At 26.8% G+C, this 128759-nt stretch overlaps 7 protein-coding genes across 18 annotated transcripts; 4 read left to right on the top strand and 3 right to left on the bottom strand.

The window, feature by feature from the left end:
* The first annotated feature begins 10292 nt into the window (after nucleotides 1-10292).
* On the top strand, nucleotides 10293-61756 carry LOC122510994. 4 transcript variants are annotated; one of them, XM_043625969.1, is made up of 18 exons: nucleotides 10293-10691; nucleotides 35330-35690; nucleotides 38031-38101; nucleotides 42198-42295; nucleotides 42588-42711; nucleotides 43016-43247; nucleotides 43517-44107; nucleotides 44663-44704; nucleotides 45932-46621; nucleotides 49276-49722; nucleotides 49917-50059; nucleotides 50143-50220; nucleotides 50291-50633; nucleotides 50707-50911; nucleotides 56036-56223; nucleotides 56358-56536; nucleotides 59141-59333; nucleotides 59900-60036. In XM_043625969.1, the coding sequence occupies exons 2-17, from the start codon at nucleotides 35522-35524 to the stop codon at nucleotides 59300-59302; spliced, it is 3762 nt and encodes a 1253-aa protein (XP_043481904.1). In that variant the 5' UTR covers nucleotides 10293-10691; nucleotides 35330-35521; the 3' UTR covers nucleotides 59303-59333; nucleotides 59900-60036. The 4 variants fall into 4 exon arrangements, with proteins under 4 accessions (XP_043481904.1, XP_043481905.1, XP_043481903.1 ...); XM_043625970.1 differs by lacking the exon at nucleotides 59141-59333 and having other exon boundaries at nucleotides 10296-10691; nucleotides 46490-46621; nucleotides 59900-61756; XM_043625968.1 differs by lacking the exon at nucleotides 59141-59333 and having other exon boundaries at nucleotides 10296-10691; nucleotides 59900-61756.
* Nucleotides 61757-62413: 657 nt separating this feature from the next.
* On the bottom strand, nucleotides 62414-89085 carry LOC122511034 (zwei Ig domain protein zig-8-like). Of its 6 annotated transcripts, none has more exons than XM_043626030.1 (7): nucleotides 68667-69056; nucleotides 68254-68478; nucleotides 64446-64603; nucleotides 63957-64167; nucleotides 63747-63874; nucleotides 63082-63250; nucleotides 62414-62740 (listed from the first exon to the last, which is right to left on the bottom strand). In XM_043626030.1, the coding sequence occupies exons 2-7, from the start codon at nucleotides 68291-68293 to the stop codon at nucleotides 62634-62636; spliced, it is 813 nt and encodes a 270-aa protein (XP_043481965.1). In that variant the 5' UTR covers nucleotides 68294-68478; nucleotides 68667-69056; the 3' UTR covers nucleotides 62414-62633. The 6 variants fall into 6 exon arrangements, with proteins under 6 accessions (XP_043481965.1, XP_043481966.1, XP_043481968.1 ...); XM_043626031.1 differs by having other exon boundaries at nucleotides 68716-69056; XM_043626033.1 differs by lacking the exons at nucleotides 68254-68478; nucleotides 68667-69056 and adding an exon at nucleotides 88904-89085.
* LOC122511011 (E3 ubiquitin-protein ligase RNF216-like) lies at nucleotides 70627-80334 on the top strand. Of its 2 annotated transcripts, none has more exons than XM_043626002.1 (7): nucleotides 70627-70780; nucleotides 73513-74511; nucleotides 76681-76917; nucleotides 76992-77368; nucleotides 77458-77718; nucleotides 79721-79907; nucleotides 80141-80334. In XM_043626002.1, the coding sequence occupies exons 2-7, from the start codon at nucleotides 73600-73602 to the stop codon at nucleotides 80171-80173; spliced, it is 2007 nt and encodes a 668-aa protein (XP_043481937.1). In that variant the 5' UTR covers nucleotides 70627-70780; nucleotides 73513-73599; the 3' UTR covers nucleotides 80174-80334. The 2 variants fall into 2 exon arrangements, with proteins under 2 accessions (XP_043481937.1, XP_043481936.1); XM_043626001.1 differs by lacking the exon at nucleotides 70627-70780 and adding an exon at nucleotides 71649-71937.
* LOC122511022 lies at nucleotides 82047-83863 on the bottom strand. The gene is made up of 2 exons (XM_043626018.1): nucleotides 83499-83863; nucleotides 82047-83333 (listed from the first exon to the last, which is right to left on the bottom strand). Exons 1-2 carry the CDS (start codon nucleotides 83729-83731, stop codon nucleotides 82148-82150), a joined length of 1419 nt encoding a protein of 472 aa, XP_043481953.1. The 5' UTR covers nucleotides 83732-83863; the 3' UTR covers nucleotides 82047-82147.
* Nucleotides 84352-87018, top strand: LOC122511031 (putative methyltransferase C9orf114 homolog). The gene is made up of 2 exons (XM_043626025.1): nucleotides 84352-84570; nucleotides 85769-87018. The coding sequence occupies exon 2, from the start codon at nucleotides 85775-85777 to the stop codon at nucleotides 86903-86905; it is 1131 nt and encodes a 376-aa protein (XP_043481960.1). The 5' UTR covers nucleotides 84352-84570; nucleotides 85769-85774; the 3' UTR covers nucleotides 86906-87018.
* Nucleotides 89086-90067: 982 nt separating the features above from the next.
* LOC122511003 (protein MTSS 2) lies at nucleotides 90068-101238 on the top strand. 3 transcript variants are annotated; one of them, XM_043625986.1, is made up of 13 exons: nucleotides 90068-90258; nucleotides 90599-90784; nucleotides 94887-94948; nucleotides 95216-95289; nucleotides 95449-95533; nucleotides 95614-95705; nucleotides 95893-96170; nucleotides 96279-96578; nucleotides 96753-96900; nucleotides 96986-97288; nucleotides 97379-97524; nucleotides 97641-97981; nucleotides 99794-101238. In XM_043625986.1, exons 2-13 carry the CDS (start codon nucleotides 90713-90715, stop codon nucleotides 100392-100394), a joined length of 2502 nt encoding a protein of 833 aa, XP_043481921.1. In that variant the 5' UTR covers nucleotides 90068-90258; nucleotides 90599-90712; the 3' UTR covers nucleotides 100395-101238. The 3 variants fall into 3 exon arrangements, with proteins under 3 accessions (XP_043481921.1, XP_043481920.1, XP_043481919.1); XM_043625985.1 differs by having other exon boundaries at nucleotides 90068-90464; XM_043625984.1 differs by having other exon boundaries at nucleotides 90068-90784.
* A 2652-nt stretch (nucleotides 101239-103890) lies between these two features.
* LOC122511023 lies at nucleotides 103891-128203 on the bottom strand. The gene is made up of 4 exons (XM_043626019.1): nucleotides 126973-128203; nucleotides 109000-109197; nucleotides 105710-105987; nucleotides 103891-104297 (listed from the first exon to the last, which is right to left on the bottom strand). Exons 1-4 carry the CDS (start codon nucleotides 127664-127666, stop codon nucleotides 104058-104060), a joined length of 1410 nt encoding a protein of 469 aa, XP_043481954.1. The 5' UTR covers nucleotides 127667-128203; the 3' UTR covers nucleotides 103891-104057.
* Nucleotides 128204-128759: the final 556 nt, after the last annotated feature.

Here is a 128759-nt window from a genome sequence, read left to right as displayed (position 1 = left end):
TTCTAAGCACACAATAATGTAACTAATCCATAAATCGAAGCAAAATTTTGATTTTACAGAAATCGGATTTTTGAATTTTTTCGAATTTTTGATAATTTTAGATTTTTTACCAAAGAGGTCGAGACTATTAACCAGTAACGTATTGTCAAAAGCACAAAATAATAAAGCGAACTCCCTAAAACAGAGAAAAAATGTTTGAATTTTAAGAAATCTAAATTTTTGCATTTTTTTCGAATTTTTGATGTTTTTACCAAGAGTCGAGACAATTTAAGTAAAGTATTTTCTAAAAGCACAAAATATGAAGCTAAATCCCATAACAGAGAAGAAAAACAAGTTTAATTTTAAGAAATTCGGATTTTTGATTTTGATAATTTCGATAATTTTATATTTTTTACCAAAAGTCAAAACAATTTTATACATAAAGTATTTTCCAAGCCCAAAACGCATAAGCTTAATCCCATACAAGAGAAGAAAAAATGTTGAATTTAGAAAATCCTGATATTTTGAATGTTTGATATTTTTGATAGTTTAAAGATTTTTTCCCAAAGAGTCGAGACAATGTCAGACAGTAAGTTTTTTCAAAGCACAAAAAATAATGAGCTTTAATATCCCATAGAAGAGAAGAAAAAAAGTTGAATTTTAAGAAATTCGGATTTTTGAATTTTTGATAATTTTCGATAATTTTAGATTTTTTACCAAAGTCGAGACAATTTAATAAGTAAAGTATTTTCCAAAAGCACAAAATAATTAAGCTTAATCCCATAAAAGAGAAGAAAAAATGTTGAATTTTAAGAAATTCGGATTTTTGAATTTTGATAATTTTGATAATTTTAGATTTTTTACCAAAGAGTCGAGACAATTAAATAAGTAAAGTATTTTCCAAAAGCACAAAAATAATGAAGCTTAATCCCATAAAAGAGAAGAAAAAAGTTGAATTTTAAGAAATTCGGATTTTTGAATTTTTGATAATTTTCGATAATTTTAGATTTTTTACCAAAAGTCGAGACAATTTAATAAGTAAAGTATTTTCCAAAAGCACAAAAATAATTAAGCTTAATCCCATAAAGAGAAGAAAAAAATGTTGAATTTTAAGAAATTCGGATTTTTGAATTTTTGATAATTTTTGATAATTTTAGATTTTTTACCAAAGAGTCGAGACAATTTAATTAGTAAAGTATTTTTCAAAAGCACAAAAATAATGAAGCTAAATCCCATAAAGAGAAGAAAAAATGTTGAATTTTAAGAAAATCGAATTTTTGAATTTTTTCGAATTTTTGATTTTTTACCAAAGAGTCGAGACAATTTAATAAGTAAAGTATTTTCTTAAAGCACAAAAATAATGAAGCTAAATCCCATAAAAGAGAAGAAAAAATGTTGAATTTTAAGAAAATCGAATTTTTGAATTTTTTCGAATTTTTGATAATTTTAGATTTTTTACCAAAGTGTCGAGACAATTTAATAAGTAAAGTATTTTCTTAAAGCACAAAAATAATGAAGCTAAATCCCATAAAAGAGAAGAAAAAATGTTGAATTTTAAGAAAATCGAATTTTTGAATTTTTTCGAATTTTTGATAATTTTAGATTTTTTACCAAAGAGTCGAGACAATTAAATAAGTAAAGTATTTTCCAAAAGCACAAAAATAATGAAGCTTAATCCCATAAAAGAGAAGAAAAAAAGTTGAATTTTAAGAAATTCGGATTTTTGAATTTTTGATAATTTACGATAATTTTAGATTTTTTACCAAAAGTCAAACAATTTAATAAGTAAAGTATTTTCCAAAAGCACAAAAATAATTAAGCTTAATCCCATAAAAGAGAAGAAAAAATGTTGAATTTTAAGAAAATCGAATTTTTGAATTTTTGATAATTTTTGATAATTTTAGATTTTTTACCAAAGAGTCGAGACAATTTAATTAGTAAAGTATTTTTCAAAAGCACAAAAATAATGAAGCTAAATCCCATAAAAGAGAAGAAAAAATGTTGAATTTTAAGAAATTAGTATTTTTGAATTTTTTCGAATTTTTGCTAATTTTAGATTTTTTACCAAAGAGTCGAGACAATTTAATAAGTAAAGTATTTTCTAAAAGCACAAAAATAATGAAGCTTAATCCCATAAAAGAGAAGAAAAAATGTTGAATTTTAAGAAAATCGGATTTTTGAATTTTTTCGAATTTTTGATAATTTTAGATTTTTTACCAAAGAGTCGAGACAATTTAATAAGTAAAGTATTTTCTAAAAGCACAAAAATAATGAAGCTAAATCCCATAAAAGAAAAGAAAAAATGTTGAATTTTAAGAAATTCGTATTTTTGAATTTTTTCGAATTTTTGCTAATTTTAGATTTTTTACCAAAGAGTCGAGACAATTTAATAAGTAAAGTATTTTCTAAAAGCACAAAAATAATGAAGCTAAAACCCATAAAAGAGAAGAAAAAATGTTGAATTTTAAGAAAATCGAATTTTTGAATTTTTTCGAATTTTTGATAATTTTAGATTTTTTACCAAAGAGTCGAGACAATTTAATAAGTAAAGTATTTTCTAAAAGCACAAAAATAATGAAGCTAAAACCCATAAAAGAGAAGAAAAAATGTTGAATTTTAAGAAAATCGAATTTTTGAATTTTTTCGAATTTTTGATTTTTTACCAAAGAGTCGAGACAATTTAATAAGTAAAGTATTTTCTAAAAGCACAAAAATAATAAAGCTAAATCCCATAAAAGAGAAGAAAAAATGTTGAATTTTAAGAAATTCGGATTTTTGAATTTTTTCGAATTTTTGATAATTTTAGATTTTTTACCAAAGAGTCGAGACAATTTAATAAGTAAAGTATTTTCTAAAAGCACAAAAATAATTAAGCTTAATCCCATAAAAGTGAAGAAAAAATGTTGAATTTTAAGAAATTCGGATTTTTGAATTTTTGATAATTTTCGATAATTTTAGATTTTTTACCAAAGAGTCGAGACAATTTAATAAGTAAAGTATTTTTCAAAAGCACAAAAATAATGAAGCTAAATCCCATAAAAAAGAAGAAAAAATGTTAAATTTTAAGAAAATCGAATTTTTGAATTTTTTCGAATTTTTGATAATTTTAGATTTTTTACCAAAGAGTCGAGACAATTTAATAAGTAAAGTATTTTCTAAAAGCACAAAAATAATAAAGCTAAATCCCATAAAAGAGAAGAAAAAATGTTGAATTTTAAGAAATTCGGATTTTTGAATTTTTTCGAATTTTTGATAATTTTAGATTTTATACCAAAGAGTCGAGACAATTTAATAAGTAAAGTATTTTCTAAAAGCACAAAAATAATGAAGCTAAAACCCATAAAAGAGAAGAAAAAATGTTGAATTTTAAGAAAATCGAATTTTTGAATTTTTTCGAATTTTTGCTAATTTTAGATTTTTTACCAAAGAGTCGAGACAATTAAATAAGTAAAGTATTTTCCAAAAGCACAAAAATAATGAAGCTTAATCCCATAAAAGAGAAGAAAAAAAGTTGAATTTTAAGAAATTCGGATTTTTGAATTTTTGATAATTTTCGATAATTTTAGATTTTTTACCAAAAAGTCGAGACAATTTAATAAGTAAAGTATTTTCCAAAAGCACAAAAATAATTAAGCTTAATCCCATAAAAGAGAAGAAAAAATGTTGAATTTTAAGAAATTCGGATTTTTGAATTTTTGATAATTTTTGATAATTTTAGATTTTTTACCAAAGAGTCGAGACAATTTAATTAGTAAAGTATTTTTCAAAAGCACAAAAATAATGAAGCTAAATCCCATAAAAGAGAAGAAAAAATGTTGAATTTTAAGAAAATCGAATTTTTGAATTTTTTCGAATTTTTGATTTTTTACCAAAGAGTCGAGACAATTTAATAAGTAAAGTATTTTCTAAAAGCACAAAAATAATAAAGCTAAATCCCATAAAAGAGAAGAAAAAATGTTGAATTTTAAGAAATTCGTATTTTTGAATTTTTTCGAATTTTTGCTAATTTTAGATTTTTTACCAAAGAGTCGAGACAATTTAATAAGTAAAGTATTTTTCAAAAGCACAAAAATAATGAAGATAAATCCCATAAAAGAGAAGAAAAAATGTTAAATTTTAAGAAATTCGGATTTTTGAATTTTTTAGAATTTTTGATAATTTTAGATTTTTTACCAAAGAGTCGAGACAATTTAATAAGTAAAGTATTTTCTAAAAGCACAAAAATAATGAAGCTTAATCCCATAAAAGAGAAGAAAAAATGTTGAATTTTAAGAAAATCGGATTTTTGAATTTTTTCGAATTTTTGATAATTTTAGATTTTTTACCAAAGTGTCGAGACAATTTAATAAGTAAAGTATTTTCTAAAAGCACAAAAATAATGAAGCTAAATCCCATAAAAGAGAAGAAAAAATGTTGAATTTTAAGAAAATCGAATTTTTGAATTTTTTCGAATTTTTGATAATTTTAGATTTTTTACCAAAGAGTCGAGACAATTTAATAAGTAAAGTATTTTCTAAAAGCACAAAAATAATTAAGCTTAATCCCATAAAAGTGAAGAAAAAATGTTGAATTTTAAGAAATTCGGATTTTTGAATTTTTGATAATTTTCGATAATTTTAGATTTTTTACCAAAGAGTCGAGACAATTTAATAAGTAAAGTATTTTTCAAAAGCACAAAAATAATGAAGCTAAATCCCATAAAAGAGAAGAAAAAATGTTGAATTTTAAGAAATTCGGATTTTTGAACTTTTGATAATTTTCGATAATTTTAGATTTTTTACCAAAGAGTCGAGACAATTTAATAAGTAAAGTATTTTTCAAAAGCACAAAAATAATGAAGCTGAATCCCATAAAAGAGAAGAGAAAATGTTGAATTTTAAGAAATTCGGATTTTTGAATTTTTGATAATTTTTGATAATTTTAGATTTTTTACCAAAGAGTCGAGACAATTTAATAAGTAAAGTATTTTCTAAAAGCACAAAAATAATAAAGCTAAATCCCATAAAGGAGAAGAAAAAATGTTGAATTTTAAGAAATTCGTATTTTTGAATTTTTTCGAATTTTTGCTAATTTTAGATTTTTTACCAAAGAGTCGAGACTATTACACAAGTAAAGTATTTTCTAAAAGCACAAAAATAATAAAGCTAAATCCCATAAAAGAGAAGAAAAAATGTTGAATTTTAAGAAATTCGGATTTTTGAATTTTTTCGAATTTTTGATAATTTTAGATTTTTTACCAAAGAGTCGAGACAATTTAATAAGTAAAGTATTTTCTAAAAGCACAAAAATAATTAAGCTTAATCCCATAAAAGTGAAGAAAAAATGTTGAATTTTAAGAAATTCGGATTTTTGAATTTTTGATAATTTTCGATAATTTTAGATTTTTTACCAAAGAGTCGAGACAATTTAATAAGTAAAGTATTTTTCAAAAGCACAAAAATAATGAAGCTAAATCCCATAAAAGAGAAGAAAAAATGTTAAATTTTAAGAAAATCGAATTTTTGAATTTTTTCGAATTTTTGATAATTTTAGATTTTTTACCAAAGAGTCGAGACAATTTAATAAGTAAAGTATTTTCTAAAAGCACAAAAATAATGAAGCTAAATCCCATAAAAGAGAAGAAAAAATGTTGAATTTTAAGAAATTCGGATTTTTGAACTTTTGATAATTTTCGATAATTTTAGATTTTTTACCAAAGAGTCGAGACAATTGAATAAGTAAAGTATTTTCTAAATTCACAAAAATAATGAAGCTAAATCCCATAAAAGAGAAGAAAAAATGTTGAATTTTAAGAAATTCGGATTTTTGAATTTTTTAGAATTTTTGATAATTTTAGATTTTTTACCAAAGACTCGAGACAATTTAATAAGTAAAGTATTTTCGACATTAAAAAGTTTGACATTAAAAAATAAAAATTGCTAATACTTAACCCACAAAATTTAATTTTCAAAACAAACAAATGAATGCAGATAATTTGCTAACGGAAAGGAACTTACGATTATTATAATGTATTAATTGAAGGGTGGCATGTCAATAAAATGGGTCAAAAGCAACAGTTTCATGATTATTTACAAGTTAGCAAAAAAACACATTTAAAAATTCTGGACATTTAAGAAAAAACAAAAGAATCGTTTCGAGAATAATTATTATATGAATTATTTTGTGATCCTAATTTTTATTAATAACTTGTTTAAAAACACAATTTAGGAGAAAATCCTTTTACAAAAATGTATAAATGAATAAAGGGGTAACATCACCCAGAGCCTATACAAAATATGGTCTATTTCAATTAATTATTTTAAGAAAACTGTCCAGTACAATGTTGCTGGGTTTTCTCCAACGTTAAACACATGGGTTAAACTTAATTTAAACATAAAACAAAAAAAAAATTTTTTCAAAATGGCGCCTTTACACATCCAACAGTGAAAAAATTGTAAAAAAAACTGTCCGGAAGGATTTCTCCAACATTTTTTGACGGATTCAATTAAAATTTAGACTGTAGCTTTAGAACAACATTTTTTATCGATGTACATAGGATTTTTTAGATCGGTTAATGCGTTTCCGTTTTATAACTATTTTTACCTTGATTTTTTAACAAAAAATAACATTTTTGTCATCGAAGTCATACCATTTTGCGAAAAATTGATATTTTTTAAATATCCTATGTTCTTTTCTAGTAAATGTCATCCTCTTTCATAATTCGTTTGAATTTTTTGCCTAGGTGCTTATGGAACGTAGAAAAGCTTCCGGCCGCAGAGGTTGTTTTAAAAAACGTGATCTACGTTGAACTGTTGTGAAGGCGCCATTTTGAAAACAAAAAATTTTTTTTTATTTTTAAATTAAGTTTAATTCATGTGTTTAACGTTGCAGAAAACCTAGCAACATTGTACTGAACCGTTTTCTTAAAATAATTAATTGAAATAGACCGTATTTTGTATAGGCTCTGGGTGATGTTACCCCTTAAAAATTTCAAAATTTTTCTATGAGAAAAGGTCAAAAGCATTAAATAATTCTTCTTAAAATTTATATTTGTTTGTGCGGTCACTCAAAAATTTTTAGTAGCTGGAATATTATTTAAATTTACCATAAATTAATTTCTTTATTATATTTCTATTTAATTATTTCTATTCAAAATTTATTCTTCATTCTTTCAATATTACATAATAATTTTATTATTTTTTCTTGCTTATTATTGTAAGACCAACTTTGAGAAAAATGAGATTCTAAAACTTTGAAAATAATTAATTGATTAAAAGTTTTGACTTTGAGACAAAAATTAATATTATTTTAATTTTTTGCTGTATTTCTAATGGTAAAATTGTTTGTTCAAATTACAAATAAATATTTTGTTAATGCATTATAAATTAACGTTATAAAAATTTAATTTTTGATGATACCACAAAAACTGTTCATTCATGAAACCCATTTATCGAAATAAAGATATATGTGGTCTTGTAACTTTTATAAAGTTTTTAATAATTTAATTTATTGATTTTTTTAATCTACTTTGGTTAGGCAAATCGTCTAGTTTTGGTAAAAATCTACGATGGTTTTATGCAGGTATTCAACGTGTAACACTCACAGTTCCGCATTCAGATACAGTTCCCATTCCCATGTTTGTTGATTTATCTAACAACGAAACAACTTTCGATTTCTCAGATGATTTTGACAACACCAATAAAACTTCTTTTGATGTAAGTGCAAAAAAACTCGCCGCCTCCCGTTGATATAATTCGCTTTTTGAAAAACAAATGCAAGATCATTCTTATTCAACTTTTAGTGCAAGACAATAATTCTTTTTAGAGTTTCGCTGCAATAAAATGTTTATTCAAAATTCTATGCGAAAGAATACATAAAACAAAAATTACGCGCTTCCAAGAAAGGTACCTTAGAAGCAAACGAATTACATAGGTTATCGGTTGTTTTGCATTTTTTAAAATGAAGTTCAGATTCGTAATCAGCGATCCCAAAAAACCTCCAAGTGACACGATTTAATCTAATTGAAATTTTTAATTTTTTTTTGTCATCCATATTGGATCCGCCATTTTGCATTTTTGAATACTATAACATCGAATCCACAATCAGCAATCCCAAAAATTCCCGAATAAGTATGTTAAAAATTCACATGTAAACAAATCATAAATAATTAACATTTTGCTCTTCAGCATTTAATGTGATATTTATCTATTTTTCAAATTAAAAAAAACTACATTATATATACACAAGGAAGAATTGTTATAATTTTAAAAAAACAATGGTTTATAATATGAACAGTATGTTTAATTTGTTAATATATGGCACAACATTATATGTTACAACTATAATTTTAGCTCATTTTTGGAATTGGAAGTATGACTTTAATTCGAAGAATGGATGTAATTCAGTTTTAAAGTCGAAAATAGGCCACTTTTTAATAATTTGCAGTTTAAGACATATGTAAACGGTTTCAGACTTTGTTTTTCGTGTTATATAATAAATTCAATTTAAATTAAAACTTAATCGCAGTACTACATTGCTGAAGAAAAAATTTTACAAGTGACATTCGGTTTAAGGTCATCGCTTTTCCCGTAATTATGCAAATAAAAAACAACCTAAATACAAATGAAAGTTACTAGTTTGTACGGCAGAGTAGAGAATACTTAATAATTGGACACAAATGGAATTCAAAAAGATAATTAGATATATAGTATACAACACATTTTTTTTAAAGTACCAAATTGGATGCCAAAAATTTGAATCAATTTTTTTTTATCCACATGTTTGGTATCAATTCGTTGCGATTCGATACTTTTAAATTTATAGTGTTATGTAACTGTTTTTTTAGAGGGCTTGTTAAATCTAGGAACTTATTCTAAATAAATAATTTGAAAGATAGAATTAAGTTAGACGGCTCGGAATCAATTGAAAAACTTTTTGAAAGTTAGTGTATCAGTGTATTGTATTTTATGCATCGGAAGTATGGAGTCTAAGATATTTGGATGAAATAGAGAAAATTTAAGTTAATTTAAAAAAAAAGTATTGCAACTTCCAGAAAATACACCTTCATACGCTTGTCAATTCAAAATGGGCTCTTGTAAGCTGGCCTCAATTGTTTTTAAAAGAATATTGGAATTTATTGAAAAGATTTTAAATATGGAAGACAACAGATACCTGAAACAATGTTTTATAAGATTAAAAATTTTATCGGGAAATAAATTTTTGACAAATAAATACAATTGGTGTACTGAAGTTAAAAAAATGTTTGAATTAATCGAGGAGTCAGTAAGTCGGATGGAATTCAACCGCTGATTATAGTGAAAATAAAAAACGATGGCTAAATGCTTACGAGAGTGCTTTGTATTTAGAGGACCTGAAAAGGTTAAATGAATCTTTATCTTTGCAAAATTTACCACAATTTCCATTGTTTGAGGGTACCCAAAAATATCTTAGATTAAAAATACTGATCAACCATAAAAAAATTATAGTGCGGTTGAGACTGTCTAATAAATATCAAAACAGAATGCTTATGGATGGTAAAACTATTGAATTTGACAGTCATAAGTGTGGATTAGTAATTTCTGAAAATGTATAGGTATTTCATCTGTTGGTTGAATGTTTTTTCACAGTGAGGAAAGAAAAACTTATATAACAAAAGATGAAGATGTGGAGGTAATAAGAGATGAATGGATATGAATATACTTGATATAACGGATGTAAACGGTACTAGAAGAGTTTATTTGTTTATAAAAAGAATCGATAGATCGTAAAGGGCAATAAAAAAAGGAATGTTCTTACATTCCTTTACACATTAAGTTCACATTAAGTGAACAAAAATGAATTCAGGTTTTTTGTGTATATGTCAATTTCTTCTTTTTAAGGACCTATTATTTTCATTTTCTTCTTTTAAATCATTCCTTGATGAATTCGTATCCAAAAATCATTAATGCTACAAGAACCTATACGGATTCCCATGTAGATTCCTACGTGGGTACCTACGTGGGAATTTTCAGTAGGGAAAAGGAGTGGTCTAATTGAAAATAGCGGATAAAGACGCAATCGAACTTGATTATACACTTGTTGAGAAATCCTTTAAAACTGCAAGTTTACATTTATTTGTATTTCTAAAAAAGTACATAACACCTAAATTTTAAAAAATAATTATCACACAAGTGATTGAGAATAAAAAAAAAAAAATTCATTCTATTCTCGAGGTATGCCTTGGCGATACGATGATCGGAGCATGAGTAGCCTAGAAAGAGCCTTATAAACCTGAGAGAGAAGGGATAGAGCTTAAAGAGTGGGGCCCATAAAAATCTGTTGTACATATAGGTAAGAATAAGGTGGGAAGAGAGTAAGTCTTCGCTCTCAAAGCAAGTTTGTAATGCCAGCGCACCGAAGGTAACCGAAGTCTACCGATTCGTTTCGAAACTTACACCAAGCCAAGAATTCCAAAGTATTCAATTTAGTATTGGATTGTTGCCCGTCACGTTCATTTATAAATTCAAGTTTCTTTCAAGTTATGAAAATTCTGTGAAACGCGTGCAGGACGTTTCGCTACTTGCTACCAAAATGGCCGCGTCGTGAGTTCTCTTGGTGCTTATTACTTTACAAAATTTAAACGTGGCTTTTTGTTAATTTTTTCTTGACAAAAAACTCGTGTTGGTGATAGTGGTACCAAGAGTGAAGATCTAAATAAGGATTATAAAGGCAGGTGAACAGTCTTCCTTCTCTCGGTAAATAATTTGCCTTTCTCTTTTTTCTTCATTTTTTTATAGCTCAAATGACACAACATTTTGCCTTAACTTTGCCGCTATTCATAAGTTAGCCGTGCAAAATTTACAAGTTTACAGGAAATGCGTAAATTCCTAGCTGAATCTCAAGTTTAAAACTTTCAATCTCTCCATAAGTTTCAACTAAACTTAAAAATCATAATCAGCAAATAGGTTCACTCAAAATAAAAGGATACAGACCAATTTATTTAAAATTCATAAAATTATATAATTTTTAATTTTAGAAACTGATTTATTAACAGTTGCAAAAGAAGAAGGCACTAAAGTTCCGTAGTTGGTTCAAATTTTCATTTTTTTTTTTTTTGCAATATCAGTAAAAAAATGTTCGAGATATTGAAAATATTTAAGAGTACCAAGTGTCATAATTTTATCTGCAATTTCAAACACTTTTGTACATTTTTTATTATATTCTGCACAATTACATGATTCCTGTTTTAATACATTAGAAAGTGCATTTCTTTTCAAATTATACTCTGAAAGCTATAATTTTTTACACATTTTTATCGTTTTGATCATTCCATCGTCTGTTGCGTTGAAAGTAAAAAAATAATAAACACAATTTAACGGAGTAATTATGATTATATTTAGTATAGTTTTAATATTTAATCCCAACATATTACGTAAAAAATTGTTTTCTCGTTTTCATTCACAGAATAAGAAAAGGTCGGCGTACACATAGAGCGCAAGAAATTTTCTATAAAGTTTAATCTGGAATCTTCGGAATATTTATACTTGGTGAAACTCGGTAGTTGATTTCCGCATGCCAGAAAATATTTAATTCCAAAGTTTTAGCGAATATTGCATAGTTTGGTTTTAATATTTATTAAAGATGGTTCATTGAGACAATAGAATTTTTTAAAAATTGGAATGAATTCAATTTTTTTTAAAGTATTAAATTTGATACTAAAGTGGAACAAATTGATGCCAAAAATATGGATCAACTTTTGATATGATTCATACATTTTTGGTATCAATTCGTTGCAATTTGATACTTTTATGTTGATGACAGTGAAGCTAAAATCGAGGCTAAAAGTAAAGCTAAAAGTTAGCAATGTTGTTTTTAGATAACTTTTTTTATCAAGAAATATTTGTAGAAAAAATACTGTTCAATATTTTCTGAAACTTTGAATTAGACAATTTTTTTGACAAGTTAATATTATCATGAAGGGAAGTTACTTTTTATATTGAACAGGTTCGCGAATTATTCCGGAAATTAAGTTTAGCAAATGTTTAGGATGAAACTTCTTCTGCTGCGTGGGGGCATGGTTGCATTGTAAAGAAATTACTTCTTATGACACTCTTGGGTTGCAGATGTCATTAACATATACGTATTTATACATAAAGCTGACGTACCTCTTGTACAGATATTGCCAACACGGTTTCTTCAAGGATAAGAAAAACAGTGAAGATAGTAATTTTGGTTCTATAATATAGTCAGATGAGTGTTAAAACCACAGTTGTCACATGTTAATTGTGAAATAAAAAAAAAACTCCTCCATCATCCGGATTTTCAGAATATTCTTTAGAGGTACTAGGGTATTCTAACTAATAAATTTTATGTGATACTTATTCGCCCATATTTTTTGTATGTTTTGTATATCTACAATATTCTAATTGTAAGGAAGAAAGTCCAATACTGACATTTGCTTTGAGGTTGTTTTTCCTGTAATGTAGTATAAGCTAGCATCAGGTTTAAAAATCAAATGAATCTCACAGACCTTTTTACTTTGTACCGAAGAGATATTTTTAAATATCAAAGATTATTAGATATTTCTTAAAAGTCTAAACATCAAGGTGAAACATACAGAGTAACTTTTACTATTTATAAAATAAAGCCTAAACTGTTAATATTTAGATCTTGAAATCAAAATGATTTAATAGCCTATTTTTAAAACTGAAACTTAATTAATTCAATTTTTGGACTTAAAATAATAATTTCATTTATGGCTATAAAATTCATTTGAAAATGATTCTAATATTAAATGTCTTTAAACATAATACTACATTAGAAAAAGTGTTCAGGAAAATTTAACTATATGCCCAAAAGTCCTATACCTGTAATTTCAAAACTGATTTTTAATAGACACCTTTGGATGGAAATCATAAGAAAGGTTAAACATCGAAAAGTACATAAAAAAATTTCTCTCGTCCTAAAGCATATATTTATCAATTATCTAAGCACTCATTAAGATTCATTATATTTTTAAGGATATTTTAAAATGAAGCGTAAGTTCTTAATTTGGTCAGGTAATTTTAAAAACGCAGTATAAATATAGTTAATAGTCGTTAATTATAATATTCAATTTTAGATATTTTACGCATAGTATAGAATTAGTAAAAGTACTTTTTAAACATACATTATTCATACAAGCAAGTTAACTATTTCGTTAATTTAAAAAACTGTTTTTGAAATTTTTTAACACGATTTCTTCACAAATAACAGAGAAGAACTTGTTAATTTGTGCGTACGTTCAGGGGTATACTCTCGACAATTATTTACTTGCCACAGAAAGTCAAAGTAAAAAGATTAAAAGAATCAGTGAATTCAAATAAAATTTACTTTCTCCCTTACTCTCTTATACCACACTTGTTACCTTGTTACTTATTATTGCAAAACAGAAACTGCCTTTATGAAACAGATGCCTGTTGAGGACTTAAAATTCAAATTATATTTCAAAATATAGAAAATTTTAAATTTAAACGATCTGATTAATTTATGATGGTAATTATGAAAGTTGATATTGGAGGAGCATTTTGGGTTCAAAACTGAGCTAAAAATTCAAAATGGCGGATTGAAAATGATTACATATGTTAACGCATTTTTTGTGTCCCTGTCTTCACTTTTTACACCGAGTGGGGAAGCGTACCATTTTGAATTTTTAATTTTGAGGTCAGATTTGAATTCATGCAGCGACCCTGAAACCCCTTTATTTCAAGTATTTGAAAGAATCCCCATTAATTAAGACATTTTTGATGTAGCAATTATAAAAATTTTACAAATTAGAATTTAGTAACTCTGTAAATAACTTTGTATTACAAATATATGTTTATTAAATTTAAAAAATTTCATGATCGTTACTTAATTTTTAAATGATTATAATAATTTTCCTATTAATGCAAAGATATATTCAGAATATCTAAACGGTTAAAAGAGAAAAGATCGTTGAAAGAAGGATTTGAATATTTTCTAATTTCTACCCCTTTGATATCCTATTTAGACTGATTTTTTTAAATAAACTCATGTAATTTTAAAGTACAATATGTAAAAAAACGTAAAAATTTTTTTTTTAATTTTAAGATACTATGATAGTCACTTCTAAGTTGTTTTGAAAAAGTTATCAAAAGCATCTTAAAATCCATTGATCCTTATGATGGAAAATCAACAAAATTAGATGTTTTAAATATCTTATAAAAAAGAGACGACAAGGTATTTTAAGATACTTCTTTTTGCAGTATATTCTATAATTTTATAGTATTTTTTTATATAAGATTCCTTCAGTTATTACTAAAAATTAAAATTACTAGTTTTCATGTATTATTATATCCGCAAGATCGATCTAAAATATTAGAACGATCTAAAGTAAAAATAAAATAAAAATTACTTCCTTCTGAAGAATATTAATTAAACATATATGCATTGAGTGAATCATTCCATTGATTTTTTAAAATAGGATATAAATTTTGTTAAAAATAATGCATGTCAACAATAAGTACCTACCATGTTCAATATAAGAAATATTTAATTTAATTCTAGAAGCTGTATAAAAAAGCAATGATTACATTAAAGATTAAAGAGTGGAATTGTTAATACAAAGCCAACAAATCTTGTTTGTCGTAAACAAACTTTTATTCATATAACAATCTTTTTTATTTGTGATAGTTCAAGATATGACAAATAAATTAAATAAAACCGATTAATTCTGTACAAAAATACAACTGAATAATTTCATTAATAAACATAATTTTTAAGTTCAAGGAAAACGACTAATGGGTCAAAACTTACCTATTGATTATATAATTAAAATGTAATATTAAATTCAATTTATCCCCTTGTTTTTTTTTCTTTTTTCATCACCTTACATTATTAAAACCCCCCTAAAACACCTAAAATCAATAAAAACTGTTCGAATTAATAGATATACATATAATTTATTTATTCTCAAAATCCTAATAGTTTTGGTAAAATTAGGGTTTAAAAATACTCCTTTTTCAGAAAATTAGTGAATCATAGACATCCAATTGATATCTTATAGGGTTATCCTAATTTTCGGATACACATTGAACATCCGTAGGATATCCTGAAACATCAGTTACTGTTAGGATTGTGCCCAATTATTACCCTCATTAAACTGAATGATCATATTTACTTCGTTCATAATGTCAAAGAGCTATACACGAATTGTCATTTTATACCATATGCGAGAGAAATGTCAAACGCGAGAACTGAAATGTCAAACTTAAATTTAAGACAATTAGATTTAAAAGTAAAATTTTGTGCTCCAATACATACGTGCCTATATGCAGTACGTAATATTTCTTTCATTATCAAATAGTTATTGAAAAAATTCTCTGGGAATTAATATCGATAGTAAATAAATTTTATTTAAATAAAATGTTATTAAATTCTATTTAAATAAAATGTTATTAAATTTTATTTAAATAAAATGTTATTAAATCTTATTTAATTTTTATTATGAAAACAAAAATCGACAATGATGCTGTAGGGCATTTTTACGAGAAAAATCCAATTTTTGTCCGTACATCATAACATTAAAAATAAGCATATCTTTGATATATTATGCTATAAAATTAAGATCTAAATTGAACATTTTTTTTATATTTCTTATTATTTAAAAAAAATTACTTTTATAATAATTAAAAAAAAAAGATAGAGGCTATTTAATCACAGTGATGCATGGATACAAAATGTCCGTTAGTTTTACATAAAATAACAAAACATACAATTGATGTAATACATTCGGGACACATTTGGTTCGGGATCTTCAGGATAATGACCGAGAATCGTTCAAAAATGTTAATAAAAAAAATACGAAAACGTAGACAGTGGAATACGTGATTCATTTAATTTACTAATATCTACAGATGATGTTCGCAAGATACCTCAAGGAGATCCAAAATAAAAATATATTTTGGATCTCCTTGAGATATCCATGATTTTATAATTAATGCTATATACACAGAATATCTAGAAAATATTCATGGGACGTAATTTTTAAAAAATTATTTTCTAGTCCTATAAGGTTATCCAAAGGACATATACAGATTCTTTGATATTCAAAGGACGTCCAGAGGAAATCCTGTAATTTCTCCTCTTTTAGACATCCTAAAAATATACATTAGACGTCCGGCTCATAAAGTGTGTGTGTTTTTTTTAAAGTTAATGCACGTAATTTTTTCAATTTAAATTTAGTTCCGTTAAATATTGATAAAAATAGCAAAAAACGAAAATAACAATTTTTTTTTGCAAAATATAACATTTTTAAATTAGTAAGCGACAAAATTATTTTTGTCGCTTACTAATTTAAAAATGTTATATTGGATATAAAATATATATAATCGATGATCCTATATGCTAATGAATGCAATATTTCAGGAATATAATTATAACTGTAAAAATCTTTTAATTTTAGAAGAAAAGAGAATTCTTTTATTAACATTCTATAGAGATAAAAACAATAAATTGTTGCGGTAGGTAGATGCGGTTAATTTCGAATAGTTAACTTTGGGGTCGTGGGTTCAAATAATTCTGGCGTTTGGAATTTTTCATTGATAGATTTATGTACCCATATGCATCACTTGTATTCTAAACTTCAAATAATATTCCTTTTAGTTTTGTACCTACATATTGTTTTATAAATTTTTATGTTTTATCTAATTATTTCTTTTGAATTTTGTAAAGAAAATTGCTTTTTAACTTTATGTGTTCTGAGTACAAGAAAAATTTTTGCGTCATGAATTTCTTAATTTGTAAATATAAAGAATGCATTTTTTTTAATTAGTATTTATTTTAACTAATTCTAAATTTTATAGCAGAATTGTTATCATCAATTAACAACTGTTTAACTACACAGAAAACATTTAATTTGAAAATTTAATAAACGGATTATTAAACAGGGGCTATTTGATGTCTGCTATAAAATATTAATAATGTCACTAGAAGAGTGTCACAGCGAAAAGAAGAGAATACACGTTTATTATTATTCCATTTTATTATTATTACATTCAATATTAATTACATCCTATTACATTCTTTTTTTTCTCGCTGTAACATTTTACTAGTCAGGGGAAAGAGATTTTTATTAAAAATACTCGCAAAAAATAAATTTTTAGAATTCATTGGAAAATTCAGAATTTTGTTGTCTTTTTTGTTTGTTTTGAAAAATTTGAAAAATCTTAATAATTCAAATTCTTCTGAAATTAGTTACATTTTTTAATATTATATTTTTAATAAATTATTAATAATAATGGGTTTATATATAGTGGAATTTTAGTTAAAAACACTAAAAGAAATTGAATCTTGATGAAGCATCAGTTACAAATGATTGCAGAAATTCAATTATATTTTCAAAAGGAATCAAATTTTTCGAAGAAATTTAAAATTATGTTAAACAATTTTTTAAATTCTTGTCAAAATTTCAATTACCTTTATAAATAATAAAATTCTTCTAAATTCAATTATTTTCAAAATTTTTAATAAAATTCTTGTTAAAATTTTATTTATTTCCAAAATTTTTCCCCAATTCAATGACTTTCAATATCTCCTATTTTAATAAAAATTTCCGAAAGAATTCAATTATTTAAAATAAATTTTGATAAAATTCTACTCATATATTTAATCATTTTCATAAATAACAAAAATTTCACAGGAATTCAGTTATTTACAAATTTTTTAATTTCTTCGCAATAATTCAATTATTTTCATAAATAAAATTTATACAGGGATTCAATTATTTTCATAAATAATAAAACTCATTGCAGAATTTTAATTATTTTTAATACAATATTCTAATCAAATTGCTCGAAAAATGTAATTATTCTTCAATTTTTTGTTAAAATTCGTTGAAAAAATTTAATTATTCAAAAATTTGTTGATAAAAATTCTTTATGAAAATTCAATTTTAAGATACATTTAATTATTCAATAAATTATTTATTTTTATTATTAAATAATTGAATTCTTGTAGAATTCTCTAATAGAAATTGATTTAAAAATTAATTTTAGTTAAAACTTTAGATAATTAAATGTTAAAAGCAAAATTCTTCGCCGAAATTCAATTATATTCAGTAATTTTTATAAAATTCACTGCAAAATTCAATTATTCTCATAAATAATAATATTTATCACAAAAATTCAATTATTTTCAAAATTGATAAAATTCTTCGGATAAATTCAATTTTTTCAAAAAGTCTAAAAATAAATTGTCGTCAACATTTGAATTATCTTTATAAATGAATAGCAAAATTCTTTGACAAAATTTAATTTAATTATTGTCAGGAATTTTAATAAAAATCATGAAGAAATTTCATTTATTTTCAAAAAATATTCTTAATTCGCAATGATTTTTAAAATTCTAGGGGAACATAGTCTAGGTCGGCCACCTTTTTGACTTTTGTTTATAACTTTTTTTTAAAAATGAATTTGGACAATTGAAGTATATGGTTGGAAAGTCCTGTTTAATAGGAACATTTTTTCTGTACAAAGTAAATTGACAGGTTTAAAAATGAAAAAGTTATAAAGATTTAAAAAAAAAAAAATTTGTAGTCCAGGTTAGCCATTACAGTCAAGGTCGGCCATGTTTAAAATTCAAAGGGCATTAATCGTTAAAAAATAAAATAACATGTTTGGAGTTACGGAAAATTGATTCTTTATTGTTTACAGTTTGTAACTTAATGAAATAACAAAATAATAACAATAAACAATATAAAAAAATAAATATAAATAAAAAAAAGTTTTGCACTAAAATATTAATAAAATTAAATAAAAATATTAATAAGATGATCAATTATATTATGAGTTATACAGAATTGCAGTTTTTGCAAATGAAGTAGCTCGTCCTCAACTTTGCGCATTTTAAACACATAGTGGCCGACCTTGACAGTAAGTAGCATTACCGAATTGTTGTAACCATAAAGAAATACGTTTCGGGATTCGATTTTTTACTTTGTTTTTCTTTCAACCATGAGTCCCACAAATTTTCTGCATACTTGCCTTGACGATTCAATTTGTTTTTTATCTTTTATTAATGGTTTTTCACATTATGCACAAAACTTTTTTTGAGCTTTTTTTGTACCGACGTCACAGAAAACACAATTTTCGATTTTCCGAAAATGTAATTGAACAAAAAGTTAGGTTTCACTAAGACAAGCTTCGACAAAAATGCGCGTAGGTGGCGCTAGTGAACTTGAAAAAAAAACGCGAGTGGCCTACCTAGACAGTAGGCCAACCTTGACTACATTCCCCTACATTTAATTATTCAATAAATTATTTATTTTTATTTTTAAATAATTGAATTCTCGTAGAATTCTCTAATAAAAATTGATTTAAAAATAAATTTTAGTTAAAAATTTAGATAATTAAATGTTAAAAGCAAAATTCTTCGCCGAAATTCTATTATATTAGGAATTTTTATAAAATTCACTGTAAAATTCAATTATTTTCAAAATTAATAAAATTCTTCGGAGAAATTCAATTTTTTCGAAAAATCTAAAAATAAATTGTCGTCAACATTTGAATTATCTTTATAAATGAATAGCAAAATTTTTTAAGAAAATTCAATTATTTTCAGGAATTTTAATAAAAATTATGAAGATATTTCATTTATTTTCAAAAAATATTCTTAATTCGCAATGATTTTCAATATTCTACTATTATAATAAAATTTACCAAAAGATTTCAATTATTAAACAAAAATTTTTATAAAATTCTACACGAATATTCAATTATTTTTCCAAAAAAAATAAAAATTTCACATGAACTCAATTATTAAAAATTGAATTTGCATAAATTTTTTTTTAAAAAAGTCAATTATTTGAAACTTTTTTTTTATAAAATTCTTCGCAATAATTCAATTATTTTTTATAAATAATAGTATTTATCCCAAGAATTCAATTATTTTTAAAAATTCCCATCAACATTTCAATTATCTTTATAAATAGCAAAATTCTTCGCTGAAATTCAATTGTATTTAGGAATTTTTATAAAATTCACTGCAAAATTCAATTATTTTCATAAATTATAATATTTATCACAAAAATTCAATTATTTTTAAAATTAATAAAATTCTTTGCAGAAATTCAATTTTTTTCAAAAAGTCTAAAAATAAATTGTCGTCAACATTTCAATTATCTCTGTAAATGAATAGCAAAATTCTTTGACAAAATTCAATTATTTTGAGGATTTTTTATAAAGCATTGCAAAATTCAATTATTTTTAAAATTAATAGAATTCTTCACAGAAATTCAATTAATTAAAAAAAATTTTTTTTAAATTATCGTCAACATTTCAATTATCTTTATAAATGAATAGCAAAATTCTTTGACAAAATGTAATTTAATTATTTTCAGGAATGTTAATAAAAATCATGAAAAAATTACATTGATTTTCAAAAATTTTTCTTAATTATTCAATGATTTTCAATATTCTACTATTTTAATAAAAATTTACCAAAAGATTTCAATTATTAAACAAAAATTTTTATAAAATTGTACACGAATTGACACGAATATTCAATTATTTTTCAAACAAAAAAAAAATAAAAATTTCATATGAACTCAATTATTAAAAATAGAATTTGCCTAAATTTGTTTGAAAAAAATCAATTATTTGAAACTTTTTTTTTACAAAATCCTTCGCAATAATTCAATTATTTTGATAAATAATAAAACTCATGGCAGAATTTTAATTATTTTTAATACAATTTTAATCGAATTCGTTGAAAAATGTAATTATTCTTAAAAATTTTATTAAAATTCGTCGACAGAATTAAATTATTTACAAATTTGTAGATAAAATTATGTATAAAAATTCAATTTCATAAACATTAAATTATTCATTAAATTATTTATATTTGCTTTTGGATAATTGAATTCTCGTAGAATTTTTTAATAAAAATTGATTTAAAAATTAATTTCAATTAATATTTTAGATATAATTATTGAATATTAAAAGCAATGTAGCGTGAATTTTTAGAAATAATTTAATTTTGTAAAGGTTTCAAATTCAAATCTTGGAAAATCTGAATTTTTCATACTTTTTAATTAAAAATTCTATGAAACTAATTTTCTTCAAAAAGTTAAATCGAATTTTTTTAAAATTATTTCAAGTTTTTATTTTCTAATATATATTTAACTGAAGAATTTCCGAATAATCGAAAGTTCACGTAAAGTATTGAATTATAAACAAATGGATTTGAAAATTCTCAAGAAGAACTTTTTCAAAAAATTATTAAAAATAATTAATTTAGAGAAGAATTTTATTTTAAAATTCTAGAAAATAACAATTGAATGGAAATGATTGTCTAAGTATATAAACTATTGTTCAGCTGAAATAAACTTCTTTTGAAGTTTCACTTGCTAATAAATGAAAGAAAAAAAAAAAAAAAAAAAAAAATTAAAGAAGTTACAGTAACAATATTCTTATATTATAATATAAAATAATTATTTTATCACTCGATCATCTTTAATTATTATAAAACTTGAAGAAATCGATCACTCCGAGTCGAAGTCTCGGAGTGATCTATTTCTTCATGTTTTATAATAATAATATTTTTTATAAATTGTTGATTTTCAAAAAGGTTTGAATTTGAAATTTTTTTCACTTCTATGACTAAATAACGGTATAAAAACAAGAAATCTAAAATTTACTAATAAGAAATCAATTTTTAAAAGATAGAAAATTAGAAAAATGTAAATGGGTCCCCGCCCAGCTTGGCGCAAAAGGATTAAGCTACAAGCTTGCTGCAAGTTATCCGCAAGCTTACAGGTTAATTAAGATCCAAGTTCGCTTTATTCGAGATTATTTTTCCTTAATCCTAATATAGCAGAGATTATTTCTCCAATGTTAAAAGACACTATTAGTATTTTGTTTGTGTATTAAATTAACATTCCACAAAACTTGCGTGGAAAATATGATGATTTTCTGAAAAAAATCACCTACATACATTATGTGCAATGAGAGGTTTTTTTTCGTAAATCACTAGTTATGATCTTGTCGGAATTCGCGTCCTTGGGCTTGGCATCCTCGGCATCCGCTCAGCCTATGGCACTCGTCATTCCAAGCTAAACTCCATTCTATTCCACTCCACTATAGCTCTTTACTATACACGAGCGGAGAAATGTGTGGATGAAGGAAAAGTTGCTGTCCAGGTACGGATGATCGCATAAGAAATATACATTTATGAGATAGGAAAAGTCATTGAACCCTAAAGTAAAATCTCAAGAAAATTGTGGTTTATTTTTTACTACAGTTTCTTCAATACTTTTTTTTTACTAAAAAAAATATTCTAATACAGTTGTAAAATTTGTTTATTCTTTTTAATACATATATAGAGAGAGAAATATACTTATTGAGAACTTGGATTATTCAATACCATAATCTAATGTCCCAATTATGAGATTTCAAATTCTGTAATGTTGAATTTATTAATAAGCATTTCTTCATTTATTTTTATTATATCTAGCTGTCTGCTATTTGCTATTTTACTGTTATTATTTATTACATTATTTTTAAGTTGAAAACAAATTGAAAAAAGGAAATAATAAATAAAAAAAAGAAAATTAAATAAAAAAAGGAAAATAAATAAAAAAAAGAAAATAAATAAAAAAAGGAAATAATAAATAAAAAAAAAGAAAATAAATAAAGAAAAAGAAAACAACAAATAGTAATAAATCAAACAGCAAATAAAGAATATGAAAAATAAGAAAGTTAAACAAAAACATTGAAATGTTTTTACTCGGTGTCATGAAGTATCTTTATTAATTAAGTTTTTAAAACGTAAAAGTAAAATTTTTTTTATTAATTAAGATGATCGAGTGATAAAGTCATCATTTTTATATTAAATATATGAAAGCAATTTAATATTACAAAAAAAAGACATTTTCCTTTCTTTAGTGATTTCCCAGGTAGCCCAGACGGAGAGAAATCTTTTGTAATTATCGCACAAAAGTTACTTGTGCGCTTTTTTCATGCAGGCGTGAAAAGACTTTGAAGACAAGTTTGACAAAATTAAGTATTAAAAAACTCCGTAGAAAATACATTATTTTTGGGTCACAGTCGATACTTTTTTTTTTTTTTTTTTTTTTTTTTTTGAGAATTTCAACTACTTTAAATTTGCGAATACTAGAAATCAAAAAACTATTCTCAAAAATAATAATCAAATTCTTTAAAACAATTCCATTGTTTTCAAAAAATATTCGAAATTCTATTTTCAATATCTATAGTATTTTCGTAAAATTTCGCAAAAGAAATCAATTATTAAAAAAAAATTGATAAAATTCATCCAAAATTCAATTATTTTCATAAATAATAAAATTCCCACATGAATTCAATTAATTTAGAATAGCATTTTCAAAAAAATTTCGAAAAAATCAATTATTTAACAAAATTTTTATACAATTCTTCACATGAATTCAATTACTTTCATTAATAAATAACAGTTTTCCTGGAAATTTAATTTAAAAAAAAAATTATTGATAAAATTCCAAGCAAGAATTTAAATATTTTCACAAATAATAAAACTAATCGAAGAATTTCAATTATTTTTAATACTATTTTAAATCAATTAATCGAAAAATTCAATTATTTTCACAAATAAAGTTTCGAAAAATTATTTAAAATAATGTTTATAAAATTCTTAAAAAGAATTCAATTATTTTCAAAAATAAAAAAATTTTTCACAGATATCCAATTCCTTTTAAGTAGGGGAATGTAGTCAAGGTTGGCCTACTGTCTAGGTAGGCCACTCGCGTTTTTTTGTCAAGTTCACTAGCGCCACCTACGCGCATTTTTGTCGAAGCTTGTCTTAGTGAAACCTAACTTTTTGTTCAATTACATTTTCGGAAAATCGAAAATTGTGTTTTCTGTGACGTCGGTACAAAAAAAGCTCAAAAAAAGTTTTGTGCATAATGTGAAAAACCATTAATAAAAGATAAAAAACAAATTGAATCGTCAAGGCAAGTATGCAGAAAATTTGTGGGACTCATGGTTGAAAGGAAAACAAAGTAAAAAATCGAATCCCGAAACGTATTTCTTTATGGTTACAACAATTCGGTAATGTTACTTACTGTCAAGGTCGGCCACTATGTGTTTAAAATGCGCAAAGTTGAGGACGAGCTACTTCATTTGCAAAAACTGCAATTCTGTATAACTCATAATATAATTGATCATCTTATTAATATTTTTATTTAATTTTATTAATATTTTAGTGCAAAACTTTTTTTTATTTATATTTATTTTTTTATATTGTTTATTGTTATTATTTTGTTATTTCATTAAGTTACAAACTGTAAACAATAAAGAATCAATTTTCCGTAACTCCAAACATGTTATTTTATTTTTTAACGATTAATGCCCTTTGAATTTTAAACATGGCCGACCTTGACTGTAATGGCCAACCTGGACTACAAATTTTTTTTTTTTTAAATCTTTATAACTTTTTCATTTTTAAACCTGTCAATTTACTTTGTACAGAAAAAATGTTCCTATTAAACAGGACTTTCCAACCATATACTTCAATTGTCCAAATTCATTTTTAAAAAAAAGTTATAAACAAAAGTCAAAAAGGTGGCCGACCTAGACTATGTTCCCCTATTTTAATAAAATTTTTCGTAATAATTCAATTATTTTGAAAAATTTTAATAAAATTCATATTCAATTATTTTCATAAATAATAAAATTCATCGCAGGATTTCAATTATTTTTATAATACAATTTTACAGGAATTGATCAAAGAATATAATTATTCTTAAAAATTTAATTGCAATTCCTCAAAAAAATCAATTATTTGAAAAAATATTTTTAAAAATTCTTTCGAGGAATTCAATTATTTAATGAAATTTTATAATTTTTCCCAGGGATTCAAAATTATGTTAAAAAATTTATAAAATTCTTGTCTAAATTTCAATTATCTTTATAAATAATAAAAATCTTTTATAAAATTCAATTATTTTAAAAATTAAATTTTAATTTTAATAAAATTCTTGTCAAAATTTCAATTATTTTTATAAATTAAAAAAAATCTATTCTGAAATTCAATTATTTTCAAAAATAAATTCCAATTTTAATAAAATTTTTGTCAAAATTTCAATTATTTTCAGTATTTATTTTATCTAAAAGAATTTGAATTCTTTTAGATAAAATAATTATTGAAAATAATTCTATTTAAAAGAAAATTTGATTATTAATTCTATTCAAACATTTAATCATTTTCATAAATAATAAAAATTTCACAGAAATTCAATTATTTACCATTTTTTTTTAAATTTCTTCGCAATAATTCAATTATTTTAATAAATAAAATTTTTACAGGGAATCAATTATTTTTATAAATAATAAAATTCATCGCAGGTTTTCAATTATTTTTATAATACAATTTTACAGGAATTTCTCAAAAAATGTAATTATTCTTAAAAATTTAATTTCAATTCCTCAAATAATTTTCCAGGAATTCAATTATTTTCAAATATTTTAATAAAATTGTTCGAAATAAATCAATTATTTTAAATACAATTTTAATTGAATTTTTTTGAAAAAATTCAATTATTCTTTTATGGATTTTATAATAAAATTCTTCTCAGGAATTCAATTATTTTGGAAAATTTTAATAAAATTCTTAGCAACTATTCAATTATTTTGATAAATAATAAAATTCATCGCTGGTTTTCAATTTTTTTTAATACAATTTTACAGGAATTGCTCAAAAAATGTAATTATTCCTAATTTGATTTCTATTCCTCAAAAAAAATCATTTAGGGGTCCCTTATTTAAAAAAATGTTTTTTTTTTTAAATTTTTTGGAAGAATTTAATTATTTACAAAAACACTAGAATTTTTCACAAGAATTCAATTATTTTCTAATATTTTAATAAAACTCTTCCCGAGAATTCAATTATTTGCATAAATAATTCTTCGAAAGAATTCAATTATTTTCGAAAATAACAAAATTTTTTCAGAAAATTCAATTATTTTCAGGAATTTTAATAAAATTCACTGTAAAATTCAATTATTTTCATAAATAACAATATTCATTACAAGAATTCAATTATTTTTAAAAGTAACAAATTTCTTCTTGAAAATTCAAGTACCTATTTTAAAAACTTCTAATAAAATCATTTACAAGAATTGAATTATTTTCATAAATAATAAAATGCTTTTTAGGAATTCAATTATTTTCAATTAATTTAATAAAATACCACACAGACATTTAATTATTGACAAAAATTTTAATAGAGTTCTTTGTAAAATTTACAAAATCTCAAATTCAAAATGTTTTGAAAATTCGTAAATTTTAACAATTGCTTATAATGTTTTCTTAAACATATTATTGAAGCCCTCTATATGCTAAATGAAACGCATTAAAATTCAATAAAAAATATTAATTTTGTTTATAGATATTGAGCTTTTTGAAAGTGGGACATTAGTGTCCCAGAAGCGTTAAAGGGTTAATGTGCAAAATGTACAATGTGCTTTTTAGTAAAAATTTTTAATTACAATTATTAAATCATTATTAAGATAGTATTACACTTTTAGAGTATAGTAAAAAACAATTTCAAACAAAATTATATTTTTTGCGCTAAATATACTTTTTTGTGCTTTACTAAATCCGTTATTTTCAATTTTGACTTCCGAAAGATTTTTAATGCTCTTTTCATTGGTGAATTTAATTTTTCAATGTTTTAAGACCTCTATTTTTTAAAATTAATATTTAATTTGCCATTGTCACCAAAGTCGGTTCGTTATAATTTGAAAATAAATTATTACAAACGCAACCTAATGTTTCTTTTTCTCTCGATGTAGAAATTTTCAGAATTTTCGAAATCCTGTGTTTCTCTCATTTTTCTGAAATAACATGAAAAAACAAAAGGAACCTAAAAAGAGACTTTAATGCTTCCTGAACCGATTTAACATGCAGTTGATACTTCGGATGATAGTAATTTTCGTTTGCGATGAGAAATATTTTTGTACGATAATATATAAGGAGAAGCAATATGAACAACAATGATGTCTTTATTCTTTAAAAATCTTATTCTCTGGTGGGAAATTCTTTTACAGCTTCTTTTGTACTGAAATGTTGAATGAGCTCTGGATGCTCTTCTTTCTAGGATAACTTAAGACACTAATTTTTTATTTCAAAGAAAACAATGGTTTTCATCACTACTGCGAGTATTACGAATTTTTTGATTTAAATATAACACAAAATTTTCAGTTCGCATACAGATTGGGATAGTAGAGGATTTTTCCCTCAGTTGTGTCATTTTCACATTACATAAAAGTTTATCACTTACTAAAAATTTACTCTGACTCTGACACTTCAACTTTCACTTAAAAATTAAAAGTAATAAAAAAGAAATAAAAAATTATAGCATTTTTCATTTTTTACAATTGTAAATTGAATTGGGGCGCGTTAGTTCACGTCCCAACCGGAATTTAGGAATTTATCGAATATCTGAACTTATTGGAGCAGTAAAATTATAATTCAGAAACTCAAATATCTTTATTTATTGTCAGTTGAAATAAATTTCTAATAAAAAATTTAGAAAACGAATCATTAATCCAACTAACACGATAAACATCAAAAACGCCTTTAAGGAATATCTGAATATTCTGCTGCAATGTTTTAGAAATAATTTATATTGATTCGGTATTGAAACGCATGAATATCCCATAAAACTTATTGGAATATTTATTAGACAGAATTTTATTAGATACAATTTTCATATATATAAGCTGAGTTGAAAATTTCGATTTTCAATTAAAACGAATTTTCATCCTGGTAAAAATTTTACTTAGCAGAATTTGAGGTCATGAAATTTTTATTTACCGGAATTTAAAAAAAAAGGTTCATTAAAAATTCTATCAATTTTTAATTATTTTTTTGAAAGTTGAAGCAACATTCGGAATCTTTGGTTGCGAAGCTCATGAGACTTGAAGTAATTCTTTAAATGTTCAATGTTCAGTCAATCATTGAGGAACATTTAAACATTTAAAGAATTACTTTAAGTTTCATGAGCATCACAACTCAAGATTCCGAAGATTGCAGTCAAGTTAATTTCAACTTTCAGGAAACTTTCGCAGTGCTGAGTGGGTAAATATATCATTTAACAGAATTTCAGTTAGTCGAACTTTTAAATTATAGAAATTCTATTCTATTGAATCTATATTTGATCGAATATTTTTTTTTAAAGAAAAAATTTGATAGAACTTTTAAAATGCCGAAATATTTATTAACAGAATTTTTATTTCTCCGAACAAACAAGCGGTAGAAAGATTGGGGCGAGAATTTAAAAATTGATCCATCACTATATTTTCTTGCTAATATTTCGATATTTTATTTTATTTTATTTTATTATGTTTATAATTTGTTTATTTTATTTATTTTTATTTAATATTTTTTTATTTTATTTTATTTTAAGAGTTCTATCATTAATGAAAATTCATGGAAATAAAAATTTTTTCACAGGAGATAAAATTCTTTAAAAATTTCAAATTCAAACCTTTTTGAAATTCAATCAATTTATAAAAAATATTATTATAAAACTTGAAGAAATATTGTTACTGTAACATCTTTAAAATTATTTTCATCATTTCAATTCAACTATTATTTTCTAGAATTTTTAAATAAAATTTTTCTCGAAATCAATTATTTTTAATAATTTTTTGAAAAAGTTCTTCTTAAGAATTTTTAATTAAAAAGTATGAAAAATTCAGGATTTCCAAGATTTAAATTTGAAACGTTTACGAAATTAAATTATTACTAAAAATTCACGCTACATTGCTTTTAACATTCAATAATTATCTAAAATTTTAACTGAAATTAATTTTTAAATAAATTTTTATTTTTACATTTTTCAACGAATTCGATTAAAATTTTGTATTAAAAATTATTAAAATCCTGCGATGAGTTTTATTATTTATCAAAATAATTGAATTATTGAGAAGAATTTTATAAAAAAAAAGTTTCAAATAATTGATTTTTTGAAAAAAAATTTATGCAAATTCCATTTTTAATAATTGAGTTCATGTGAAATTTTAATTTTTTTTTGGAAAAATTATTGAATATTCGTGTAGAATTTTATAAAAATTGTTGTTTAATAATTGAAATCTTTTGGTAAATTTTATTATAATAGTAGAATATTGAAAATCATTGGGAATTAAGAATATTTTTTGAAAATAAATGAAATTTCTTCATGACTTTTATTAAAATTCCTGAAAATAATTAAATTTTGTCAAAAAATGTTGCTATTCATTTATAAAGATAATTCAAATGTTGACGACAATTTATTTTTAGACTTTTTAAAAAAATTGAATTTCTCCGAAGAATTTTATTAATTTTGAAAATAATTGAATTTTTGTGATAAATATTATTATTTATGAAAATAATTGAATTTTACAGTGAATTTTATAAAAATTCCTAATATAATTGAATTTCGGCGAAGAATTTTGCTTTTAACATTTAATTATCTAAATTTTTAACTAAAATTAATTTTTAAATCAATTTTTATTAGAGAATTCTACGAGAATTCAATTATTTAAAAATAAAAATAAATAATTTATTGAATAATTAAATGTATCTTTAAATTTAATTCTTAATAATAAGAATTTTTATCAACAAATTTTTGAATAATTAAATTTTTTCAACGAATTTTAGCAAAAAATTTAAGAATAATTACATTTTTCGAGCAATTTGATTAGAATATTGTATTAAAAATAATTGAAATTCTGCAATGAGTTTTATTATTTCTGAAAATAATTGAATCCGTGTAAAAATTTTTTTTGAAAATAATTGAATTTCTGTGAAGAATTTTATTAATTTTGAAAAAAATTAAATTCTTGTAATAAATACTATTTATTTTTAAAAATAATTGAATTTTGCAATGATTAAATTATTAAAATTCCTGAAAATAATAGAATTTTCTGAAAGAATTTTGATACTCATTTATATAAAAATAATTGAAATGTTGACAAGTTTTCAAAAAATATTTTTTTCTGTGAAGAATTTTATTATTTATGAAAATAATTGAATTTTACAATGATTTTTATTAAAATTTCTGAAAATTATTGAATTTTGTTAAAGAATTTTGCTATTCATTTACAAAAATAATTGAAATGTTGACGACAATTTATTTTTAGAGTTTTTGAAAAAAATTGAATTTCTGCGAAGAATTTTATTAATTTTGAAAATAATTGAATTTTTGTGATAAATATTATAATTTATGAAAATAATTGAATTTTGCAGTGAATTTTATAAAAATTCCTGAATATAATTAAATTTTGGCGAAGAATTTTGCTATTTACAAAGATATAATTGAAACGTTGACAAGAAGTTTTTAAAAAAATTTTGAAAATAATTGAATTTTTGTGATAAATACTATTATTGATGAAAATAATTGAATTTTGCAATGATTTTTACTAAAATTTCTGAAAATTATTCATTTTAGTTAAAGAATTTTGCTATTATTTATAAAGATAATTGAAATTTTGACGACAATTTTTTTTAGTTTTTTTGAAAATAATTGAGTTTCTGCGAAGAATTTTATTAATTTTGAAAATAACTGCATTCTTCTGATAAATATTGTTATTCATAAAAATAATTGAATTTGCAGTGAATTTTATAAAAATTCTTAAATATAATTGAATTTCGTCAAAGAATTTTGCTATTCATTTATAAGGATAATTTGAATGTTGACGGGAAATTATTTTAACTAAAAATAGTTGAAAAAAATAAAGATGATACAAAACTATATACTGGAAAATTCAACGTAACTGAAAATCAAATCACATGAGAAATAAAATTAGAATTTCATATTAACTGAACTATCCATGTTTATAAAGTTGTTAAATCTTTCCTCCGTAACCGAGCAATGAGCAAAATTTATTAAAACACGAGTTGTTTGTTTCCTCCTGCATTCTAATTAATTCATTTATCTTGAAGTATCTCTCTTTATTTTTCTATTGATTCATAAGGAGATAAAGCAAGATATTTTAATTTTATTTTCTAGTATTAAATTACCCACTATTGTACATCACTATACAGATTCCTTTCTGTAACCGGTTACAAAATAAAAGTCGTGTATAAAATTTCATCAAACGTAGGTATTTAAAAAGTAATGCCTAATTAAGCAATACTTTCATTGATCTTTTAATTTTATATTTGTTCTTTAAGCTTTTATTATTTATTATTTATACCCTCTTAAAGTTTTAATTACACCTTTATTTTTATGCCTAATTTCGCCCTTTGTTGCCAAGGTCTAAAATTGAAAAACTTTAATTTAAATTTAATTTTTAATTTAAATTTTTTCGAAATTAAATATGGGGACATTCTTAATAACTAAATTATTGTTTTAGAAATAAAAGTATTGAAAAAATGATAAAGTTTAATAATTTCTAGTAAAACTGACTAACGGAGAAAAAAAAATATAAATTATCTGAAATTAAAAATTAGAAAAGTATGACCTAAAAAAATAAATATAAATAGAAGTGTATAATAAACAGGTAGGTATACTAATCGCTGCGTGGTATGACACATGAGAATAAACGATTAAACGGTACGAATAGCGGAAAAGTCACGTTAAAACAGCAGTGTTGCCCACTATCATTATAGTGGTGCAGCATAACGTTAAATTCACATGAGTGGACTTTCGTTATTGTTGGTAATATTTTTTCTGAGTACAGTTTCGTTTTATCAAGAGTTTGTTTTTTTTCATAAAAAAAGAAACTCTATAACATGTATAATACCTTGTAAGTCTGATTTATACACTATTGTTTAAAAATATGCACTCTCAAAACTAATTTTCAACTTAAGAACATATTTTTTAAAGGTCTATTAATTAAAAATATCAAGTCATAAATATTTTTTAATTGCTTGAAAACTGCTCCTTTCTAATATTTAGTAATTGTGAATTTATATTTTACTATAAAAGAAGAAATTTATGGGATAATATATTGAGAATATTTTCAAATCCGGCTGGATTCGAAATTTTCATTATCGGATTTGTTGCGGTGGTTACAATTATTATAAATATAGCGGTTAATTTAAAAGAAAAAATTTTTTTTATTTGGCCGCTAATTACGAAACTGGAGTTATTAAAAAAAATTCAAAATGTCGGACAAATTTCAAATTTGATCAAATTCGCTTGAAACTTGTTACTCGGGGGTTTTTAGGGTCGCAGATTACGAAACTGGTGTTATTTTTAAAAAAATTCAAAATGGCGGTTGCAATATGAAGGAAAAATTTTCAAAATTGATGCGAAAACACTATTTTGATTGAACCGAATTGTCAGTATTTGAGGCACAATATAATTTCTCCAAATATTCTAAATTTTTTTAAGTGAATCAGGTGCAAATATAAAATGTAAATTGTCTTCATAAATTAAATAATTTTTAAACAATCTTTAGTCGCAATTTAACCGCAAGTAAAATTTCACAAAAAGTTATCCGAAAGTAGCACAAAACTGATGATTGCAAATGAGTTATTGAGACAAACAGTGAAAATTATAAGAATAAAGAAATGAAAATTATGTCCGTTCTACATTTTCGCTATTGTTAGGACTTTTTAAAAGAGATAGCAGGTATCTTCATTTTTATGATTTCCTTACCTTATGATGTAATTTTCCAATTTGTCATGAATTTAACAATTGAAAATGCATTTGTAAAAAAAATTTCAGTTTGCAGTATACGAAAATATGAAATATCTCATAAAATATCTACAAACTGTTTTTTACAGTGTTTCACAGTGTTTGAAACATTTGAACGAAGATATAAACTTTTAATGAATTTTACGTTTGTAAATAACTAATTTTATTTATATTTTCATCCATACCTAAATCAAGGATTAATCGCAAAAAGTTTTGTTCGGATTACAAAATTTAGGTAATATTTCAACTCCCAACTCGTGAACTTTAAGTATAGAAATAATGTTTTATTCCATATTAATAACTCACCAAATCAGTTAATTTTATCATAAAAGTGTTGTATGTTTATGGCTTATATAATGATTTTTGCGAAAGATTTTTTATTGGTCAGATAAAATTGTTTAAAACTTATAATATTCATATACAATAGTATTATTTATTTTCTAGAAGTGAAAGTTCCATGGAAATGCTCCAAAGAAATTCCAAGTGAGATTCCACTTTGAATGCAAATTTTTTTATTTTTATTCGTTCGGATTTAAATTTAAATAATATTGACTGTTTTCAATTTTTAATTCTTCAATTTGTATTAAGATTAAATTCGCAAACGTTAATTTTCAAATATTGTCTGTTGGCAACAATTTCAAGTTTTTTTTTCGAAAAATTTTTGAATTATAATTTGAATTGGAATGAAAATGTCAAGTGCAGGGCTGCAAGTGAATTTTAAAGCATTTTTTGTGTAATTTTCAATTCCAAAACTCTTTTTTCAAAACAAAATTATTTAACCCCTTTTTTTAAAAAAATATAACCTTATTTTTCAATTTTTACAGAAATATTTTTACAGAAGTAGGGGTTAAATAATTTTTTTTTTAATATAGTTTTGTAATTGAAAAGTACACAAAAAAACTTTAAAACTCGCTATATAAAAATTAAAATCGCTTTATTTTTCTAGAAGTTATGCCAATATGAATAAAAAAATGTCCTTAAAAAAACCAATTTTTTTGATTGGATCAGTTCACGTGGAATTGCTTCATTTTAAAACCATTTTAAAGCCGCCACTTTGAATTTTTTAATTTCCACCAAAGATTTGAATTCATCGACCCAAAAAACATAAAATCATGTTTCAAAAAAAAAAAAAATTACAAAATATTTTATTTTTGAATAATTTCAAATTCAAACTTTAAAAAAATTCAATAATTATACTAATTTACTAATTAATTATTCTTGTTTATTAATTTCAAAAATTTTAATAACATTCTTCGTAAGAATTCAATTATTTTTATAAATAGTAAAATTTTTTGCAAAAACTCAATTATTTTTAAACAAAATTTTAATTAAATTTCACGAACGAATACAATTATTTTCTAAAATTTTAATAAATCCTTCGAAACAATTCAATTATTTTTTTAAATAGTCAAACTTTTGCAAAAAATTAAATTTTTTCGACAAAAAATATTTCAAAAGAATTCAGTTACATTTCTAAAATTTTAATAAATTCTTTAAAACAATTTAATTTTGTTTATAAATATTAAAATTGTTTGTAAAAATTCAATTATTTTTAATATAATTTCAATAAAATTTCATGAAAGAATTCAATTTTTTTAAATAGTCAAATTTTTTGCAAAATTTCAATTATTTCCAAAAAAATATTTCAAAAGCATTCAATTACATTTTTAAAATTCTAATAAATCCTTTAAAACAATTTAATTTTATTTATAAATATTAAAATTCTTTGTAAAAATTCAATTATTTTTATTTTTAATCCAATTTTAATAAAAATTTCATGAAAGAATTCAATTTAAAAAAAAAAAATTTTTATAAATCCTTCGAAACAAATAAATTATATTTTTAAATAGATAAATATTTGCAAAAATTCAATTATATTCAAAAAAATTTCACGAAAGAACTTATTTTTTTCTTAATTCGTTACAAAAATTTCAATAGAATTCAATTATTTTTCAAAATTTTAATAAATTTTTTGAAAAAGCTTATAAATAGTAAAATTTTTTGCAAAAAGTCGTTTATTTTTAATACAATTTTAATAAAATTTCAAGAAAGAATTCAATTTTTTAAAACTTTTAATAATATTTTTTAAAAAAATTAAATTATTAAAATTAATTATTAATTATTAAAATTGAATTATTTTCAAAAATTTTGACAAAACTTTTCGCGAGAATTCAATTATTTTCCTAAATAATAAAATTCAATTATTTAAAAGTGTTTTGATAAAATTTTCTGTAGCAATTCAATGATTTTCAATACATTAATTTTAAAATTGAAAATATTTAAAAAGAAAAAGTATTTAAAAAGTTAAGAAACAAAAAAGCAAACAACATTTAACTTGAAACTGCGAACAGATTATCGGAATACAACGATTATTAATTATAGATTTTTTATTTCATTATTATTTTATTTTTATTATGAAATTACGAACGTAAACTGAAAATTTTGATTTTTTCTTCTGAAATGAATTAACATGACAATTTAAATAGTTGCTTATAAAATTATTAGTCATTACCCTCTGGGTAAAAAACATTTTAACAACATGCGGATCTTCAAATAATATTCCAGAATATTATTTTGCCAAAAAAAAAAAAAAATTTTTGTTTTATATTGTAATAAATTTTTTTACATCCGATGTTGAAGTTAATTTTCCCCTATTTTTTCCTTTCTTTCTGCTTTGATCCATCTTAACAAAAAAAAAATGTTTTTGTTCCAGGTTTAGAAACTTTTCATTTTTTAATGAAATCATCATTGAGGAGAAAGAGACAATCCCCATGAATCGGACTTGTCGAAGAGTGACAAATGTAAGCAGGATCGTAGAGGAGAGTTGTTTCATGTAGCGAATAAATTGGAGGCAGCGTGAGTAGTGGAAATAACGAAAAGGTGGAAAAATATTGCTGATGATAAGATGACTATCAGGTTACTGATGCGCGCGGTGTTCCTACTTTTGTTGGGATTGGCGACCCAATGGATGGAGACACGTGCTCATGTTGCTCTTACGTTTCCACCAGCTAGGAAATATGACCTCGACTTTCTGGACAACTCTAGAACACCTGGCCCATGTGGCATGCCTCGAGGTTAGTTTACTTATTATCAATCATGCAATATAATAATGTAACAGATACCTCGCAGGTTGCAGAAAAACTTCCAATGTTTAAATAGAATTTCAATTATTTCTAATAATTTTAATTGGCAGGTTTATTTTCTAGGACAGATAGCTATAATTTACTGCTTTTTTTTCCTTCAAAGAACTAAAATGTAAAATCTTCTGGTTCTTTTTTTTTAATTACAAAAAAACTACCCTTCGAGGCAAAAAAAAAAGGATTATAAAAAATATTTACAAGAACTTTAAAAATATTTCGAAGACAGATGATGAAAGTACGTTCCTGATGAGAGAAATTTTTAATACGCCCGGGGTGTGAAAATTTTGCGTCCTACAATTCTGGAAGGCAGCTCTCTTTTTTTTTAGGCATGAAGTAGCACCGTTTTGGTAGAGACATGCTTGTCCAAAAGAACGAGGCTTGTACGTTTGGTTCGATCACTTTCCCAAAAGTGGAGGAACACACGCACCAATCATTTCCCCGCTAAAGTGTGTTACCCGATCGTTGCAATGAGGAATCTTCGGTGAAAAAAAAAAATATTACCGTACTTACAATTTATCGTATGAATAAAAATCTTAAAACCAAAATTGATGGAAAAAAAATAAACTTGGGGTATAATGTAACAAAATTGTTGATTTCTAAAATTTTCTTCTCTGGTTTTTTTTTTATATGAGAGAATGAATACGAAAAGTCCACTTGTAATCTATGTAATTAATAGAAAGAAGGAAATTCTGTAACGAGACAATCCAAACGAAAGCTATTCTACATATATGGAGCCTTATGACCATGTGTCGAGGTTCTTCGCACTCTCAACAGTGAAAGTTGCTTTGAATCTGGGTCCCCACTTTTGCTTCATGTTGTTCTCACATATAAACAGAATCAAAGTATTCAAGTATTTCACAGACTATACGATTATGTAGATTTACAATTTCTTATGCATTTCAAAAAGCAGAACAACTCGTTTTTTGGAACAAAAGCTCAATCTCCAATATTATAAGAAAATGAGAAAAAAAATTCATTGGTGTTTTACTGTTATAAAAGTTTCATTAACTTTCCCGAACAAAAAGTAAATGGGAAATTTTCAAAATTGAGGAAAAATTAATTTTTCTATACTCAAAAAAATTTCTAGTAGATTTGACTCCTTTTCGACTACTCTGAATAATTCAATAAGTCCTTAACTGAATTTAAGGCGGAGTGAAGTAAAATTCACTTTTTTTTAATTTAAAAATTATTTTTAAAAAATAAAAAAATTTTTTTTTTTTATTTTTTTAATTAACAAAAGTGTCGACGTTTCGGGTCGGTACCGACCCGAAACGTCAACCACTTTTGTTAATTAAAAATAAAACAAATTTTTTAAATTAAATAAATAAAAAAAGTTTGTCAGAATTTTTTTGTAAAAAATGCGTTGATGAAAATTTTTGAAAAATTGTAATACTTTTTGAAAAAAAGTACTTTCACAGATTTTAAGAAATCAGTATAGATGACTTTCTAAATATTTCAATTCATTCAAATTCTATGGGAATTATTCTTCTACTTCTCTTCCAAAAAGATATATTATGAGAATTTAAATGTGAATACTAATGTATATTCTAATTTGATCTTCGATATCTTATTTAATATTTTTTTAGTACAATTTGTGAGAAAGGTTATTGCCCTATATATTATTTATTTAAACGTCAGGGAATTTTGTGACAATAAATTATACAGGGTACTAAGGGTCGCTATTTTAAAATTCAAAATGGCGGATTAAATATGGCGGACGACGTTCTAATAAATACATTTAATTTATATTATAAACTTGGCATTATGATACGAGCGCTAAATAGCGTACACATTCTATGTTAATTTTATTAAAATATTAATATTAAAATTTAAAAAAAATAGTTTAAGAAGAAATTAATTAACGTAAATAGGAGAGCAAACACTGTAGAGAAAAAAAAAAGAAAAAATTAATAAAAATATAAAATTCATAATTTTTTTTTTTGAAATTAATGAAAGTTTTTTTGAATTAATAAAAAATAATATTTTTGTGGTGGAAGATACTCGCGTACACTCTAGTTCGATAACTATATAGTGAAAAAATACTAAATAATTAATGGTTATTACCTAATTATTATATAATACTTACTTAAAAAGTCGTAATATTGCATTTTTGTTAAAAATTTGTGAGAAAGTAATAAATATTAAACAATAAAATACTAAATTTTTGTAAAAGAAAATATAGTTGAGAAATTAAAATTACGAAAATTATTTCCCCTTATAATAAAAAATTTTTTTTATTAATTTTTATATTAATTGTATGAATTTTCTTTTCAGGTGACACGAAGACTACCCTGTTGTCCGGAAATAGCCTAAATGTGACATGGCATCTTGCATATCCTCATAAAGTAAGTGTAATTCTTAGAATTTTTTGTCACAAAAAAATTATAAAAAAATGATGATGTGTAACAGTTGCAGTTTGTTAAACAATTAACAACATAGTTCTAACACTGTATTTTTAAAAAAAATTGTGTCAATGTTCTAGTATATATTCTATACAACAATTCAGTTCTGGGCACTTGCCCTAAGCAACGCTTTTCGATAATTTAGCGCGAAAAATTCATAAGGAGAAATTTATTGAAAATAATATAAATATTAAAAAATGAATATAGCCAAAACGAATCTAAAAAATGAATAATATTGATACATCTTAAAATTTCAAAGTATAATCCTCTATTACGTATGAAAAAATAAATCGACACAATTGTGCTTGTTAAGGATGTGTCGACGATTGTGTCAAATCGCCATTAAATAGTGTTAAGTCGATTTGTTCTTACATAATGCAAGATTGTACTTTGAGTCTTAAAGAAGGTGTCAACATTTACTGCGGCATATTAGATTAGCGCGTGCGATTGCACCAAGAGTGAATTCTTCAAGTCAGCTCCTCAAAATTCCAAACTTTCACATTGCTCAATATATTTTTGGAGTCGTTGATTACAAATATATATTCGATGTCAGTTTTCGAAAACTTAAAATGATGATGAATCAAATATTGAAAAGGATAGGTGTAATTTGGAAAGTTGAGCTAAACATCAAACCTCTAATCACTGCCTCATAGAAACGACGATCGATACAAAAAAAAAAGATTTCAATTGCGAGGATGTAAACAACTTTTTTTCTCAATTTGCAGAAACATTAAAAACTATCGAGCAATTTTATGAATCATTTACGTAATGTTACCTTGATATGAAAATATCAATGTATAGTTTCAAACTTTGCTTCTTTTAATTTAAAAAAAAAAAAAAATAGATTTTTGAAACTAGAATAAAAAACTAAAAATTAGATCCTTCTTCATAGTCAAAATTTGAATTTTGCATAATTTAAATAGCTTTCAATGTTTTGAAAGAAAAAAATGTTAATTAATATATTTTAGTAGATCAATGACTTTCTGTAGATAATAAAAAAGGGATGTCCGCATAAGTTCCTTCTGCGTTCGGTCGCTCAGGCTAATACCAGTCAAGTGGCACTGACCATCCGTAGGCTGTTCGCTACTTTAAGACTGGTATTAACAAGTGCAACCGCGCGCAGAGATAGTTGTAGAATCCAGGGTATCAATTACGGACAGTACAATACTACAACTATTACTATTCACCTTACATAGCACCTTAATGATAGCAAACGAATATTCAGTAAATTCTTCAATTGCCAATAGCCCAGAGGTTCAAAATAAAGGTGCGCCTCTTAGGATTGCGTATTCATGTATAAAATGTATATCTTACGTTCTACAATTCCGTATAAATATAAGATTTTCCAGATGCGTTTAATCGTTCTCAATATTCCAAATCGCCCATAATAGTAACATTAAAGTAATATCACTGCAATATATGTTGCATTTATTTGGTTATATAAAAAATCTCTTCCGAAAAATTAGTACTACCATGTAGAATAATTTACTTTAGTACAGAACTTTCTAGGAAAAGTTATTCCTTGTAATTTTACAGTTTGAAACTAAAAACTTTTCCACTTTTATTTTCCAAGAATTTTTAATACATATAATTGTTAAACAATTAAAAACAATGGAGTATTTAATTAAAGTTATCGCTATACCGAAGAAATAATTAAAACCATAACTTTAGATATAATATAATGGAGAAACTAAAACTGCTTGTGAATTTTTGCATGCCTCGTATAATAAGACATGATAAATGTTAAAAGAGTTACTTTGGAAGGCGACCATAAACTTACAAGGAGATATTTCTGGTAGATTCCAGGTCATAACGGTGCTGTTGGGTGGCGCGGCATTGTATTAGGTTTTAATAGGCAAGGAACTCCTCACCGACTTGAAGAAATTGTCATGTGTCGGTTAATCAGAATATTTCCGGCAACTACGGGAATTTAAATTATAGATGCCATGACCTTCACAGTGGAATGCGTTCTCAGCAGGTGGGGTACGAGATTCACAAGATGATACTTTCCAGGCGCAAAAAACCTGTTCTATAAATGCTCATCAAACATATAGTTGTCAGTGTTATAGAACAAGTGTTACAATACTATAATTGCTGGTATTATCTAACTTTAGTGTAAAAATAACAAAATTGTAAAGTTTAGTCACTTGTTCTTTTCAGCTAAATTTTACGTCTGTAAAGATCTAAAGTTGCGTCACAAGTAGACTTCAAATAAAATTACAAATGATGTTCGCAACTTTCATTACAACCTAGTTGTAAAAAACTGTTGGAACAATGTTATGCAACTTCAGAAATTAAATTCCATTTAATACCGAAAATGTTCTCTGATTTTTAATCTCACGTGTAGATTTCTAAACAGTGTAAATCTATGTTAGGAAAATAAAAAATGCGCAAAAAGAATCGATCCCCGCGGTTTTCCTTCTACATGCTCGTGAAGGTGACCAATTATCCATCGAGTACATATAACAGTAAACGTACAAAATGAAACTTATTGCATCAAACCAAAATGGAAATAAATGCGATTAAAAAAATCGAAATCTGTCCTCTGGAAAAATTAAACTTTACCATTTTTTTTACTTATGGCATTAAAAGAAATTAAAAAATGATAATTTCACTTTTTAGAAAATTTCCATTGTCATTTTAGACAAAATTATTTGGGTTTATATATAAGTTGGAGGACGAATGTTAAAAAAAAGTTTCTAGAAAAAAAAGTTTCAATAATTCTTTGTTCCAAACGCTAAAAGTTCCAATAATTTTTTGTTACCAAAACCAAAAAGTCCAATAATTTTTATTTCCAAATAGCAAAATGTCCATTTTTTTTTAATTCAGAAATTTTTTCATCCTGTATTCTGTCACTTCTAAGAATTACGAGAAACAAAATGGCGGCGGCCAAATAAAACAGCTGATCCACTTGAAATTTCATAATTCGTTTAAATTCCAAATTAATGAACATTGGAAATTACTGTAATTAAATTAAAAAGTAATTTTTTGATAATAAAGATAACCATCAGGAAAGAAACTATATCTATTGCTCTCCTTTATAAAATGCTCAATTATATAGAATTATGCACGCATGGGAACGCCGATTATATGGACAGTTCGGGTGTGTCCGAACAATCTGGACAGGTGACCTTGACGAAAATTCATGGGAAAAAATGTCAACAACCCCTCCCCTTCTCTCCGTGTTCCGCAAGAGTTGCCAGCAGAGTCCGTAAGACCAGTTTCCGTATAATTGGCGTTTTAGTGTAATCTATTAAATTAAAGTCATTTACACACTATGAAAGAAACCCCAAAAAAAACTTCGGAGTAACCTATTTTATGCAAATCCAAAAAATTCTTTCAAAATTAGTCCGCCATATTAGGTTCGATATGTTGAATTTTAAAAATTCAAAATGGCGGATTCTACGCATTATAAAAAAAGAAAAAAAGTTTTTTTATACACAAAATTGTTATTAACTTTTTTTTTGTATTAAATTCAAAAATATTTGAAGGATACCCCGCATTTGAATGGAATATGGAAATTTATACTTTATACAACCATGAGTTATCAGAGTGCAGACCCATGTTGATCAAAATATGTAAAGCAAAGCAGAATTTTCACGAGAGTGGAAAAAAGAGCCATTTTACTATCCTTCTTATTCTTATGAATAAATTCAGCTTTGTTATACGTTTCCTTTTTTTCTTTTTTAGACTTAATTTGAGCTGCCTACTTGTTAAGCATATAACACAAGAGAAGAATATTTCTTTTATTCTTACTCGTATTTTGAAATAACAAGTCAATCAAAAGTTTAATGATTATTATTTTTCTATAGAACCCTAATTAATAGAAGGTCATAGATACTATTCATAAAAAAGAATAAAAATAAAAATTTCTTTTGTGCCTTATGAGAATCTTATCCTTACTTTATAATCTATAATTTTAAAGAACATAAATAATTTAAATAATTAAAAATTTATAACCCTTGCTTTAAATTTATGTTTTCAACTTTCCTTAAAGATATAACTTTCCTTAAATTCTAATTTTATAACTTTGTTTCAGGGAGGATTCAGGTTACAAATTTTAGATGCATTGGATAGGCCTCTAATCGATCTTACACCAGTAACAGGCGCTAGTGAATTCGTCAAAGTTGATGCTACGTAAGTTATTTGTCAATACAATTAATCTTTATGGCTGCAGAAAAAAAGCAGCAAAATTACAGGAAACTTTCTGAAAATTCCTTGCAATCTTATAAGTTATTGTTAAACTATTGTACTTTTGCTGAATTTAAAAAATTTAAAGCATAAGCGTGACTGGATTTATCAGCATTTGATTAAAAATATTAAAACTAATTTCTAACATCCATCAAAATATTTTATATCTAAAATTATAATAGTTTCTTCTATGAGATGTGAATGCAAAAATAAATAAATTTGTTTATTAAACTTTTAGCGCACAAAGCTATCCTATCAAAATACCTCATAATTTCACTTGCACTGACTGCACAGTGAGATTACTTCGAGAGGCTGAGGAATGGGGTTCTTCTTATAGATTTTGGTCGTGTGCCAACGTTGATGTAAGTAAACAATTAAAATATAATTAAAAACAAATACACTTAATTTCATAAATTAAAACTGTACATTTATTTATGAATTTATTTTTATTGAAACGGACGCAGGACTTTAGAATTTATTTTGTTAGTACATAATTCATTTTTTGATGCAAATTGCTTTAATTGCGGTAGAAAAGCTGCAAAAATTGTTAAATAAACATATTTTGAATTTGTTTTATTTAATCTAGTTATGATTACTTTATTAGCATTGACATCTATTTGAATGCCTTAAGTTACAATCATATTTAAAAACGGATTTTGTTTTCAGATTGTTGATAGGAAAACTTATAGAGAACAATGTAGTGGTCACGGAAGGTATCTGTTAGGCAGATGCAGATGTGACTTGTTTTATCATGGTGCTAGGTGCCAGTACAAAGAAGAGTGCATGGATGACTCAGACTGTGGAACGCAAGGTGCTTGCATTGATAATGGTGGTACTACATCACCAACTAAATTTTGTTACTGCAACGTCGGTTGGTTCGGACCCGGTTGCGCCAAAAGTAAGTTTCAAAAATCAGTTTAATTAGCACAAAAAACTAATAGCTTATATTTTATAAAAATATAGCAATAGATCCGTGCACCAGCGCGTGTGCACATTCTATGTCAATTATCTAATCTACTGGAAGATCCGAACGTTGCAAAAAACGCCCGCATAAAAAAAAGAAAAAAAACCCTAATAAAAACAATGTATAAATGGCCTCTTTATTGTTTTAGAACAAGAAGAAAATATTATGAATTTTAGAAAATTTATGAATTTGATTCATTACAGGATCTGCCGTTAGAAATACAGATATAGATTTACAATCCTACACCAAGAAGCAATTCTCAGACGATTTCACCTTCTACTGGAGGATACTCAAGGACAGTCAGGAACTCGAGGGAGTCGCCGTGGTGAATGGCACCTCATGGGTTGGCGTTGGATGGAGACCCAGTTCTTTAACGTCAGCCTGCAGGGCATTTCCAGAAATTAAAGATAACCGCTCGGAGAATGTTGCTGCAGAACCTCTTCCACAACCGGAGCCAAAATCAGAGCCTGAGCCAAAATCGGAGCCTGAACCAAAATCAGAACCCGAACCTACTTCAGAGCCTGAACCAAAAGTAGAACCAGAATCAAAAGTAGAGACAAGAACTTCAGCGGAACCAAAGCCGAAACCAGTTTACAGGAAGCAGTCAAGGGGGACTCCCTTTAAACCCAATGTTCCAGCACTGAATAATGAGCCTGAAGCTGAGCCCGAAAATGCCTCTGTCCGAACAGGTGGAACTAAGAGAAGGTCAGCGAAAGTCGATGGCGTTACTCAAAGACCTGATTCTGATATCACTGTACAAACTAGTGTAACGTACCATGTCAGCACAAAGCAAGGTGAGACCATTGTATTACTTTTTTTGTAAATTATTCAAAAATACATTAAATATTTATAATAATCGGATTGTGTAGATATTAATCTACCTTATTAAATAATTACTGAAGCAATTTTTTTGGTATGCTGCTAACTAATCAGAAGTTTTACTTCATTCTTTCAATAATTTAATATTCACATCTTTAAACTTTGATACATTTTTGGGATACCCCATTTTTGTTAGATACTTATAAAATAATTGAAGAATACCTTCAACTAATTAATTTTAACAGGTCATATCTTCAATATGATTAAAATTAGAAATGAACGTGCCGAAACATATTTTTCTGCTTTACTACTCATCAACTTGACATACCTTTTGTTAGATATACACGTGACTATGATATGACTTACGCGAACTTTTCCATATTCTATTTTGATTACATCCACAATCTGGAACTATCCTCAATTCTTAAATAAATTCAGAAATAATTCCCCAACAAAGATTTTTCATGTTTTCATGTATGAAAAAGCTTTACCCTTTTACTAATAAGTAAATAACATTTAATATTTTTCAGGACGTAAAAAACGAGCACCACAGGCAGAACCGGAACCAACAGGTAAACATTTCAATCGTATTTAAAAACTAATATTATTAATAATAGTAATAGAAATTAAAAAACGGAACAAACATTCTTTACTTTCTATTTCCATTATAATCTAGTGCAAAAATTTGCAAGGTATGTTATGAATTTTAATAAGCAAGGAAGAAAAGTATAAATAATTCCGCAGTCTCTTTAGCATATAAGATATACTCGTTTTCAAATGCATAATTATCAAAACGCGTGATATATAATGTGCAGTCTCTAGAAATTATTGTCCTTTGAAACTGTTACTTTCTATATGACAAAGTAATGAGCACCTTTAATTAACAGAATGATTCGAAAATAATAATATAAATTATGGTGCATGTTATTATAAGCTTCTAACAGCGCTTAAACGATGAAGTAATTTTTACTGCAGAATGATATTTCTACAGAAAGCAATTTTTCATTCAGCAAACTTATATTTACAATAATATTTCTTCTATTTAACTATAAATATTTGATTTATTTAATATAAAGTAATATCTTTATATTACACTGCCAATGTTGATCTTACAACTTAAGAGAACAGTGGCATCTTAAAAGGTTTTTGTTAACATTTTAAAATAATTTAAAGTAACATGCACTAGTAGTTAAATAATTTTATCACAAACAAAATCTAAACTAGGATGCACTGGAACGTTGACTACAGTAATTGCACTTATTGACGCAATAACTGACCACTGATTATTTAAAATTTTACTTGTACCTTTTTGATTTGAATTGTACCTGTTTAATACAAATTGCATTTGACATAAAATTATTTTAACTATCATAAACAGGTCTATTATCAGTACGTCAAAAATAAAGATTCTCTATTAAAAAAATATTTCTTACACAAACAATTCTTATTAGGATTTAAATAAAATTTTTTGTTAAATTTATCACTTCTTTTACTTTACTGATGCATTTATCGAAAGCAATTAAATGAGATACAAACTTAAATATTAATCACTTTTAAATTAATTTGAATTATTAAAAAAAAACACTGGGACATGGGATGGTTTTAGAACATTTTTAGGACGCCTATAACCTAAGACATCTTATGCTCCAGTGTTCATTACGCAGCTTTCCTTATCAAAAAAAAATTTTTGATTTTAGAATCTCATTTAAATGTCTTTCGATATAACTTTGTAGAGTAGGTCACTAATGACTTTCACAGGGTGAAGGTATAAAACAGCATGCTATTGCTTTGTTGCACAGGGGAACCAGTTAGTGGGCCTATAACTCACAAAGTCGAGCCTGAGCCTAATTCTGAACCAGAACCCAAAACAGGACGAGAGTTAAAATCTGAATCAGAACCTAAATCTGAACCTGAACCAAAATCTGAACCTGAACCAAAATCAGAACCAGAACCAAATTCTGAACCTGAACCAAAATCTGAACCAGAACCAAATTCTGAACCAAAATCAGAACCTGAACCAAAATCTGAACCAGAACCAAAATCAGAACCAGAACCAAAATCAGAACCTGAACCAAAATCTGAACCAGAACCAAATTCTGAACCTGAACCAAAATCAGAACCAGAACCAAAATTAAATTCAGAGCCTAACTCTGAACCTGAACCAAAATCTGAACCAGAGCCAAAATCAGAACCTGAACCGAAATCTGAACCAGAGCCTAAATCTGAACCTGAACCAAAATCTGATTCAGAACCTAACTCTGAACCTGAACCAAAATCTGAACCAGAACCTAACTCTGAACCTGAACCAAAATCTGAACCAGAGCCTAAATCTGAACCTGAACCAAAATCTGATTTAGAGCCCAAATCTGAACCTGAACCAAAATCTGAACCGGAGCCTAAATCTGAACCAGAACCTAAATCTGAACCAGAACCAAATGCGGAACCTGAACCTCATTCTAAAATTTCTGACAAATCAGGAGATATAAAAGGTAATTTATTTAGACGAGTTTTTTTATTATTGTTTATGTTTTCATCATTTTGCATCAACTTTTATATCATTTGAACCTGAACCAGAAGAGAAGTTATTTGAATAATAACTTTTAAAATATACCAGAGGTCCTATTTAGTGACATTCAGTGACTTAACGGAGAAGTCCCACCGTCTTTTAATAGAGGACACAATGATCGTACAGACAGTTTGTACTAATGGGAATCTGATTTTGACATCATGACGTCGTTCTCGATGTAGTGACGAAGAACCAAACATGTCGCTAAATAGGGTCTCTAGTGTACCATACGAAGTGTCATGACGATGTCATAAAATTTAAGGGTACGTTTGCATAGTTGCATCTATACCTTCAATTTCGCTTACATGGAAATTAATTATTTTCACTTTCACTTATACTATATCTTGTAATCACAGTAAAAATTAACTTTTCACACTCTCACATTAAACTAATATTCTAATTTCACTTAGACTACCCAGGTGAGAATTAAGTATTAGTTGGAAACTGACCCAGTGTCAATGGTGGAATTTACTTTAAACTTATTTTCTCACATTCATTTAACTTCCTGATTTTTATTATATTCGCTTTCCTTAATTCTGTTCCCAATTCACCACAATTTTTGGAAACTTGTACGAAGGTCCAAAATTTCCCTTTATTTTTCCCCCCTTTTCTATAAGAATTTTTAGAAACTTTCAAAGGGTCTGAAATTCTTATTCTTCCTTAGTCCAAGTGACACTATCTTTGGAAACTCACGGAGGGTCCGAGGTTGTGTTTTTCCTTATTCCCTGTCTCTCTTTAACACTGAAGAAAATTACAATTTCGTGGAAACTCACCGAGGGGCTGGAAATTTTTATTTCCTTCTTTCCGTCCTAATTTTGCCCAGGCGATTTTTGGAAACTTCCAGAGGGTCCATAATTGCTTTACCTATTCCTAACCATTGTTCCGGCACCTTTTTGAAAACTCGCGTAGGGTCCAGAAACTATCATTCCTTTACGCAGTTAATTTTTATTTTATTTTTGTATACGCGTCCAATTGTCTTCGATGACAGAAATCTTTGGAAACTCTAGAAGGGTCCGAGAGTTCTTTCCTTCGAATTTGCTCTCCCTAAATCACTATTTAACTGAGTTTTCGGAAACTTGTCTATCAAGGGTCCAAAACTCATTTGAGATTGAGCCTGAAATTAACGGTATTAATATCATACTTTTAACTCTAACATACGATACTGTATAGGATCGTAGTAGAAAATAGACTATAAGCAGTTCTTTAACCGGATCTTTAATACTTTGCCTTAAATAAGTAATGATTTATGGAATTTTCCCAATCGAACTAGTAGATTTAAATATTTCCGCTTGTATCTAGTGCATTTTGTTGGTTTATTATTTTACGGAACTAGTCTAGAATTTATCCCATAATCTATCGTGATGAACGCGACTAAGACGTGCATTCTCAGGAGATAGTCTGACTTCTTTTTAATACAACGAAAGAAATAATTAGGATCGAAGAGAAGTTCGTTAGACGTAGGGGTTCACACTTACCTATTAGTGCACTGTATTCAAAGAGGAGCGCCTCTACTGAATGCAAAGCTTTCGGGCTTCAGTCCGCTTCCTGTTAACCTGAGAAGCGCCTCGAGCCAAGTCGGTAGACAAACTGAATTGAACAGGCTGAGCGTGCGGGTTATAAAGCAACGCGAAGACAGTGAGTGGTGGGGAGAAGGCGGTCGGCGCGAGCTGCGTGCGCTGTCGTCAGTCTCTCTCTGTCTGCGTTTGTAACCTGTACGCGACTACTATGGCTGTACTGTATGACTATACGTTATTCCTATATCGTAAAGCTAATCGCTACAAACTTATAGTTAAATGCAAACTTTGTTTACTAGTTCTTTATCTTTTTTGTCACTTTCAAATTATTACCGTTATGTACTGCGCCGCTAAACACTTTCTTCACCTGGGTAACATTAATTTTTCACAACTTTCACTCTCACAATAAATTTCTCATACTAAAATAATTCAAATTTTGAATATCTAATGGTTTTAAATTGATAGGCACTAATGGTAAGTATAAGTTACTGCAGATGAATATGAACCAAATTGAAACTTACCATCAAGTTTCAAATGGCTTCAAAACAAACAAATATAAAAAATTTAACCACATTTGTTGTACAACGGACATACCAAGGATATTATTTTGATAGATGTTTTCAGATTGTTTTAAGATATCTAACGCTACAGTAAATATAAGTAAACTATAAACTCTACTTAAAATAAGAAAAGTTTGTATTTAATAATTAGTGTAGATTAAGCACAGTCAACTTTCCATAAGACAAAGAGCGATAACTCAAATTTTCGATAAGTCAAAGTAATTCTTGGGTCGCGGTCATTCCCCATTTATCAACATTCGATAACTCAAAGTTTTTTCGGTCTCCCTTCGAGTTTGTTTTATCTAGAGTTGACCGTACCTAACATTTCGTTTGTTGTAATTACAATTACTATTTAATAATCATGTAATATAATAGTTCCATACTGTTTACATTACTCTTTTCAACATTTACTTAACATCATCTAAACTGTATATGTGTTTCTCAATGCATTATGATAATGTCTACTTTTTACATGAAAGCAAATGCTTCCTTTTTTCAAATAGCTGGTGCCGGACCACTTGTACACAAATTTACACCAAAGCACGATTTCAATCCAATGGACTGCACCGATATTGTAATTGGTATGGCCCGAGGAATGAGACACAGAATCGGTGACTATTACACTAGAGATAGATCAACTCCTCGCTTAGACACTTTCTGGGGAGGTCAAGATAGTTTAACGGCTGCAATGGGATTCGAACGCGATGGAGTAACTACGATAATGTTTAGGAAGAAACTAACGTCGACAGAACAGTTCACGGATCATAACATTACCAATGAGGATATGCAAGTAATATGGGCAAAGGGACAGGAACCTGGAAAGTATATACATTCTCCAGCGAGTGGAGTTGAGGAATCGAAAGTTAGCGTCAAAGACTTCTACAAAGCTGACGAACTCAAGTACCATGGACACAAAACCCAGAGGGGCGTGGCAACAATAAACTTCTTGGGTACGTGGATTATTAATAGATATGTTAATCCATTTTGTTTCTTTAAAATCTTGATATTTGCTCTATATTTGAATAAAACTGTATTTACTTAATTTGAGGGGGAAACGGTTTATAAAAATCAAGACTAAAAATTTCTCAGTTAGGGGTTTTTATATGATTAACATTTTTAAATAATTCGTTCTTGGATTCTTCAGATGAAAGTGGAAAGACGAACTTTGGAGCCGGCATGCCTCTGGAAGGTGGTGGTTGTGGTGGGCAATGGCAATATCCCAGACAGTGTTCTCCAAAGAATGGAACCTGTGAATACAGAATCAAATGGCAGTACAAAAAAGCAGAGGTAAATAAATCCGAATTAGAAAATGATGACGCGCTCCCAAGAAAGGTACCTAAGAAGCATTCATTCATTAATTCTTTTTCTAGGATAATATATACTTTACGATTGTGACAAGTAATACCGACACATGGACTGGGGTAGGATTTTCCGAAAACGAGAAAATGGTGATTAGAAGTTACTTAATCATTTTTATCTTTATAAATGAATTTTTATAAACCTTATTAAATTCTTTAGAGTCAAACTGACGCTATACTTGGATGGGTTGATAAATCCAATGGACGTCCATTTATTATGGATACCTGGATCAATGGGTACAATGCACCTCTTTTGGATCCCTCTCAAGATATTTATAACATTAGTGGAAAAATAGAAAAGGGAGAAACTACTTTAATGTTCTCTAGAAAACGTATTACCAAAGACCATAAAGACCTTTCGTTTACTGATGACAAATGTCTCTACATGATGTTTCCGGTAAAAGGCGGAAACTTCCATGCCGTTAATAAAAAGATCAAACCTCATCTTGCTGTGCCTATAGTTTCTGGCGATAAAATATGTATAAAGTCGTGTGGCTTTGATGGTATGTTGAAAGAAATTGATAAAATTTATATTGACTTCAGGCGAAGTAAAACATTTCGAATGTTATTTTGCAGATGATGTGGAAATTACGACTCCTGCTCCACCAAGACTCTTCTACGAGGTGGAAGTAAAATTAGTTAACCTTGGTGCTGGTTATGTAGCTCCACAAGTTGGAACTCAAGACTTTGATGATATTTCTAATACAATTGCTGATAGCTTTAGTCTAGCTTTGAATAAAGTACCTGGATTTTATCAACTTAGACTCGATGACTTACGAAGGTAATACATTGCTGCAAAAAATTAATTACCTACTTTTAACATTATAACGCCTCTGCGATATGTGTCCCACCTACAAAAAGTTCAAAATCTATAATGAAAATTAATATTTTTAATTCAAATTTGGAGCGTTTTTTTAACCGCCCGCGGAAATCAAAGAGGGAATTTTTAAATCCCGCACATGCTCCTAGAGGTTTTTTTCGGGTGTTAACCCTTTCATGCCTCCAGAACATATACATTGTATATGTCCCACTCAGAAAAAAAATTTTTTAAAAACTTTCTCTTAATACTTTAAAAAATTTTATTTTTATTTATTGGTGTATACACCTGTCTTCAGCCCGAACCCCATCAAACAATCAAAAATTTGGTAAAAATAAAAATTCTTTTCTTCCAAATTTAATAATTCTAATCACCTGAAAATCACCAGAGTTCTAGTAGGGTCTAAGCCCTTCACAATCCTGAAGAATAGAGAATTTTATTTTAATTTTTAAGTAGTAGCACCCCCACCCGAACGCCATCAGACAATCAAAATTTGGTAAAAACGAAAATAAAAATTTATTTCCTCCAAATTTTATTATTCTAATCATCTTAAAATTACTAGAGTTCTAGTAGGGACTGAGCCCTTCACAATCCTGAAGAATAGAGAATTTTATTTTAATTTTTAAGTAGTAGCAGGTCCACCCGTACGCCATCAGACAATCAAAATTTGGTAATTAGAAAATAAAAATTTAATTCTGTAATGAATTAAAGTTGAATTAATAATTTAATTAATTAACAATAAAATAATTTAAAGGAATGTTACACAGTACTAGCTGACACCTTTAAATCTGTTTGGTAGTGGATCCCCTCCTTCCTACTTATTGTTCAAGTAGTGAGGTGAGAATCTCTACTTTTTTTATTAGTGGAATTTTTAGGAAATTAGAATTTGATTTGTGGATAACAATAAAATTAAACAAATAATTTACAAATAATGATAATATATTATAACCATTAAGCCCTAATACAGTTATCTAAATTTCCCTTATTTACTTTAATTTAAATATTCCAATGTTTATTCTCTTTAAGTGTGTGATTCTACACAAGATCTATATTTTGATGTATGATGTGTTTTTATGCATGTATTTTATTTTAGTGTGTAAAACAACTTAGCTCACCTTTGTTATATGTGTATATATATTTCCTTTTTTGTTTTATTTCCTTTAGTTAGTATTCTCTATTTTGTAACATGTTCGCACTTTATTTATTATTTCACTTTTCATTTCTTATTTTATTTTCACTTTATTTTATTAACCTTTTATTTGTTCACTTATTTAATATCTTTTTGTTACGGTCTATTATTCAGACCTGCAGTTTAATTAAACAACAAGAGCTTCGTACTATAGCCCTAACTCTCCGTCATGGTCACGCCGAGACACACGGGCAAATGCCCAGATTTCCCTGTGTCAATCGACTTTATTAATCGACATTACAGTGGTGAAATCATACTTTAGTTTATTGCACCTGCTCGTTGCCAGGCGCTTTTCTGCAAGCTTGCAGTTTTAGGCAGTGGTGTGATCATGGTTCATTAACCTAGACACACAACTCCTTAAGTTTCACAATACATTGGTATCTGAAGCCTCATTCTTTTAATTAAAGTTAAATTCTCATTCTTTTTCAATATAAATTTATAAAAATGTGAAATATAATAAACTGCAATGATTGAGAGAGATATTATATTTTATTAATATTTAAACTCTTTTAAACTAAGATTATAACGAATAGATAAACTAAGTATATTTTGTTAATATTTTCTTGTAAATATTATATTTGTATTTTGTTATCACGAAGGGATAAATCGTGACGAAGTCCGTTCGTCACAAATTCTACCAAATTTAATAATTCTAATCATCTTAAAATTACTAGAGTTCTAGTAGGGACTGAGCCCTTCACAATCCTAAAGAATAGAGAATTTTATTTTAATTTTTAAGTAGTAGCACCCCCCACCCGAACGCCATCAGACAATCAAAATTTGGTAAAAACGAAAATAAAAATTTATTTCTTCCAAATTTAATAATTCTAATCACCTGAAAATCACCAGAGTTCTAGTAGGGTCTAAGCTTTTCACAATCCTAAAGAATAGAGAATTTTATTTTAATTTTTAAGTAGTAGCACCCCCACCCGAACGCCATCAGACAATCAAAATTTGGTAAAAACGAAAATAAAAATTTATTTCTTCTAAATTAAATAATTCTAATCACCTGAAAATCACCAGAGTTCTAGTAGGGTCTAAGCCCTTCACAATCCTAAAGAATAGAGAATTTTATTTTAATTTTTAAGTAGTAGCACCCCCACCCGAACGCCATCAGACAATCAAAATTTGGTAAAAACGAAAATAAAAATTTATTTCTTCCAAATTTAATAATTCTAATCATCTTAAAATTACTAGAGTTCTAGTAGGGACTGAGCCCTTCACAATCCTGAAGAATAGAGAATTTTATTTTAATTTTTAAGTAGTAGCACCCCCACCCGAACGCCATCAGACAATCAAAATTTGGTAAAAACGAAAATAAAAATTTATTTCTTCCAAATTTAATAATTCTAATCATCTTAAAATTACTAGAGTTCTAGTAGGGACTGAGCCCTTCACAATCCTGAAGAATAGAGAATTTTATTTTAATTTTTAAGTAGTAGCACCCCCACCCGAACGCCATCAGACAATCAAAATTTGGTAAAAACGAAAATAAAAATTTATTTACTCCAAATTTAATAATTCTAATCATCTTAAAATTACTAGAGTTCTAGTAGGGACTGAGCCCTTCACAATCCTGAAGAATAGAGAATTTTATTTTAATTTTTAAGTAGTAGCACCCCCACCCGAACGCCATCAGACAATCAAAATTTGGTAAAAACGAAAATAAAAATTTATTTCCTCCAAATTTTATTATTCTAATCATCTTAAAATTACTAGAGTTCTAGTAGGGACTGAGCCCTTCACAATCCTGAAGAATAGAGAATTTTATTTTAATTTTTAAGTAGTAGCACCCCCACCCGAACGCCATCAGACAATTAAAATTTGGTAAAAACGAAAATAAAAATTTATTTACTCCAAATTTAATAATTCTAATCATCTTAAAATTACTAGAGTTCTAGTAGGGACTGAGCCCTTCACAATCCTGAAGAATAGAGAATTTTATTTTAATTTTTAAGTAGTAGCACCCCCACCCGAACGCCATCAGACAATCAAAATTTGGTAAAAACGAAAATAAAAATTTATTTCCTCCAAATTTTATTATTCTAATCATCTTAAAATTACTAGAGTTCTAGTAGGGACTGAGCCCTTCACAATCCTGAAGAATAGAGAATTTTATTTTAATTTTTAAGTAGTAGCAGGTCCACCCGTACGCCATCAGACAATCAAAATTTGGTAAAAACGAAAATAAAAATTTATTTCTTCCAAATTTAATAATTCTAATCATCTTAAAATTACTAGAGTTCTAGTAGGGACTGAGCCCTTCACAATCCTGAAGAATAGAGAATTTTATTTTAATTTTTAAGTAGTAGCACCCCCACCCGAACGCCATCAGACAATCAAAATTTGGTAAAAACGAAAATAAAAATTTATTTCCTCCAAATTTTATTATTCTAATCATCTTAAAATTACTAGAGTTCTAGTAGGGACTGAGCCCTTCACAATCCTGAAGAATAGAGAATTTTATTTTAATTTTTAAGTAGTAGCACCCCCACCCGAACGCCATCAGACAATCAAAATTTGGTAAAAACGAAAATAAAAATTTATTTCTTCCAAATTTAATAATTCTAATCACCTGAAAATCACCAGAGTTCTAGTAGGGTCTAAGCTTTTCACAATCCTAAAGAATAGAGAATTTTATTTTAATTTTTAAGTAGTAGCACCCCCACCCGAACGCCATCAGACTATCAAAATTTGGTAAAAACGAAAATAAAAATTTATTTCCTCCAAATTAAATAATTCTAATCACCTGAAAATCACCAGAGTTCTAGTAGGGTCTAAGCCCTTCACAATCCTAAAGAATAGAGAATTTTATTTTAATTTTTAAGTAGTAGCACCCCCACCCGAACGCCATCAGACAATCAAAATTTGGTAAAAACGAAAATAAAAATTTATTTCTTCCAAATTTAATAATTCTAATCATCTTAAAATTACTAGAGTTCTAGTAGGGACTGAGCCCTTTACAATCCTGAAGAATAGAGAATTTTATTTTAATTTTTAAGTAGTAGCAGGTCCACCCGAACGCCATCAGACAATCAAAATTTGGTAAAAACGAAAATAAAAATTTATTTCTTCCAAATTTAATAATTCTAATCACCTGAAAATCACCAGAGTTCTAGTAGGGTCTAAGCCCTTCACAATCCTAAAGAATAGAGAATTTTATTTTAATTTTTAAGTAGTAGCACCCCTACCCGAACGCCATCAGACAATCAAAATTTGGTAAAAACGAAAATAAAAATTTATTTCTTCCAAATTTTATTATTCTAATCATCTTAAAATTACTAGAGTTCTAGTAGGGACTGAGCCCTTCACAATCCTGAAGAATAGAGAATTTTATTTTAATTTTTAAGTAGTAGCACCCCCACTTGTACGCCATCAGACAATCAAAATTTGGTAAAAACGAAAATAAAAATTTATTTCTTCCAAATTTAATAATTCTAATCATCTTAAAATTACTAGAGTTCTAGTAGGGACTGAGCCCTTCACAATCCTGAAGAATAGAGAATTTTATTTTAATTTTTAAGTAGTAGCACCCCCACCCGAACGCCATCAGACAATCAAAATTTGGTAAAAACGAAAATAAAAATTTATTTCTTCCAAATTAGTAATTCTAATCACCTGAAAATCACCAGAGTTGTAGTAGGGTCTAAGCCCTTCCCAATTCTGAAGAATAGAGAATTTTATTTTAATTTTTAAGTAGTGGCAGTTCCACCCGTACGCCATCAGACAATCAAAATTTGGTAAAAACGAAAATAAAAATTTATTTCTTCCAAATTTTATTATTCTAATCATCTTAAAATTACTAGAGTTCTAGTAGTGACTGAGCCCTTCACAATCCTGAAGAATAGAGAATTGTTTTGCAAGTTATATTTTTTCTATATTTTGAAAATTCTTTTCAGTTCTGATGACAATGGTGTCTATGCGAAGATGATCTTGGCTATTGATAAAAATGAAATTAAAGGTAGATCTCTCTTACCTTCGGATACAATGGCGTCGACGAAAGCAGTTCTTCAGGAAGCTCTTACCAATGGAAAAGTTGGTAGTTTATCAGTGGATCCACTGTATTACGACGTTCGCCCTTATAGATGTAAGTTAATTGAAAATAATCTATGAATGTATAGAATGTTATTTAAAAGTTTTTTTAGTTTTAAAATTAACTTTACAACACCTATTTGCAATTATTTTATTTTATTTATGTTAATACAAAAATCACATTTACAGCAAATTTTATTGACGACGATTTGGACGTACAAGAAAATAGAAATGAAGTTTCTAAGCAGTCTTTCTGGGAATCACCACAATTTTATCCGATTGTTGGATGTCTCGCAGCATTAGTAGCTCTTTGTTTATTGCAAGCTACGTGCACTATTTATCGAGCGTCGAAAAAGAAGACAACAAAGGTAATGTATCTACTAATTACTTTTTGAATTATTTCTAAGTACAAGTAGCTTTCCTCTTAAACAACTTAATTCGTTCTTTCGTCCATAGCAAAGGTATAGTATTTTCCATTTTTAGCGCCATCAAATTATATTTTATAATTATAAGTAGGTTTTTTGTTGTTGGTCATAAAACTTGTAGGATAGAAATATCTGCACGTTCAATGAGTCATTTTCACCATTTTTAATCTGACTCGTATTAGTTTTTTCTTAAAGTCTCCATTGATATTAAAATACAATTGAATGGTAAATCAAATTATTTACCCTTGTCTTTAATTATTTTAATTTTAAATTTTACAAGAGAAGTAATTGTCAATTATAGACTTTTGTTAATTTTTGTTTATTATAATGGTTTGAAATGCATCTTTATGAAAAGTATGTTTTGTTTATTAAATTAAGTTTTAATAACTATAAAAGTTTGTAAATATCTACACTACTGTGTTTAGGTAAGTTTACTAGTTTAAGTTCAGTAATTTATTAAAAAAAACCTTTGATCATGAATTCAAAGTCATTTGCTTCAAAAATCTCAGAAAAACATCTATTTAAAGCAATTTAATGCGAATTTTAAATATAGGTTCACCATATTGGATCTGCGACTTTGAGTTTTGAAAACTGACATCGAATTCGTAATCACCAGCCCAAAAATTGCAAATTAATAAATTTAAAGTAATTCAAAGCAATTAAAAAAAATAGTCTTTTATACAGGTTGCACTATTTTGAATCTTAAAAATCCTACTACGGATTCGTAGTCAGAGATCCCATACTTCCGAATTAATAGTTTTAGCCCTATTTGATGATTATTAATTTTTGTTTACTACGTATTGTTTAAATCAGTGAAATTTCGCTTATTCAGATTTAGAGAGGGTGTAATTGCTTCAAAGTATTATATTATTTTCTTTTATTATATTGGTTCATGCTTCAGAATCTATTAATAATTTGTATATTTTACTCCTTTGTCACTTTTTCCGTAGAGAGATTGTAGTCTTCCGCACATTATCGATACTTTGGATTTTGTTCGTAATCCTCGTGGTGTTAAATTTCTTCCTCGGGCATTGCCTGAAAGTTTTAGAATCCTTCGTCTTTGCTTGTCATTTTGATTGCAATTGATTTTTCCTCGTTTTACGCTTTTAATGAAATCCTCTTCTTCACAATCCTAATGTTCATGTTTCTAATTTTATCATTCGGTACAATTTTCCTACAGATTGATTTTATCATTTATTTGAAAAATTTCCTCTATCCGTTTATCGGCGTTGGAGGAACAAGAAAGACCTTCAGAAATACTGAAATAGCGATCAGATTTTATGCTTTTTAACAGATTTTTATGACGGTTCAAGTAGTTATCGTAACGTCTTTTATTAGTCACTGAAATAAAATATAAAACATTCGGCTTTTATACAATAACGTACCATATAACCTGTATTTTTAAAAATTAAATTAATTGTATCGACCGTTCAATGATACACCAAAAACAAACAAAAATATCACAGAGGAGATTCCACTTCAGACCAACCTACGGATACAGGACAAAAGATGACAGAATATTGGATCAAACCGTGTTTAATAGATTCCTTCTATTAGGATAGCTAGAAGTTTCCGATTGTCCGGTGGGGGATTGCCACCATGTATTCTAATATTATCCTAAAGAAAATATATAAAAACTACGCTTTATACTTTGATGATTTTGGAAAGAAATTTTATACTATTATATCTACCAAAGCCACGACGATCGAAACATCATAGTCGACATTCGTTCCTACCTCTGCTAAGGACTTGCGCATAAAAACTTTCAGCTTTATACTATGAAGAAGGTCTTGCAATCACAGACTCCTGCTATATTCATGATGTATATATCTCATTTATTTTTCACCGGATCAACTCAAAAATTTAGACACATTTCTAAAACTACATAGTTTAAGAAAATGCAGAAAATATCGATTTCTTAAAAGTCACGAATAGTGTAGCTTCCTCAAACACTTATTTGTAAATATAATGATGAAAAGTAAAGAAGAAACAAGGAAAAAATTAACATTGTATCGACAGAAGGCAGTACCTAACGGACACATCTACTAAAGTAGATGATAGATAGTAGAGTCCTTATCGTTGTATATATGAATTTTCTATTTTTGTTTAACTTTGCATTTTGAGTTTTTATGAATCACTAATTACAAATCTAAACCTAGTTTCCATGAATTAAAAAACAGTAATATTACTGCTTGGAAATTAGAAGCAATTTTGAAAACATCCTGCTTCACTAAACTACTCTAACATATTTCTTAATAAACAATTTGCTTAAAATTGAAAATATGAGAGCAAACGAAAAATAATGTTTACTTTAAGTCCTATAAGCTTGAATTAATTAGATTCTACTATTACTTATTTAACGAAAAAGTTATTTTCTTATCTTGCTTCTGCTTTTTTAATTCTTTCAATTTTTTCTTTCATCTTTTCATTTTTAAGGCATGAAAATTTTTGAAGATTAATATATCTTCTCAGTAGAATCCTTGAAAATTTTTTTTTTGTGCTTTGCTTGTTGCATGATCCGCGCTCTTTGTGACTGCCATGATGTAGAGGGTGTATTCGCTGCCATTGGTCACCAATCCCGCTTCGGTCAACCCGATTCATCGTTCAAGCGCGACGCGGTATCATCCTCAAAATGACCATCATCTACAGCTTCGGCATCATCATCAACACGTTGCGCCTAATACTCACAGACCCTCCCAAAAGTGGTAGACCCAAAAATTTGCTCATATTATTCTCAAAGGTATATTCTGCTTGTATCTTTTGATAGTTATCGTTTAATTATTTCTTCTACTTTTTTTCATTTCGCAGCTTGTGTCTAACAAGTTTTGATTGTCCCTCATGTAACTAATATTGGTTTGCTTGTAAAGTACTTGATTAACAATCTTAATATGCTATAAACGTTTCAAATGTAGTATTAAGATCATTTTTGAGGATTAACTTTCTGAAGTTTAAAAATCGAGAAATATGGAAATTCTGAATCTATGGATCTCCATAGAATCTATGGATTCTTGACTCAGGAAACACCCTGATATCAAGATAAAAAAATGGATTTTTTCAAAATCCTAAATGGATGTAATTCCTTAACCCGTTAGCAGTCGCGCTGCCTCACTATTACTAGAAGAGCACCCTAACCGGTCACGGGTTAGGCATTAAGTTAATGCATGCATTTTAACAATAAGGTTATTGACCATTAAGTTAAAACTTAGAAATAGGAGAGAAGTTGACTACGTTTGCTTTTAAGTTCGACATGTAAGAATTACAACCATACAAAGAAAATATATTCAAGCATCTTACTCATTGTTTCAGGATCGACTAATATCGAAGAATGCATGGAGAGACTATCCCACAGGTGCGAATACAAATTTTGCCTTCGAGGCATTTGAGACTGAAGAAAAGGCTCCCCCGCCTCCTGTGTCAAGTCTTCCTCGCCCACGGGAAATGATGGGTCCCAATAATGGAATGCTGCTAGACGAACAAATTCATCATCCACACAAGTTTCAACACCAAGAATTTCAACATCCTCGTAACAATATTGGAGCAATGGTTCCAGGTCCTAGAGCTACTTACAGTCTTCCCAGGGCTCCAGGTCACAGGCATTCCACGGGAGTCGCTTCCTCTCCCGGTCCTCAGCCTCAAGGTTACTACACTCAGGATCGCCGCAACATGCAACGATTTAAGCATCCCAATCAAGCCCACTCTGGCTCTCAGTCGTTGCTTCAACCTCAGCCAGATTTCTACTTTATGCCCAGTCAGAGGAAGTACAGTGGCGAAGTTGTGCGCGTTTACGTTGACTATGGAAATTCCAAAAATAAATAAACTACAAAAATTGTGGTCAGTCCCATCGACTCGCTCAAAAGTGAAAGTTTTTTAACTCTCACGTCACATTGTTACCGTGCTTTTCGGTAAAGCAAGTTGTAAATAAGCATTGCTCACAGCGTCTTATTCGCCACGTGTCAGTGTTATATTTTAAGCTATTCCTCATAGAGGAAAATAGTTAAGTACAACAAATTTGTCCGTTTTTATACTTTAAAATAATAAATAATGTTTAATAACATACGTAGAAACGACGCAGAAGTTACCAAATTTAGAAAGGTAAATTGTATATAATTTTGAGTGTTACAAGAATATTCCTTGTCCATGATGATTGGTTTCTTGAGATTATTTTTACAAATTGTGTACTTAAGAAGATATGTGACGAATACGATAAAGGAGCATGCGTGTACATTTACTTGATTCAAATATACCACATTAATTTTAGGTAAAAATGTATAATTGTAAGTTACCTTTCCGTCTATGTTGGAAAAAAAATAAATAGACTCTATTTTTAACTGTGAAGGGTTTTCTTCAGTATAGCCGATGAAAAAAATTGAGTCATATATATTTCTGCTAAACTTCTGTTGTTATAAAACAAAAGAAGATCATAGTAATTGTTAATAATTTAATATTTCTATCATCATCATTATCATCATCTAATGACGTTAGAAGAAAAGAATGTATTTTCCGAGTACAATGATCGAATTATTCCGATATCCAACAAAATGTAAAAAAAAATTTATCAAGATCTACTCTTATTATTTCACAAAAATTCATTTCTTCTAAAATATAATATTTTGTACATTTTTTACTCAAAATTGTTAATTTACCAATTCCCAATTCCTATTCTTTTTTGAGTGCTGACAATTTGAATTAATTTTCAAAATAATTTGTAAATCATTCACCGTACATTAAACATTTCGCAATGAATTTTTCCCTATTTTGAATCCGTTCAAACTGAAATTCTTCTTTTTCTTAAACGCGTTTTCATCTTTAGAAACTCACGCCTTTGGAGATGTGACTTGAGGCAAAGCATTTGATCAACTTCACCACTGCCCATATAAACTACAAGTTTGAAAATAATTTTAATTTCTGTTCGGATAAATGCTTACGCAGTATTTCTTCATAACCCTTGAAAGCCTTGAAATGACGGATTCAAAATAGCGAACAGAAATTCTTGTAGTTGCGTTAATTGATATTAATAAAGACCAATTATGTTTGTTGGTAATAACATATAAATAATTATATTATAAATAATATAAATATATGAATGTAAATATAAAAATGTAAAATATAATTTAATCATAAGAAGTTACTCAATGTGTTATTAAATCATCTTATACAAAATTATCAACCTGTGAGTTTTAAATTTCAGAATCTAAATTATATCTAAGATAATTTACCTAAATCCGACAAGGGCCCTGGTGGCATGAGGACTAACTAGAAAATTTCATTGGTAAGAAAAGGATAGAAATATTTTTCTCTTTTTCTAACTAATAAGATTTTTAAGTTACATCACATGCAACTATATTTCCGCCTTATAGTGCATTGTCGGTTTCTTATTTTAAGTTTAGAATTCGTTCCATGATCTATCGTGACTGACGCAACCAAGACGTATATTTAACAAAAAATATAACCTTATTCTGACAATTTTGTATAGTTATTTTCAGTTTATTTTCCCCTGTAGAGGCGCTCGAATCACTAAGCGCTCAGACACGATTGTTTCCGGAAAAGTGTGTTAGTGTGACCATATCGAAAACCAGATCGGTCTCCTGATTCTAATATAAGAAAACTCAACGGCAATTTTTTATCCAGGTAGCACCCTAAGATAAGAATTCATCTCCATGGCTTAGCCTCAAGTGTAAGAGTGTAACATGAATAAATAAATTGTTAACTTCACTAGACACCTTCCTATTTTATTTAATCGGCAGTTGTTCAACAATGTTTATTCCACTTTTGAAAGAGTAAGGAAAATTTATTACAATTAATTATTAGAATCTCCGTTAAGATGATGTAATATTAATTTTTTATTTTATATTTTATCATAGTTTTGTAGAATGGTTTCTTTTTTGTACATGAGAAGTATTTTCTTTCTTTTATATATACGAAAGTCTGAGATTTTGAGCTTAGCTATCATTTCTGAATTGTTGTAGATTACATTATAATTATAATCCACTTCAATGAGCTATCAGACTGTTCACAATTCCACATCATGGCTTCTTTTGATTCAGTGATCATAGATGAAAATTCCCAGTAGTAAAGCTAAAAATATTACAAAGGGCGGATTCCCTAATTTAAGTTGTCCTCCGTGTTGCATTGCTGCTGGGTATTCTCCTGCAAAAAAAGTCCTATGTACTTTACATATGACATAAATTACAGTTTCATCTACATTGCACCTCACTGGAGGTTTTTTTCAATTTGAAAATTCTCTAGACTTTTTGTAGTCAAACGTTAGTCTACAATTAAGAAAATCCAATAATATCCCAGTGGGTACTGTGACGTAGGATGTCTTCAGGACGTCTGTCAGTTTAGAACATTCTAAAGAATGTTCCTAAAAGCGCTTTTGGACTCGTGTCTTTAGGATGTCCTTTGAAGGGACACTAAAGATACCCTAAAAAGCTCCCTAAAGACAACCCATATCCCAGTAAGTATATAGAGAACTTTTTCTTACGTACCATTTAGTACATGAACAGAAATCTTTTGGCTGTTAGCGTTGCTAGGATGACAAGTATAATCACCGCTGTCCGATGATTGTGCTCGTTGAATTAGAAGATAAGAGGTGGTAATTTCACCTTTTTCTGTGATTACAGACACACCACCCCTCGGACTATCATAATTGATTTCCTACAAAAATTTTAATGTTTCAGTTTTTCCTCCAAGCGATGAAATAAAACATTTGAAAGGTTCTAATTCTTGTCTTTATTAAGAAACAAAGGCACTAAAAATTTTGGGATTTGTAATGAGAAGTGCATCTGCTTTTCGTAATTTGGAAACGCTTAAAACTTTGTATTTCACACTTGTCAGATCAATACTTGAATGTGCCTGTATTTGGTCACCTTTTTGTTTTCAATATAATTAGGATTGAACGTGTATAGAACATATTCTTGAGATTTGCAGCTCGACTTCTTAGCATTTGCTTTGAGAGACACGCCCATATTAAGAGACAGCGTCTCAGCGTCTCAGCGTCTCAGCTGACGAGATATTTCATTGCAAGCGGTCAAGTGGGAAACACTCGGGAAGAGCGATCAGAATGATTAGATAAATTAGATTGGATTATTATCTCATTGTACGAGTGACTAGACTAGACTTTTTAGAAAAGTTTAATGACTTTAGCAAATACCTGGTGATTGTGAGTCCAGAAAATAGAAGAAGGTGGTTCTGGACTATGCCTTACTACGCAGGTAAGGTTCATCGTGCTACCTCTGTTTATGTACAATTCTGGACTTCCTACGATGGTAGTAACAGGCTCTGAAAGCAACAAGTATTTAAAATGTATTATAACAGATATAATATCTTATAAGAATGTAAAAGTGATTAAAATTTAGTTTACCGACAACAGCAAGATGCATGGAGTGTCCTATGGGCGGTGTTGTAGAAACCTGACATTCATAAGTTCCAGAATCTCTCTGCTGGGGATATTTAATTTGGAGGGTCCAATCCTCTGTTCGAGGGTAATTAGAAGCAACGAATCTCTGATCGGATGTATACGTATCGATTCCTACTGTTAGCAGATGTATGTCTCTATGTCTTACCCATGAAACCTACAACAGATATACATATTTATGGATAAGACTTCTATACAACAAGTTATCGAATTTCGGAACAGGTTCAAATTTTTAGTCTTTCAGACCTTATCTTTATACTAACACAGTAAAGCACTTTTGAAGACTTGACTAATAATAAAAATATTTGGAGCTCGTCCATATATTACGTTAACAATTTATAAATACTTTTGGACGGCTCTTACCCCTCCGCTGACCGTATACCCATTTCGTAATGTTAAACAACTAAGATAGAGAATTAAGGTATGTGCACTTACTGTTCGATCGTCCAAATTACGAACCCGACAGTTTAACTGTGCTGTTTTGCCAACCAACGCCGTTACGTTTTGTGATGCTGACATATCAAAATACGGACTTCGAATTGAGGGTTCAAATTTTTGAACATCACCATTATTACTCCAGCATCGAACAGATCCTGCGAAAATAAGTATTTGTTAGAGTAATAAAAAATTACGAGCACTTTTTAAAATATAACGCAATATATAAATAAACTTTAATGCCTCAATAATAACCGAATGGGTCCAGAAATATTTTTGATTTGGAAATGCGTCATGTCTGACAAATAAGGTTTTAACATTCAATGTTCTAAAAATTATTTTAGAATATAAAAATTAACAATCTTACAAGAAAAACTATATATGAATCAAATCCTATGGGAATCTAAAAAGGATTTCATATTAGATTCTAGATAAAATATAAACATTTATATTTGCTGTTATGTTTATGGGTTAGTTGCTGTTATGTTTGTTTATACAAATTTCTTGTGTAAAATCAAAAGTGCGTATTTAGCTTGGATTTCATGTCGAATTTCGTTATGAATTCGTAAAGTGTCCCAGAACTCGCCACGCGGAGTTTGCTGCTCTTCGAGTTTCTATTTTTTTGTTTTGTTTTTGTTTTTTTTTAATTCTTTTATTTCCTTTTTGTATTTTGACTATTTATGTTTTGTTCAATTGTAGATTAAGGACAGACTTATTGTTAGAGGGAAAACTGACTCTTGTATAATCAAAAGTGGCAATATTCTGTCTGGAATGCAAAGTGCAACGAGTGAACTTGTCTCTGCCATCACTATCACATACTTGCTTCGCAGTTTCGGTAACAAATTTCACTAACCGTTCCACTGCAAGTGTATGACAAGGATCTTGAATCAAGATATGAAAAGAATTCCTACTCTTTGTACCCTTGTTCACCTGTGATAAACTCAATGAACTCCTTCTTAGGCACATTCCGAAGAACTAGAGAAGTTACGCAAGATGTGGACCAATCAATCATCCCAAAGTAGTTTTTTGCTAAAAATATTAGCGTATCGAGTACGCTCAATGAATTAAAACAGAAGTCTGGGTTCGTCATTAATGAAGTCATTAATGAAGTCGCTTCTGATATAAACGTACGAACCTTTTGTACTTTTTCTACAGGTTCATGTATAGAAACATACCATACATATATTTTGTATTCAACGATGGGATTTCACGGTAGTGAGAATCCGTGGCTTGCGATTGTTGAGGTGTTTTTCCACTACTATCAGAATATATCAAGCGGGAGGTTCAATATCGTGATATAATGATGTGCACTGTCGATTATTGTCCAGTGCACACCATTAGAACTCGTCTGGCGATAAATCGGTTGTATTCAGAAGAGGTTTTCTACAGATTGCCTTTCCTTTGTCGAGAGGAACCATATGTGACAATTATAATGAAGAAAATGCAAGTACTCCTAATAATTTCAACTCTTTTTTAATATTTAGTATTGACTTTGACTTTAGTGTAGAGAAAGTTGTAAAGGAAAATTCTTAGGTGTAACCCCATTGAAAATTCCCACATAGGAATCGACATATTATGGGACCCAATATCAGATGTGACATTTTGAATTTTCGAAATTTTGAAAATCTGTCTTCAGATTCATAATCAGCGACCTCAAAAACTCCTGAGTGACAAGTTTCAACAAAATCCAATAGCTGGGTTGCTGGGTTCCAATAGCAAGTTTGCATTCAAAGTTTTCGGCAAGTTCACGAGGCAAACTTATATTTTCAAGGGAACATTCTTATAAAAAGCTCTTTAATTTTCCCCTATCCATTATACTTTCAAAAATGCATTTTTAAATATAGTATTTGATGGAATGTTTTGTCACATTAGTACCACATCGTGGTATCAATTTCATCTTTTTTCGACAAAGGCGGATTCTGCATTCTCACGAGTTCTCATTCAGCTATTACCCTTTGTAAATAGCTAAGTAGAGAATGATTTTCGGAAAATAAATAAGGTCAATCTTCTCAGAAACGCCACATTTTTCCTATCATATATTTGCCATAAATTCTTAACCGTATGAAGAAGAATTCCTATATATAAGTTTCAAGAGGGTTAAACCGCTCTCAAAGCCAAAAGAATTTATTTGTCAAAATACCTTTTTTTATAAAATTTAAAATTCTTGGCGAGCATTTCTAAGAATCATCAAAATGTTATTCTGTTCAATCAAAGAAAACTTTAATTTTTCTTTTTTACTTACTATTTTTCCTCAAATGTCTTAATCATTCGGAAACAATTTTACTCGAAATTTCATATAACTTAAACTATTTTAGAAATTGCTCGTAAACTTTGTTTGAAAGAGTAGTAAAAACAAAAGTACCGAAACAGTTTTAGGTTCCTGACTTTCTTTTATAATTGTTTTTTAATTATAAATATAAAAGTCCCTGTATACTTCAAAAACTTTAGGAAACATTTTCCAACTTTTTTTATGGATAGTTTCTTTTCCTACAATATTATGTAATATTTCTTAAAACCCACTTCTTGAATCAAGATAGGAGATGCATTATGATTCCATAATGATCATGTTTTAGAATTTACGGTTGAGGTTGATGCGATAGCGGCAAATGTCCTTAGTACTTTGAGCCAAATTAGTTAAGATGCTTTCAAGACACCACGCTTGAAGTGATTTTTTTTCAGATCTGAGTTCATCATGGCAACATTAACTATTTTTTTTTTAAATTTAAGTCTGTCTTTTTTAAAAAAAATTTGATCATTAGATATAAGTTTTTAAAAAGATCTTCTTTTCGAGTTATTACCAAACTATCCCCTTAGTTTAATAGTTTAATAGATTAATAAAGTTTTAAAAAATAATCAATAAGTAAGTAAATTTTTGTATACAAAATTGTTATATAAAAAAACAAAAAGGGTTTATCATTTTTTAAATTTATTATTCAAACATGTATAGTGTTGCATGTCGAGCAATTAATCTCTATCGGCAAATTCTTGTCAAACTCGAGAACATCATCAAAATAACAATTAAAACAATTGAATTTTACAGTTTCATCTCACTTCTTTTATAAAAGGAGACGGAAAAACAAATGACGTCTATTTGCTCGAAATGCATCACTTGGCATGTAGAAAATTTTCCTCGATTCTTGCAATGAGTCAACACTGTCAAAAGCTTTCATCCTTTTCATTTATCTATGAAGACAGGAATGTAAAATTTTATAAAGTAGAACTTGAGAATAATCTATAATTAAAAAATCGTTTTGTGGGAACTAATGAAAAAAGTTACTACGACTATTGACAATGGTTGCATTTAAATGGATTTAACTTAAATTCTAATAAATTATTTTAAATTGACTCTAAATAAGTTTTTTGATTATATATAGATCTTCTTAAACTTTTTTCTTCTTTTGTGCAAATTTAATACAAATCAAATACTTTTAATTAAAATTATTAACTTCAACGAATTTAAAACTCGCTTTAATCTTATATATTAAAAGTTATGCTAAATTTCAATTATCGCACGAGTTAATAGTTTTAATTAAGAGTATAGGAAATTTATCACCAACTATAAAACTTAATTTTCATTGATTTTCTTTTAATGTATCGACACTCTTAAAATGTTCTTATATTTCTGAAGATAGAAATATAGAATATTAAAAATCAAAAATAATATTATAATGATATTTATATAAATAATATTTTTTATTAATGTTCTATTTATGAATACTTATACTATACAAAATAAATAATTTTTGAAAAGAAAAATAAGAGAATTATAAAATCCTATGTTCTATTCTACTATCAAAGGAAATCTTACTTGCGAAGAGTACACTTAAAGTCAACAGAACGCTCCTCATTTTTAAAAATTTCTTCTCTCTAACCACCAAAGCAGGCTATACAGCAGCATACTCTTTCTATTCTTTCATATTTCTCGAGATATCCACGAAAATACCTAATTATAAGTACAATTCCTCATCACTCGAGAGATAAATAATTAAAAACACCAAGTGCCTCTTGCAGTAGATTATCTCATTAACTTCACCTTGAAAGTGCAATACACAATGTAATTTTGAATATTGTAAATTATTATTCAATCATACAACTCCTTTTCTTTGTAAAAAAATCTTATTTATGATTGTATTATTCCAATTTTATTTTCATAACTCATTTCATAATTTTATTTAGTAAAAAAAACCAAAAAAGAATTTTCGAAAATTATTATTTTATTACGTTTTTTGTATGCTCTTCACTTAAAACAAATATTTACACATTCACGTACAATTTTATATTGTGCATCACTTTTTTTGTTCATTCTTTCGTTTTCGAACGAGTTTTCAAACGATTTTTCAAATAATGAATTTTTGTAATATTTTATCCGCCCTTCGAAAGAGTAAATATTCAACTTCATCATATTGTCAGGTGCACAAATAATAACAAAGAATATAAAAAACAAGTGTCAACTCTACAAAAAAGTAGGATTAGATTGAAAATATTTAAATGAAAATTTTCATTCACAATATAACATTGAAATTTATTTAATCATAATATTTTTTAAGAGGAGCAGTGAAAAAGTCATGAATATGAGACGTTGCTTGAAAAGCCTTTTTAAGAGTACTGATGTGAAATTCCACAAAGTGTAAGTTCTGTCAACCAATATAGGTAATATTGGAGATGAGGAGAGAAAGCATACGAGACGCAAACGCGAGCGCCGGCGCTTTGATATTACCGGCTTTTTTCTTGCACTCTTTACTCAGCTTCCCTGCTAATCTAATAGGGTAAATGAACCAACTACCGAGGCTGCTCCATTTGTCAATGTTATCATGATAGTAACCAAAAATGTTGCCCACAATGTTTTATTTATTTGCGGGGATATAATATTACTATCTATATTATCTTTAACATTTTATAATACAAATTTTTCTATTTTTTTCACATTTAGATTTTTGTTTCCATATTTAAGTAAAAAATAGAATTTCGGTGCCAAAAGTGAATTTTGTTTAAGCCAAAATTAAATATGATGCTTTTTGGGGTCAATAAACAAAAAAAATTTATTCTTTCAAGTTTGATGTTCTTTTACCCAAAAAAATGTGTTTATAAGATTACCGACTTATTATTTATTTATTTGATATATTTTATTTATTTTATTTTAGACTAAACAAAATTTTTCGTGTGATCCTATCCTCACATGAGTTCCTACATACAAATAAAATCATTACGATTCATTCTTTTATAACTCGTTCAATTTTTGACCGATTTTGATGAATCAAACATGAATTTTTTTCAGAAAATTACGTATTTTTAGAAAATTATATACAATAAAAAAATTTTATATTTAAATATAAAAAAGTAAGAATAAATTTTCTTTTACAGTTTTTATAACTTTTGACCCATTAATTTTAATTTTTTCATAAATAATAATCTCTATCATAATTTCATCATTAATTAAAAAAAATGTACCGAAATTTGCATTTCTACCTTCATTTAATTAGAAAGTCGTTCGTAACCGTGAAAAGTCCTATAAACAAATGAATTACAATGCAAAGATTTCCTTTTCCTGAGGTGGTCAAATTTATGCTGCTCGTATAAATTTAAGTGACGATATATCTCAAAATTAATTAAAGTCTTCAAGATAATTTTTTTTTTTTTAATTAAAGATGAAATGATACAGGTTATTATGAAAAAAATTAAAAATAATGGGTCGAAAGTTATAAAAACTGTAAAAATTATTTCTCAAAATAATATTTTATTAATAATGCAAACAAACCAAGGCAAAAAATGAAATAAGCAACGTAATTAATTGCCTAGCTCATCCGTTTTTGACTAAAGATATTAATTTCTATTGAAATCCATTATCCATGACTATATATTAATCAAAAAAGACGTAAATAATTTTGTGCACTGTTGTCATTGTTATCAAACGTTTTTTTTGTAACAATTAAACATAACCTAAAATGTTTAGGTTGAGTCAACAATATCAAATAATGTATTCAAGACTTGAGGCCAGGAAGGAAGAGTAAGGAGACCGAACTCTGTGTTGAAAGCGCTTTGAAAATGTCTGAGAAATATGCACGAAAAGTGCCAGGCTCACTGCGTTCTAGTCGACCTCCAATTAAGTTGATCATGCGCATAAGCTGTGTTGTGTCTCTGTTTCTCGTAAAAATTGTGCGAGTGAGATGTAAGATCTAATGTTTACATTTAGCCGGTCTTAGTGAGATACATACATATACAATACATTTCGTTTTAATAATTATTTATTTATTTTATTTAAAAAATGTCGTGTTGTGTGCCAGGATGTAAAGAAAGAAAAAGAGTCTAAAAACATTAGTCTCTTCTATCCTTCTACGGTATGTAAATATACTCTAGTTATAAACACAATTCTTCTTAACCATTTTCGCAAAATTTTTCCCTTTTCATAAATATATTATTAAATTATTTTGAAAATCTAAATAATATCACAATTGCAAATAAATAAATTTGCTTTTAAAATTAACACTGTTTAAACTATGTAATATTTACCTTGACATAACCACACTTTTCATCTATGTCAACACTGAACTTTAGTTCAATGCGCATGATCGACTTAATTGGTGATCAACTAGAACACAGTGAGTCTGGCACTTTTCGTGCATATTTCTCAGACATTTGTAGAAGCAGAGTTCGGTCTCCTTACTCTTCCTTCCTGACTTTCTCAAATCTATTGTGCGTTGGATGTTGGTCTTTATTATGAAGTCTACCAAAATCGTAAAGGTGTGTATACCTCTGGCAATAGAAAATCAGTAAAGAAAATTACATTAAAACTATTAGTATTCATTATTATTATTAATTTAAAATTATTTAAAATTATGTTAAATTTAAATATGCAAAATACATATTAAATTACTTTGAATAAAAAAACCGAAAAAAAGTATAAATGCACCCTTATTTTTCGGTTTACGATTTATGGAGCATTTACAACAGGTGTAAAGCTGAGTCTCCAATAGGTGCCAATGTAGGTGCAAGTGCCAGTGCCAGTGCCAATCCCCAATACATTTTAAATGGGTTTGGCACTGGCACTGGCACTTTCACATGCATATTGGCACCTATTGGAGACTCAGCTTAAAGGTGGTAAATTAAGTGCTATACAGAACACAATGCAACGAAATCTATGGGGTAGAAAAGGACAGAGATAAACTTTTGTGCCTTTTTTTATCTCATTCATCACGTTCGCGAATTTATTGTGCTCAGGGCTTTACGCACAGTAACTCAGCTGCACAACAAATTGTTTTTTCTGTTTGAATATTATAAACGATTTCTTTTCTCGTCAAGTCAATCAGTAAAAAAATTGAACATTGTCGGGATTTTTCATATTCAATTAATACGAGTTGGTAAATTTAATCTAGTCTGATTTTTATTCACTGTCTTATGGATTCTACTAAATAAAATCATTCAACACTGACGTTACCGTATGTCTCCTGTGATTTCTCTCAAGGCCTCGTATTTATGTAACGGTTTTTTTTACTAGGTATTATTTTTCTTTTAATTATTTATTTTTCTAATAAGTTTTATTTGACTAACTCTATTTTTTATTTAATTTTTATGATCATCCCTATTTCTCAATTCATTACTAATACCATGTATTTATTAACACTCAATTTAAATATTTTCTTTCAAATACTGCAAAATGCGATATTTTCTTGAAGTGTATACTTATTCATCCTTGAAATTTTATTTGAGTTTTTAATTTTAGTGTACATATTATAATTTTTTTAGATTGCTGGAAAGTAATAAAACGCACATTCCGACAAGTGTGGTTTTAATAAAAATTGTACTTCAACGCAACGTTGTATTTTTAATCCGAATCATTTCGCGGATCACAGTTAGACGTTGTAATAAATTTAATTAAAAATTTAAAGAAAGTTACAGACTGAAAAAAAAGATAAAAAATATATAAATAATTCCCCCTTTTTGGAAAATGAAGTCCCTTTTTTATATAAAAGTTTCTTCATGTAAAATCCAAAATATATTTTAAATAATTGAAAAATTTTTAAACACTTCGAGAATTTTCCCTAAAAAATTTTAAAACATGTTTGGAAATTTTCTTGTATATAATATTGTTTGCAAATGAAAAAAAATAAAATTAGTAAAAATTTAAAATTACAAAAATTTTTTGAAACAAAAATTCAAGAAAATCGACGAATTTCTCGATTTTGAAATTTTCTATAGAAAAAAACAGAAAAACGACAATTTTTAAATTTTCAAAAATTTTCAAAATCGTTCAAAAAATTATTTTTTGCGTATAATTTAGTTGGAAAATAACAAAAAATTCATAAAATTAGTCAAAAATCAAGATTTTTAAATTTTCTGTAGAAAAAAAACAAAAAAAAAAACTCGACAAATTTTAATTTTTCATAAATTTTTAAAATCGTTCAAAGATTGAAAGTTTCGCGTATAATTTTGAAAATGAAAAAAAATAACAAATTTAGTCAAAATTTAAGATTGTAAAAACTTTCCTACAAAAAAAAAATTCGAAAAAATTGTCGAATTTCACGATTTTAAAATTTACTATAGAAAAATTTTCAAAATCGTTCAAAAACTTATTTTTTGCGTATAATTCAGTTGAAAAATGAAAAAAAAAATGTAGACGAAATTTAAGATTGCGAAAAATTTTCTGCAAAAGAAAATTCGATTTTGAAATTGTCTGTTAAGAAAAAAAAGAAAAAGCCGACGAATTTTAATTTTGCAGAAATTGTTAAAAATCCATCAGAAACTGAATTTTCGCGTATAATTTTGTTTAAAAATCATAAATTTTCTATTTGAATAAATCACAAATTTAATTTCACTTAAATTTTGAATGCTCAAATAAACAGAATTTCTTCTTCGGTTTAAATATTTTGAAAAATTATTTACTATTTAAAAAAAATGGAAGAATCGAATGTTTGAAATTTTCTGAACGTTTACTTAATTTTTACATTTTTTAAATATAAAAAAATGTTTTTTAATAAAATAAATAGTAACAATTATATTCATGTTTGTTTAAATTCAGTTTCTGTCTGTTATTTTTTTTCATGGAATTAATTTATTTCGTTATTATTTTCAGAAATTTTGTCAATTCACGATAGTCGAGAAAATTTGTCTTGATGTAAAAATTGAAGGGTGAACTATAATAAAGCAAAAAGAAAATATAATGGATCAAATAGATAAAAATAATTTGCAAAAAGTTGAATTAGACAAAGCTTCTGCGCCCCAAAGGCCAGTAGCAGGTTGCAGTAAAGAAATAATTAATATCCAAGAAAATGAAAATGAACTCACATTATCCGATGTTCTAGAAGCTCTTGAAGATATTCGTGTGAAATTTGCAGAGCGAACTGAAGAATTTGTTCGATTATTTGCAAATACTGAAGGTGACATTTCAAAAAGAATCGAAAATGAAGAAGAGATCGGTGCTATTCATTCACTGGCAAAGAATGTGTCAACTTTAAATTTATCTGACGATGGAGAACAACCACCAACTGTTAAACCTGTCGCGATCGCAAGCTCTTCGAAAACTGATGAGCTTTACTGCAAAGATACTTATTATAAACTTAGAGGAATTTTTCCGAACATCGATCCTTCTTTCATTAAAGAAAAATGCAAAAATCCTCCATTTAACATGATGGGACTCAGTAAAGAAGAACAACTTAACATGTTCGTCGCAGTATTATTAGCCGATGGTTCAAATCATGAAATTCCTATCGAAATTAGTGACGAATCGGATGAAGTTGATGAAAACAAAGACGAACAGTATGAGAGTCTTTTGGAAATATTTCCTGAAGCTGATCCGGAGTATTTGAGAAAAATTGTCGATACGTGTAATGGACAAAAACTCGAAAATTTTATTCAAACTAATTTAGAGAAACCAAATTATCCAACAAGGGCTGAGTTTCTTGAAAAAATGAAAAAAAAAAAAATTATTCGAGATCATACAACAGAATTTAGTGTTGATAAATTTCTCCAAATGTTTCCTAAGCCTATTGAGTATTTTGAAAATCCAGCACGGAAATGCGAATATAATGTGAATTCGAAACTTTTTCTAACAGACTACTTCAATAAGCATAAGGTAATTCAATTTTATCAATCAATCAATTGAATTTGCTTCAAGTCCGTAAAAGTCATTTTTTAAAAAAAAAGGTCCTTAAAGTCCGTAATTTGATTCAAAAAGAATGAAAAGTTTGTAAATTGTACGATATAATTTGAAGAATTTTAGAGAATTACAAATAATTATAGAAATTTAATAATTTTCAAAAGTAATGAAATTCTTAGCAGAAATTCAATTACGTTCAAAAATTTCATTAAAAATTCTCGTCAAAAATTTCAATTATCTATAAAAATAATTAAATTCTTCTCCAAAATTCAATTATTTTCAAAAATAAATTTCAATTATTAATAAAATTCTTGGCAAAATTTCAATTATTTTCAACAATGTTATTTTATTTTAAATTTAAATTTTATTTTTAATTCAATGATTTTTAATATCTACTATTTTTATTAAATTTTCCAAAAGAATTCAATTATTTAAAAAAAAATTAATAAAATTCCACCCAAACCTTTAATTATTTTTACATAATAATACCACAGGAATTCAATTATTTACATATTAATAATAATAAAGTAAATGTTCCGGTAATTTGTTCGCAGTTTTAAGTTAGTTGTTGTTTGCTTTTTTGTTTCTTAACTTTTTTTATAATTTTTCTTTCCAAATATTTTCAATTTGAAAATTAATGTATTGAAAATCATCGAATTGTTGCAAAAAATTTTGTCAAAAAATGTTATAATAATTCTTTCAAATAATTTTATTATTTAGGTAAATAACTGAATTCTCGGAAAGAATTTTATTAAAATTTTAAAAAATTCTAATTAAATTCTTTTAAAGAATTTCTTTAAAATTTTGAAAGCAATTGAATTTTATGAAGAAGAATTTTATTAAAATTGTATTGAAAATAATTAAATTCTTGAGAAGAATTTTACTATTTATAGAAATAATTGAATTATTTCAAAGAATTTTAATATTTAAAAAATTAATTGAAATGTTTCGAAAAATTTATTAAAATTTTAAGAAATAATTAAATTGCTTAATGAAGTTTATAGAAATATTTGAAAATAATGAAATTTTTTCGAGAAATTCAATTAAAGTTGTTTCGAAAATAATTTAATTGCTTCAAATTTTTTGACGAATATATATTTAAAAATTGCATTGAAAGTAATTTAATTTTTATGGTATAGAATTTTTTAAAAATATTTTGTGAATCGTTGAATTATTTTTAGAGAATTTTAAATTCTTGTTGAAATTGAATTTATGGAAATTTTTGAAAATAATTAAATTCTTTTGTGTAATATTAATTAAATTGTATTAAAAATAATTTAATTCCTGCAAAGAATTTTAGTATTAATGAAAATAGTTGAATTATTGTTTCGAAAAATTTATTAAAATTTGAGCAAATAATTGAATTTTATGAAAATATTTAAAAATATTTGAATTCGTCCGAGGAATTCAATTAAAATTGTTTTGAAAACAGTTGAATTTTTTTAAAGATTTTACTATTTAAAAAAATAATTGAATTTTTTAAAAGTTTTCAATTCTTTTGATGAATTTCCTAGAATTTTTTTAAAATAATGGAATTTTATTAATAATTTTAATTGGAAATTTTTAAAGTAATTGAATTTTATGAACAATTTTCGTTAAGTTTTTTAAATCAACGTATTTATTAATAATCAAAATTAAACATTTTATTATTGAATTTTATTAAAATTTTTTAAAAAATAATTAAACTCTTAGCATTTTATTACAATTTTCTAAAATAATTAAATTCATTCAAGGAATTTTATTAAAACATAGAAAATAATATTAAATTCTTTCAAAAATAAACATTTTCCAAGGAATTCAATTATTTAAAAAAAGATTTTTTTAATTCTTCATCAGATTTCAAATATTTTTAATTTTTTAATAGAATTTCTCGATAAAATTTAATTATTTTCAAAAAGTTTTTAAAAATTCTGAGAATTTCAATTATTTTAAAAAATGTGAATAAAATTCTTGACAAGAAATTAATTATTTTCATAAATAGTACAATTTTTCTCGAGAATTCAATTATTTAAAAAAGTTTTGATAAAATGTTTTATATAAATTTGAAAAATTATAAAAAAATATCTAATAATTTTTGGTAATATCATTATTTTAAAACTTTTGCGACACGGAGAATAATTAAAATTATTTTTTCTTTGATTTCAGATTGTTACGATACAAGCAATTTATAGAAAGAACAATTTTAATTTAAGTCTAACCGCTAATGTATTGCAAAATAAGAAAAAGGATTTGGTATCGAAACGACGTACTAATTATTCAATTGATAGAATTCAAGAAATGGCTCTAGTTCAAGAAATTACTTATATTAAATTCAAAAACGAAATAGTACAATATTTGGAGGATACGAAGAAGCGAGATGAGGAAGATTTTAAGAGATGTAAAGTTAGTTTCATTTTTAGAAGTAAATAACAAAAATCTTACAACAAATTAATAGTTAATTTGAATTTATTTCATAGGAACAGGGTTTATTGGTCGAATGTCAGTGCTGTTTTAGTAACGAGTGCCTGCCGAAAAAGTGTTTCGCCTGTGATGGCGGTCACCTTTTCTGCAACACTTGCATTTTGGTGGGAAGTGAGTCCAAGATCGGAGATGGACTGTATCAGATAAATTGTTTTGAAGACTGTGAACGAGAATTTAGTCTTTCGGTGCTGCAGAATGTTTTACCACCATCATTATTCAGCATTCTTCTGCAGAAGAGACAAGAGGCGGAAATAATTGCTGCTGGCATAGAAGGATTAGTGTCGTGTCCTTTTTGTCACTTTGCTTCTATACCACCACCGGAAACAAAAGTCTTTAAATGCCTGAATCCGGATTGCATGAAAGAGACTTGCAGGTGAGTTTCCATTGAGTTTAAAATTTATGTAAATGTGAACTTGTGTTGTAAATATGATTGTGGAAATCTAAACTTAATTTTATCTGTAGATCTTGCAAAGCATTAAATCATGTTCCATTGAGCTGCGAAGAATTAGTGAAAGAAGACGAAGCCCGTCTGAAGCTCGAGGAGAACATGACGAAAGCACTGGTACGCACATGTTACAAGTGCCAAAAACCCTTTTTCAAAGAAGAGGGATGCAACAAGATGACTTGCATGTGTGGAGCTTCAATGTGCTACCTGTGTTTAACGCCCCTCCAACAAGGAGACTACAAACACTTCAATGGACAAGGAGCGGAAAATGCAAATTTGTTAGTAAACAATTTTAATCCTTTGAGGATTAGTGTTTTTTTCAAGCAACAAGAACATTTTCTTCTTTAAAACGATTCAATTATTTTCGAAAAATACTCGAAATTCAATTATTTTCAATATCTAGTATTTTCATAAAATTTAGCAAAAGAATTCAATTATTTAAAAATAAATTGATAAAATTCATCCAAAAATCAATTATTTTCATAAATAATAAAATTACCACAGGAATATAATTATTTAAAATAAAATTTTCATAATATTTATTAATTATATTTCGAAAACATTATTTATTTAAAACAATGTTTATAAAATTCTTATGAAGAATTCAATTATTTTCAAAAATAACAAAATTTTTCACTGAAATTTAATTCTTTTCAAGCATTTTAATAAAATTTTTCGCAATAATTCAATTATTTTAAAAAATAATAAAATTCTTTTCAGAAATTCAATTATTTTTGAAAATTTTAATAAAATTATTTGCAACTATTCAATTATTTTCATAAATATTAAAATTCATCGCAAGATTTAAATAATTTTTAATACAATTTTACATGAATTGCTAAAAAAATGTAATTATTCTTAAGAATTTAATTTCAATTCCTGGAAAAAATCAATTATTTAAAAAAATTTTTTGTTTAATTCTTCGAATGAATTCAATTACTTACAAAAGTATTAGGATTTTTCACAGGAATTCAATTATTTTCAAATATTTTAATAAAATTGTTCGACAGTAATCAATTATTCTAAATACAATTTTAATTAAATTTTTTTGAAATAATTTAATTATTTTTTTAGATTTTAATAAAATTCTTCCCAAGAATTCAATTATTTACATAAATAATTCTTTGAAAGAATTCAATTATGTTTGATAAATAACAAAATTATTCCCGAAAATTCAATTATTTTCATAAATAACAATATTCGTCACAAGAATTTAATTATTTTTAAAAGTAATAAATTTCTTCTTGGAAATTCAATTATTTAAAAAATTCTAATAAATTCGTTTGCAAGAATTCAATTATTTTCATAAATAATAAAATGCTTTTTAGGAATTATATTATTTTAAAAAAATTTAATAAAATGACACATAGACATTCAATTATTCTCAAAAATTTTAAGAAAATTCTTTGTATAATCTAATTGTTTTTAAAAACTTTTCACAATTTAATGATTTTCAATAATCTACTATTTTCATAAAATCCCCATACACAATTCAATTATTTCAATAATTGTTTGTAAAAATTTTCGTAAGAATGCAATTCTTTTTATGAATAATAAAAATTTCTCAGGAATTCAATTATTTAATTTATTATTTACGAATTTCTTTAATTGGAAAATTATTTGAAAACATCAATAAATTATTTTTTAAGAAAATCAATTCTTATTAGAAAATTCTACGAGAATTCAATTATTTAAATACAAACATTGATAATGTTTCTTAAAATTCAACTTAGGAAATTTTTAAATAATTGCATTCTTTCGACGAATTTTAATCAAATTTTTAAGAACAATTATATTTTTCGAGGAATTCGATTAAAAATGTTTTAAAAATAATTGAAATTCTGCAATGAAGTTTTATTATATTTATAAAAGTAATTGAATTATTGCGAAGAATTTTATAAAAAAAAGTTTCAAACAATTGACTTTATTTTAAAAAATTTATACAAACTCTATTTTTAATGTTAAATTTTAAAACATTTGATTTTTTCGAAAAATTTATGCAAATTCTATTTTAAATAATTGAATTCATGTGAAATTTAAATTATTTTGGAAAATAATTGAATGTTCGTGTGGAACTTTATCAAAATTTTTGTTCAATAATTGAATTATTTTGGGAAATTTTATTAAAATAGTAGAATATTGAAAATCATTGAAATATTCATCAGAATTAAAAAAAAATTTTTTGAAAATAATTGAATTTCAAAAAAGAATTTTGATATTTATTAAGAAAGTTGAATATTCTTTGAAAGAATTGCGTTAAATCTTAAAAACTCTATTTAGGTGTCCTTTATGGAGCGATGACAAGCGAATGAACGCCGAAGCAGTTAGAAGAATTGCTGAAGTCACAGAAAGTGAACTTAAGAAGAAAAACCCCAATTTACAATTAACCGCGAAATCAATTTTACCAGCATTGCCACAAAAAGTAAAGGGGCCTCATGAAAATATTCCTAACGCAGATGCATTACCGGTGAGTAATTTACACTGATTTTAACATTTTTCATAATTTTTTATTCTTTATTGAACCTTTAAAAATATCTAAGAACCAAACTATTTTATTTCATCCTGTGAAATTTTGATCTTTTTAAAAAAAGTACGTTACAACAATTAAATATAAATGAAAAAAATTAAAATAAAATTAAAATAGAAATTACACTGTGTAAAATATAATGATTTGACACTTGTGTACCATATTCATTTTAGGAACACATTTTAAGAATGGCGAACAATCCGTAACAGCGATTTAGTGAATCAATCTTCCAAGTGCCAAAGGCTACTCAGGAATTTATTTTCTTCTACGACATTAATTTATTTTTATTTATAAGCGACAAATTAATTTACCAAACACTAGTCATCAACTTTCTTCAATGTGAGTTTCTCTATAAAAGCTTGCTACCGTGATTGAAGTATGTACCTTCTAAACTAGTCGAAATTTTATTTATATTTTAATTTAATCTAATTTAATCTAATCTTCAAAATATAAGGTCTTCCACGTTATTATTTGTATTATACTTAAAAAGATTTTCTTTCATTATTCAAAAAACAAATTTTGGTGGTGGTTGTGGTTGACTGATAATATTATATTGAAAAAAATTTGATTTAATGAAAATTGTACCTGTAATGTCGATATTAGCAAAAAGAGTTTGTAATGCTCTGACCTTGTCTTAGGTCCATTTATTTTTAAATTTAATAAGAAATTATTTAATGCACTTTTACTTCAATTTTAGTGAAAAAATGATAGTGAGAATAATTAATGTTATTTTTATATCATTTGCGAGGAGTTTAAGTATTAGATTATTCCAGTGAAAATCGTCAGAATTTCTTATTCGATTTTATATAACAAAAAGTGATAAAAAATTTGTGATTTTAGGACAATTATTATAAGAAATTTTATATAGTGCATTTTTTTATTTAATATAAGATAAAAATATTATAATTTTCTTAAATTTTGTATGCATTTAATGAGATAATAATTTAATAAAAATGTTTATTCGAATTTTTTCGTCTATTTTACTTGAGAATTGAATCCTCAACTGTTAAAATTTGTAAGTTTCCATCTTTGTTAAATTTATTAACTTTTATTAATACTAATAAAAATGTATTCCAAAATGAATTTCAATTTCAATTTTAGAAATTAAAATTAAAATTTGTCGTACTTTTAACTAACAATTCTGTAGAATTAATTTTTTTGAAAAAGTTTAATTGAATTTTTCTTTTTCTAGACAAGATTTTTATTAAAATTCTTCAAAATAATTGAATTTAAATAATATTTTTAAAAATAATTGTATTGTTTCGAGAAATTTTATCAAAATTGTATTGAAAATAATTGAATTCCTCAGAAACATTAATTTTATTATTTATAAAAATAATTGAATTCCTTTGAAGAATTTTATTATTTATGAAAATATTTTAATTCTTGCGAAGAATTTTCTTATTTATGCGAAAATAATTGATTTTTGCGGAGAATTTTACAATTCATAGAATTGAATCGTTTCGAAGAATTTTATCTGAATTTTTGAAAATAATTGAATTTTTCGAAGGAATTTTATTAATTTTGAAAATAATCATTTTTTTAAAAAAGAATATCACCAAAATTGTTCAAATTAATTGAATTTATATTAAAATTCTTGAAAATAATTGAATTTAATTAATATTTTTAAAAATAATTCTATTCTTTCGAGAAATTTCATTTTAATTGTAGTGAAAATAATTGAATTCTTGTGAAAAATTTTATTATTTATGAGAAAATTGAAATTTTTGCGAAAAATTTTATTAAAATTTTTGAATAATAATAATAAACAAGAATATTTAATATTATTATGTACTTAATAAATGAATTCTTTAAATTTTAAATTTATAATCATTCAAAAATTGATGTTTTTCTTGAAAATATAAAATTTTTTAATTTACAAATTTGTAAGAAATAGAGAATTTCCTAGTTATAAATAATCAAATTTACAACATATCCAAAGTTTATTAAAATCGATCCAGTAATTTTTGGTTAAAAAAATAAGTTTTTGATTTTGCTTTCCCAAAAAAAGCAAAGATTGAGTTCAAAATTGCAGAAATTTATATTCATGGGGAGCAAATTTGAGGAAAAAATATAATATTAACATTTTAATGTTACTTTATTTTGAAAATTTATTTACAATAGAATTATTTCCAAAATATAACTAAAAATCTTAATATATTACAGTCCTGTCGTATAAATCAATTCGAATCGAGTAATCCTGGAACCCGGTATAAAAATGTGCCATCGTCATCATAAAATGAATCTCTCACTCTGTAGGTCATTCCCATTTTATACCGTCGTCGTGGAATTTTTATAAAAGCTGCAACTTCAACATCATCAATATTCTTTTTATGCCATTCCTTTACGCAAGTTTCTAAGCTACTTTTATTTGACCCCAAGGAAATTTCATAATTTTTTTCTTCTAATGCAGGAGTCAGTTCCGTTTTGAGTGTCGAAATAGATTTATTGTTTTCAGAATTTTTAGAATTGTTTAATTCTCGACTTGTTTGTGAAGTTTGTAATTTTTCATTTACCTCAACTTCAGACATTTCATTTGTTGATGGAAAAACTTTACTTTCAAATAAAATCTTCTTTTCTATTTCCTTTTTGTAAACACTTTTTAAAACAATGTCTTCGATAGTGTTTGAATTTTCCTTAAGACGCACACTGCTTTCTAAAAATTCATCAAAAGTCACACGTTTATTGCGTTTGTTATCATTACATAAATTTGTCGAATTTGCAATTATTTCTTCTTCTGGTGGGGACGAATTGAATTCATCAAATTGAGTATCTTCAATAGAATCTTTACGGTTATTAAACTCTTCAAAAAATTCATTTTGCTCCCTAGTTTCGGAAAAATTTTGATTAACTTTTTCATTCATTTCATTGCTGGTGATACTATTTGAATTTGATTCACTTCCATTGCTGCTCGTTAAAAGTGCCTTAGCAATTGTTAAATATAATGTACTTGTTGGTTTTGGAATTTCTGCTCTAGGTGTTACAAATTGCTCTGCCAATTCATCTTTATGGCTGAGAATAATTTTTCTGTCACTGAATTTTTCAAGATGTTTTGTCAGCATTGGACTAACGGACAATTCTCCATCACGAAATGATATCCAATTTTCGGCAACTTTCTCATCGTAATTTAAAATATTTTGTTTTGTTTTAACACTCCAATCGTTTTTTAAAACTTTTTTTATTGTGCTAGGTAATGCTGGAAAACTTTCACTCAATTTTTCAATAGTCCACTCATCAGGATTATTTCTATGAAGAAGTTTTATTTGCTCCTTTTCAGCGAATGTTAGAAAACTTGGTTCTGCTTCTTTAATAAATTTGTTTATTGTCATTTTAGTTTTTATATTCAATTTCCTAATTTCCATTTCCCTGGAAATTACAAAAAAATTAATTAATTAATTTTTAAAGATTTATTTAAAGTTTTATTTACAAAATAAATATTTAATCATTATATATTAGAATTTAAACTAAAATAGTATTTTAACTTCGATTTGAAGGTTAATTTTCAAAATATAGTGAAATTAAAGTACTAACCTCTTATGCATTTTATATGATTGACCAACTTGATCGAAGTTAGGTTCTCGGTAATCAATATCATCCTTAAGACTTTCCAAATCAAAATTTTCATCTTCACATTCACTCAATTCTCTCAGTCGATTTTCAATGCCAGGATTGGCATTTCTTCTTTTCTTCAAAAATTGTAAAGAATTTCTCCTTTTCACACTTAATGCCTTTGTTGAATAAAACAATCTAGCTGTTTTTATCATTTTGAATTTGAAGAAATTAAACAAGTTTTTTTGAATAAAATATACAATAATTAAATATATTTATTCGGTGTAAAATATAATAAAAACATGCGGCATATTATTATGTTTTTAAAATTTCTCACTGTGTCTGATGTTTACCATGTGTTTGCCCTGGATTAACATATGATTAATCGTGATTGGCTAGATCCAATAGAATGTTCAAAGCCGTTCGCTAAAGGTGCGATTTTATAGGATAAATAGAAGCTCTTCTTTGGCAATCTGCATGAGGTAGAAAAGGACACATAATTATATCTGCCTTTTCTATCTTATGTAAGGGTGCATTCACACCTTTGTCGGTAGAAACAAATTTTTACCGAAATCGCCAAAGTTTAAAGATTAAACAAAATAAATAAATAACTAAATACAAAAAATAAAAATAAAATATTTATATTTAGTAATAAACGAAAGCCTTAGAGAAAAAAAGAAATTTCTTTAGAGAGAAAGAAAGACATATACTTCTATCCTTGTTACATTCACTACTCAACGCAAAACGCTGCGTTCGAACGCAAGAATGTAAACACAGCATAATATGCGATCGTAAATTTATTGTACATTGACCTTTACTTTTTCAATTCAAGATTCTAACCTCAATTTATTTCCCAAGTGTCAATCATGTGTCAATAATAATAAACAATATTTTTTGTTTATTGATTGATTGTTGAAGAAAAACAATTGTCATAAAATTTTTGTTCTTTAATAATTTTTATAATTATTTCAATGTTTTCTAATTGTTAAAATTTAAAGCATTAAGTTTGTTTTCTCTCATAATAATAACGATTTCCTTAAATTTCGAATTTCATGTAAGTATGGAAATTTATTTTTATTTATTTTTTTAATATATATAAAAAGTACGAAGTGTCTATTTCGCTCGTCAAGAATTTTTTATTTCGACCGTAACAAAAATACACAGTGACGGGCGAAATAAGAAGAATATCTTATTCTAAGAAACTGGCGAAATAAAAAAACTAGATTAATTCGCCCGTAAGAGAAATTATGACATGATTTATATAATAATGAATTAATTAGGAGAACTAAATTATTTCGTCGAATATAAATAATTAATCATAACCTCCAATTTATAACAATTTACAAAAATCACTGAATCTGATAAATTAAAAGGATTAAAAGAAAGTCTAAATTTTTTGTTAAATTACTATTATTGCTGCTAAACTTTCTTGTACGAGGAAAATTGAATTTCCCAAAAATTATTACTTAATACTTTCATTTTTAAAATAATTTTAAAATTATAAATAAACTTCATCACGAAAATTTTAATTATTCTAAAAAATAGGAAAAGTAAAAAAATGATTGTACATTTAATACCTTTTTGAATAACGAATTCCTTCGACTAATTATATGCAAATTCTAATTTAAATAATTGAATTCCTGATAAATTTTTTTCTTACGAAGATTTTTATACAAAAAATTAATTACAAAATTTAATTTTGTTTGGAAATTTTATGAAAGTAGTAGATATATTGAAAATCATTGAATTGCGAAAAGTTTTTAAAAATAATTATTAAATTTTACAAAGAATTCTATTAAAATTTATGAGAATAATTGAATGCCCGTGTGGCATTATCTTAAATTTTTTTGAAAATAATTGAATTCCTAAAAAGTATTTTATTATTTACAAAAATCATTAAATTCTTGCGAACGATTTTATTAGTTTTTTAAAATAATTGAATTTGCAAGAAAAAATTTATTACTTTTGAAAATAATTGAATTCTTGTGATGAATATTGTTATTTATGAAAATAATTGAATTTTGCAAAGAATTTTATTAAAATACATCAAAATAATTGAATTTTCGTGGAATAATTTTGTTATTTATCTTTAATAATTTAATTTTTGGGAAAAATTTTATTAAAATCTAAAAGAATAACTGAATTATTTCAAAAAAATTTAATTAAAATTGTAAATATAAAAAAAGTATTGTAAAATTGTATATAAAAAGTAAACAAAAATTGTAATTTCTATTTTTCTCTTTTTACGACAGGAAAATATGTCAGGAAACACAAAGAAAAATTGGACCGATCACAATGCAAAGCATAAAGAGAAAAGAAAAATTCTAATGGAAGAAAAATTAGAAAAAAAATCGAAAAAAAGTTCTGAAAATGATGTAGAAATTTCGAATGACAGTGAAGTGAAGAGCAAAGACATAAAGAAAAATTGTATCTCAACGCTTAGTATAGCAGTGCCAGGATCAATTCTAGACAATGCTCAATCTCCCGAATTACGGACTTACGTCGCTGGTCAAATTGCTCGTGCCGCGTGTATATACAAAGTGGATGAAATTATCGTTTTCGACGACAAGGGCGACGCAGCTCACGAGAAACTAAAAGAAAAACTAACTACCAACGAAGAGAGTAAATCCTGCCTTCAATTGGCTAGAATATTACAGTACCTCGAGTGTCCTCAATATCTACGTAAATATTTTTTCCCTCTACACAAAGACCTGCAATTCGCTGGACTATTAAATCCCCTCGACGCTCCACATCACTTGAGACAGCAGGACATTTCTCTCTTTCGCGAAGGTGTCGTTAAGAACAAACCATTGAAAGTAGGCAAAGGTTCTCAGGTGAACGTAGGACTTTTAAATGACGTCTACGTTGATAAAGTTCTCACCCCTGGAATTAGAGTAACTGTGAGACTTAGTCAAGAAGATGTCAACCTGAAGAAACTAAATGGCGTTGTAGTTTCTCCAAATGTGCCTAGATTAGAAACGGGTACCTACTGGGGTTACTCCGTTCGTCTGGCGAATTGTGTGAGTGAAATTTTCACAAAGTGTCCCTATGCAACGGGCTATGATCTATCCATTGGCACTTCGGATAAGGGATCGAACATTGACGATGTCTCTAATATGAGTCTCAAGTATTTTCATTCCTTAATTGTTTTTGGAGGACTCTCTGGTTTGGAGTCGGCCATTGAACAAGATCCTGTTTTGGATACCCAAGATCCTACTTTGGTATTCAATAAATATTTTAATACTTGTCCGGAGCAAGCTTCACGGGTTATTCGAACTGAGGAGGCTATTCTTATTTCGCTTGCTGAACTGAGGCATAAATTGTCTCCAATACATCAGCCAGTCAAGAATCAACAATTTATGGATACTGATTTTGTAAATAATTCCTAATTAATTAATTAATTCGAATTCGAGAATTTGTTACTGTTAAAATCTGCACGAATCTTATGCATTTTTATTCATATACCATTGTTGACTAATAAAAACAAGATTTTAAATTTGTACTCATTATTTAAAATTAGTTAGTTAGTCTTTAACTTCCGAGATTTTTAATAAAACAAGGTAAATAAAACGAAAACATTCGGAGAATGATAAAAAAAAATTACTTCAATGTTTCGAAATCTAAATAATATCCTCTTCAGGGAGTCTATCAATAAAAATATACAAAATTAAAATACAAATAATAATTTAAAAAATATTTAATATTTTAAAAGTAAAAGTTAAACAATATTATATAACACTTGTAATTTGTTTCAGTTATTTTCAATATATAATATTTTTATAAAATTTCGCAAAATAATTCAAATATTTAAAAAAAAATTAATAAAATTCATCCAAAATTCAATTATTTTCATGAATAATAAAACTCATCCAAGAATTTCAAAATTTTAAGAATTTTTAATACTATTTTAAATTAATTAATCGAAAAATTCAATTATTTTCACAAATAAAGTTTTCTACGAGAATTCAATTATTTAAAATAAAATATTCATAATAAATATTTATTATGTTACGAAAAATTAATAATTTAAAACAAATGTTTATAAAATTCCTATGAAGAATTCAATTATTTTCAAAAATAACAAAATTTTTCACAGAAATTCAATTATTTTCAAATATTTTAATAAAATTGTTCAAAATAATTCAATTTTTTTCATAAATAATAAAATTCTTAGGAAATATTCAATTATTTTCGTAAATAATTAAATGCATAGCAGGATTTCAATTATTTTTAATAAAATTTTACAGGAATTGCTCAAAAATTTAATTATTCTTAAAAATTTAATTTTAATTTATTGAAAAAATCAATTACTTAAAAAAAATGTTTTTGTTTTAAATTCTTCGGAAGAATTCAATTATTTACAAAAATATTAGAATTTTTCACAGGAATTCAATTATTTACAAAAATATTGGAATTCTTCACAGGAATTCAATTATTTGAAATGCTATTTAAATTAAATTTTTTTCAAATAATTCAATTATTCCTATAATTCAATTATTTTGAGGCATTTTAATAAAATTCTTTGCAAAATTCAATTATCTTTATAAATAACAATATTCATTACAAAAATTCAATTATTTTTATTTTTTCTTGGAAATTCAATAATTTTAAAAAATTCTAATAAAATCGTTCGCAAAAATTTAATTATTTTCAAAAAAATTTAATAAAATGTCACGCAGACATTCAATAATTCTTTAAAATTTTAATAGAATTTTTTGTAAAATTTAATTATTTTTAAAAACTTTTCGCAATTCAATGATTCTTAGTAAATCTACTATTTTCATAAAATTTCCAAACAGAATTCAATTATTTAAAATTTTTTTTTATAAAATTCTTCACAAGAATTAAATTATTTTTATAAATATTTAAATTCCTTTATGAATAAGAAAATTTGTTCCAGGAATTCAATTTATTAGCAGGATAAGAAAGGAGTAAATATTTTTGATAATAATTTAGGAAAAAATCAGGAAAATAATAAATATAGAATGGAATTTTTCTAACTTGAATTTAGTTTGCGACTTACGATAAAAATTGTCTGTTAATGTGTCATTTTTTCGTGCCCTTTTAAATAAAAAAATTTTTTTACTATGAAAAATGTATCGTGCATTTTATCATTTCAAAACACCTGAAAATATTTTTATTATTTTTATATTTAATACACTACCATTTTTTGTACCTCAATTTCATTCAAGAAATAATGTTATGCAACGAATATGTATTCATTATAACAAAACTGTTTCTGATCCTCAATCTAGTTATAGATTTATTTAATTCATCTCTCAACGAATTTATTCGATTTATTCATTCTACTTTCCATAGCACATAATTATTTTCTTCCTTATTTTCCAATTTTGTAAAGATTTATATTTTAAAAAATATTGCATTACCTTGATTGTTTTATTTTGTACTCCTGTTATTAGTTGTAACTCTTGAATTTCATAAAAACAAATTAATAAAAAACATAAAATCTTTTTGAAAAAAATAAATTTTTATTAATTAGTGACATTACTGACAAAAAAACTATGGGTTATGTTCAGGAAAGGTTTCTCTTGATTTAATATTCATTTTTAATTATCTGACGTCAAAAACAATTTTTATTAACTATTTTATGTACTAAATAATCAATAAAAATTGTTTTATCACTTCAGGTTCAAAAAGTAGACGTAAAATCAAGCAAAAATTTTCATAACCATAACCTAACCAACAAAAAGCGTTACATTTGTTTACAATCTGACGAGGTCAATGAACTATTGACGAAACAGCTAATAAAGACTTCTGTCTTAAAAATAATATTTGCTCTTTTCATTATTCAATTAAATCTAACCAAAATTTACTCCCCTTGCTCCAAAAACGACCAACATTCACATTAACAAATTGAAATTTCTTATTTCCTTTTTCCTTTAGACTAAAATCATGACTTTTCGTATGAGCTCAATGTTTATTATTTTTGTTTCTTTCATTATGTATAAATGCGTGTAACTCGTTTATGTAAAAAACTGGGTTATTAACAAGGGTAAAATAAATATATATATATTTATTTAAAATATTTTATTTTTTTTAATAATTTATTTCCAGAATATTTTTTATATTTTGTTTATAATATTCAAATAAATTAATATTTATGAATTAGTAAATTTTCAGTAATAATAATTATTTTTGCTAATTTTCAAATCTACTTTCCGTACTTTCTAAATAACTTTCTTGAATCTAGATAAAAAGTTTATAATTCCTGGGTAGTACTAAACGGATTTAAAAGTATTATAGGCTCCCCGAATATAACCCTAATAAAAACCGGCATTAGAAGTAAAGTTTATTTTATAAAGTTTGTTTATATTCTAAATATACATTATACAACAATGCAACGTTGCCGTATCGAGAAAATTAAATGCTGAGACTATTCTTTCCTTGTTCAACGCATATGTTACCATAGAAACATCGCATAAGACAAGGACAGAGAAAACTCGGCTTATCCGATTTCCAGAGTATTAATTTTTATTTATGCCAGCAAATAATAAATAAAAACCGACAGTAGTCAACAGTAGTAAATTCACAACTGCCAAAGAGACGACAAAGACTGACAATTATATCTTCGCCGCTTTTTTTATTCTCTTCCAATTTGAACTGCACCTTTAACTTGTCCTGCATTGTAGAAACAGCCTTAATGGATACTGGCAGTCGACTTATATAGTTTGTGAGTGAAATCAATGGAGGAAGTGTCAGTCAAAGAATCAACAAAAAGTTTGCACGTGACTTAATACACTCTTTTATTATTATTTGCACTTGAAATCTCAAAGGAATTATTCTTCCTTTTAAATAGAATTTATATTACTCGTGATTGAAGAAGATTCCCCCTTGAATGTTTATTTAAACTAGAAACACGAATCTCTCATTCTAATTCATGGTTTTTTTCGTGTGGTTGAAAAATTTTTAATAGTATATTTTTAAAATGTGAGAGAATTATAAAATATTTTGCATAATTACAGTGATATCAGTAAACAACGAAGATATTTTTATAATATGCTTGAACGGAAAATTAGCATTTTTTCATTAATAAGTTACAAATATGTATTATGTTCAATAAGGTGTACACAAATGCAAAAGGAAATTAATCGTTACACATAAAAGACTGATTCTATTTATTGAAGAGAGATATATACGAAAATAAGTGTTTCCCAACAAGCGAGAGGCAATTCAAAATGGATATAAACATTGACAAAGAGTGCAGTGTTCTGGGGAGGCTCTTTAATGAGATTATCACTGACATGAAGGTACACAATTTTTTTTATTAGTTGTAATCATTGTTTTTTTGTATTCTATTTGTTCTCCTCCATTCCGTTTCATTCGATTTTATTTATTTTAATCCAACTATTTATTTTAAGTGGAAAATTAAGAATGCGTATTTATTTTGTTTCTTAAAATTGATTTTACTTTTCAGTTTTAATGTATTTTTTCTTTTATAATAAATATGCATGACAATAAAAGTCGACACTAATTATTCTTTTAGATATTTTTCTCTAAATAATTATATTTTTTAGTGTTTTCTTTTACTTTTAATATAATAATTAATAATTTTCATTTACTAATATTAATAAAAATTTCTAGTTAAATTTAATTTGTAATAATTTGAAAAAAAATGTAGATATGTGTGAAACAACTTGTTACATAAAAGTAGTAATTATTATACACATGTGCATATGGTAGTGTTATGGTGACATTAAGATAACCCTTATTTGGTAATGTTACACTGTAACCTACATGTTTTATCGTATCGTGAGATTGATGTAATAATATTCTGTAATATTATTTTAATGTAGCGCATTCATAATATAGAGTAAACTTAAATGTGAAAGTATCCTTCCATGGTTGAAAATCATTGTACCGGAGACAGGTGCTTTATTAAGCATAAATAAACAGTCGAGTCTTTCTGAATGAACTCAATTTTTTAAATTTTCTCCCTTTTTCCCTTTATTTTTCAAGAAAAACTTTTAAAAATTGTCATTTTTTTCATTTTTTGAAAGTTAGAAAATTTTTTAGTTATGATTGCAGGTCTTGGATATTATGATTTTTCTAATTAAATTTTTGAATCTTTTTTTGAGGTAATTAAATTTATCAAATATGGGGCAAAATTCCTCATCTGTCCAGGTCAAAAAATGAATTTTCTCGAAACTTTGCCAAAATGTTACTATTATTAATAGAAGTGTAAATACAAATTATTATTGAATTTTATAAAATATTTTTTTAGTTACCGAGTTTCAAAATTTTGACTTTTTTGAAAAAAATCTTTTTTTAGATTTGATATAATTGTGAATAGTGATTTTTAAAGGGTTTTTCACGAGCTACAAGCTAGTGATGAAAAAAATTGTTTTCTTTTAATTTGACTTTGAAATTCACAATCCTTAATTTCAATATATCTTAAAAACGGTTTTTTATTTTTTTTTTTCTAACCTATCCCAATGGAAAGCTTACTTTCTAATTTTAAACAATCAATATTTTCTGTACTTTCAATTATATTGTTCCGAAAATTTAAATACAAACAAAAAATAAATTATAGCATTTTAAAATTATTTTCAACATTTTGGAAAAAATAATCATATGTGTCGCTCCACGAGAAAAGGGACCTTATGACAAGAGTAAATAAGGTCCCTTTTCTCGTGGAGCGTCACATATATTCAAAATTTTTAATTCAAATTCATCAAAAAATTGATTATTTTTTTTTTATTATAAAAAAATTCTTTTACGAAATTCAATTATTTTCGAAAAATTACATTCAAATATTTTTAAAAACTAAGGCTTAGAATTGTTCTATCATAATTTTTTAAGATTCAATTATCTTCGAACAAAGTAGATAAAAAATTATAAAAATTTTCTTTTTTGGCTTATTAAAATTTCGGAGAAAGTATGTTCTTATTTATAATTAAAATTCTTCAAAAATTGGATGACTTTTATTTATATTTTTATTTATATTTTTTAAAAATTCAATTATTTTTAAAAGATTTTACAAAATTTTAATTGTTTGAAATTTTTTCAATTGTATATATAATTAAAAAACTATTATCTTTCAAAATTTTTCGAAAAATATTTTTAAAAATTAATATTTTAAGAATTTCTTTATTATAATTTTTTGAAAATATTATACCTTATTATCTTTAGAGAAAAACATGGACAGTTACAATTATTATAAAAAATTGAGTTTTTTGTATTTAAATAATTGAATTCTAGAAGAACTTTCGGAAATTTTATACAATGAATTTATAACAATAATTTATGAATAAAATATATCTTATATAGATTTTTCATAAATAGAAAATGAATTTTTGTCTTCTGATTTCGCGTCATTTATTTGGGTCAAATTAAAAACAGAAAATCAATAGATTATAAAATAAATTGGATGATCCACAAGTTTTCAACTTTCGAATGAACGGAATAGTTTTTATTAAAAATATCTTCATAATTTTTTAATTTCATAAAATTTAGTAAGAACAGATATAACCATAGGAAGATAAAAAGAAACATTTTTGTATAAAAAGCATTTTCTTTTCCAAGAGAAATTTGTATTTAATGCTTCTGACAAAATGATATCTATTGACATCTAAAGCTTAAAAATAGTGTTTTACTTTCTCAGTAACAAGTGAAAAATAGAAATAGTTAAAAATTTTTAATCCTCTAGAGGCCCTTTGTGTAATGCTGAAGCGGTTTCCGGTATGGGAAGTGAGCAAAAGAGGAGATTAGATTTTTTTTAATGGGTATACCGAGAATAGACACGAGAGTCCCACATATCCACAAATAACGTCGTCATCAGGGGAATGCATTAAATATTTTTTGGATCATTTCACAAAAAATGGTTAATGCATTGCCCTAATTCTTATTGTCACCATCTCGACACCGCTACTCTTTTAATCATTTCTTTAAATTTAAAAATTTTAAATTATAATTTATTAATTTAGTTAGTTAAATTTTTTCTATTAATTTTTAATAGTTAAAAAATAAGTTTTATATTCATATTAATTAAATACCTGTTAAGTGAAGAAATGATAAATAATAAATAACCTGTCTTCCAAAAATCGACTAATTAACAAATGAGATAAATAATAAAATATTATTAATATTAAATTCACACTAATATTAAATAAATATAAACAAATATTAAAAATGATAAACCTATGTTTATCATTTTTTGTATTTCCTTCCGAAATGGAATTTAAAGTGCTTTTGATGAAAACGGCATCGTCAACTAACAATAAACAGAGGTCATAGAACATTTTTCTAAAAGAATTTATAATTGTAACTAACTTATGAAACAGTATAGAAAGACTTCTATGGTAAAGTATCGAAGCGTAATTTTCTATTATGAGAATTCTGAGAAAATCGCATTTAAAATTATTTCACATTTCCCCTATAGTTATAATTTCAATTTTAATCAGACTTGCAATATGATTTTGATGAATCGAATAACAACAAAAGCTTCTTTATTGCGTTTCCAATTTTACTTTTAATATTAAAATTTTGAGTAGGTATATTTTATAATTTTGTTATTAATTTCTATTTAAGTTATAATCGAATTTTCCCTTAAAGTATAAATGTCAAACCATTGGCAAGTTTTTTTAAAAATTTGATTGATATTTTTGAAAAATTGTACAGCTAAACCAAGACGCGCTACAAACCCTACAAACTTTGTTGATATCAGAAATTAAAGGCTAAACCATGACCTTTCAAATGAGCCCGAGCACTACACAAAACTTATCACATGTCCCCTAGAAGCAGGAAAACATTGTTTTTTTTTTATCTGCCATTTTGAATGTTTAAAAATGAATATAAAATTTGAATTGAGCGACCCAAAATACCCCTCTATAGTGAAATTATTGTTAAAAATTCAAAAGAATTTTAAAAATTATGTCCGCCATTTTGAATTTTTTAAATGAAGATTAAATTCGAATTCAGCGACCCCAAAAACCCTTATACACCAAATGTGAGTTAAACTAAAAAAAGTAATTTTTTTCATAAATTTTACTTCTTTTTAAAATTGTTATATTACTGAAAAATAATAAATAATTATTTATTTATTACTTAATCTAGTATCATTGAAACCTTATAGTGTGTGAATAATGACATAAAAGAATTTATCTTATAATTTACATAAGAAATTGCATTTATTTTGCGCTAAAAAGTTCACGACCCAGCGTTAGGTCGTTAACAGGCAACGTGTTAAAATAATCTCAAGTGCTTATTGAAGTAAAAGGAGCAATAAAAACGAAAATTTGGAATTTATGATGAAATGCAGGGAAATAGTGACATTAAAAAATTTTGATTACTTGTAAGTATCTATTCATTACGTAAAAAAAATATCAGTGATGAATTTCTTCTTTGTTGCAGAATGGAGCTCCACTTTGGGAAGATCTTATTTCCAAAGCGACAAAACTGCACTCCTGCTTAAGGTATACTATTTTTTTTTTATTCTTTGTTGTAATTATTAAAGAAATCTTCTATTAAGTGTATCCAAGATTCTTCCTCGTCATCCACATATTAGTTACGACAACAAATTTATAAAAATGCATTCTCTTGTATTTCTTATCAAAAAAATCTTTTCTTCATTATCTACAGAAGTTTTTATTTTTTAATTTTCCTATTAGCCGAAAACTAATAGAAATTGTAATTTGAAAGTTGTCAGTTATAAAAACTATTTTTTCTTCTATTTGTTGCAGAGCTGCTATTTTAGGAATTTCTGCATACTTGGAGGCGTTTCAAAGAATTGCTGACTGTGCTACAAATGCTAAAGGTAATAATTTAAATTTTAATCATATGAACAAAAAATGCAGCTTTTGATCTCTGACGGATCCACAGTGGGACAGATTACAAGAAATCTGTTCAAACCCCAAAAAATAAATATAAAAAAATGAAAGGTTTTAACTAACAAATATCTCCAAATTTATTGCAGGTGCAACTAAAGAGATTGGGACAGCTTTAACTAGAATATGTTTAAGGCATAAGGCGGTAGAAACACGCATGAAATCATTCACTAGGTACAGTAATTCCATATTTTTGAATTTATTTTCATATTATTTTGACATTTTGATTCACATTTTATGATATACATTATTAGTGCTATCATGGATTGCTTGGTCTTGCCACTTCAAGAAAAGTTAGAAGATTGGAAGAAATCACTTATTCATTTAGATAAGGAACACACCAAAGGTGAGTATTAATATTAATCAAAATTACTTTGTGGGTAGAAAATTTTTTTATTGTAATTTAATGTTAAGAAATATATTCCGTATTGGGTAATATCGACAAAACGAGAACAGTACGATTAAATTAACGATTAGTTAATTAATTATGGTATTTAAGAAGTATTAAATAAGTATTAAATCTAATATTGCAGAATTTAAAAAGGCTAGAGCTGAGTTAAAGAAAACTTCAACTGATACTTTAAGACTGCAAAAAAAGAAAGCGCGTAAAATTCAACTCGAAGGTTCAATGCAAAGTCATTTAAATATGACACCCAGTACTGAATTTAATAAACTGTTAAAATCATCGGCAGCAATTATCCAAGAGAAACGTTTAAGCTTGGAAGAAATAGAACGAAAAGCTATTCGTGCGGCTCTTATTGAAGAGCGTGGGAGATTCTGTCTATTTGCTAGGTTCTTGAAACCTATTTTGGTGAGTCAACTATATTAAAGTTTAACAGAATTAATTAGATTTGAAATTAGCTAGGGATGGAAAATTTCCTCAGATCTGAAATTTGATGTTTTTATTCTCATTTGCCAGGACGAGGAAATTGCTATGTTAATGGAATTAACACATATTCAAGAAGTTTCTGATCAATTACAAAGACATGTAACTTCGCCACATCAACTGCCACCTGCATCTGAGCAGGTGATATCAGACATTAAAGGCTGTGATCCTGCACAATGGTCTCTTTCGACACCACCTTCTAGTCCGTCCTTATCACTTGGTTCTCGAAAGAGTTCAGTGTGTTCGATAAGTTCATTGACAAGCAGTAGTAGTGGATCCTGCAAAAGTCATCCGAGCCCCTCGGGTCATCCTTGGCATAAATCTCTTATACAGGTGACATTTTTAATGAATTTGCTATTTTACCCATAAACACGGACCTTCATTTGATATAACACCAGTAGTTACATTTTGCCTTGATTTAAATTTCGTAGTAAACACTATAATTTCACCATTCTATATGGAAATTATTGTTAGATGTCCTAAGTGCTAAGAAGACAATTGTTTCAGGTACCTGTCTTCAGTCAGAATAATCAGAATGACGTGAATGCAGTGATAAAGTCAGATACCACATCTACTTGGACTGATCTACAAGAATCTTCTCAAGAAGATCAAAATTTAAAAGCAAAATGTGAAAGGCCTCATACTATTTCATCGGGTACTTATCATTTTATAGATTCTACAAAAAGCAAAAATGAAATAAATTAAAACTGTACCGAATAATGACCGAATTTTATTTGCAGCTTACGAAAAAGAACATCAAAGACCTGCACTCAGCGTTTATACGTTTCAAGCTCCCAACCGCGACAATAATACTTACAGCAGCAGTCAGCCCGTCTCACCTGTCTCATCATCATTATTATCATGCTCTTCCTTAAATCAGCAACTTGCAAAGAAGCAATTTCTCAAAAATAACGTTGGAAATAAACCTCCTATTCCAAACAGATGTTCTAGTTTAGAGCGCCCGAATAATCCGAATAAAAAAGATTCCCCTGGCAGTCCACGGGCAAAAGCTAAATTACCTTTGCCTGCCCATCTCGCGAAAGGTAAAATATATTTCAAGATTGTATGGCTTTCAAAGCAAATATTTTCTTTATAGGGTAAGAAACAATTTTCATTATGGTACTTTCTTTCAGAATTGCCAACTCATCCGTTTCAGCAACCAATGTATGTGAATATGCATGTGCTTGCTAATCTAGCCGCGACACGAGCACAGGAAATGCATCTTCCCCTACCTACAGATCCTCCGAATGTTGCTACTATGTCGCTGACTGATGAAAAGGTTATTCTTTCAATTAAAATTAAACTGTTTGATAAATTAACAAAAAGAGGCTTCTTCTTCTTCTTTACTACAGGGAAGCTGTAGCTAACGTTGATGTATTTAAACTTTGTTTCCAGACTGAAAGTAAAGAAAACGATGAAAGTTGCAGTTCACAGTCAAGTACTGTGACCGTTACTGGACATGGAGGTCAAAGTGTTACACAACAATCTCAAACTAAAAGCACTTGGAGTTCTTCTTCATGTTTAGTTGTGCGTAGAGATTCAAAGCAGCTATCGTCTGGAACTCATCCCTCATCAAAACGTATTTCATCTATGATTGGAGAGAGTCTTAGTACTTTCTCCACTCAAAGTAGCGATGACTGCTGTGTAAGTACTTCTGAGGATACAGAAAATTTGCCTCCGCCACCAGCATTTCTACTAGAGGGATCTTCACCTAATACTAGTCCAACACCGAAAAGGTAATAACTAATCTACTAAATTTTTTTGCAGCCGTATTTCTTTTATTCGGATCGACTTCGTTGCTTTTTTTCAATTCAACATGTCTCTTTTATTTAAGTTTGTTATAATTCTTTCAAAAGTACTTAAATTTTGCTTTAGTTTCTCTAAAGTTAAAGTAATTAGAATTAAATGAATCCACTGCTTGAAGATATGGGGAATTTACATAATTTCACAAGAAGTGCAAATGAAAATAGTACAACTTTTGAAAATGATCTAGAAATCGATAGTGACTCAGATATTTCTGATATTGAATACGATAATAATATTGAGAGCTAAGTGATTCCGATACGCAAAGTGATAGTGAATACGAAAAAAAACCGACTTCTCCTGTTGACTCAATGTTTATTTCAAAAAACCAAGTGCAACTTACGTCGAAGTCCAGAATTTTTACGTCAACTTGCTTTTCAATTAGCAGACGAGCATATGAAAAGGCGTGTTCGAGAACACCGCTAGTGCAAGCTTCAAAAGATTTATTAACTGAAATAAGAGGTTCGTCTCCATGTTCTGAGACTTCACCAACTTCTTCTAGATCAAATTCACCAACCAGTTCGCCATTTTAACCAAAATCAATTAATTATTTGACAATAGGTTAGTAATGAACGTTATCTACACTTTGAGTTGAAATTGAAAGTTCCTATTAAAAACTATTTGCAAAATATGACAACAAAATTGAAGTCCACAACTCATCCATATATCCCTTATGATAAATTGCAATTTGAACGTTTGACAATAGTAGATGAATCAAAATAAATCAAATGTTGCAAAATGTTTGCTCTGCAACAATATTTTGAAAAATATTGGATACAAACGTCTGTTATAACATAGGTAAGAATAAATAATTTATAATTTTTTTTTATAAACATTTTTGTTTCAAATTAATATATTCATCCTGAATTCCCCTTTGTGTTAAATAAAGAATAATTACTGTTTATTTGTTAAAGGAATATTTGCAACAACGAACAAAATAAAAGTGTTTTTCAAAGTTTTGTTGGAAAGCAAGCATAAGGCCACATTTTTTCCGTTTTCCAATTTTTGTAATTCGAAACATAATTCTTTCCACGAATTATGTTTCGGTCGACAATCACGATTCATAGTGACAAAAATGTACACATTTGAGTATTTACAAAACAATTCAAAAAGATTTCCTATAACAACAAAACTGACCTAAAGATACGAATACGTGACTATTTAAGGTTATGTAGCTTAATCTCACACCCGTGCTATATGTATAATACATTTTGTAGAAAACCGAAGAGCTATATTACGTATGTAATATACGTAGAAAACCTATGTAACTTACCTGAGGTATATTACGTGCACAACCCTGGTCACTTAGTCTTTAATTCAGAATGGCCGCTGCCAGTGTTTTGACAGGACGGAAAAAAGAAATAATTTTCGTCTTCCTGGTGCTCTTGAATACTCGGGAATCACATCCGAATATACAGTATGAGTATCTGACTATGAATCATCCCTAAGCGTGAGTGCGAGTGAGCGCACATTGAACGCTGACTGACTGGGCTGACAGTATTCCTACTGTATGTACCAGGAAGCATTCCCCCTGATGACTTCGGCCAATTCGATAAGTGATGGTGGATTTGCGGATTTTCCAAATGAACATTTCTCGATGAATATGAAAAATAATAAAATACGAACAGCAGAATAGTTTAAACTTTCAGAATAATTTTTTTATACCTTGACTAATATTATGAACCAAAAATTTGTCTGAGTTTTATGACAATTTTTTCAATTATTAAGTTTTCTTTAATTTTCAGGTCTCTGTCGGTTTCTGAAACCGTGCGAACTTTAACTGAACTGCGGCACACACCCGCAAGTCCATCTTTATTGCGAAAGGTGACTGGACAAAATGTTGCAACAGCAACAGTACCACATAACTCAGTTCTACAAATTAGTCGAACCCATTTAGAACGTTGCAGTCAAGATTCTTCCAGCAGCGTTTCAAGTTTTATAGACACGAGTAATGAGGCGACAGGCCCAGGAGGTGTGGGTCAAAGTTTCATGGCTGTACTCAGTGCAAAATTTATGAATTCAGCGCCGGTTGCAAATGATGTATCAAGCATAAGTAGCAGCAGTAGTAGTCCAAAGTCTTCTAAAAAGCATTTATCAGAGCAGCAATCAAACAAGCATACAAAACATAATTCCGGATTTTTTGAATCACTTAACGTTAAACTTTTGCAACAGCCGCAAATAATAAACAATAGATCTGCAACTGTTAGAAAAATAATGGGCAATAGAACGCCAATAACAGATCCATTAGAGGTCAGAGTTTCTCTAATGGATCAAATCCGAAAGGGAACTTCTCTTCGTAAAACAAGGGGTCCTATAAATGATCGTTCTGCACCCAAAATATATTAGCTAAGTTCGTATATCAGATTGTTCTCTAACTGCGCTTTTAGTTCTTTTTTGTGGAAACAAGACAATAGGCAAGGCATATATTGTATACGTATAGTTCCAGTGCACACTGTAAGAAAACTATAAATTCAATTTTAAATTGAAGTCTTATAAGTTGATGTTTGTAATGTTGTTCAATGTATTAATATACAAAAAAAACTATCAACATTCTAGTCTACATCTCTATACAAAATTTATTTTATAAGGCATCAATTTATGTATCTAAAAAATAATTTATAAAGTCAACTCTTTTATGATTATAATGACGCTAATTAATATAGCTTTAAAAATTGTTCGGCATCGTAACAGCTTTAATGTATTGTATTTTAATGTGTTTTTGTACTAGAAAACATGTAATATGTTTTGATTGCTATAAGAAAGGGAGAGAAACGTAGCATCAGCTAAACCTAATATATATACCTTAGTATTAAAACAATTTTTGAACTCTAAATATAAATCTCGATGAAACTGTCCTATCGCATTATACGAATAAAATAATTATTAAGAAATAAATTTATGACATAAATGTCATAAGAAAAAATTTTGAAAAAGTTCTACAAAGCCAATTTTTTTAATACTCAATATGACGAAGTATTATGCTTTTTATTCACGAATGCATATTTAGAGTTCAAAATTCGTTTACACTCAACTGATATTATTATTATAAGTGACAAAATATTGTTGGTGTAATTCCTTTTTCTAAGTTATTTATTATTAATTGGTTTATTTAAAATTAGACAATAGTTTTCCTTTTAATACTTTCTACATACTTTATGTTAATTTATTTAATCTCTTTTTTACAGAAATGTAAAGATAATAAAACTGAAAATTAAAAATATATAAAGTAGTATTTATTGTGAAAGAATCTCTGGTTTGACGGAATTTTGAAAAGTCGTGTCATTTCTATAAAATATTCTTAGTTCGTGGCGTATGAATATTTATTCAGTCATGAAGAATCGGAACAACGGAGGCCTGCATTTCAATACACAATCTTTTAAGGAAGTCAAAAATAGTTTCCTGGTTTATTTTGATGTAAATCCTGAATATTCAATAACACTAGGAAGAAGAAAACTGTTCTTTACTACTTTCGTCTTGGCAAAGATATGGATAATTTGGTTTTCTGTTTTACCGACCGCGGATAACTGAACTCTGATATTTAATTATTTGGCAGGTGGCCAGTAGGTGGTGTCTTTTGGCCACCTACCATTTTGGAGACTCACTCGTAAAAAAATGCGTTGAAACAGGACGCCGATTTGGTTGACAAGTCGGCCATTTAATTTTATTCTCGTTTTGATAGAGATATTCTAAGAAAAGTAATAAATATCCTAACATAATTCTTTTTATTTTGTTCTCCAGAGATCATACAGATTTATTTCTAAAAGTATCAATTATTCTAAAAATTAGGCCGCAACGACTTTATTCGAAATATAATGGTTTGACTCAAATGTTATACTAAATTTTAAGGTTTTTATCCAATGTTAATGCTATATTTTATACATTGTTTTGAAAAAAAATTATTTTTGGTTTTAAAAAAATATTTTTTCTACGCATATCTTAGTTTTTGAATATTTTAAGCTTTCATTTTTGTTTGTTCTAACAAAAATTAACAAAAAAATCACGAGTTGAAGTTAAAACACGTTAAAATTTTTCGATTTTTAAAAATGCAGTTTTTTCTCATTATTTTAAGAAGGAAAAAATGTAGAAAATTTTTTATAGAAGAAAAAAGATGTAGAATTTTATTTTCTACTTGCTTCATATTATCTGTTAAAGGTAAATTTATAATGAGACAATTGGTTTATTAGAAATTTTAATAATTCCTGTACTGAGTTTTATTATTTATTTCATTATTTATTCTATATTAAATTAATTGTTTTATTTAATTTTCTTGTTATTTTATGTCGATTAATTGAAATATATTATTATTTTTGTTTTATTAATTACAATATATTTGAGTTGGCACTTACCTCTCATCATCGACTGCATTCTTACACATAATTCTAACATTAAATAAATACAGTTCTGTACAGTATATATAGTTTCGCATTATGATAATAAATCAAAAAATTATAAAAATTAATTTTAAATCTAATATATTAGAGAAAATACTATAATAATGAACATTACGTTTAAATTACTTTTTTTAATTTGAAAAAAATTGAACCTGGATAAAAATAAAAAACATAACTTTTTACCGAGGGGCTGATCACTCAGAATCCAATTCAACAATAATTTGAAAATTTATTATTATTTGCATGGATTCACATGGAATCGACTGGAATCGTAGGTGACGAATTCTCTGAATCTTGGATTCACATGAAATCGCTTGGATTCGTAAAAGGCAAATCCTTATGATTTCTTAAAATTCGGGCGGATTCTCCACGGATTTCTTTGTATTCGTAAATAATCGTTATCTTACGAATCTTGGATACGAGAGTGAACAGCTCCTCGCTTTTTACTAAATTATAACTTAGAAAATTAACCCTCAGAGCACATATTACATTTTAAATAATTTTAATTTCTGACGAAAAAATATTTTAGTCTTTAACTTACCTGTAAACGAAGCTGAAACTTATCTTCTTACCAAAATGAATTTTGTTTCGCATAAAAATATATTGACAATAATTTTTACTTTATAAGTTTGAATTTTTTCTAAATTTGAGCATATACAGTATATCGTACAATAAAATTTTGTTGTCAAATAAGGCACAACATTGTTTTTAAAGATTTTTAAGAGATCAAAATTAACAGACTAGTTTATTAAATAACAAACGTGTTCGAATCTATAAAAGTGATAAATAATTTGAATAATATTGAAATTGTCATTCACTGAAAACATAATTATAATAATTATATTATACAGAAATAAGCAAATTAGAAATTTTGAATTACGTAATAAAAAGAGGTGGTGTTTAAATAGATTTTGTATTTGAACGTCTTAATTTTTAAATATTTCAGATGTTTGTGATTAAAAATTGCATATCATTTGCAAAATTTTTGGTTAAATCAGACTCTTTGTTAATATCAAACTAAATACTAAACGAAAAGTCATTAGTACATTTATTCTTGAAACTAAAGATTCGTAAGGGCAACAAATCTTTTAATTTGTAAATATTATTCATTGTTGGTAACTTTTTGTAATTAAAAATGTTCATAATTCTTTTATTATCAATATAAAAGAATTGCATTCTAAAGTATATTGTACGAAAGTAATAGTTTACAAAAATATAAATAAACTTATTAGAAAAAAAACATTTTTCGATGTAAAATTGTCGATCTAAAATCCAGTGCTTCTAACAAGTGATGGTTAGAAAATTTTTTTTTTGATTGTGTTTTTCTGCAAGTTTCATTCTATAAAAATTTGTTAATAATAATTCTTACCTAGTTCTTATTATACACTATAATTTATTTAAAATAAAATTATATAACGAAACAATGTCAAACTTCTTTCCATTTTTTTCTTTTTAATAATTTCAAAAGAAAAACAATATTTAATAAATTGAAAAACAAATAAATATATTTAAAACATTAAAGAATAATGTGGCCTTTAAGTTAAAAAAAAAATTGTAACCAAGTATTTAAATGGCAGCTTTTGAGAAATATTCTTATCACAAAGGAGAGAGCATTTTATCAGGTGACGTCAATGTCTTCATTTTCTTCAGTATCAGTATCTTCTGTTATTTGTGGACTTGGCGATGGGCTGGGAGAAATATACTCTATTTTCTGTCTGTCTCCATCCGCATCACTTAAATTTGGGTTGGGATTATTTTTGCTTGGCAGTGTTTGCTCTCGGGATCCTCCATTGGCTAATAATTCCCTCTCTTTACTGTTCCTCCATTTCATGCGACGATTTTGAAACCATATTTTTACCTGCAATTCAAAAATGTAATGATAATATTATTTTTTTAAGCTCTTGTCGCCATTCTTTAAAATCCAAAATGGCTGATCCAAAATGGCGGACTCAATATCACTCGGTCATCTTTAATTATTATAAAACATTTATTTTATAGTAAGTAAAATGTTCTCTTATTTCACTCGGATTGGTTATTTTTTTGTCAGTAATTGATCCGTAATTTTTCATTGTTGACCCGTAAAATCTGTATTATTTTTAAATATATACTTTCATTGGTTCGAGCCCTGAGATTTGGTATGAAGATAATTTATAATTAAAAATAGTAAAATTTTTTAAAAATGTACGAAATAATTAGTGATACTATTGCTTAGGCCACTTATAAAAAGATCTAATTCCGTCATAAAATCTTGTTTATGTTGACATGGAATACACCCTTTGAAAGAGTAATATTCCTCTTAAATTGAGAAGTTTTTCCAGTGTGCTTTTATAAATTGATTTTATGAAAGTCGAGCTAAGGCAAACACAAATAATACCTTGTTAATGGTTACAAATTGATTTGACTGATGGAATGTAGGAAATTCTATACACTGTAATATAAACCTTAATGGTCAATCGATCTTAAACGTCACTGCCAGGTTCATGGGAATAACAGGATTCATTTTTTCCGAAGTTTCTTTTCATTTTACAGGATAAATTTTTGCCAAAATGTAAATTCACTTAGAATTCATTTATAATAAACAGAAACTTTTGTTTTATGTACAAATGATATGTGTTTGTGTTTAAACTAATGTAAATCCTGCTGGAACCTTTGATAGTGAAAATTATTTAATTTCCAGATTAGAATTTTAAGATAATTCTTTTCCTAAAGTCTCTACTTATAGTGAAGAGTCAAATGGATGTAAGTGTAATCTAGTTATCAATTAAAACCAGGCGAGGGCCGACTATACAAGACAAGTAGGGGTTGTACTCGAATTGAATTATTTTGCTCCAGGACACAATTACGATAGATGTAGTTACTACTAAAACAAGTGAATTGTCTTGAAAATGGGGTCCTTAATTTAAAAGATAAGTCGTCCAATGAAAAACGCATTCTTTCGCATCGCAAATTAAAAGACTACTAGCGTGAGTCTGACAGCCTGTCATCCCAGTGTTACCTTAAACCGACGTGTACGTCGACCTGGATTACTTTAAAGACAACATGCCCTCTGGGTTTTTTCAATATTTCACTCCGTTAATTACGCTGAACTTCAAGTGTCTTAAAAAAGTTTTCCTTATGTTAAAGACGTTTTTCGTGGGCCTGTATTTTTTCTTAATCAATTTCTAAATGGATTTTCCTATCAGCAAATCCAAGTGTTTAGATTTAAAGATTTTATATATCATTTTTTCAAGTGGTTATAATATAATAATTTTTTGCAAGAAATAAGCTCACCTGCGAATCTTTAAGTCCAAGTTTCTCAGCTAGTCTTTTGCGATCGGGTTTACTTATGTACTTCTGTTGCTGGAATTTCTTCTCAAGTCCCCGTCTTTGTAAATCCGAAAAAACTGCCCTTCTCATCATACCTCTTCGTGGCTTACCTCGAGGACAACCAGACCATGGAAAACCTATTGCCATACTAGCTACATCGTTCAATGTGCCTTGCATCCCTCCTGGAAAGACTGTTCCTCCACCGGGATTTCCCATTTGGTTTCCAGGACCCGAGTTTGAACCTAAAAAAAGAATACCTTATTTATTTTCATAAATAATTTCATCATTTAATAAATTTCAGTTTTTAGATTTAAATAACTTTTTTTAATACTTATTACAAGTGTTTAATGAAGACTACCTCTTTAATTCTACATCAAAATTCCCTTTATATCCTATTTTGATATTTTTCAGAGTAAATATATAATCTTATAGTGCCCAACACAATGTTATAAAATATCATATAATAATTACAATTAAATTAAATGGTAATATAAAATAATTCCATAGAAATATATATGTTTTTTAAAAGACACCATGTCACAAGTTCAGTTTGTGTTGACGAACAGTTTTTTTCTAGCCTATTTACCTAGAAATTTAAAAAACATCAATTTTTATGTCTCATTCACTGCATCCGACGCGACGAGATGTGCAATACTGCAGTTTTGTCAAATATCTTGTGTTGTCGTATGGGACATAAAGTAAATATGGAATGCACTAAAAGCTCTAGCGTATATTATACACATATAAATGTATGCATAAATTTATATACACTGCCGCAAGCGAAATGTATACATGCAACAAGTGCGTGCAAATATCATTGAAGCAGATAATATCAGTATGCTCTGTTTGACACTATCGGTTAGATACCAGCTTGCAAATTCAATTGTCCGTTTAACAATAGATATATTTATTTTCACACTGGGCTAATTAAATTACACTTAATAAAGTAACAATAGCACTTTTTTTGAATATTGGGTTTGGTCGAGCTGCTTCATTAAAAATTTTATAAATCCTCTATAAAATTTTATAGATATATTCTATGTCTCTTAATATAAATTCTTCCAACAGCTAACAAAAAAGAAACAAAAATAAAGAATAACAATAAATAAATAAACAAAATAAAATAAAATTAATAAAACAGTATCAAGATATTCTATACATTTTCTCCTATGATGGATTTGCTTGAAACTTGTTACATAGAGGTTTTTCGGATCGCTGAATTCGAATCTGAAGTCAAAGTTTAAAATACCAGAACCAATATGTCAGACTAAAAAATTAAAAATCAATAGGATTTGTTTGCAAGTTGTTACTCGGGGCTTTTTTGGATCGCTGCTTACAAATCTGATGTTGAAATTTCATAATATATCAAATAACATCAAATATTTTTATCCCAGAAATATTGGATCCGACATTTTGAATGTTTTTATAATCTGATAGCAGAATCGTAATCAGCGACCCCAAAAACCCTCGCGTACCTATTTTTTAACGAATTGCATGAATTTTTAATTTTTCTGTTCGCCATGCTGGATCCGCCATTTTGAATTATTGAAATCTGTACAAGTAGATTCGTAATCAGCGACTCGGAAAACCACTAAATACAAAGTTGTTGTTTTCCTTTGAAATTACTACATTTTTTAAAAAAATAATCTTGTAACATTTTAAAAAATAATGTAAAAATTTTTTTTAAAACAATTTTTATGTTATATTTGGATAGACATATATGGTTTTGACGAAAAAAGTTAACAATTTTTTTTTTATAAAATATTATTGTATAAAGTTCGAGCTAACATTCTGTGCATTTGGACATTAATTAGTTAAAAATAAAAATTTTGAGTTTAGTTTCAAAAACAGGACCTTAAAAACCTAAAATAAACAAAGTTTCAAGTGAGTCCTACTGATTTTTAATTTTTTCGTCCGTCATATGACATTTTGAATATTGAAATTGACGTGTAATGTAAATTACATTTTCATTTCATAATGTTTTAATAATGTTTTGAAATTTAAATTTGATAAATATATTTTCAAAATTATCATCTGAATACAGAGAACCCGCTGTCGGTGAAATAGAGAGCGCCGCTGTTCTGCGCGCTCCACATATCGATTGAGAGCCGTATTGAAACCACCCTACTCCGCATTGAACACGTATTTGAGATTTCATCTTATCTTACTTCATTAAATTTTAATAATTAAACTCGTCGTTAATATTTTTTCATTCCTGGAACTAGCATTTTTTACAACTTACTCTAATGCATTACTTCTGAAATGCATTTTCGTTTTTATTAAGTTTAATACTTGGCGTTTCGTCACAGAATCACAGACTTTTCGTTGCGATTGGACAATAATACGTTGTATAATTTTAATTATAATTTGAATATATAATTTTCAATATAATTTGTCCTTCTCTATAGTAGAATGCTGACGTTGGTAGAGTGATCTGATCATTATTCCAATAGAATGTCTGAGCGGCATCTTGTACTAAAAAACTAATTTTCAGCAATATTACATTGAACAATTATTTTACAATTCTTAATGGATTATTTCCTATTCTTGAAATAAAGCGCTTGTTGATCAGCAATATAAGTATGAGGTCTTAATTATCGATACAAAGTCTTTTTTACCAGGCATCACTCGAGTGTTATCTTCTCTGAGATGAAAGATTTTACTAAATTTTCAGTTTCAACTGCGATAACTGACTTCCATTTCAAGAATTTTATGACACTAAAATCCTTGATTTTTTAACTAATTCTTTACGTATTCCGTCTGTCCCGTAGATATGTTGCAAACTCTTATGCAACACTCCAAGATTTAGGTGCACAAGAAACAATCATCATTTCTGTATAGTCTTTGACGTTGTAGGATCATTAAATTTTTCTTTCAGTTGGTCAATAATTTCTAAATCAGCAGATTTTATATAATTATTATAATTAGCTTTTCTTCAACAGTAATAGTTTGCTTCTGTTTATTCCGATTACTCCTTTGATATTTCATCTCCTAGTTCATGATTATTATTAATCAAAATATTAAATCCTGACTGAGGTGGATTATCAGTTATAAATTAAATAATTTATAAAGAATAAAGATGACATTCTGTTATTCGGCACATATAATCTACATACCTAGTTTAGACATATTTTTTAAGCCACTTTCAAAATTTATTTAAATGATCAAAGGTCTTAGAAAATAAAATTTGAATTTTCTTTTAGTGAACTAAATGGGAATTTTCAATAGGGAAATATAGAATATTTGTTACTTACCAGAAATAAAAGAACTTCGACACAAAAAATGTTGAATCGGATGATGTTGAGGTGGTGCTTGTCCCGAATGCGATGGATGATAGGGATGATAGGTTGCTACATGCCTCGCTATTGGTTTTGCAATACTGCATGCTGTCGAATTTTGATAATTTTGAAAAATCATAGGTATCGCCACAGCCGGAATAACAGGAAAATTTTCTGTAAAATAAAACATGTGTCAATATTAAAAAAATATTTAAATACAACTCAGCAATATACATTCAAAATTTATCCTTAGGATAATATTTTAAGTGTTCCGGGAAATTATTCTTTAAATAATTTATTTTGTACAAAAATATAATGAATTGATCTCTATATTTGTTTCCGTAAATTTCGCTTTGTCGATTATTCGAAAGATTTAAAATTATGAATTTTTCTAAACGAAAAAAAAGAATGTTGCGCATTCAGAATACGAAGTCAGAATTCTTTTATATTGCTTTATTTCTGCAGGGAATAGAGAATAATTGGTTTTACCGATATTTTTCTATTCTGCCTGGAATTGAATTTTTGCCGGAAATTCGCTTATTCAGAAAAATTAAAAAATCCTCTCCTCGCGTTTTACGAACAAATGTTTGGAAATCTTCCACTATTTTTCGATTTTTAGCGAACAAATACTTATCGCATCTATTAATAAATCTAGCTCCTAAAACTCTTCTTGTACAGTAAGATTTATGAAAAAAAATTGTTTTCATTATTTCGACAATAGAGAAGATAATTTTTTCGTCCTCAATAAACTCTGAGCCTGCACTTAATAATTTTTCAATATAACTGCTTGATTTAATGCTAACCTGTTGAAGAATCTAGTTAATACCACTACAGCCTGTCCCTTTAAGCCTCAAGAATAATAACCTATCGACATTTAAAAAAAAAAGTTAAGCCGGTCCAGAAAAGACGACAACTGTAACAACACACCATGTATATACTTTATATACTTGCTCTAACTTAATCCTATACATGAGGGTTAAGATAAAATAGCGATACCTATTTAGTGTTTCCGTTGGAACTCAAATCGTTAATAGTTTTGTGCGTTTCGCAGTTGATCTCTCATTGGCTCCCTAGGAAAACAGCGATAAAATACGATGAGTATTTGATGGGGCTTCTCTCACAATGGGTTCCTGTGTATAGGCTATTGTCGTGCATTGTTTGGCTAAACGCAAAGCAAACCCTTCGACTAAGCTCCATTATTTTATTACTTTCAAATACGTCACTTTTTTTTCTGTTGTGATGGGTGTGGCAGCGAAAGCAAAGGCAAAGGAAAAAACGACAAAATTGTTTAAAATACAGCAATACCAAACCCCTTATATGCATTATGATTATTATAAACAGGATAAGGGTGACTTAACCCATAATGTTTCCAGTACCACCCTAAATAAGAAAAGTAAATGAATTATTACATCTTATCATTGCTGTTTGTATCCACAAATTGTCATGTAAAACACTTCTGTAAAAAATTTTATTACTTTTTCTTTTATTATGTAGCACCCTGAACTCTTTCAGGGTCAAATTTTGTCAAACATTTGCTAGTTTTATCCAAGGATTTAGGATAATTAACATAATTAAGTGGACACCCCTTTTCTGTAAAAAATCGTTTAGTTTTTAAAACATTGTACCCACACAGCACGATATCTTTCTGGAAACTTTCAGAAAGTTTAAAGTGTTCTATCATTTCAAATTATATATAGATTTTAAAGTACCTAGACTAATACATAACACTCAATGTGTAACAATTAATGTGAGATGCATCCCGTCTGTAGTAATATAATAATTTCAGAGTACCTAATTTTAAAAACATTTAAAAACAAATGTTTTACCTCCTTTAGAGTATTCAGTAGCAGTATATAAATATTATCAGCGTAATATGGAATAGATAGTTATAGAAATTGAATAATATAATTAATCTTTTATTTTATCTGGTTAAAATAGAAAAAAGAAATAAAATTGTTATATGGAGGGCGTGAGGAGTATAATTATTTTAATCCAACAGGGATGAGATGGTTTTTTCGCGTGATTGACACGAGTCGATAAAGTTCATATACGCGCATTCATAAATGCGTTGGCGTAGCTCTGAACACCACGAATTTTAGGAATATCTATGTTGCATTTAACATTGGTAAATTGCATGCACCCCTAGGGGATGGTATATAGTTGCGCAGATTTATAAAGTGGGATTTCATGCATTTGTCGGACAGCGGATGCATTGACCGTGCCACGTGCATGTGTTACATCTCTTCGCCTCGGTTTTACTCTCTCATCCCCTCTATATTGCTCTGCTTCAAATATTGTTTCCCCAACCAATCTCGTTGAGATTCACGTTTACTGTTGTATGTCATGTTGAAATGTTGTGAAATAATTGCGCGAAAAAGTGTTTTGGTAACAAACTCACAATTCATTGATGAAAGGTTATGATTTGTGGAGCAGGCAAATTTTTTAATTCCAGTTTCGAATGCTGAAAAATCGTTATGTTTCGATTGCCAGTGGGGTTATATCCTTTATTAATCAAATTGTCTAGATTTCAGGGCTGTCTAGTGTCTATGTTCATTTTTACATATAGAACTTGGAACACTTGTAATGATAGTTCAACCGAGTTCTGTATTCAGCTCTGTACTGAGTTGAATTGAAAAATTATATACTTTTATTCTCAACAGACTTTTTACAATTTCAACTAATGTTGTTGCTCTTTGAATCAAGAATTAATAATTATAAACTATGGATAAAATAAATCGAAAATTTAATTTTACTAGAACATCACTCTAATATTCCAAACGAGAATATTATTATGGAATTCAAGTAACATTACATGCTGCTCAGGTTAATAAAAATATCAAGTTTAATTAAATAGTTGGAGTATATATTATATTAAAAGCAATTGGTCTTCTATTATTGTATAAAAATCGGGACTTGAATAGCGGTTAACACCCTTAAACAACAAACCCCTATTTAAAATGCATTCCCTTTATTACTTGTTTCATGGTCAAAATATATGCAAAATATTCGGTTTATTCAGTTGAAACCGTTCGCTTTGCAATGCGATAAGAATTATTTTGATAAATATGAACTTTACTGTTATGAACGGCTACCCCTAAACACTAAAGAATTAAGGGTAGGAATGTAAATATGCCAGGTTAATTTGAATAGAATTCTGACATATGTACGATAAGTCGTCAATATATGTGAAAAAAATTAATTATACATTTGTACCTCATATAAAATTTTAACTTTGACTACATGTATGAATCACAAAAATAAAGATTTTAGCAAGGCTAATCTAGAAACTTCATCATGTATTCGCGGCCTGCAGAAAGAATCTAGAGGATCAACTAGATAAATCTTTATTTCTCGTATTGTATACCAAATATTATCAAATATCAAGAAGATACAAGAATTATTAAAAATATTTATAGGGAATTTTCGTGATTCAATAGAACAGTTAAATTAAGAACTTTTGACGGTATCAGATAATTTTGATTTATTTCAATTTTAAGTCTTCTTACCGAGTACATTCTTAGTTCTCTTAACTACTTCTAAGGCAGTCAATGGAACTAGTAAAAACTGCTGATAAACTATTAAATTATGCAAAGTAGTTAAAAAGTAGTCAAATAGACTTCTGCTTAATACGCTATTCAGTTATTTGTATTCATGCCAATACGATAATGTATTAGGTTCCTTATGCAAAAAGTGGCAAAAAGTTTATTACCCATGTACAGTTATTGTATAATTATAGGTGTTATTTAATGCTGGTTAGTAGGCAAACGTTTTTTGGACATATTTGGAACATGTTTAGGACACATATGTACAATAGAAGATTAAAAATATAATTTTAATATGATGACTTAAAATGTTCAAAGGAGTTTCCAAATGTATTTAACAGTTCATCCGTAAAACATCTATAAGACACTTTTAGACGTCTTTAGACCAAACTGAAAGACGTTTTTAGCATGTTCGTAAAATCTCCGCTAGGTTTTTATTTTTCCAAAAAATCGCTATTCATGAATATGACACAAATGGTTTGACGTGATGTCTATTACTGTTTTACACGCACTAGTACCGACTCATTAGCTTTGGATTGTCGCGCACCATCGCTAGTGCTTCAGGCACTTCTGGTTCAACAAGCATTTCACACGAGCCATAAACTACAATGCTTAAATTGTTTGCAACAAACACTTCCAGTTAGAATTTTCAGCCTGGCAATGACAAGTGGTTGGGACTTCATTTGGACATTACATGAGTCGTGAACAGCTTAAAGGGAGGGTCAATCCGCTGCGGTCACCCAAAGCGCCGTCTTAAAGGAGTTCCAAGTTTTCAAGGCAGACAGAAAAGATTTAGAAAACGTTAAGAAAGCTTTCGAAGTTTATATTAAAATATTTTTTTCATCAAGACGAATCGATTTGTTTATATAAACTATAAATTGTATTTGTCGCCAAAAATTGTTTGCCTTTGAATACCGTCAAGTGTATAGGTACTATCATGTCATTCCATATAGAAAATTTAAAATTATTAAATTTTACTCTAACATTAGTCACAATTACAAAAATTCTATTTATAATAGTTTTCTAGTTTTCTAAAATTAGACCTTCAATTTCATAAAATTTACAGCATAATATTATGATTAACGAACTCGAAAAAATCTTTTAGTTTTACATATTTCAAAACAAGATTTTTTTGAAAAATATATCCGCAACAATTCCCAGACGAAAATCAGTATAGACTATAACCCATAAATAATAATAATAAATAAAAATTATTTTAAGCAGCTAAAGCTTTCAAAAACAGCTGAAGCTAATAGTTTTAAATACCTTGTCTTTTATAATTTAATGGTGGTTAAGCCATAAAAGACCCCTTTTTATATATGTAAAACGTGAATGCCGATTTGTTTCAAATCGGGCACCTAACGAAATCTGGAAGCTGGGGTTCAACTATATTCTAATTCGTTTTGGGTCCATTCTTCTCTCGGAGGGAATTGTAAAAACGTTGCCAAAAAGGAAAAAATGAAAAATTTTTTACGTAGTCCATTTCACTTATATATACTTACTTACTTACTTACTGTTATACACAACCCACCCCCCATCTCACACGTAATAAATCATAGTTATAAGCATGATCCCTCCCTCCCTTTAAATTGGTAACGATGTTATTATAAACGACCCCTAGTTCCATTTGTAACCTATTGCAATACTTATATAGAAATATTTCAAATGAAAATCTAAATTTTAGTAGCGTAAAAATGTGGAAAAATTGGAGAGAAAGAATAAATTGTTTTTTTTTTTAATTTACCCGATGAACGGAATAAAAAGTTATTTTTTGGTTATATCGTCCCTCAAACAAAAAACTGTTACACTTAGGCACCACTTAGGGAAAAAGTTTATTTCACAGTTTATTTCACTAAAATGTCGAGTGGACCTATCTTATTTTTTTGGGATAAAACAGTTTCTTTGATGTTAATAAAAATTTGGTTAATAATCTGTGAAAAAATCGAAATTTTTCAAAAAATAAAGGTTTTAAGTTATAAAATTTTATGCTTTACTACATTTAAAGCCTACAAAACTAAATATAAAATTGAAAAAATTGTAAATACTGAACAATTGTTTAAACAAATGAATAATTTTTTAAAAATAATTTTTAATGCAAAAAGAATCAAAATTCATATTATTTTTTATATTTTTGAACAACTTATGCCAATATTGTAAAAACTCACAACTAAATAAAAAATGATCTGTTTATTTATAATTATAATAATCTACAAATTACCTAAATAAATTAAAATAATTATTTTTTTACAATAATTTCTGATAAATTCCACAATTTTTTAAAAGTTAAAACATTCATTTTTTGCAAAATTTCGAATTTTTCATAAATAAATATAAATAAACAAAAAATTTTTTTTATAAACTCTAATTTAAATTATTTAAAATTTGAATAATCTTTGTTAAATAAAAATTTTAGTACTTATTTATTTTTTCACAAGAGTTAAATTTTTTAATAATTCAAATTAAAAATTTTTGAAATTCAACAATTTAAAAAAACACATAACTCTAATTGTTCCAAAATTTATTGGTTCTTTTTTTAAAACTTTTAAATAACATTGCTTAAACTTTATTAATTTCAATTTTAAAACTCTTTTGAAATTTAATTATTTCTAAAAATATATACTTTAACGTTTCTAATATTTAATTATTACCTTTAATTTTAACTGAAATTAATTTTTAAACTAATTCATTTTTAAAAGTTCTACGAAAATTCAATTATAAGAATAGCAAAATAAATAATTTTTTGAATAATTAAATATTTTTTAAAATTGTATTCCTGCTCTAAAGAGAATTTTATCAATATTTAAGAAATAATTAAATTTTTTGTAAAAATTTTATTACAATTTTTAAAAATAATAGAAATTCGAGAAATTCGAGAAATTTTTTTAAAATATTGTATTGAAAATAATCAATTTCCTAAGAAGAATATTATAATTTAGAAAAATCCTTAAATTTTTTTGAAGAATTTAAATAAATTTGTGGAAATAATTGAATTTTTTTGAATAACTTTATTATAATTTTTTTTAAATAATTGAATTTTCGTGGCGAATTTTATTATTTATGAAAATAATTGAATTTTTGTGAAGAAGTTTGTTATATTACTTGAAAATTATTAAACTTTTTCTAAAAATTGAACAATTATTTATGAAAACAATTAAATTTCTGTGAAGAATTTTTTTTTAAATTTTATAAAATAATTGAATTCTTGCCGAGATTTTCAGTATTTTTAAAAATAATTGAATTTCTTGCAAAGAATTTTAATATTTACGAAAATAATTGAATTTTTGCAAAAACATTTGCAAAATTTTTGAAGAATTTTTTATTAAAAATTTTGAAAATAATTCAATTTTTCTCTGAAATTAAATTTCAATTAAATTTCAATTATATTTGAAATTAGATTAATTCTTATAAAAAAATTTTATCAAAATTATTTAAAAATGTTTTCCTTCGGTGAATTTTTATAAAAAATTTTTTTAATAATTCATTTTGGTCTTTATAAAAATAGTATTTCAAATATAATTGAATTTTTGTGAAAATTTTATTATTTATGAAAATAATTAAGTCTTTTGAGATAAGAATTTGATTACAAAAAAAATTTTTTAAATTTTTGAATTCTTTTGTAAAATTTTATTAGAATATTTGTTATTGAAAATAATTTAATTTCAGCAAAGAATTTCATTATTTGTGGAAATAATTGAATTTTTGTGAAAAATGTTTTATTAAAATTTTTAAAAATAATTGAATTTCTGTAAAAATTTTATTATTTATAATTAAATTTCTTGAGAAGAATTTTATTGGAACAATTTTTTAAATTATTGAATTCTTCTGTAAAATTTTATTAAAATATTTGTTAGTAAAATTAATTGAATTTCTGTGAAGAATTTTTAAAAAATTTTCGAAAATAATTGAATTCTTACGCTGCGAGAATTTCAGTAATTTTGAAAATAATTAAAGTCATGCGAAGAATTTTATTAAAATTTTTTTAAATAGTAGCTTTTAGTGTCACAAATATAAAAAAAGTATTTGTATAAAAGTAGTAAATAGTAGGTTTTAGTAGATAAGTGCGAAGCCTGCAAATTAAAAAAAAATTTTTTTATAAAAAACTTATTTGTTTAAGAAATTGAAATTATGCAGATTTATTTTCTTTAAAAAAAATTAGAATATTGTCAAGAAATTAATTAATTTCCTGAATTTATATTTTATGAATGTGACAGTAGAATTTTGTTTTATTTAAATAATTTATTTGGTATAGATCAAAATATTTTATTATAATGAATCAAAAAATTTAGTTCAATAGAATAACATGCTTGGTTTACTGAAATAAAAATATTTGAAAATTTGGTTTAAAGAAATAATTAGTTAACTGAACAGCAGTGAAAGCATTTTTGTTGAATGAAAAATTAAACAAAAATTTGATTGTTCCAAAAAAAAATGTTGAACGCAGAGTGAATTGGTTATTGTGAATTTTATTTATTACTTGTATTCATTTTATGAATTTAATCGGGTGACCATAATCTATTTTACTGTTTATATTTTATGATGAAATCACGCAAAATGCAATTTCAAGTAGGAAAAGATGAGAAAATTTCTTCACGGGATGGGCGATAAGTCATTGAATTCTACGCTTGTCTAATATAATAGGCACCAATCCTAAGGGCTTAATATTAGGGTGAAGGTAAGTGATCGAACAGCTGACGCCTGTTCCGCCCCGCACGCACGCTGCGACTCTTCTTGAGGGTGTGTGCATGAGATTTAGGGACCAACGATAGAAGTGTGCTCTCGACACTGATTTGTGGTAAGCTTTGTTTTAAATCTATAAACTAAATCATTTCAAAGTCTCTTTGTACTGTAAGTTGTTTATTAAACACAGTGAACAAGAAAACTTAAGAACAAACCATATTTATGAAAAAAAAAATATATTTCAAAATTATTTTTTTTACTTTTTTCAAACTCTCGTATTTATAATTTGCAAACAGTTATACAAAATCTTAGATTATTTTCAATAAATTATTTCACGAAAACACTTTTTTTTTATTCTTCAAATTTTTTTTTTTGTAAAAATAGAGTTAAAATCAGTTTATTTAAATAAACTATGATTTTAACTCTATTTTTACTTTCAAATGATAACGGTATTCAAAATTAATGGTTCAAAATCGCGATCCGTATTTATTTAATCAATCATCATTTGTTTCAGTTGATTTAAATTAAAAATTGAAAATAAAAATTCCTGATGGAAAATAATAGATATTGTAATATAAAAAAAGTAGAAACGAAAAATAAAGAATAATTTCACGAAAATTTTATAGTAATATTGACTTAATATCACGCCGCATAAAGTTTCAGTAACAGCAGTCAATAAAATCAGAACGAATATCACTCCGAAGTTACGGTGATATGGCAAGCTAAAATTCACAATAGCTTTATGGAAGTGGTATATTATTGATTTCAAAATTCATTTATGCTTAGATTTATATTAAACTCGATAAATAAGATACATCTTCCGTAAAAAGAGAAAAAGTTCATTTAATTTCGATACAGAAAATGGAGAGACATTAAAATAAGATGAAAACGCTTTTGAATTATTATCAAAATATTAAACATCAACTAACTTCTTACTTACTTTTTTAAATAAAATTAACAATTTTAAAAAATAATAAAATTTAAAAATTTTCAATTCAAATTTTTGTTAAAAACACTTAAAAAAAATTCAATTTTGGAGAAATTATAAATATTTGCAGAAATTCAATTATTTTCAAAAGTAATAAAATTCTTCTCATAAAATTCAATTATGTTAAAAATTAAAAAAAAAAAGTTTCGTAAAAATATCAATTATCTTTATAAATATAACAAAATTCTTCCCCAAAGTACAATTATTTTCAAAAATTTCAATAAAATTCTTGTCTTAATTTCAATTATTTTCAAAAATAAAATGCATTTTTCTAATTTCAATGATTTTTAATATCTGCTATTTTAATAAAATTTCCCAAAAAGAATTCAATTATTTTAAAAAAAATTTCAATTAAATTGTACGCAAACATTTAATTATTTTCATTTAAATAATAAAAATTTCACAGGAATTTAATTATTTACAAATTTCTTTTTATAAATTTCTTCGCAACAATTCAATTATTTTCATAAAAAATAATTAAAAATTCTAGAAAATAATAATTGAATTAAAAAGGAAAAAAATAATTTTAAAGAAATATTTTTATCATATAATTTTAATAATTTTATCACTCGTTCATTTTTAATTATTATAAAACATGAAGAAATCAATTACTCCAAGTCTTCGACTTGGAGTAATCAATATCTTCATGTTTTATAACAAATATTTTTTTAAAGTTGATTAATTTCAAAATTTTAAATGAAAATTAAATGAAAATTAAATGAAATTTTGAATTTAAAATTTTTGAAATTTTAATTCCTTTAGAAAAATAATAATGATTAAATATTTATTTAAAAAAGAAGTTATTGATGTTTTCGAATAATTTTACAATAATAGAAATTCGTAAATATAAATGTAACAGAACATTTTTTTTCCGAGTAAAATTTTTTCCTTTATTTTCTAAAAATTTAAAAATTTTCAATTTCATTTTCAATTAAAGTTTCTAATTGACAAATAGAATTTATAAACCTTTTTCTCCATTTTTTTTAAAAAACTTTGAATTTTATTAAAACAACTAGCCAAATTAGCCGCGCGCGGGAATGTTGTGTTGCACTATTTATTGTAAATAATTTCAAGTCATTTTAAAAGTAATTTTTAACAAAATAATTACTATGACACATAACTTAAAAACTAATTAGAATGAAATTTTTAAATTATATGTATTATATTTTTAAACTTTAAAGTATATAAAAAAAACTTTAAAAACTATTTTTAATTCGCTAATTTAAAAAAAAAAATGTCAAAAAAATCAATTTTTTGACAAAATTTTATGCAAATTATTTTTCACAATAATTCAATTACTTTCACTAATAATAAAATTTCTCATGGAAATTCAATTTAAAAAAAAAATTTTTGTTAAAACTAAGCAAGAATTCAATTATTTTCATAAATAATAAAACTCATAAAAAAATTTCAATTATTTTTATTACTATTTTAAATTAATAATCAAAAAATTCAGTTATTTTCACAAATAAAGTTTTCCACAAGAATTCAATTATTTAAAATATTATAATTTCCATAATATTTATTATATTTCAAAAAAATTAATTATTTAAGACAGTTTTCATAAAATTCTTATGAAGAATTTAATTACTTTCAAAAATAATATAATTTTTCACAGAAATTCAATTCTTTTCTAAACATTTTAATAAAATTTTTGGCAATAATTCAATTATTTTCAAAAATAATAAAATTCTTCTTTGTAATTCAATTATTTTTGAGAATTATAATAAAATTCCTAGCAAAAATTTAATAAAATTGTTCGAAAGAAATTAATTGTTTTTAATACAATTTCAATTAAATTTTTTTTGAAATAATTCAATTATTTTTAAAAATTTTAATAAAATTTTTTCTAACAATTCAATTATGTCGATAAATATGAAAATTTCTTCTGAAAATTCAATTATTTTGAGGTATTTCAAGGAAATTATTTTCAAAATTAAAATATTTTTATAAGTAACAATATTCATTAACAATAATTCAATTATTTTTAAAAGTAATAAATTTCTTCTTTGAAATTACATTTTATTTTTAAAAATTTTAATAAATCGTTTCTAAGAATTCAATTGTTTGCAGGAATTCAATTTATTAGCAGGATAAGAAAAAATTAAATATTTTTGATGAAAATTAGGAAAAAGTCAGGAAAATAAAAAATATAGAATAGAATTTTTGTCAATTTTGTAAAGTGTATAAAACGAGTTTTTTTTGGTTTTTTTAACATTAAAAAAATGACAATAACCCACAAAAATTAATTTTCAAAGCAAACAATTGAAAAAGATTTAAACTTAATTTTTTTTTCAAAAATTGAAGTTTCGAAAAGTTTATTTTTAAATTCTCAAAAAATAGGATTATAAAATAATTAAATTCTTTTCTTTGAAGATAATTTTAGAATAACTTCTTTCAAGTTATTGATCGTATAATTAACTTATAAGATTTTAGTTGAAAACATTTTGTAATTTTCAGAATTAATTGAATTTGAGAAGGTTTAAAACTAAAATTTTTTGAAAATAAAAAATAGATTTTTCACAAAGTTTCAATATACTTAGTAATTGGTTATTATGAATTTTCAATGAGTTCTAATCGAATTTATGTTAGAGTGTTAAGAGCTGTAATAGAAACCAAATTGTCTCTTAAATAATTTAATTTCAAAAGAGTTACGATTAAAATTCTTATTAACTGCTTAATTTTAAAAAGATTCAAACTTGAAATTTTCTTAAAAATTGGAGTTTTTAAAAGTTTTATTTAAAATTCTAAAACATTAGGATTTTAAAATATTTAAATTCTTTTTTTTAAAGGATTTTTATAAACTGATAATTGACATTTCCTAAAATAATAGAGATATGTGATATGCGCAAAGGTTTTGATATTTTAAATATCAAGTAGGATGACAAAACATTGATTTTAATTTGAATTAAAAATATAAATATTTGCTTTATTTAAATTACAAAACAATTTACTTTTTATTTTACATCTATGGTAAACGATAGTACACTTCAGAAATCTTTATTTTACAGTAAAGGCCTCTTTATTTCAGAAGTAATAGTTATTAAAAATGTTACTTTTATAAGAATTTATAGCTCTATTTGAGTAACAATTAAAAGCGCCCAGGAGGAAAAGCGAATAACTACCGAAACTTACAACCAACTGGGGATGCGCGACGGTTGAGTTGGAGAATTAATGACAGTACAGCACGTCTACTGATTCAGATTTCAAATACCACTAACTTTCAACTAACTCCGTTCAAATAAGAATCGCCGACTATTCCGAAACTTACAAATATTATACAATCAATTACCACTAATTCTTTATTTATGAAAATAATCTGAAAAGATGTACTTCTATCCTAAAACAGTTTTTGCAGAAAAGAAGGTGTCAAGTATTTATTTAAAAAGAAGTACTTGTTTGCAGTTTTAGAAAACATATTTAAACCCAGTAGGCTTGTTACGTTGGGGGTATTCTTTGTATAGCAAGGGTACGATTGTACCATCTCCTAAACTATTAGCAGTGTTTGTAAGGGATGTAAGGGGGAAAAGGTGTTCTGAGCCCACTGCATTTCATCGCACTCAGACTAACACTTTTTCATGAGGCCCTTTTATTTTGATTAGCAAAAGTAAATATTTTTGATAATCAAAATTCTTTTTATTACTCTGCATGTTGTGGTTTGAGTGTATGAGTGCTTTTCTGTCTTGTTTATGAATTGAGTTTCAAACAGTAAGGCGCATTGTGCTTGTAGTCTTAATCAATATATGTATGATTTTGTGGAGGTGTAATTTATTCCACACTATTTTATATACGATAATATATGAAATTCGAATAACTAAAATAAGTGTAACTAATGTGGAGAAGAACAATCTTTTTTTCAGTAAAATTTGAGAAAATTGTAGCTTCCTGTATTATTTATTTGAATTACTAAATTTGTATTTAACAACAATTATTTTTCGTTCGATGGAAAATTCTACAGACAAATTTACGGTACACCGATGGGTTCTCCAATCTCAGCTTTTGTCACAGATATTGTCATGGATAATCTGGAAACTGAATGTTTAAGAGACTTAGAAAAAAAAATTGTGTTCCGGTGTTCTATTTTAGGTATGTGGATGACACATAATATTAGCTCTTAAAAAAGAACATGTTACTATGGTTTTTGATATTTTTAACTCTCTCTCTTCTCAAATCAAAAACTGCAATTTACCGTAGAAAAAGAAAAGGAAAATTCCTTAATTTTCTAGACTTAAAGCTTTTTAGAGATAACAATAAAAAATATACACATTATAAACACCTTGAAGTTATGCACTTAAAGTTTGGAGTTATATGCATGGCATAAAAATCGTAGTGATAACAATATTGTAAACCTCTCGGCTCTCGTTCATGACACAATTTCCCTGTTTATTTTATAGTGATTTTTGGCAGTCTCGCGTTTTAAATGCGATCACGAACGCACTAAAAGAATAGTTTGTGATACTGGAACATTTAGTGATACTTTCGTGCGTGTTTAGGACTCGCGGGTTCGTTTCATAAAGTGACGCTTTATGCCTTTGCTTCTGTCACAAATATACTTATTTTCTTTTGCATTTTGTCTTTTTCTCAAATTTCCTCAAATTGAACGAAAACTCCATAATTCTAAAAATATTTTATCAAATTCAATAATTCATTTTTTCACTTCTACTAATAGTAGTAACATTTTGACAAAGTTTCGAGAAAATTCATTTTTTTGACCTGGACAGTTGTGGAATTTTGCGCCTTATGTATTTTTACTTTGCTCGATTGCTATTGTTACAAACTTGGTCGGTTATCCCAAAAATTATTAGTTGTAGTAATAATAATAATTATTAATCTTTATTATTTTATTTAATATTTAATAGTTATAGAATCTATTAGGCTTCTTAAAACTCTTTGGTTTAAAGTTGTCATTTATTTCAAATGAAATTTATAACTTATCTATAAATTGAAGTTATATAGACACAATATTTTAGAAATCCCTCTTCAGATATTATATTTAATACAGTGTCATTTTCTCGCTCTAAATCTTCTCCAGTTCCAAAGTTCTTTTTCCTCGCTAAGTATTAAAATCCCCTTCTCTTGATTTACAATTCTGTATAAGGAAAGGTACTTTATCTTTTCAATAGTCTTTATATGTATATAAATTGTTACAATTGTTTAAAGGTGTAAGAAGTTAACAAGTTGTTACAATTCTTGTTAAAACTGAGTGTCTATAATTTTATATATTTATAAACTTTTGAATAATGTTAAAAAAGTGTTTTTTTACAGTGTCAACTTTAATTTTCAATGTAAGGGTAAAAATTCAGGTGAAGAGTAATTAGTTTTTCTTTTTTAGAAAATTAAATTGAGAAGAAATAAAAAATTTCTTGAAATCTAAATATTTTTTACAAAATTGTCCATTTATTAGCTTTTTAAGAGCAAAACTTAAAAGCTAACGTTTTGATATTGAAATGTGTCAAAATCATGAGAGACGCCATTTGCAGAAAAAGGAAAGATAGTTTGCGCATGTACTACTGTGAAACTTTTTGCAATACTTGATTGTACGGGCGACTATCCATAAGTTTAACATATTTATATGGCTACGGGTAACATCCTCGATAGTAAAATATTGATAGAAAGTTATAGTCGACTGACTTTCTGGTTTCCGATTATTTAAAGTTTGCTGATTCAAATCATTTAAAATTTTATTTGACTCAGATTCAGAGAGTAAGTTTTAATTCAGATGCTCTTTTGTACTGATTGCAACATTTTCATAAAATGATCTAAATACCACAATTATTGTTGCTACTAAATAATAATTATTTACTGCACAAAAGCCAGCGAAATATTGACGTATATATCTTTAATTAAGTTAAAACTTTTTCAATTTAATCTAATTTTCCACTGTTGATTTCAGTCAATAAAATTTCTAAATTTCTGATTTTCCAAAGTTGGAATTAATTAACTTTACATTGGATAACTTTATAGGGATGAATATATGAACATCAGAGGTAAATATAGGGAGGAAGCAAGTTCTTTGTGTAAATTTTTTTTTAATTGACTGTTTTAATTCGATATTTGCTATAAACATTTATAATTTAATAACGTTTATATAAAAAAACAAGGTATACTTTTTTTGAGCGCTTAGCTTAAGCTAAGAAGTATAAAAAATCATTTTTTCCTATATTAAAATAACACTTTTTTAGACAATTGTCCTATTTAAAATTATGAACTATGAAGCTTGAATTAAGTTTGAATATCTTCGACAAAAAAAGCTTTTTGGGTAGTAAAACTTGAAAAAAATTCAAAAGTATATTGACACAGCTGAATAGTTTAAAAGATAAAATGTAATTTTTTTAATGAGGGAAATAAAGAAAAAATTGCACTTTTAGTTCAAAAATTATTCCGGTTGATGGTTATATTTTATGCCGTAATTTATAATCTCTATAGTTTTTTATTTTTCTCGAGTTTCTTTAATTTAAATATAACTAAAGAGTAATTGTTAATATATAGAAATTCAATTGAAAATATTTGTGGAATATAAAAAAATGTTGAAATCTAGTTCTATAGTGATACGTGACGGCCTGAAATGAAGTGATCCTCTTCTCTATCATGTTACACTTCGTCACATTTGATCTAGTCCATTCAGTGCCGCTGCATACGTGACTTCAAGTGTGAATGTTATCAAATTTGAGCATTGTCTTTTTCAAAAAAAATTTATTATTTTTTTAAAATTATTCATAACCATTTATATGGTTTTTAAATTATATATGTTGCAATTATAATGCAGCATCAAGTATTAGTTATATATTTTACAAAATTTGTTTTTAATTTGCTAAATGAAAAATTGCTTTTAAATTAATCAAACTAAAAACCTTGTTTCGAGAAAAAATTCTAAAATCAGTTTAAATATCAATGAAGCAAATGTATTTTATATTGTACTTGTTTTTGGTACAAAATTATATCCGAAAACATTTCACTGAAGGGAAGCGTCGATTTCTGTTGTTTACAATCTTCTACCAATTTTATCAGTTAAAGCATTTAAAAATGTTTTCTATAATTTTTTATTTTTAAAAATTTTTAACCCTTGGAGAACGCTTGAGATCTCTCAGACGACATGTTTTTTTTAATAAAAAGCATTTTATCTATATTTATAAATTAGTAAGAAATTTGAAGTCTGGACTTATTTTACAGCGTTTAGACTATATTTAAAAAAATTTGTTGTTCTGTTAGTTTAACAAAATTCAGTTATACATTTTTCAAATACTTGTGATTATTATTATTCTTGGGATAAAAATATAAAGAAATTCATGAGGAAGATTGATGGCAAGAACTGTGTAATCAAGCCAGAATGGTTTATATTTTTTGACCTCGAGAAATCTAGAATTTTACATTGTACATTTTGTGATAACCCTTTTTAAGAAATTTGAAACTTTCATGTAATGTTCAGCGAACCTTCGCGTTACACATTGAAAAACATCGGGCATTTAAAGAATTGCTTCCAACTTTCACGAGCTTCACAAATAAATTAATGATAATTGAAGTTTGATGTCAAGGTAATTTTAACTTTTAGGAAAATTTCGATGCTGTATGAGTTGAAAAATCATCATCACTTCACGATCACTAAAAATTCACTGCAAAACTTTGGAATAAGTAAGGTTTTTCGGATGCGACGGATCCTAATACATAGTCCGAGCGTACTTCTAGGACAATACTGATCGTATAGGGTAGTTTTAGACGTCAACAATAAGGAAAATATAAACTGCGATGAACGCAATAAATGACTTTGTTATTAACAACTTACGAACATGAACCTAAAGATTAGAAAAATTTGTTAAATTGTTGCCGACAAGATTTCGATATGATTTTTTTGCACCGACTCATAAGTGGATTTGTTTGTTGCTATTCACTGTTATCACTGTCGTTAATAAAAATTCCTATTGAAGATCTGCTTGATATTACTCTTTATTTTCTGTAGACTTCCATAGAACCCCCAAAGCACCTAAACTTACAGCATTAATCTTCTTTTAAATATAAAAAGATGTAATACAATAACTTTTCCTAAAAGCAAAAATTATTTTCAACATAATAACTTGATTATGGTACTGAGTTTGTTTCTAGTTTTCTGAGTTTGTTTCATTCGATCCGTGATCTTGGTGCTACTCTGGACTCTACATTTGATTTCAAAACTCACATTTTTAATGTTGTCAACAATGCTCATGAGTTTTGGGTATGATCACCAGAAGTGCTTCTAGTTTCACAATTATATTGTTGCTCTAAATGTTTTGTACTTTTCTCTTGTCAGAACAATTATAGAATTTGCGTCTTTAATATGGTCACCCTATCTAGACATTCATATGGATTTACTTGAAAGAGCAAACAACAAATTCATATATGCGATTTGTTGCGAAACGATTAGGGTTGTCTTAATTTTTTTAGTCACGACTATTAGAATGATTCTAGGTACTCCATTACACAAGATTTCTATATACTGATTTACTTTTTTTAAAAATAATAAACGGGTTTATGAATTGCCCTCCAATTCTGCATTACATAGACTTATTTTTAGATTTTAATAATGCACCATCCTAGATTTATTTTTTATGTTATTATATGTAAACAGTCATTAGCGTTTGGGAGTCCTAACTGTAGGTTAACTTATCTAAATAAATAAATTGATTTATTAGGTATGTAATAGGTGAGTAATTGTTCCGTAACAAAGTATAAGATTTCGAACAAATAAAAACCTTTGAAAAGGATTGTTACCTGGATTTTGTCGCTTCTCGTGACTGGTCCCAAGTATCGCATTAACGCTGAACTTGAGGTGAGGTTTCTCCTTGTCCTGCACCCTTCGGCACCTCGAATTTGTACATTGTTCATCCCCACAAGTGCAAGTCTCCTTTTCTATCCTACTAAATGTGTCAGTCTCTTGATCCATGTGCAACCCTAATTCATCCGACCTTCGTTCAAACTGTCCGTGCCCGGGCATTGTCAGTCTTTCTCGATTATTCCGCAACACATCATTCTGCATACTACTAATTAAGTCCATTGGTATTTGATCCTCATCAATCGAATCATTTGAAACTCTCTCAGATAATTTCTCTATCGCACTCAAACGATCGACAGCACTTTGACTTTCCGCTTGATCATTCTCCAAATCCATAATGACACTCTGCTTATCCTTGTCTTGAAAAGCGATTATTTGCTCATATTCGTTTATTCTCGATCCTCGGTAGTGTTTCTCGATTCGGTTCCTTTCAATGTCCATCGAAGAGTCCACGGTTCGAATAATCACTCCCGATTCTTTCTCCCGTCTGGACATTAGAGCCCAACCGAGAGTTATTCGAGTCAAGTCTGCGCTCGAACCCCTTGACCTGAGAAGATTGTCCACCGTGAAAGATGGCGAAGTCATATCGTTTTGGGTGAGATTCTTCAGCATTGCTGAAGCTGGAGGAAACATCACTTAATTCATTGTCTACAAGTTGCCTATTCGCGTAGGCAATTGTAAATTAGTAAATTAGTACTAATAGTCTAAAAGGATGTATGGATTGTATGAATTTGAAAAACGTGGAAAAATGCAACCAACAAGCACTACTAAAATAATTCGTCACTTGTTTCACTAAATTATCAAGACACGTTTTGCACTTATCACACGGCATGCACAGCGATAATATACCTCTGCATATTAGCGAGGAAATAGATTTGCGAGTTAGTTTCGGCACGAGCAACAATTCAACTAATGTATGGCAATTGGACACCACAATGTGAATGTGCAACCCTCGAATGAAAGCCTGCAAAGACGTAGGTGGGTTCAAACCCCCTCCCTCCTCAGCATCCGTGAAGTGTGCTTAACGTGCAGTCTATTCCCCCTCTCTTTAACTGTAGTTCGCTTTCCCTTTCTCTACCTTCATAGGTGAGATAATGCGGACTATAAGTCGAGCAATTCGGGGTTTGGCTGGCTTGGTAATGCCGTAATAAAATCATACTCCTATCAAACGACGCTGCGCACCCCTTTAAAAGGAAAAGCTGGAGGGGTAAAAAAGCTCAGAGACTCACATTCCTTTAGTCAACGATTGGGTTTTATTTGACGAAGCCACCTTCCCGTTGGCCAATCAGAGGAACAGAGGAAGATACTGGCCACGCCCTGCGACCCTAGGCAGTAGGGGCGTTCGCTGCACCCTTATCAACTTTATTATCTTCACTAGCTATATACGTAATTCCACCTAGATCGTTTCCTGGTATGTGATTTTCTTGTAAGTATACACGTATTATCAGCGCATTCACATTTGGTCATAGCACGTCAGATCAGAACATTACAAACTGTTAGCAGTGATTTCGCAAGCAATGAAAATCATAAACGAAACTCTAAAACTCAATAAGTGTCTCACATTCTTTCGCATATAATGTTCCTTTATCAGTAGCTAAAATATTTCAGACACACAGTGGGCCAGGATCGAAAAAAGAGGCCAAAAGTAAATATTTTTTTAGAGCTTCAAACAATTTATTGTAAAGTTTGATACCTTAAAATAACTATATACAAAATGCCAATCGTC

Source organism: Leptopilina heterotoma, unplaced genomic scaffold, assembly GCF_015476425.1.
Source record: "Leptopilina heterotoma isolate Lh14 unplaced genomic scaffold, ASM1547642v1 Lhet_8, whole genome shotgun sequence".
Taxonomy (NCBI): Eukaryota; Metazoa; Arthropoda; class Insecta; order Hymenoptera; family Figitidae; genus Leptopilina; species Leptopilina heterotoma.
Note: the sequence above shows the minus strand (reverse complement) of the source record. Positions and strands in the feature narration are given on the sequence as shown.

What these genes read in the sequence shown, in the direction of transcription:
- LOC122511031 (XM_043626025.1), top strand. Translation starts at nt 85,775, where the DNA reads ATGTCAGGAAACACAAAGAAAAATTGGACCGATCACAATGCAAAGCAT.
- LOC122511023 (XM_043626019.1), bottom strand. Translation starts at nt 127,666, where the DNA reads ATGTTTCCTCCAGCTTCAGCAATGCTGAAGAATCTCACCCAAAACGAT. An exon ending in CGAGAAGCGACAAAATCCAG is followed by an intron (nt 109,198 to 126,972) that starts GTAACAATCCTT and finishes TTTATTTTACAG; the next exon opens with AAAATTTTCCTGTTATTCCG. An exon ending in TCGAAGTTCTTTTATTTCTG is followed by an intron (nt 105,988 to 108,999) that starts GTAAGTAACAAA and finishes TTCTTTTTTTAG; the next exon opens with GTTCAAACTCGGGTCCTGGA.
- LOC122511022 (XM_043626018.1), bottom strand. Translation starts at nt 83,731, where the DNA reads ATGATAAAAACAGCTAGATTGTTTTATTCAACAAAGGCATTAAGTGTG. An exon ending in TCATATAAAATGCATAAGAG is followed by an intron (nt 83,334 to 83,498) that starts GTTAGTACTTTA and finishes TGTAATTTCCAG; the next exon opens with GGAAATGGAAATTAGGAAAT.
- LOC122511003 (XM_043625986.1), top strand. Translation starts at nt 90,713, where the DNA reads ATGGATATAAACATTGACAAAGAGTGCAGTGTTCTGGGGAGGCTCTTT. An exon ending in CTGTGCTACAAATGCTAAAG is followed by an intron (nt 95,290 to 95,448) that starts GTAATAATTTAA and finishes AATTTATTGCAG; the next exon opens with GTGCAACTAAAGAGATTGGG. An exon ending in ACTAGTCCAACACCGAAAAG is followed by an intron (nt 97,982 to 99,793) that starts GTAATAACTAAT and finishes TTTAATTTTCAG; the next exon opens with GTCTCTGTCGGTTTCTGAAA.
- LOC122511034 (XM_043626029.1), bottom strand. Translation starts at nt 68,293, where the DNA reads ATGAGGAGCGTTCTGTTGACTTTAAGTGTACTCTTCGCAA. An exon ending in CATGCATCTTGCTGTTGTCG is followed by an intron (nt 63,875 to 63,956) that starts GTAAACTAAATT and finishes TGTTGCTTTCAG; the next exon opens with AGCCTGTTACTACCATCGTA. An exon ending in TTCTGTTCATGTACTAAATG is followed by an intron (nt 62,741 to 63,081) that starts GTACGTAAGAAA and finishes CTTTTTTTGCAG; the next exon opens with GAGAATACCCAGCAGCAATG.
- LOC122511011 (XM_043626002.1), top strand. Translation starts at nt 73,600, where the DNA reads ATGGATCAAATAGATAAAAATAATTTGCAAAAAGTTGAATTAGACAAA. An exon ending in ACTACTTCAATAAGCATAAG is followed by an intron (nt 74,512 to 76,680) that starts GTAATTCAATTT and finishes CTTTGATTTCAG; the next exon opens with ATTGTTACGATACAAGCAAT. An exon ending in AAGATTTTAAGAGATGTAAA is followed by an intron (nt 76,918 to 76,991) that starts GTTAGTTTCATT and finishes TTTATTTCATAG; the next exon opens with GAACAGGGTTTATTGGTCGA.
- LOC122510994 (XM_043625968.1), top strand. Translation starts at nt 35,522, where the DNA reads ATGACTATCAGGTTACTGATGCGCGCGGTGTTCCTACTTTTGTTGGGA. An exon ending in GGCAACAATAAACTTCTTGG is followed by an intron (nt 49,723 to 49,916) that starts GTACGTGGATTA and finishes TGGATTCTTCAG; the next exon opens with ATGAAAGTGGAAAGACGAAC. An exon ending in CGAAAAAGAAGACAACAAAG is followed by an intron (nt 56,537 to 59,899) that starts GTAATGTATCTA and finishes TCATTGTTTCAG; the next exon opens with GATCGACTAATATCGAAGAA.